We start from the raw sequence: 144,179 nt of genomic DNA, 5'->3' as shown, positions 1-144,179 counted from the left end.
TGATCCAGGCAAATAAGAAAGAAAGACTGCACTTTATATAATGAAATGATCTTTACAGATTCACCACCAACTTCCAGTTCTTTTTAGCTTTTCAAACAAACTGACGCCCATTTAACCCAACAATATTTCATCAGATTTCCAACATATGCATTTCTTAAAAAATACAATATGTTTCAAGGAAGAATTGAAATATTTTACAAACATAATTTTTGAAATATATTTTGTTCTAAATAAGCACATATATGTATCTGAGCATTTTTGTAAGGATTAAACTGAGTCTTGCGATTCCTAAGGAGTATGTCCTAAACTTTGATGGACAAGGTATATTGAAAGAACCACCAGCAGAACTGATGAGAGCTGCCTCTGACCTTTCTGCTTTTCATCATGACAGACTTAGGAATTCATTCAGAGACTGACCCATGTTATGCTACAGGCTTTTATCCACAGGGCATACAAACAACAATATTGGCATGTATCCAATTGCAGTTGGACACCCAGATCATTCAGTCTCCAACATAATCTGTGTTTCAGTAAGTAACAATAGTGAAGCTATGTGAGATGGTGATGTGACATTGCACACTGACCAAAGTAGATATCTGTGTGTGAAAGTATCTGTAAAAAAAGTCTTATGTATTTCATGCAGTTTGGCACAATTGGCCTCTTTCTATGATGTTTTTCAAGCACAATTCTAATATTGTTGCGGTGGAAAGATCCAGCTCCTAACTTTATTAAACTGAACAAATGTCACCATTCAGGTTTCCCTAGGCTTAGCAAGAGCAAGTTAAGGAAATTGATGAGTAAACTTCCAATAGCTTAATTACCCTATGGTCATTGTGATTCTGTGGAATATATTTTCATTCACAATTTCTCAATAAACTCCTCTGACAGTGATGTGTAAGTCTGTAAACAATCAGAGGGACCAATCCCACAATGACGTGTTCCAACAAAGCAGGTAGTAATTAGGCAAACATAGTGAACAAAATCAAACACACAAACCTTAGGCTAACCGATTGCCTTGAACTCAGCGTGCACTAATAATATGGAGGTCAGCACCAGGGGACCAAAGGGTGACCACATATAATGTGCACTCAGCGGGCATACCAAATTCATTGAAATCATCTGTCCCATTACAAACCTGCTTTCAGCAGTCAGAAAATGCTTCTGGCTTTCAGCATCCATTTGAAATGGGTACTGGTTGGGGGACCCATTCAGTCACTTTATAGTCTTCAAAGAGTAGTGTGAAATCTTACTAAGACAAATTTAATTTGGCTTCCTGCTGTGGTTAACTTTGACAATTGCGTTCCTATCAATCCATTTTTGTCCCACCATGTTGATTTTTCCCCATTTCTTGTCAGGAGTTTATCCACAAACTATTGGCTTGAAATTCTACTTCAATGGCAGTATGAAGGTGATGTACTGAGGAGAAGCTCAGCTATCAAGGACCTGCTGAGGATCTTGTAATCAGTCTGTGGACACAGAAGTTCCTTCACCAAAATCCCTTTATTTACAAGTCTGACAGCAGTATAGAGTGCTTTCAGTTAGTCATCTACACTCAGAGTCCCAGAGGAACTGACACTCCTGGTTAAGTACAAAGCAAGAAGCTCCCTGATTGGCCCATCAAGTTTGGCCCTTAATCAGGGACTTCTTTTCGTGTACCAACCAAATAAACTAACTCAAGTTAACTTAGGGACAAATTAAAAGGAGCAGCTCCCCAAAAGGAAGGGGATAAGCCCGAATCAAAAATCAAAGCACGAAGGAAAACTAAAACATCATATTAAAATGTGATTATTGGAATCTATAATACACCCCAGCCCCTGTGGTGCCCAGCAGGTATGGAAGGCGTAACCTATGCCCGTGGACACCGCATGCTTTCTCTCTAGGGACAACTGGCCACGAATGTAGCTGCAATAGAGGGATGAATGACCCCATTGATTGCTCACTGCCTGGATCTGTTGATGGCCTGACTCACCAGGCCCAGGAGCAGGGAAGTCTTCCTTCCAAAGCCCCCCCCACCCCACCGCTCCCCCCCCCCCCACCCCTCCCCCCGCACCAGGTGCCCATAGATCAGGAGTATGGTACTGAAGTGCAAACAAAACATCAATAAAAGGTCTTTGAGAAAACTAAAAAGGGCGTGCAACCTATAACACAAAACGTAGACATGGTCCACAGACTCCACAGGAGTACATAAAGGGCACTCTTGGGAGCCTGTGAACGGAAAAAACCTATGGTTGTATGGTACTACCACGTGCAGCACCCTCCACCTCAGATCCCCAAGAGAATGGAGGGAGATCCCTCCATTGAGGGAGCTCCACTGGGGACCTCGCCATCCGGCAGCAACAAGGCCCGCCAAGGTTCGTCCGGGAGACAGGCGAGGGAGCTGTAGTGGAAGGTGTGCAGCAGCAGCCCACACAGGAAATGCCTCCGTGCAGTGGGAAAAGGCACGGGGCGCATTTCCGTGAGGTAGCTCATGCTGTGGGGAGCCGGAGCCCTTAATCAGGGAGTTTGTATTCTAACAGGCCAACCTCAACTGCCCGATTAAAGTATTAACAGATCTCAAGTTAAAAGAGAGTGGAAATCCCTTTGAAAACATTGATCTATCACCCCACTTTCTTTCAATACTTTTGTATGAATCTAAAACATGGATGCCAGTCCAGTAAGATGTAAGAATCTGGAAACATTTGATAGGCACTGTCAGGGTTAACTTCTGAGAATTAGATGGTTCAAGTTCATCAGCAAAACAGATGCAATGACGAGATCTGGTCTTCAGGAGAATAAATTCACCATTCATCATCTTTGCTGGAAACTCCCATTGCTCATCTCAAAGTCTCATGAACTGGACACAGAAGTTAGCAATCAATGTCAGGAAGGACATTTCCAGTAGCTCCATGAGCTACTTGTCCTCAGTTACACTGATTGTATCAGTGGTCAGCTGGAACTCTCTGATGCCTGGGATGGAATTTATTGGCCTGAATTTTCAGGATGGCGACACTGAACTTTACCCAGCTGAATAAACAGTGACTCTATACAGTTACACAGTGAGGCTTGGAAGGGAAAAATGTCCCCACTGAATCCAGCAGCCCTGATGCCAGGTAACGCTTGAACAAGTGCTGATTGGCATAAGGCAGGACTTCTGTCCCTCACTTGGGAGGAAGTCCTGCCTTAGTGGGCTGCCAACCAATCAGATTGGCCTGCAGCTCTCCAGTCTTGCCAGACACAGCACTGCAGTGGTTGGAAGACATGTTGTGGTGATGCTGGCCTGATGAAGGGGCAGCGCTCTGAAAGCTCATGATTCCAAATAAACTGGTGGACTTTAACCCGGTGTTGTGAGGCTTCTTACTCTGGCTGGGAGAGGCAGTGTGGGGAAGTGCCTGGCACAAGGTTTTGGGAGCTGAAGGACGAGGTAGGTGACAGGGCTTCCAGGATGGGGAGGGTAGGGAACATCTGGAGGGTCATGAAGGAGGTGATTGGATTCTTGAGGAATAGGCCAGTGGTGGAGGGAGGTCCAGAGCTTTCTGAACCAGAAGGGGAGGTCACCTCTAGTCTTCCTCTTCCTTCTGAGATCAAACTTACTTTGTTTTTATATTTCCCCAGTGAGCTGTCATCCATCCACTAGGAGCTAAGTAGGAAACGGCCCTTAAGTGCCTTTAAGTGACTACTTCAGGGTCTTAATTTAGGCAAGGATGGGCTTCCCATCTCAGGCCCTGCCTGCTACCAGGTCAGAGTGGATGAGAACCTGGATAGAACCACATGCATGCCCCTCCCACCCACTACAGAACAACAGTGCCATAACTCAGTGCACTCAGTACTTATTATAACAGTAATGAAATCAGAATGCATGAGTATATAATATATACACCCACAAGGAGAACTGTAAAACATAATAAACATGTTCATATGAATCTGACTGGAGAGCTGGGCATGCTGGAAATGCTTGTCATATTTCACTGTTGGCAACAATACAGTTTTATGTGCCACATGTTGATAGATATTTTTCTTCAACAACAGTGCAGTGATGAAACTATAAATACAATCTCTATAATTGCCAGACAAAACCAATGTTTGTTTTGGCATAAAATGATGCTGAGTATTAAAGCAGATGATGGTGAATAATCTCTGAGCCATCATCACGATAATTAATACGTTGTGTTTACTATTAATAACATTTTGGAATTTACTCTTAGTTATGAATGGTTTTGTTAAATTCACAATAGCGGCACGGATTTAAATTGATAGCATTAACTGGGAGAGCTAAATCTCCCTTTGAGCTCAGGTAGAATCATACAGCAGAACAAGTCATTTATTGTTCATATCTATAATGTCTGGGGCAGTAGAAATATTTACATTCTCAGAAGGAGAAGTATCTTCCCCATTAGACAGTTTTGTTAATCTACCCCAATGTTTGCCTCACTCTTGCACCTTCTCATTACTAAATCCCTCAGTTTCTCCGTGGAGATAATGACAAGCACTGGCATCTAGTTACATGGATAATAGCAGCCTGAATTATTCAACTAAGTGGTCACCTTTCATGTTAAAGTTACTCAGTGGACATAGATATCTTTTAGTCTTTAATTCTGAAGTTTCATGTGTGAATCATGATAACCTCAGTTTTCTCACTGTACGTGCTGACTCATTTGCTGTCCTGTGCTCAGACATATGGCATAGTCGCACCAGCAAGGTCTGAATTCTTGGACTCAGAAAATATAGGAGGGCTCCAGCTGGTCCTCAGATATTTCTGCTCCTCCACTGCCATCTCCACTTGCTCCTCCACTCAGTCAACCAAGTGATGATTTTGCCTGAGCTTCTCTAACTAAATCTCCGACAGTGGGTATACCTGTTTTGATGCTTGCCCCTGTTGGAAAGAGTGGTGCTAGTCTCTGTGAGATGGGTGGTCACTGGTTTCTGCTCTTGTAGATAACTATATGAATAGAAAACATACATTCAATGTTCCTGGCAGAGTTTACAAGCTGAATTTTTTCAGTCCTTTGGAGATGGGTTGGGAGGTGGGAAGGCTAGTAATATGGCAGGGCAAAGCATTGAGAGGGGAGTCCAATATCTTCTTGCTGCCACAATAACCCCAATGTTGAGGCCTCCCATCATGCAGGTAATTGAACCACTCGAGTGCCGTATTAATGGCCCCATAATGCCCCACAGGCATTGTGCTGATGTTGGCCCTCTGATTGGGCTGATATCTCTGGGAGATCGTCAGCTGGATGGTGATCATGGTGACTCCCTCTTACCATCTGTAAAATGCCACCCAAGGGCACTGATGCCCAGTAGTACAGCTGAGGCCTCTGAGCTGCCGGTCCTCTGATTGGGCTGGCAGCATCATGATCACCCCACCTTGCTGTTTTAATTGGATAGCTGGGTCATGGCTGGCCAATTAGGAGGCTGTTTATAGTAAAATCGCCAAGCTGGATTTGGTGCTGGCAAGCGCACTCTCAGTACCCACAATCACCCCAATGTCACACTCACAAAGCCTGAGGTAAAATTCAGATCTTGTGCACGTTGCTCAGATGTGAGAAGTGATCTGGTTCCTTCCACCACTTGTGCTGAAAATCTGTACCACACTTACCAACATTTCAGTAAAAATGTGTTCCTATTTCCTTTTTACCTTTTGTGAAGAATGCAAGTAACCTCTGATGTTAGCCTGCTTGGTGGTCCCAACAAGATTTATGTGTGACATTAGAAACATATTTCTGTGACAGCAACAAAGTATTCCCTGCAGCAATATGGACAAGCAAGTAAAAGAACCTGACTGCTTTACATAACACCTCAATGAATTTGTACCAGGTGATAGTGAGATTACGAGGCCATAAATAGTTGAATTATGTTTACTCTTACATTAGAAATCCTCCTGAGTCAGAAGTCTTTTAGCATCTGCTGCTGCAATCCAGGATGACTGTGTTGACTCACGTGGCCACTTCCACCAGACATTTTAATCAAAGCTTTGAATCAGAAAATATCTCACAACTCCAGACAGGGCCATCATCATTTGCAGTACCTCTTAGAATTAGACCTCCAATTCAAAATAAGAAGCTATCAGTTCCTTGTTCCCAACCTCAACTGCTAACAAACAACTTTGTATTGGAAAATGTGAAGTTTTGCCTTAACTAGTGGAATCATTCCTCCTCTCCCTAACGTTTTGTTTATCCTAGTGAACAAATATTTTGATTCAAATATAAATATTTCTTCCTATAATAAGGGTTAGATTTTTGCCATTGGCCATTTCAGAGGTTAGTTAAGAGTCAAGCACATTGCTGTGGGTCTAGAGTCACATACAGGCAACTCCAGGTAAGGATAGCAGACATTCTTCTGTCTAAGATATTCATGAACCAGATAGTATTCTTTCCTTCAGATATGATGGCACCGATTGTAGTGCCCTGAACACTCCTAACTTCACACCGTCCCAACGAAAGTGAACACATCACAAAGGTCTGACTCCCATGAACCACATAGCAGCAAGCCATTCCATGATGGAACAGTGAGGTAACCAAGCCTTCTCATGAGTCACCTGTCACTGGTGAGATGCCAGCATTGGATTGGGGTAAACACAGTAAGAAGTCTCACAACACCAGGTTAAAGTCCAACCAATTTATTTGATAGTAAACTCACAAGCTTTCAGGGTTTGCCCCTCTGTCAGGTGAATGGAGAGCTATGGACTTTAACTTGGTGTTGTGAGACTTCTTACTGGTAAAAAACCCAGAACGCATTAGTCTTTTACAATTGTATAATCTTGACTAGCTGACACTATACTTACCATGAATCAAACTCACATGCTGACTTCTATAGTTTTTGCACTCCATGCCAGTACGTCCCAATTAAACAGCAATCTTGAGATGGCTGATGAACCACTTGATATGGGTTCCTGTCAGCAAACGGCTGTCATTTTACTGGCTTTGGGATTTTCTTTGTGGGGCATGTACAAGGTTGCCATCACTTCAGACGGTAGCCCTTGCTGCTAGAATCCATCCACAGACTTGAGGGTGGGTGGGATGATAGAGCAGTGGAAGGTTTCACTGGCAGGGAATATCATCATGGCAGCTTCCAGGAAAGTGTGCACATACATGCAGGAAGTTTTTATTGTGCTTGTACATCAGCTCTACATTCACAGAACCAAAAAGGGGGTTTACACATGAAGGCTAGGCTAAGGCATTAAGTTAATACTTTGCATCTGTCCTTGCCAAGCAAGGTGTTGCTACCCACACCATGGAGAAAAGAGGAAGTAATTCAGATATTGGATGGGCTACAAAAGTTAAAGTTAAGGTTTATTCATTAGTCACAATTAAGCTTACATTAACATTGTAATGAAATTACTGTGAAAATCATATACATTGGTAAAGATGAGGTATTAGCTAGGGTAAAGTCGATAAGGCACCAGGACCTGATGAGGTGCACCCATGGAGGGAAGTAAGAATGGAAATTGCAGAGACACTGACCATAAATTTCAAATCTTCTTTTGAAGGAAATCTTCCGGTTGATAAACCTCTCTGGCCTGTTACCTGCTGCCCTGATGGCCACACGGATGCAGTCAATCAATAGTGCTTTGTACTTATGCAACCCAGTGTTCATGGAAAATTCAAGTGTCCCTGAATCTTGGAGACTCCAATAGGTGGGGAATTTGATGTAGTTTTCAGTCTTGATAAAGAGGGCATCTGGGGATATTGCTGTATGTAGCTAACTGTGAACTGTGGCAGAGGTCTACAGATGACCCCTGAAATGGTCCATGGGCAAAAGAATTGAAGGTTGCAGTTACCTAGACTGCCACTGGCTTGGTCTGGCAATGAGCAGGGTGAGGAGTGAGCTCCTCATTGATGATGGCACAAATGTCTGTAGCCATCTCCCTGGAGAGTTCCCAAGTGATATCGATGCAGCCTGGTTCAATGCTGCCCATTGCATGCCGGTTTTGTTCACAGCCCCTGAGGTAGCAAAGATGCCACTCCTGCCTTTCCATCCTCCCTTGATGAACTCCTGCAACTTTCCAGTGAGGCCTTTCAGCCAGTTCAAACAATTCAAGTAAAGTTTCAAAGCCATTCCTTGCCTGCTAACTCAACTCAGTTACTGTTCACATGGCCACTCACTGGGCCCAATTGTCGAGATGCCCGATTCCTGGCCACCAGAACATTGTGTGACACTTGAGGTTGACTGTTTTATTATGGCTTCCCTGAGTTTAATTGATGCTTTGATAGGTGTGGTGTGGGATGTTGTCTGTGGCTTTGCTGCATGGCACAAAATGTTAGATGGCAAAGATGGGTGGGATTACCACACACATCACTCGACCTTTTTTCTTGCTGTCCTACAGCCATTCCATTCCAATTTGGGACCAGACAATTCCAGCCTGGGTGTCAGCAGCGGCTTATTTGGAAGCACTCTTGCCTTCGGATCAAAGGTTATGGTTTCATAATCAGACTGGTGACTTGAGTACAGAAATCTAAGCTGAAGCTACAATGCAGCAGTGAAGGAATGCTCTACAACCAGAGGTGCCGTCTTTCAGATGAGATGTTGAAATAGAAGCCCGTCTGTTCTCTCAGGTGGAAATAAAAGATCCCATAGCGCTATTTTGAAGAAGTGCAGGTGAGTTAACCCTGATTTCTTGGCCAATATTTATCCCTCAGATAGCAGCACTAAAACAGATTAGCAGATTATTATCACATTACTGTTTACGGGAGCCTCCTGCATATATATTGTACATCTGAATTGTGCTTCAGATGTATTACATTCAGGCTGGAATTTTACCAGCCCTGATTCCGGAGGTGGGCAAGGGTCAGACAATGGCATTCTCCGTTGGCCTCGGCTGGGATTGTATGAACCTTGGGCGGATGTGCCGGAAAAATTCCGCCTTCAATATACAGTTCTTTGAGATTTCCTGATGTTTTGAGAGATGCTCTATAAATTCACACCTTTCTGTTTTCTGTTTATTGCCCCCTCAGCCTTGAATCCTACAATTTTGAAATCAAAACTCAATGGGCAGATTCCCCAACCTGTCACCACCACCCCCCCCAAGCTAATATGTTTGTGCATGTGTGTTTCCGGGGGTGGGGGGAATGCAGAAGGGAAACATCGGTTGTCCTGCAGCCATTTAATGACCAATTATGCAACGAGTATAGGAAGAAAAACTTCAGTAATTTCACAAGGTCAGTTCATTTTTCATTGTGTGGGCTGGCTGGTGTGCAGGAAGCACGATCTGACTGTACAGCAGAGTGACTGGTAATTAGAGAACTCTTAAAGTGTTGCTGCAGGGATTGGGTTGGAGTTAACGACCCCCCACCAATGGATTTGAAGGTGGAAGGGCTCATTAAAGCCAGGTGGCCTGTCCACTACCCCTGCCCCCACTGCAATCAGACCGACTGGGGATAGCATTTAAATTTTATATTGCACGTGGAAATATCTCACTCTGGAAAGCAGGTCCATTTATATATATTATTGAAATCTTTCTTTTCCATATGATTAACCATGAATCAGCAAAACAACTCGTTATGATTAGTTTTAGAAAATGAATCTTATTTAGTATTACTCTTTGACCTTATTTAGAAGTGTGTTTCCTTCCTAGCTTCCAGTTAATGAATGAAACACTTCAAAAATATACTACAGACTTTCCATTCTATCTTTTACTGGAAACTGTCCTACTTTTGCTATCAAAAAGCATTTTCACATCTAAAAGTTCCATCAACCTATCTCTGAATTCAGATGAATTATTGTTGATATTGAGTCAGGCCACAAGAGTGTGGAGAATAAAGGATTAATGGGAGATACATTCTACACAAGTAAGCTGCCTGTCAGCAATACAAATCATCTGGCTCTCCTGCTAAAGTGTCTTGGCACACTGCACTTCAGCTAATAAATCAAGGGAGACAAAAAAGAAAGTTCATGGCTCTTCATGCACAAATCATTTCACTTTGAGAGTTCACCAGGGAGGCAACAATAACTAGATACAGAGCAAAGACAAACAATTCAAAATGTCAATCTTTAATCGTTAAAGGGGCACAGTCTTTAAGAAAGGTCACCACCACCAGTTTGCAGATGGTAATTTCTGCAACTTGAAAAGAATAGATGGTGCCAGCATCTCCTGCTACCACACAACTGGCTATCGAATTTGGAATCAAAATGGAATCTTAATGAAGTATGGTAACTTTTCAGCATAATATTAAATAACGATAATTGCAATACTGGCTCACTTTGAACACTACTGTTAGTCAGCTATTTCTTGAATGCCTGTCCTTCTGTCGGGTCAGATGTCCACACAGATTGCTTGCACTGTTGGTGTATCAATGGTTGCTGCTATCTCAGCAGTACAATATTTAGCAATGTTGCAATGTCTGGAGCCTGCTCTGGAACATGTGGTCGTGCTGTGATGCCAATCTTTATATCAATAAAGAGTATTATTCTAAACACATCTTTAAAACAATGCAGCAATGAACGGCATCAAACTGGCTCGGATCTTACAGCTGTGGAGTGTCTGGATAGTGTTTATATCAGATAAGGTAACAGATAAGGCGACAGAATTAAAAGGAATGCCTACTTTCTATTCATTGTAACCAGAGGAAAAAGAAAATACTCCAGCTCCTGGTACATTATTTTATTATTATCTTTATCTTAAAGATAATTTTCAAAATTGTTCTGTCCAAACGTAGCTTAGGTGCGATGTTTTAAATTAAAAAATCATAAAACTTCTTTAATAAAAAGTAAGTCGCTGATTTCCTGATTTGTAAAAACAAGACTTTCAGTTGCAGCAGTCCCAGAAGTGGTTGGCCTTGTCTGTACTGTTAGGAAAAAATGAGACTGAAGGGAATCTTGTTCATATGTTGTCGGTTAGTGGGAGATATCACACTCAACTATAACTGTTACAACTGCAAAATCAAATAGTGAGCTGATCCATATGGAGTAACAAGGGAATGCAATCTGATTATCTTCAGCCAACAATAGCTGCTGCTGCCAATTCAAACTGACAGGATGTGCCAAAAGAGAAATTAACTGAACTAAACTGAACCATGGTGTTTCCTGTCAGTAACTCTCAAATGGCACAGCGACAGAAGCAATACATTGTTTTCAATCAGAAGTTTTACTTTTTTCTTTCCAAGCATTTTGAAAACAGCGGCCACCCTTTCACTCAACAGTGGCAATTCTTATGTTCTGCAATATTGTCAAAAGGGTGATAACAAGTCTCTTCCAATTTTATTCCCATTGACTTCAACGGAGATAAAATTTGGTTGAGATGTTAATCGGGCCGGTGATTTTGCTATCACCTGGTTTACATTAATGTACAGCCAGACTCCTCCTCAATAAGTCATACAGCCCATAATTAATTACACAACAGTGCAACACTGTCAGAAGACTGGAAAATGTATTAAAAAACGTCATGCAACTTTGTTACAGGGAAGTGGAGTAACTACTTTGGATAACAGTATGATAGAAGAGGAAAGGGACATAGCATTCAGCAAGATAAAAATGAAATCCATATGAAAAAAGTTAAAAGATAGCAAAGAATCAATCACACTAATAGACATTGTCAGCAACTACCTATAAGTGGAAGGAGGAAGAAATATGCAGACAGATTAGAAATTGAGTTAAAAACATAGGCCAAGAGCATTTGGATGGCAGGGTTTCTCTTCCCATCATCTGAAGAGTCTGCAGGGAACACATCCCTGCCAATTCTGCCAGCCCTGCAGTCATTCCACAATCGACGGGCATCAATTTGTTGCAGGACTACTGCCACCCCTCACTCTGGAAGAAGGCCTGCCTTAGAGAGCTGCCAGTTAATCAGATTGGGTGGGAAATTACCCAGCCTCAGTTGTTATGCTGGCAGGAGGATTTTCTGCCCATGAGAATAGCTTAAAACTTATCAGGGTCTGGCTTTGGGTGGGAAGTGGTGGGACTGGGGCAGTAAGTGGCCACTTAAGTGTCTTGCTCATTTGAGGTGAGGACTGACAGCCTGTGTAAGGCTTCACTCACCCCAGTGTAAAATTACTGCGTGGTCAGCATGTGTGGAAACCCAGCAGGATGCATATTCCTCCTATGTCACATTCTCCCTGCCTAAAAACACGCCAGCAGAGGGTCATGAACTTTACGCCATATTGTCCAAGTCTCCGGAGATTTCAACTCTTTTGTTAATTGGGCAGAAAAGAAAGGTACAGGAGATGAGGGAATGGAGATCCTACAATGTATGCCAGATTCTTTTCTGACCTAATATATGAGTGCCAATAAGGGAAATCCACTATTGGATCTAGTGATGGAGAATGATCCAGAGCAGATAAGAGATATAAAGGTTGTGGAACATCTAGTCAATAGTGATCATTACATGCTTTATGATGATGATAGAGAAAGACATGAATATGACTAAAACCATGTTAATAGTTTGGAAAAAGCTGATTTGAGGGTCTGAGAGTAAACGTGAACGTAAAATGGGAATTTTAGCCAGGATAAAGCAAGCGAGTCTAAAACTAGAAAACATAGATTTAAGGTGAGAGGGGAGAGATACAAAATGGTCCAGAGATAATTTTTTCACACAGAGGGTGATGAGTGTCTGGAACAAGCTGCCAGAGGTAGTAGTAGAGGCTGGTACAATTTTGTCTTTTAAAAAGCATTTAGACAGTTACGTGGATAAGATGGGTAGAGAAGGATATGGGCCAAACATGGGCAATTGGGACTGGATCGAGGGTTAAAAAAGGGGTGGCAAACCAAATGTAGAGCAATGAATAGCATTTAAAATGATGTTCATGAAGTGCAGGGGAAATACATTCTGTTTAAGAGAAAGAGCAGGACGCCATGGCTGAGTGAAAGCAAATTGAGAGTTTGGAAAGGAGTATACATTAAGTGCATAAAGAATAGAAGAGTGCATGATAAGACAAATACTAAGAGGTTAGGACAGAAATCAGAAAAACATTAGGATTAAAAACAGGAACAATGAACTTAAACTCTTTAAGAAACAACACAAAATCTAAAATTTATTTCCAGAGGAATAGTGTAATATCGTCTATTTAGCATATAATTTAAATATTACAATCAGCCTCGTGGCCTTTCCAGGCGTGAGACTGATCTTGCCGGATATCTGGTGTTGGTAAGATCATGAGAGGCGAGAAATTGAGCATTGAAAATTTCATTAAGGTTGATCAGGGTTTGTAAAAATAATGGAATCTAACTGAAGTAGAGAATCAAGGAATATGTAGAAATGAGAAACATAAGAACCAATAGTCAGTATGGATTTCAATAGAGAAAATCCCGCTTTCTCTGTTCTCTCATGATCTTACCAGCTCATCCTACTCATTGGCCAGCGGGACAGAATGGTAAGATCACAGCCTTTGCATTTTTTTGTGGCTTCATTCTTGTGGTAGACATCTGATTTACAAATTCTAAAACAGACAAGTTTACTGGCTTCTAACACAATCGTAAAAACATCAGTATAAAAGGGGACATCAATATACCTGGTGGGAATTGAACCATAAAATGATAGCCAGGATATTATCATAGTTAATGATAGAGAAATAGCAGAAATATTAAATAATTAATTTGCTTCAGTATTTACCAGAGGAACAGAACAGGGAGAAATGACATTGAATGAAGAGATGAGTAATGAGCTAAGTGCATTTAAATTTTTTTAAAAACATTGCGATGAGTAAACTGAACAAACTCAAAGATGATAAAGTCCCTTGGAGGGATGGATTGCATCTACATAGTTTAAAATAATCCAGGGACTCTTATATAATATTTCTTGGAAAAGGGTTTGGCACCAGTGAATTGGCAAATTGCTTGTGTAATTCCCATATTTAAAAAACATATCTAGGAAATTGGAGACCACTGTTATTTGTCATTTATATTACTGATTTGGATAAGAATTTAGGAGACATGGTTAGTAAGTTTGCAGAAGACACATAGTGGACAGTGAAAGGTATCTAGGATTGCAACGGGACCTTGATCAATTGGACCAGTGCACTGATGAATCACAGGTGAAGTTTAATTTAGATAAATGTGAGGTGGTGCACTTGGTCAATCGAACCAGGGCTGGACTTACTCAGTTAATGGTAGGGCATTGGGGAGAGTTATGGAACAAAGAGAAATAGGGGTACATGTTCATAGCTCCTTGAAAGTGAAGTCATAGGTAGACAGAATCATGAAGAAGGCATTTGGCATGCTTTGTTTCATTAGTCAGAACATTGAATACAGGAGTTGGGATATCTTGTTGAAGTTGTACAAGGCATTGGTAAGGTCACACGTGGAATACTGTGTACAGTTCTGGTCACCCTATTATAGAAAGGATATTATTAAACTAGAAAGAGTGCAGAAAAGATTTACCAGGATGCTACCAGGACTTGATGGTTTGAAGTATAAGGAGAGCTGGATAGACTGGGACTTATTCTCTGGAGCATTGGAGGCTGAGGGGTGATCTTATAGAGGTTTATAAAATAATGAGGGGCATAGATCAGCTAGATAATCAATATCTTTTCCCAAAGGCAGGGGAGTCTAAAACTAGAGAGCATATATTTTAGGTGAGAGGAGACAGATACAAAAGGGTCCAGAGAGGCATTTTTTTCACACAGTGGGTGGTGAGTGTCTGGAACAAGCTGCCAAAGGTAGTAGTAGAGGCTGGTACAATTTTGTCGTTTAAAAAGTGTTCAGCCAGTTATATGGGTAAGATGGGTCAAACGCAGGCAATTGGGACTAGCTCAAGAGTTAAAAAAAGGGATGGCACAAACAAGTTGGCCCGAAAGGCCTGTTTCCATGCTCTAGGACTCTATGACCAGCCAGCTTAGCATCAGGAGTTGGAGAAATAATGGAAGTAGAGAATTGAAGAATATCTAGAAATGAGAAAAGAGAAGATCCCGCTTGATCAACCTTATTTAATTTTTTAAGGAGGTAACAAAGAGGGTAAATAATGGTAATGTAGTAACAGTAAAAGGTAAAGTCACCATTGTTCCAGATGGCCTTTGATGGGGAGAACTGACTGGTGGTGGTTTAACCTAAGAATCACTACACCTCAGAAGGTGAGGTGGAGCCCTCATGAACAATACAGTAAATTTAGTGTATTTGAGTTTTCAAAAGGCATTCAATAAGGTGCCCCATTATAGAATAATGAATAAGATCAGAGAATTTAGAGGCAGGGGAAAAGTGGCAGAATAGATTGCAAACTGCTTCAAGACAGAGCTGGGGAATAATTCAATGTGGCAGAAGTGGGGCATAATTTACATTGATGATTTGGACTTTGGAATCAATATAATGTCTACATTGGCAATTGGGAGGGGTAAGGGATAGTCAGTATCCAAGTGGATTGCAACAAATTACAGAAGGCATTAATAAACTAGAAGAACGGGCAAATAATTGGCAAATGAAGTTCAACACTAGTACATTTTGGTAGGAAGAATGGAGAGGACACTTATTACTTGAAAGGTGTGAGTCCATTTAGGGCACAGGAAGGAAAAGAACTCAGAACACAAATACACCAGTCGCTCGAGGTTGTGCCCTAAGTTAGCAAGGCTTAAGAAAAACAAACCAAGCTCTAGGTTTTATTTCTAGAAGGATAGAATTGAAGAGTAGGAAAGTTATGCTGAACCTATATCAAACCTTTGTTAGAGTATGGCATGCAGATCTGGTTGCCATATTATAAACAAGGCATAGGAGCACTTTGAGATATAAGACATAAAGAGGATATTGATAAAATATATAAGCACAAAATTGTTATTAATTGGTACTACATTGGCAATATAAGATGGCTGCGATGGCAAATGGAAAATGTTACGTTTACGTTGGGGTGATCCTCTTTGATTAAAACTTTGCAGCTGGATATACTGCAACTGACATGTTGTGTTTGAGGGTGGTATCAGGAACTCAAAATGGGAATGTAGTCTACTACAACCCACCGCCAAGGAGCATAGAACCCCACAGAGGAGAAGGAGGCTATTCAGGTCTGCACCAACTTACCAAGTCCATTCCCTGCCCTATCCTCGTAACCCCCACTCATTTACCCCACTAATCCCCCTAAATTACACATCTTGAGACACTAAGGGGTAATTTAGTATGGCCAGTCCACCTAATCTACACATTTTTGGGCTGTGAGAGAAAACCAGGTCATCCGGGGAAACTCATGCAGACACAGGGAGAACGAGCACCTGGGGAAACCCACACAGACAGCGACCCAAGGTCAGGATTGAACCTGGGTTTCAGGTGCTGTGAGGCTAACAACTGTGCAACCATGCTGCCCAAATTCTTAAAAATAAATATTTTCTTTCCTAGTGCTTTTCAACACTCTTGAGTACATGGAAACATTGATTAGTGATTAACTGTAATATAAAACTGATAGATAAATATTTTTGACAGCAATATTTCTCAGCTGGTTCACTTGTGATACTCCTCAATATTCTTTCCATTTATTCCCCTGCTGCTCTAAAGGCCATGACATTGACAGTGCCGCAAGCACTGTGGGTCAACACAAGATGCTGTCCCCTGCACACTCCAAGAATGACATTAAAGCATAGGAAGTGGATAATCTCACCCTGTTTAATGTATCGATCCATGACAAGAAGTTAGTAAAAAAATGTGCTGACAGCAACACAACCTTTAAACCAAACAATTAGCCAAAGCAATTTAATTACAATCTTATTTAACAACTACTACTTTTTACATTTAAAGAAAGAGTTACATTTATATAGCACCTTTCACAACCTCAGGGTATCCCAAAGTGCTTTACAGCCAGCAACATATTTTTCACTGGTGTGATGTAGAAAACACAGTGGCCAAATTTCATAAGCAGATACACAAGTAACAATGTGATAGTGAACAATTAATCTGTTTTAGTCATGCTAGTTAAGGGGTAAATGTTGACCAAGACAGAGCTGATCTGTTGGCGCCTTGTTACTGTCCTCATTGAGTATCTTCCTTAAGTTACAAGGTATCTCAGAGACTGATTGACAGACAATCTTTGACATAGTAAGGATGAATTTCTCATGGTCTTTGCTTATTGAACTGCCATATTATTAGGCATTCATCAAAGGTCTTCTGTGTAGGTGACCCCTGCTTGGATAGTGGGTGTATTATTACTCTTTGAGCAGGCCTCAAACTAATTGTCAGCCCTTTTATTCATTATACAGCAGAGAATACAAATGTCATCTGAGGAACCTGGTTGTATGATTGCTACAGTTTCAGGATCACTACTTACTTTGGCAGCTGGAGGATATCTCCAAAGTGACAAAGCGAAGCTCCATGTTTTATTGCATTTGGATATTCAGCAGAGGGCACTATAGGATAAGAAATAATCTGATGTCAATTCTCAGAGTAAATGTCAGACTGAATTTTTCTGGTTCTCTGTTGGTGTAAAGGAAGAAAACTAAGGGGTGAAATGTTTCACTGGGTTTGAGGCATCGGTGGCAGCAGCAAATCTGCACTGGTAAATGTTGGCACTGATTTTCCCCACAACAGAGAGGCTCGCTGCCATGGTGAAAATAACAAAAAATGCCCCAAAATCGGAAATCCAATCCCTGAACACACATTTTTGCAGAGGGAGGTTAGAGGGCAGAGCACACTTCATGCTTGTGTGTTTACGGGGATAGTAGGCAATTTACATCATCAGTTCCCTCCATTAAAGTGGCATCTTGGTAAACCAGGAGTAGGAAACATGATGTACATAGAACATAGAACATTACAGCGCAGTACAGGCCCTTCGGCCCTCGATGTTGCGCTGACCAGTAGAACCAATCTAATGACCCTCTAACCTAAACTATTCCAATATCATCCATATGCCTATCCACTGACCATCTGAACACCCTTAAAGTTGGCGAGTCCACAACTGCTGCAGGCAGGGCATTCCACGACCTTACTACTCTCTGAGTAAAGAACCTACCTCTGACATCCATCCTATAATTACCACCCCTTAATTTAAAGCCTTGTGTTAGCCATCACCATCCGAGGTAAAAGGCTCTCACTGTCCACCCTATCCAATCCTTTGATCATCTTGTATGCCTCAATCAGGTCACCTCATAACCTTCTTCTCTCCAATGAAAATAACCTCAAGTACCTCAGCCTTTCCTCATAAGACCTTCCCACCATACCAGGCAACATCCTGGTAAACCTCCTCTGCACCCTTTCCAATGCCTCCACATCTTTCTTATAATGCGGCGACCAGAATTGTACGCAATACTCCAAGTGCGGCCGCACCAGAGTTTTGTACAGTTATAACATGACCTCACGGCTCCGAAATTCAATCCCTCTACCAATAAAAGCTAACACACCGTATGCCTTCTTAACAGCCTTATCAACCTGGGTGCCAACTTTCAGGGAGCTATGCACATGTACCCCGAGATCTCTCTGCTCGTCAACACTACCAAGAGTCCTTCCATTAGTCCTATATTCTGTACTCCTGTTATTCTTACCAAAGTGAATCACCTCACACTTTTCCGTATTAAACTCCATCTGCCACCTCTCAGCCCAGCTCTGCAGCTTATCTATGTGCCTCTGCAAACTGTAACATCCATCCTCACTGCCTACAACTCCTCCAACTTTGGTGTCGTCAGCAAATTTACTAATCCATCCTTCTACACCCTCATCTAAGTCATTTATAAAAATGACAAACAGCAGTGGCCCCAAAACAGATCCCTGAGGTACACCACTTGTAACTGCACTCCAGGTTGAATATTTCCCATCAACTACCACCCTCTGTCTTCTAACAGCTAGCCAATTCCTGATCCAAACTGCTAAATCACCCTCAATCCCATGCATCTGCATTTTCTGCAATAGCCTACCATGGGGAACCTTATCAAACGCTTTGCTAAAATCCATTTACACCATGTCAACTGCCTTACCCTTATCCATCTCTTTGGTCACCTTTTCAAAAAACTCAGTAAGATTTGTGAGGCATGACCTACCCTTCACAAAACCGTGTTGACTATCCCTAATCAATTTATTTCCCTCTAGATGATTATATATCCTATCCCTTATAATTCTTTCCAAAACCTTGCCCACAACAGAAGTAAGGCTCACTGGTCTATAATTCCCAGGATGGTCTCTACTCCCCTTCTTGAACAAGGGGACAACATTTGCTATCCTCCAGTCTTCCGGCACTATACCTGAAGCCAATGACGACATGAAGATCAAAGCCAAAGGCTCTGCAATCTCCTCCCTAGCCTCCCAGAGAATCCTAGGGTAAATCCCATCCGGCCCAGGGGACATATCTATTTTCACACTCTTAAGAATTGCCAACACCTCCTCCTTATGTACCTCAATCCTATCTAGTCTACTACCCGGTATCGCAGTATTCTCTTCGACTACGCTGACTTTTTCCTGCATGAATACTGACGAAAAATACTCATTCAGTGCCTCCCCTATCTCTTCCGGCTCCACGCACAACTTCCCACTGCTGTCTCTGACTGGCCCTAATCTTGCCCTAACCAATCTTTTATTCTTGACATACCTGTAGAAAGCTTTAGGATTTTCCTTGATCCTATCTGCCAAAGTCTTCTCATGTCCTCTTCTAGCCCTTCTTAACTCTCTCTTTAGCTCCTTCGTGGCTAATTTATAACTCTCCAGTGCCCTAACTGAGCCTTCATGTCTCATCTTTACATAAGCCTCCTTCTTCCTCTTCATCAGAGATTCAACTTCCTTAGTACACCATGGTTCCCTCACTCAACCACTTCCTCCCTGCCTGACAGGTACATATTTATCATGGACTCGCAGTAGCTGCTCCTTGAATAAGCTCCACATTTCAGATGTTCCCAGCCCCTGCAATTTCCTACTCCACCCTATGTATCCTAAATCTCGCCTAATAGCCTCATAATTACCTTTCCCCCAGCTATAACTTCTGCCCTTCGGTATATGCCTATCCCTTTCCATCACTAAGGTAAACGTAACCGTATTGTGGTCACTATCACCAAAGTGCTCACCTACCTTCAAGTCTAACACCTAGTCTGGTTCATTACCCAGTACCAAATCCAATATCACCTCTTGTTGGCCTGTCTACATACTGTGTCAGGAAACCTTCCTACGCACATTGGACAAAAACTGACCCCTCCAACATGCTTGAACTATAGCTTTTCCAATCGATATTTGTAAAGTTAAAGTCCCCCATAACAACTACCCTGTTACTTTCGCACCTATCCAGGATCATCTTTGCAATCCTTTCCTCTACATCTCTGGAACTTTTTGGAGGCCTATAAAAAACTCCCAACAATGTGATCTCTCCTTTCCTGTTTCTAATCTCAGCCCATACTACCTCAATAGACAGGTCCACATCAAACGTCCTTTCTGCCACCATGTGCAGATTAGACCAGGTAAGAGCAGGTCTGAACTTGGTGGGTAAAAAAAATTAAATTTACTTATTAGTGCCACAAGTAGGCTTACATTAACACTGCAATGAAGTTACTGCAGAAAGGGAAAGGTAAGGTACCGCTTTTTATGTGGTTCCAGGACACTTGTGGGGGAAATACGATTCCATTTGGTCGACATCATTTGCCCTTTGAAATTGTTAAAAGTAGCCATAAATGTGTATAAGGATTGTTTAAACTCATTACTGTCAAGCTCAGTGGAACTGTCAATGAGCAGCTGAAAACTGAATGAACTGCAGTTATAATCACACTTATAATCCCTATTAATGAAGTCTAATACACTGTGTGCTTTATTAATCACATCTCTTAATCTGTGCTGCCACCTTCAATGACTTATGCACATCTATACCCAGATTTGTCTGCTCCCGCATTCTGTCATAATCAACTATCGGAACTGTCAGAAGCGCATGACAAAGAGACCTAACAAGTGGAGGGTCAAGCTTCAAAAGACCGGTCATTTAAATTGTTGACAATGTCTGGAGTGTTAAAAAAAAGATTGCTTGCTATTTCACTCTGCTGACATAGGCCTGAATGTTTCCGTTACTGGATTGGTGCTACATGACTGATTTCACTGCAGTCCACACCACAGTAGGGTGCTTACCATTTCACAATTTGATTGACAGCAATAAGTGGTTAAAGCCTCTTGATGTGGGACTATAATTTTCCAATGCTTGTCGATAAAAGGGATTATGCACTTGAATGGAATGTTTGTTGTTATAAGGCTTTAGTTAATTGAAGGAATGCAAATATAGTAAATGGTTTTTATGAATGAATGTGTTTTTCAATATAGTGAAGTCTGAAACAGACAGAACTTATTTTATTTGATCTCCGAATGGGTTGGGTCCTGATGTTTGACCATGCTGAATACTGAATAAATTAAAATAGTAAATGTAAGGGACAAAAGTAATGGGTGGGGAACACTGGTTGGCATACATTGGTTTAGGGGCTGGAAAGGGCCATGAGGTGTGAGAACAGAGGAATAGGTTGACATGAGTTGACATCAAGGATATGAGGGACAATGGCGGATCAGTACTGGAGCATGAGTTGGCACGGCAGATATGAGGATCCATGGCATAAAGGACATGAAGTGACATAGGTTGGCATAAAGGGTAAGTGGGGCAATGGGGGGGGTAAAGACATGAGATGGCATGGGTTGGCATGGATGGTTGGTATGTACCTGGCAGAGCTGGGACCAATATCCTCCCAGGGATTTTGCTGGTTCCACTAGGAAGTGTTAAACTAGTACAGCAGGGGGATGGGAACCAAAGGGTAGGCTTAGCTGGGTCAGAATCAGAACAGGAAATGGGAGGTCAAAACTTAGTGATATAGTCAGTGACTCAGAAACACAAAAGAAATGAGAGTTGAAAAGCATCCATCAAAGGAAATTGATGGTGTTGAGCTGATAATGCTTCAATGCAAGCACTGCTACTTACAAGGTAGATGAGCTAAGAACACAGATAGACAGACACATGACAGCATGATGCCATTGCTGTAACGGAAACCTGGGTAAAGGGGGGCAAAATTGACAGCTCAGTATCCCTGAATATAGAGTATTCAGGCAGGATAGAATGGTTGACAAAAAGGATAGAGGTAGCATTATTGGTTGAAGAATCAATTACAGGTGTGAGAAGGAATTATATACCAAACAGGTAACAAATTAGGCTTTATGGATTGAATTTAGGAATAACAAAGAGGTAGTCACACTACTAGCAGTGTACTACAGACGCCGAAATGGTGAAAGAGAGATAGAAGAACATACATGTAGACAAATTTCTGCCTATAGGAAATAGAGAGTAACAATAGGTGAATTTAACTATCCCAATATCAACTGGGTTTCAAATAATATAAGGGAAACTGAAAGTGAAAAATTAATGTAATGTATCCAGGAAAATTTTTTAAACAATACGTGACAAGCCCAGTGAGAGGAGACGTAATTCTGGGGACGGGCAAGTGGGTGAAGAGACAATGGGCGGCCATATCATGATAGTCACCACAATTCGGTTTGATCTCGTATTATTATGGAAAAGGATGAAGATAGGAGTAAAAGTTTTAAACTGGGGGAAAACAAATTTTATAAAACTGAGAATTGATTTGGCTGAGGTGTACTGGACAAGACTGCTCCAGGATAAATCAGTGGTAAGCCAGTGGGAAGAACTGGTCAGGTTGGTTTAGTTCAGCTGGCTGGACAGTTAGTTTTGATGCAAAACAAAGCTAGCAGTGTGGATTCAGTTCCCGTTCCAGCTGAGGTTATTCATGAAGACCTGTCTTCTCAACCTTTCCCCTCATCTGTCACAGATATCGATTGAGAGGTGATAGATTTAAAACTGAGATGAGAAGGAACTACTTTTCACATAGGGTGAATTTGTGGAACTCGCAGCCCCATAGTTTGGTGGGGTCATAATAATTAACTGATTTCAAGAAGAAGATAGATATATTTTTGGTTTAAAAAAAGCAGGTTAAAGGGAGATGGGGAACAGGTAGAGAGGTGGATTTGAGATCTGGAAGGCATCAGCCATGATCTGATTAAATGATGGAGTAGGGTCATAGGGCTGTTTTGTCTACTTTTACTCCTAATTCCTGTGTTCCTATGAGGTGTGATGATCTAACTTGAGGGTCAAAGAGGAGCCTTTGATAATTTCAGAATACGGTGACTTTACCTTTACTAATAACTGAGATTCTTAGGGTAAAAAGCAGACATGTCCCCTCAAAAATAAGAATGGTTATTCCAAATCTAGATCCCCATGGTCTCTAGAAAAATACAGGGGCAGATTGGACAGAAAAAGAAACCTTATAATAGTCACAAAAAACTCAACGCTGCAGATAGCTTGGAGGAATATAGAAAATACGGGAATCAAGTAAAAAAATAAGAAAATCAAAAAGAGCATGAAAAAATATTAGCAAGCAAGGTTAAGGAAAACCCAAAGATGTTTTACCAGTTAATCAAGAACAAAAGGATAGTTAAGGAAAAACTGGGACTATAAGAGATGAAGAAGGGAACTTGTCTAAAGATGCAGAGGATATGGGAAGCATTTTAAATGTACTTCTTGTCTCAGTATTCACAAAGGAAAGGGATGATGCAGATATAGTAATCCAAGAGGAGCAGTATGAAATACTAAATAAAATAATCGTATCGAGAAAAGAAGTACTAGAGGAGTTGGAATCCGTGAAAGTGGAAAAGTCCCCAGGACCGAATGGATTTTTCCCTGGGATGTTGAAGAAGATTAGAGAGAAAATTAGTGGAATGGGCTGACAAGTGGCAGATGAGGTTCAATGTGGAGAAATGTGAAGTGACACATTTTGGTAGGAAGATTGAGAGACAATGGCCAGAATTCTCCTGTCTTATATGTCCTGCTCCCACTGTCAGTGAGGGCAGAGAATTTGGCTTAGCTATTCTCCATTTACAGCAGTGGGACCAGATAATCGCAACCGTGGTGAGGTCAGAGAATTCCAGCCAATATAAAATAATGGGTATAATCCTAAAAAGAGTGCAGCAGCAGAGGGAACTGGTGTATGTGTACATAAATCATTGAAGGTGGCAAGACTGTCTGAGAGTGTGATTAATACAGTATATAGTTTCCTGGGCCTTATGAAAAGTAGTTCAGCGTACATGAGCAAGGAGGTTATGATGAACATATTTTCAGCACTGGTTTGACCTCAGCTGGAGAATTGCTTCCAGTTCGGGGCACTGCACTTTAGGAAGGATGTGAGACCATTCGAGAGAGTGCAGAAATGATGCAAAAAAATGACTCCAGGTATGATGAACTTCAGTTGTGAAGATAGATTGGAGAAGTTAGTGCTGTTCTCCTTGAAGAAAAGAAGGCCAAAAGGAATTTGATAGAGGCATTCAAAATAATGCAGATAGAAAGAAACTGTTCTAACTCATAGGTTCTGGGTGGGATTGTGGTCGGTGCGGACTTGATGGGTCGAAGGGCCTCTTTCTGCACTGTAGGGTTCTATGATCTATGATCTATGATCTATGAAAGGATCAAGAACAAGAGAATTATGAAATTGACAAAAGAAGCAAAAGCAATATGAGGAAAACTTATTTCTGCAGGGAATAAGTCCCGAATTCACAGCCTGAGAGTGTGATGAAGGCAAGTACACTTAAGACATTCAAAAGAGTACTGTCATCGGAAAAGGAAGAAATTGCAGGGTTAAGGGGAGAAGGTGAGAGAATGACACTCAGGGAATCGTTCCTTTGGACAGCCAATGCAGACATGATGGACTGAAAAGTCTCCTTCTGCACTGTAACATTTCTGTGATTCTGTGATAGAGATGTCCAATTACGTCCTCACACAACTAAATGGCTGGTTAGTCCTCAGATGAAGTGCTGTGTCCATTCTGAATACATCCTGTAGGGAGGGTGCCGAGACTGAGCTTGGAGGGTGTGCAGAGCAGATGTATCAGAATGATAGCAGGGCTGAGGGACTTCATTTACATGGGAGAGACTTGAGAACCATGGATCGTTCTCCTTCTAGCAGAGCTGGTTAAGTGTGTCCAAAGTTATGAGGGATTTTAATGGACTAAAGAGGGATAAATTGTTGCATTTACCTGAGATTGGTAACAAAAGGGCTCTGATTCGATAGAAACATAAGAACAGGACTTGGCCATTCAGATAGAGTATTCTCAGCCATTCAGTAAGATCATTATTGATCTTTACTTCAGCAATACCCCATATCCCTTAACCCTTTTGTAACAATAAACAATACTTTATATTTATATTGCACCTTTAACATAACAAAATTCCTCAAGCTGCTTCACAGGAGTATTATAAAACAAAGAATGCACTGAGTCCCATAAGGACAGTTTAGATAGAAATTTCCAAGCAAAGTTGGAGTCCCAACACTGGAAATTCTTGTTAGCAGCACGCACTGCCAGCTATAAGGATCTCTAAAATCATTTTAAGGGCAGCAGCTCATGAATAAACTGTTGCCGAGGTTACTTTCTGCCCTGAGAGGTATTGAAACAAACAGGAGTTCAGCAGCCCAGGAACCTCAGCTCTCTCTCCTGCAACAGCGACAATCCTGCCTTGTGCGTGTTCAGTATAGATCTCCTCACTAGGTCAGGTAACTGAAAGATTGATCAAAGACGTGGGTTTTAAGAAGTGTCTTACAGGAGGAATTTTAGGTAGGGGTAGAGAGGGAATTCGAAAGCATGGGTCCTTGTCAATTGAAGGCACAGCCGCCAGTGGTGGAGCGATTGTAATTAGGAATGCACAAGAGGCCAGAATTAGAGGAAGTGCAGCTATCTCAGAAGATGAATAGAACCAATGTTCCGAGTCTGGTCCTGACTCAGTATCCTGAGACTATGCTTCTTATACTAGATTCCCCAGACAGGAAAAGCATCCTCCCAGTATTTGCTTTACCGAGCACCTGAAGAGTTTTTTATGTTTCAATGGAATAATTCCTCACTCTTCTAAATTCCAGGGAATGTAGTCTAGTCTAATCCATCTCTCCTCGTAGGACAATTCCCTCAATCCAGGAACCAGTTCAATGAGCCTTTGTTGCACTCCACTTGAGGCAAGTGTAGTCTCCCCGAGGTAAAGATGCCAATTTGTTTTAATACCCCAGGTATAATCTCACCAGAGCCTGATACAACATTATGTAGGACTTCCTTACTCTTATACCAGTAAGAACAGGAGTGCTGACTGGGTGACTGTAATCAGTAGCATATGCGTAGGGCAGGATTTTCCCTATAATTTTCCCCATTATCAGGCAGGAGAGCAGTCAGGAGGCTGCATGAAGGAACAATCACTCAGGTGTGATTTTTAGTTAGAGGGCAGGCTCACCATCCAGTTAAAGATGGTGGATGAGTTCTTGGAGCTGGATGGCCATTAGCAGGCTCTTCAGCTTGTAAGCAGCACTAGGATGCCATTAAAGATAAAGGTGACAGTTGCAGGTTCCCAGGATAGAGATGCATTCTCTCTCTCCACATTCTTCAAATTTAAAGGAAAGAATAGATCACACAGTCAGGCCACCATTGTGCAAGGGAAACTGCTCCACAGGGTGGCCTGTAACTTCAGCTGAAACCCAGCAGGCAGCGAAAGTCTCTAAATCACTGCCATCCCATGAACAGCACCCAACCCTGCATCTCCTCCCATCATGGATTACTTCTGAGAGTAGGTTCCAGGCACTTGCACTGGCGCCAGCCTGAATTCTCAAATTTAAATTCAAATTTTTGACAAGTTTAAGATGATCACAAAAACAAGTAGAGGAGAGATTATAAACATTTGCCTAAACAGAGGGTGAGCATGGAATTCACAGCCAGAAACGGGAATAATAAATGTTATGAGATGTGGCGAGGTGTCTATTATGGAGAAATGCAGCAACACAGACTTAATGAATCAAATGGTTTATTTCTGTGCTTAGTCTTCTATGATTTACACCAAAGTAATTGGATGCCCATTTGGAAAGTAGATTTAATTTATAGTCGGTACAGAGCCAGCTCGGTTCCCAGTGGACATAAAACTATTTTTAAATATAAACATATAAAAAGCCATAATACTTAACTCCAGTTCAAAATCAACAGAAATATCATCTGCCAAAATTTATTGTGGACTAGCCAATACAAAGAATTTCCCGATATTAAAAAATAATCTGAATTAAATAAAATGGAGTAAAGTTGTTCATTGTTCCACCATATTGATATGTCTCGTTCCATTTGTGCAATTCCTTCTCATTTACCACCAGGGATGAGGTAGCTTGATGACTTAGTTAGTGATATTTGTCTATAAGGGGTGTCTAACTGATTATTAATCAGAGTTTATAACAAGTTATTATTAGTTTAATGTATAATGTTATTTTTTATAAGGTTTTACAATCAGATATTATTATAAGGAGTGTATAACAAGCAGTCATCAGGTATCTCCTTCTTTCTGAAGCTAAAAATACACCCATAATTTTGTACACTAAACACAGTGCCAGGCTATGAGTGGGTTGCACATTTGCAACTCGTCAGTTTTTGTTATGGTCTGGTTCCTGCTATCCCAGCCTCCAGGTCCTCATTTTCATTCAATATGAGAATATAAGATTGATCTTGTGCCGCATGACTTAGAAACTGAGTTAAACTGGAAACACTTCCTCTTGATGCTCTTGCTTATATTTCAAAGATGCAGTGAAGGAAGGTTGGAGAGGCAAATTTAGAAAAAAAGTAATTAGATTAGAACAGTTAGCAGAACAGCAACTGCTGCAGCCAAATTACAATCAGCTGTTGCTTGGACATTGTGCTCCCATAGGCTCCAGCATAGGAGAGTTTAACATAACTCCACCCTTGTCCCATGCCAGATGAATTACATGCCTGCCCATCAAAGCTCCATTCTCTCTCATTGGTAAGATAATTTTGTGACAACAGCAATATTTCCATAACTAAAATTTGTAGTATATTTAGCATTGCACACTCGGGGACTCATGCCTGCATGAACACATGGAGTGTTATGTGGTAGATTTAGTCAGGAGCTAAGAAATAGCAAAAGAAAAGAGTCACTGGTGGGAATAGTTCATAGGCCCCTCCTTGACAGTAGCTATAGAACAGAGTATAACATCATGAGATAAGTGGCTTTGCAAGAAACTGGAATAATCACGGGTGATTTTAATCTTTACATAGGTTGAAAAAAACAGATTGGTAAAGATACCCTAGAGGATGAATTCATAGTGTGCATTCAGGAGAACAATATGGTCTGGAACCTACAAGATAACAGGTTATTTTTAACCTGATAATGTGTTTTGAGACAGGAATAATTAAAGACCTCTTAGTAAAACATCCTCTAGGCAAGAATAATATTATAGAATTTCACATTCAGCTTGAAAGTGAGAAATGTGCATTCATAATTGGTGTCTTAAACTTAAATAAAGTCAGTTATAAAGATATGAAGATAGAGTTGGCTAAATGGACTGGGTAAATAGGTTAAAAGGAAAGATAGTCCAGAGGCAATGACAGACACTTAAAGGGATATTTCATAACTCTAAACAAAAGATATAGCATTGTGGAAGAAAGATTATACCAGAAGATACACCAAGATCTGTAGCTAACTAAGGAAGTTAGTGGTAATATCAAATTGAAAGAAAATGTGTACAATGCTACGAAGATTGATGATAAGCCAGGAGGTTGAGAAAGATTTAGGATAACAAAAGAAATGAAGAGGCAAAATTGGAATGGGGAGAAAACTCATGAGAGATATAAAAACAGGCAGTAAAAGTTTCTACAAATATATACAAAGGTAAAGAGTAGCTAAAGTGAGCATTGGTTCCTAAGAGAATGAGACCTGGAAATTAATAATGGGAAATGAGTGAAGGAATAGCAAAGGTTTTGAGCAAGCATTTTATATTTGGGTGGGAGGGTGAGTTGTGACGAGGATGCAGAGATGCTTCAACATGATTTGAACAGCCTGAGTGTGTGGGCATCTGCATGGCAGATGAAGTATAATGTGGATGAAGTATATTCATAGATTGCCTACATGTAGTAGGAGGCCATTCAGCCCATCAAGCCTTCACCGACAACAATCCCACCCAGGCCCTACCCCATAAGCTGACATATTTACCCTGCTAGTCTCCTAACACAAAGGGGCAATTTAACAAGGCCATTCCACCTAACCCGCATATCTTTGGACTTTGGGAGGAAACTAGAGCACACGGAAGAAACCCACGTAGACCCGGAGAGAAAGTGGAAGCTCCACACAGTCACCCAAGGCTGGAATTTAACCCCCGTCCTTGGTGCTGTGAGGCAACAGTGCTGACCACTGTGCCCTCATAGCAAGAGGATTTGAGTATAGCGATAGGGATGATCGGCTGCAATTGTATAGGGTGCTGGTGAGGCCACACCTGTCACATTTTGGTGTCCTTACCAGAGGAAGGATGTCCTCGCTATAGAAGGCGTACAGCAAAGGTTTACCAGGCTGATTCCTGGGATGGCAAGTCTGTAATACGAGGAGAAACTAAGTTGGTTGGGATTGTATTCACTGGAGTTTAGAGGAGTGAGAGGGGATTTCATAGAAATTTATTAAATTCTAACAAGGTTAGACAGGGTAGATTCAGAAAGAATGTTCCCAATGGTCGGAGTGTCCAGAACTAGGCTGGATAGTATGAGAATAAGGGATAAACCTTTTAGCACTAAGGTGAGGAGAAATTTCTTCACCCACTCATTCCAGATATCAATCTAGTAAACCTGCTCTAAACTGCTCCAGTGTACTCAGTTAGATCTGTTACATAGCAATTTCACATTTCTGTCATGCTTCTAATGTTGGAGATAACATAATCACAGAGTTGGTATGGTGCAGAAGGAGGTTATTCAGCCCATCATGTCTGTACCTATTCTCCAACAAGCAACATGACAGCACCATCCCCCTGCCTTTTCCCAGTACCCCTGCATATTGTCTCTATTCAAGTCATCATTGAGTGTCCTTTTGAATGCTTTGATTAAGCCTGTCTCCTTCACACTTCCAAGCAGTGCGTTCTAGACCCAAACCACTTATTGTGTGAGAAATAACGTTTTCACATCACATTTAATTCTTATGCAGATCACTTTAAGTCTGTTCCCTCTCATTCTTGATCCCTTTCCACCTGGGAACAGTTTCTCACTATCTACTCTATCCAATCTTCTTCCCACCACAGAGAACAGTCCCAACCTCTCCATATTTGAAGTTTCTCGTTCCTGGAACCATTTTTGGAATTGTTATATATTTGCAGGTTGTTTTAAGAGCTGATTACATTATTTAATGGTGATATAATTAGGCTATTGTAGAGGCTGCTGTTTTACATTCAGTTTGTATTGTTTACAGGCCACAGCTCTGATAATAAATCTGTTGTCAGTTTGAATCGATGTGTGCAAATCACATCTTTTCTTTCTGTTAAAACGTACAATCCTTAACATAGTTAGAACGTTATAGTGAACCTCTTCTGCACTTTCTCTAATGTATTTGCATCCCTCCTATAGTGTGGCACCCTGAACCATACACAATATCTTGTTTAATTTCAGAATTGCCTCCCTGCTCTTTTACTGTACGCTCCTATTAATAAGCCCAGAATACCATGTGCTTTACTAATTGCTCTCACCAACTGTCCAAACACCTTCAATGCACATATAAACCCAGGTCCCTCTGATCCTGTGTCCCCTTAAGAATTTTACCCTTATTTTGTATTGTCTCTCCATGCTCTCCCTACCAAGATACATCATCTCACGCTGCATTGAATTTCATCTACCATCTATCTGTCCATCCCACCAACTTGTCCATGTCCTTTTGAAGTTCTACACTGTCCTCTTCACAGTTTGCAGTACTTCCAAGTTTCATATCATTTAGAAACTTCGAAATTGTCTCCTGCACACCAAGACTTAGATCATTAATATATCAGGAAATGCAAGAATCCCAATACCAAGCTATGTAAAATATCACTACAAACCTTCTTCCAACTCAAAAATTATGCATTGCCAAACCAATTTTATATCCATACTGTTACTGTTCCTTTTATTCCCCATGAGCTATAACTTTTCTCACAAGTCTTTTATGTGACACTGCATCAAGTGTCTTCTGAACGTATATGTATACCACATCAACAGCATTACCCTCATCGACTCTTTCTTCTAGCTTCATAAAAATCTCAAGCAAACTTGTTAAACACTTTAGAAATCTATGTTGGCTTTTCTTAATCAACCTACATTTTCCTATGCGACTGCTAATTCAATCCTGAATAAATATTTCTAGAAGTTTGCACACCACTGATATTAAGCTGATTGGTCTGGAATTTCTGAGGCTATCCTTACGTCCGTGCCTTGGGAAAATCCCACCCCCGGACTCCCTCAAGTCTCAACATGAATCCTCACTATCAGGAGGAGAGGGAAGAAATATAAGGAAAAAAACAAAGCAACCCAAAGAATAAGGCATGGAGATCAGTGGCCTGAGTATTCCCATGCCAAGACTGAACTAATAGGGACAATATAGCCTTAGCCTGCAGGCCAAGAAAATTCCAAAAAGATTAGGAGGGTTTTGTTGAGAGTTTGCAACACACCTGACTGGTGGAAAAGCAGTGAAACTGAAGAACTGTCACTCAGATGTCAAACTCCAAACTCTGAACTGCAAATGCCAAAAATCTCACGGTGCATCTGGAATGCAGCTGCAATCTATTTCCTGCCTGGAGCAATAGCCTTCACTCTATTTAAAAGAAGACAAATTGAATTGCAGGACACTCATTCACCGACATCCATTTGGCTGAGACCTGTCCTTTCACCCAATTGACCTCATGCTCTGAGCTTTAAATGAGAAGTTAATCCTTCTCTGACCCTCAGCATATTGTTCATGTTTATGTTCAGAAACAAGCCAACCACAGCAAAGTATTCAGAAACAGGGGGGAATCTTTTCCTCTGTTTTCTCATGTCAGCAAAGAGTGTTAAATAGGTGCTGTTCTTTATACTTATCCGGAATTTTTATAAACATTAGCGAATGGAAGAAAATATAACTTCCAAGTTCTAAAGAGGCAGTGTCTGCAATAAAATGTTTGGCCAACTTTTCTTTCCAGTAGATTTGCGAGGCTGTCGATGTGTTCACCATTTTCACCATGACTGCAATTGGACAATGTGCTTTGATACAAGTTCTATCATGACCCAGTGGTTGTTATGAATGAAGAATGGCTTCCCAACAAATTTTCTGTGAAGACAGCCATTCATCACCAATACAGTGTCTGCTTTGGGAGCAGTCTCACTGCTAGTCAGAACCTTGTGTGTCAGAACTTACTATGCTGGAGGTTTGGATGAGATGTTTAACAGTGGCCCAATTTGCCCTCTCAGATGGTAGTAAAACATCCTTTAACATAGAAGAAGAGTAGGCAAGTTATTATAGAATTCCTACAGTGCAGAAGGAAGCTATTCGGCACATTGAGTCTGTGCCAACCACAATCCCACTCAGGCTTATTCCCGTAACTCCACATATTTACTCTATTAATCCTCCTGACTCTAAGAGGCAATTTAGCATGGTCAATCAACCTAACCTGCACATCTTTGGAGTTTGGGAGGTATTTGGAGAAAACCCACACAGACACGGGGAGAATGTGCAAGTTCCACACAGACAGTGACCTGAGGCTGGAATTGAACCCAGGTCCCTGGTACTGTGAGTCAGCAATGCTAACCACTGTGCCACCATGCCACCCCAAACTTAGAAGAACCATAGAATCCCTACAAGTTGTCCCTGGCGTGTGGCCAATATTTATCTTTCAATCTAAATCACTAAAAACAGAGGCTGGGATTTTCTAGCTCTGAAGCCAGCAAGCATCGACGCAAGCTGAGTGGGGTTATTTGCAGAGCCGTTGGCTTCCAATAGCTCTCCAAATTTTCCCATCCAGCCTGAGATGATGCCCGCCGCTGGCAGTGATGGATCATCCTGCCCACGGCATCCGGCCTTTCTCACATTGCTGTTTGTGGAAACATTGCTGTATGCAAATTGACTGTCATTTTTCCTACATTACAATAGTGACTACACTTTCGAAGCACTTAATCAGTTATTGTAGTGACTTCAAACAGGCCACTGAGGTTGACCTATTGGACTATGAATTCTGTGACTAAGGATCCAGTCAGTGGGCCACTCAGGATGTCTTTGCCTTGTACTTAACCAGAAGTATCAGTTCCTCTGGCACCTCTGGAGGTTAACTGCTAATTCCTAGCAGTCTGTGTACTGCTGTTCGAGTTTGTAGATAAAGGGATTTTGGTAAGGGACGGGTGCCTCTGAAAACTTATTACAGTTATAAAGTGACTTGGGAAGTCCTGGGGATTGTAAAAGGCATTTATTAACTGTGGCTTGATGAGAGATTATGTAGATGTGCTTCTTCAACCATGTAGTAAACAAAAGTTTATGCGCACTTTTTAAAGGACAACTCAATGAAAAGTAAGGGTGATATCCATGGAAGTCATGGTTTGACAACACCAAGCAGTAGTTTGATGGTAGGATTCCAACCTGTAGTCTTGGAAACTATAACTATATTAGAAGACATTGGCACATTGTTTGGAATTCTACTAAGTGCCCCAAACGTTGTGACAGAAAAAAAGGATGCCTATGGGAGGAAACCCACACCAACATAGGGAGAATGTGCAAACTCCACACAGACAGTGACCCAAGGTCAGAATTGAACCTGGGTCGCTGCCACAGTGAGGCAGCAGTGCTAACCACTATGCCACCCATTGAATAATGAAGTTCAATATGATCTAGAACTGTGCCTGAGTAAACAAAATTCAGGAGCTGCTAACATTAAAACTCCAATTTCAAAGAAAAGAAGGAACAACTGTTTTTATATTCATTCATGGGATGCGGTCATTCCTGGCAAGACCAGAATTTGTTGCCATTCCTAATTGACTTTGTGAAGATGGTGGTGAAGCACCTCCTTGAACACCTGCAGTCTATGTGGTGCTCTTTAGAAGAAAGTTGCAGGTTTTTGGCCCACCTTTGAAAACATTGAACATAAAATTCCATCAACCTTTTATGGGTCTCCTGCCCTAACTCTTTTGGAAGACCAATGGAAATAGCACCAGTAATGATTCCCCACCATTTCCTTTGAGTTTTACCAGTCTCCCATCAGTTTTAAAGTGTGATCAACAAGAAATCCAATCAAATTTTAAGGGCAGGAATTTGATGATGCATACCAAATGTGTACTTAAAATTAGATGAAATAGACATGAACCTAAAATGTTTAAAACTAAATTAAAAGAGCAACTAAAAAGCAAAATGATTTCTCCAGAACTTGCAGTGTGAAAAGGGATTGGATTCATTGGGATGAATATAAGACTGTGCAGGTACATGGGAAAAGGTGAATAGTGGAGCAGAAAGAAACTGAGAAGAAATGTATAATTGTAGAGATTAAACAAGTTCCTTTAGCACTTCAATAGTAAAATGCAAGAGAAGAAATCACAACCATAAAACATGCAAATAAACTTTAAACAGAGATAGGAACATAGGAATTAGGAGTGAGAGTAGGCAATTCAGCTCTTCGAGCCCACTCCATCATTCTATATGATCATGGCTGATCTCCATCTCATCCTAACTCCACTTTCCTGCCTTTTCTCCATAGCCCTTTATCCTGCTTTTGATCAAATATTTATCTCTTTCTTGAATCCATTGATTGATTCTGCATCCACTGCACTCTGAGGCAGTGAGTTCCATAGATTCACAACCTCTGTGAGAAGTAGCTCCTCCTTACCACTGTCTTGAATTTCCCACCTCTTAATCTACAACAATGACATCTTGTCCTAGACTATTCTATAAGGGGAAACATTTGGTTAACATTTATTTTATCAATCCCCTTGATAATTTACATACCTCAATCAAATCCCCCCCTTATTCTTCTGTAGTACAGTAAGCGAAAGCCCAAGTTACTCAACTGCTTCTCCTACAATAGCCCCTTTAAACCTAGAATCAATCTAATGAACCTCTTCTGAACCACCTTCAGTGCCTCCACATCCTTCCTCAAACAAGGTGACCAAAACTGAACACAACATTCCAAGTGTGGTCTCACCAATGCCTTATACAACCGTAACAACGCTTCTCTACTTCTATACTCTAGACCCTTTGCAATAAATGCCAAGATTTCATTTGCCTTCTTTATAACATTCCCACTATGCATAACCACTTATTGAGACTCACGCACAAGGACTCCCAAATCCTTTGTCCTTTTATTTTTTGGCCAAAACGGATAACCTCACATTTATCCACATTAAACTCCATCTGCCAGATTCTGGCCCATTCCCCTATCCATTTATAAACTTTTTATCTCCTCAACACAGCCTGCTTTCCATCCATTTTCATGTCGTCAGCAAATTTTGCTATGGTATACATTGCTTGCAGATTATTGATATCGATTGTAAATAGTTGTGGTCCAAAAGCTGACCACTGCAGGACCCAGCTAGTTACAGATCACCATCTGGAGAAGAACCCCAATCATCTGCTTTCGATCAGTCAGCCAATCCTCAATCCAAGCCATTACTCCACCCCTAACCCCGTGGGATCTAACCTTCTGGATCAGTCTCCAGTGTGGCACCTTATCAAATGCCTTCTGGAAGTTCAGATGGATTACATCCGTAAGATCCCCATTATCTACCTTGCTGGTTACATCCTCAAAGAACTCTAGCAGGTTTGTCAAACAAGACTTGCCCTTCACGAAACCATGCTGATGCTGGGAATTGAGCTTTGCTTTTCCAGATGCTCAGTCACCTCCTTCTTAATGATTGACTCCAGCAGCTTCCTCACCACAGAGAACAAATTGATTGGTCTATAATTTCCCACATTTTGCCTCTCTCTTTTCTTAAATAAAGGCATCATATTAGCATGCTTCAAGTCCACTGGTACCTTTCTGGAATCCAGAGTATTTTAGAACATCGTAACTAATGCACAGGAGCACAGGCTTGCTAACATTCTGAATTAACTTTCCAGAACTAGTCAAACCTCTAGCCAAGCTGTTCCAGGACCATTACAAAACTAACATCTACCAAACTATGTCAAAGACTTCCCAGGTACATTCTGTCCTTAAAAAGTCAGACAAATCCAATCTAAACAATGGCCGGCCCATCAACCTCTCAGTCATCAGCAAAGTCATGGAAATTGTTATTGTCAGTGCTATCTGATGCAACCTACTCATGAAAAACCTGTGTACAGATGCTCAGTTTGGGTTCTGTTGGAACTTTTGGTATAAACCTCAATGCAGCCCTGGTTCAAACATAAACAAATTGCTGAATTTTAAGATGCAGGTGACTGCCCTTGGCGTCAAGGCATGTTTTGATCAAGTATAGCAGCAATGTTCCCTAGTAAAACTGAAGTCAATATGAACCAGGGGGAAAAACTCAACTGTTTGAATCATACTTGGCACAAAGGAAGATTGTTGTGGTTATTGGAAGTCAATCATCTCAGTTCCCAGAAATCACTGCAGGAGTCCCTTAGGATAGTGCCCTAGGCCTGACCATCTTCAGCTGCTTCATCAATGACCTTCCCTCCATCATAAGATCAGAAGTTTGAATGTTCATTGATGATTGCATAATATTCAGCACCATTCAAAATTTCTCAGTAAATGAAACCATTCACACCACATGCTGCAAGAACTAGAAAACAACCCAAGGGGTGATAAGTGGCAAGGAGAGTCTGAGAAGCCATTGGAGGTGGGTGGAGAAGCATAAGTTGGCATGAAGGGTGTAAGGGGCTATTAAGCTAGGAGTGAGGCACTGATGACACAAAGGATATGAGGGTCACTGGGGTTGGGTGGAGGGGGGGGAATAGGTAACATGGAGGGCAGGAGGGGCCACTAGGAGTGGATGGAGGGGTATGGTTAACATAGGGGCATGGGTAAGACCTTTACAACCTACCTTTCAAAAGGTTCCCTCTTCCAGGTTATCATAGAATCATAGAATCCCCTCAGTGCAGAAGGAGACCATTAGGGTTAAGGTCAAGCCAGTACTGACAACAATCCTACCCAGGGCCTATTCCCACAACCCCCTGCATTTACCCTGCTAACCCTCCAGCACTAAGGGGCAATTTAGCCTGGCCAATCAACCTAACCCACACATTTTTGGACTGTGGGAGGTAACTGGAGCACCTGGAGAAACCCAAGGCTTGAATTGAACGCTAGTGTTGTGAAACAGCAATGCTAACTCCTGTGCCATCGTGCTGCCCATGGTTAAGTTTCATGACATGTCTGAGCAGCCATAAATTATGAGCATGAGTGCTTGAAAAGCTGGCCCAAATTCACCAAGATAGCGGAGGATGAGAAAATGCCTATTCCCACCAACCAGGCCTGGAGTTCAGGTATGGGATTGTGACCTGCAGTAGCCTGCACCCTTGTCCCATGTTGACAGGAATTGGGAGTGCCAGAAATGGGGCCAGAAACCCTGGAACCAGCTCCTGCCATTCATTTTTAAATATTTCTCCAACTCCATGCAAATCTAGCCCAATATCTCTATTCCTTCACTGGTTCAAACTCCTGCCACAAAGCATTGTGGGAATGCCTTCATCACATGGACTGCTGTGAGACAAGAGGGCAGCTCACCACCAACTTCTAGAAGGCAGTTAGGAATAGACAATAAATGATGGCTAGGCAGTGACACCCACATCTCCTGAATGAATCAAAAACATAAGAATATAAGAAAAAGGAGCAGGAGTTGACCATATGGTCCCTGTTCCACCAGTCAATAAAATCATAGCTGATCATCAGCCGTAACTTCACTTTTTGACCCACTCCACATATCCCTTCATTCCTTGAGACTCCAAAACTCTATCAACAATGGCTTATTTCCCTGATTGCCTTTGAATTAAATTTTATTAGTGGACTGGGTGTCAGTAATGACTCAGGATGCCTGATTGGAAAGGAACATAGTTTATTAAAGAATATAAAGTAAAACCACTATCATGATGTACACACACTATTCCTGCCTGGGACTACTGTTCAGCAGGCCCACAGTGGCAGAGTGGTTAGCACTGCTGCCTCACAGCACCAGGGACCTGTGTTCAATTCCAGCCTTGGGTGATATTCTCTCCATGTTAAAAGAACATAAGAACTAAGAGCAGGAATAGGCCATCTGACCCCTCGAGCCTGCTCTGCCATTCAATATGATCATGGCTGATCTTTTTGTGGACTCAGCTCCACTTACCCTCCTGCTCACCATAACCCTTAATTCTTTTATTGTTCAAAAATGTATCTATCCTTGCCTTGAAAACATTCAATGAGGTAGCCTCAACTGCTTCACTGGGCAGGGAATTCCACAGATTCACAACCCTTTGTGTGAAGAAGTTCCTCCTCAACTCAGTCCTAAATCTGCTTCCCCTTATTTTGATGCTATGTCCCCTCGTTCTAGTTTCTGCATAGGTTTCCTCTGGGTGCTCCGGTTCCCTCCAACAGCCCAAACGTGTATAGGTTAGGTGGATTAGCCATGGTAAATGCATGAGTATTGGGAATATGATGGAGGGAAAGGTCTTGGTGGGATGCTCTTTTGGAGAGTCAGTGCAGACATGAAGGGCCATATGGCCTCTTTCTGCACTGTAGTGATTCTGTAGTACAAGTGTATGTTCCCCAAAGAGGATATTGCAGCACCATTAATCATGGAAGATGTCTACATAGCAAGATCACACCACTTATGTGCAGTCTGGTCCCACTGTTGTGAATGGGATTTCCCACTGAATCTACCCCTCATGGGAATTTACCATCGGCAGAACTGAAAGATCCTGCTGCCGGCTAATAGCCAGGAAATTCCACTCTAGATTTTGTTCAGCCTCCCTACCCTCATGTGTCCAATAAACCATCATCATAGTAAAATAAATTAGATATCTGCGCATGCATCTCCCACTTTATTAAAATAGAAATATTAGGCCTAGGCCCAGTTATAGTCACTGCAGATGTTACAGCTAATCCCAGGGCTGAATTTTTTTTTATTCATTCGTAGGCATTGCTGGCTGGCATTTATCACCCATCTGTAATTGTCCTTGAGAAAGTGGAGGTGAGCTGCCTTCTTGAATCGCTGCAGTCCGTGTTCTGTGGGTTGATCCACAATGCCATTAGGGAAGGAATTCCAGGATTTTGACCCCGTGACTGCAAAGGAACGGTGATATATTTCCAAGTCAGGAAGGTAAGTAGCTTGAAGAGGAACTTGCAGGTGGTGGCATTTCCACATTTAATGAGATCACAGATTTATCCTAACAGGCCTCTACCCTTTTTCCATTTCAATGAAGAATACAAATTCGTTTTGTACAAAAATCTACTTACATTTCATCTTGCTTACTACACGGCCAACATAATTTCAGGCCCACTTCCTAATAAATCACCATGTGTTGTGGTGCCCTCAAGCCATTATAATGTAAAGTTGCTTGGCAACAAGAGTTAACGTGGGGCTGGAGAATGGCATCACCCACTGTTTGATATATAGAGCCATATGTTAAATGGATCAGAAAACAGTCGAGAGAAAATTTTGAAACCAGCCTACGTGGAGACATAAATCCATGCATGACCGTACCTTGGATCAGTAAATAGTTAAAGACTAACATAAAATTGTGCATATTTAAACGTACAAGTCTCATGATTTCCTCAATGGGACGTCTAGAAGAACACAAAATGCAATATACTTTGAAGTATCATTGTGTTTGGGAAGAAAGGTGGAAGCTAAATGCATGAACTCAGAAAAGTATCCCACGGTATCAAAAACTGAAGCCAGGTGAGAGAGATGCGCACCTAAGGAAAAAAATTATAAAACTCTGGAGTGAGGCAGAGCAAATTTCACAAGACAGGTGAGCATTTTTTAAGCAAAATGATTAATTCATTTTATGGGCTATTATTGCCCATCCCTAACCAGGTCGGAAGGCGGTTGTGAGCTGCCTTCTAGAACCACTGAGATGTAGGTATACCCACAGCATGGTTAGGGAGATAACTCCACGATTTCAACCCAGCGACTGTGAAGAAGTGACATTATACTTCTAAGTCAGGATGATGAGTGACTTGAAGGCAAACTTGCAGATGGTGGTGTTCTCATGCTATCCTTGTCCTTCCAGATGATAGCAGGTATGGGTTTAGAATGTGCTGCCTAAGAAACCTTGGTGCGTTCCTACAGTGCATCTTGTAGATGGTACACACAAAACTGCTGAGTGAGGGGCCACAAGACAGATGAGCAAAAATACAAAAGAAAAGATGTACTTACATTTTCGAATAGGTAGTTGTCTAAATGCCCAGCATCCAGAAGGTACCTGAAAGAGAGCAGTGTTAAAAAGGAAAAGGCTGAAAGTTTTACAAAAAGCAACATGTCACTATTGGTTGGCAGAATCAGAAGTTAAAAATAAACAGAACCTGTAGAGAACAGCAACAAAACGGAAAAGGAACACCAGAGGTTCAAAAAGGGGATAGAATCACCCACAAACAAAGCACTGCAGTTTTAACAAGTTTTAACAAGTTTTAAAAAAAGCTGAAAAGCACAGGAAACTCACAACAAAGAAACCAACAGTTCCCAACATTAAACAAAACAGCTCAAGCAGACTGAAAATCACACAGTGCGGGATGTTCACAGAGAGAAAAAACTCTCTTCAGAGTAACAAAAATAGGTCAAAGAGCTTTCCACAGTGCTTCTTCAACAGTTTTAAAAAAAAGAGGCCCGCAGTCACTGCAATCCTGGAAAAGCACTGGATAAATACAATCAGAAACCGACAAGCTGCAGAAACAGGCTGAAAACACAGTTACTGCACTCAGTCTTAAAAGGCAATGAAATTTATAGTGTAACTATGTGGGTGGCATGGTGCTTAGCATGCCAGGGACCCAGGTTCGATACCGGCCTTGGGTCACTGTCTGTGCGGACTCTGCATATTCTCCGCATGACTGTGTGGGTTTCCTCCTGGTGCTCCGGTTTCCTCCCACTGTCCAAAGATGTGCAGGTTAAGTGGATTGGCCATGCTAAATTGTCCCTTGATGTTAGGGGGATTGGCAGGGTAAATAAGGGGCGTTGTGGGAATAGAGCCTGGGTGGGATTGTTGTTAGTGCAAGTTTGATGTGCCAGATGGCCTCCTTCTGCACTTTAGGGATTCTGCAAGAAATGAAAACAGTCATGGTCAGAAAATTAGAAAAGACTCCAGTGAGATGGCAGCTTCCAGTAAAGCACCAAAGGCAACAAGACAGCACAGAGAATGGGTAAGAGACTCAGAGAACAGTCTAAAGAAAGCACTCAGGAAGCTAGCCTGCTTGGAGACAACAGCTCCATGTGTGACCATACCTCGGGTCTGTAAATAGTAAAGACGACCAATAAAATATTCACGATTTCCTTATTAAGATACCTAAAGATCTCATGCTATGACACATTGGGCCTGGACATCTGTGGAGTGGCAACCAGAAGCCAGCTTGCTATTCCACTCCTAGTTTCTTACCTGCAAATACAGCCACGCCTTTCTCACCTGGAACCTCTGACTCAGGCCACGTGAGAACAGTGTAGTGCAGTGTGTTCCTGAAACCTTGCGGGCTGAAGAGTGAGAGGTAAGGAGCCGTGCCCCACCTTTACAGCACTGGCTGCCATAAAGCAGATAAGTTTAAAGGCCCAGCCGCTCTCAGAAGCCAGGAGAAGGTACGTTTGTAAAGGAACTGAATAGGGTTGCGGGTAGCAAAGTGGGGATTCTGTCAGTCATTCTGGGAGGGGCTCGTTTGATTGGGGTGGAGCTGCTCAGTGGGAGATTGGGGTCAGGTGGTCAATGGGATGTGAGGGGGTGATCAAATGGTCAGTGGGGTGGGGGTGGTCATGGGGGGGGTCAGTTTTGGGTGTTCACGGGGATTGACTGGTTCCATGTAGAATGAAGGAGCAGCGCTCCAAAAGCCTGTGATTCCAAATAAATCTGTTGAACTTTAACCTGGTATTATGAGACTTCTTACAGGTGAGTTTGACAGTTTTGGGTGTTCAGGTGGGTCAGGGATTGAATGGTGGGGAGAGGATGGTCAGTGGGGGGATGGTCAGGGGAGGTCCTGTGTAGGGATGAGGATGCGGGAGGAGTCCCATGGGGTTTGACGATGGAGGAGGTGATGGCAGTCAGCACTAGCTTTACCCAGAAGCTACAAGTGGTTTTAATTCTTCTAACTTTTGTTTTGTATTTTCTGATGATTCCAGTTGCAGGGCAATTTCCCAACAGAAGCTTGAACTCCTGGGCAATAGCCGGGCATTCCTTCTTTGGGAACCATTGGGGACCATGGTGGGTGAGAGGGTGCGTGAGGGGCAGTCAGTCCATCTTTGGGGTACCCCTCAGTTATGATGCCTCAGAACCCAGAAAATATGGGTCGAGGTATCAAGTCTTTTTTTATATATGTGCTTGTCACACTATAATATTAGTAAACATCTACTTATTTATTAGCAATGGCTGCTGACCCATACCTCTGCATTTTTTTTAGACCTCAGCTTCAGTTTACAACCAAATAAGTGGCACACCATAACACCCTGCAGTGGTAGACCATGCGGAGGGGGGTGGGGGGGGATGTTAACTTCTGTGGGTTCCAGCCTAGAGAAAATTGGTGGATTGAAATTTTTCATAGTGAGGTTAAAAAAAATACACAAGCTGATTGGCCTCATCTGTCACCACAAATTATTCTCTGTAGGCAAAGTCAGATTTAAAATGAGCTCAGGAACTTTGTAATTGTGAATAGAATGTGAGCAGAGTCAAACAAAAATAACAGATGGTTAGCCCCTCTGAGGAGTAAAAAAAAACAAAATAAATGTGCCTTGCAAGAATTAAACTTTAGCCTCTGATTGCTGACAACAATGATTTGGATTACTTGCGTGGACACGTTACTGGATGCAAGGTGACGTTCTAATAATAACACAACTTTTGGAATGGGTCATAAGAATGTTTTCCATTGCGGACATTTCATATCCCAATTCTAATTAGAATGCAGCTTGCGTGAGAAAGGAAGCTTTTACATGCCTGTGTACTCAAACAAGATCCTAAAGTGTAACAGTGTCACTGAAACAGATCCACGTGTAAAAACAGAATCTTTTCTATTGTAAAACGAGTTGGAAACTTGAGACGTGGCCCAACCTCATGCTCTAAATCATAACAGAGTGAATGACAGCTTAATCAGAAGGCATTCAATATCTGGCAGCTAGATTGCTTTTGTAATCCGACATCAATTTCCTGCCACTTATTAATCCTAACACTTGTAGTTTCGAAACATGTGGGGCCCTGTTTCCCTTCACTCCTCCCTCAAGTTTGTGCAAGTACAAATACGAGCACACAGCAAACTGTGAATGGGCCCCAGTTTATACCCTTAGACAGTGGTAACTGTTCTCCTGTGCCCTGGGAAGGTGAAAGGTGAAGGATTAGAGATATGTTTAGGCCTAGTTTTAGGGCTGAACCTGCTGCTTCAACGCTGACAGAAGCCACAGGCCTGAGTGAGCTCATTTCATCCCAAGTTTGGTCCCTGGCCTGGTCAGCATATTTCTTGGCATGTTATGGATGCCAAAAGCATTGAAAAGGATCCATTTGGGCCGGTGCTGGCAGTAGCCCTTTTGTATGTCCTAATAGGGCACTTGGGGAGAGGGGGTGATGCCAATGCAGTGGGAAGGCCAGCAGTTACCTGCAATCATGCCATGAAATTAGGGCGGTCAACCCTCCCAGAATGACAACCAGATTCACCATCAATCTTCCGGCAGCTATTGTAAGCAACGGAAGAGATTTTTAAGCGATGATTCTGTGACTCCATTCTGTAATTCGTAACCCTCACCACAATTCTTTCATGAATGCAATCGCAGCAGCCGATGTGACCACAATGTATACTGCACTCACAAACATCACTGCTGCCACTACCAGAGACTTCTGGATGAGTACATGGGATTTAATGGGATTGAGAGTTATAGATAGGCCTGGTAGGTATGGATATGATCGGCGCAACTTGTGGGCCGAAGGGCCTGTTTGTGCTGTAGTGATCTATGTTCTATGTTCTACCTGTTTTTTCCACAGATGCTGTCTGAGCCACAAGTCAACCTCCACATGAGGCTGAAAGAAAGTCCTGGTACCTGAGGTAAGAACAGATGTGCTTGAAAACTGACATTGATTAAAATGGCCTCACTTGTCTTTAGATAGTGTCATTGGTGAAGCGTTCTGATTGTGCAACATGCGCCGGAATTCTACCACCCCGCCTGCCACGGAAATCAGAGCGGGCAAGGGACAGATAATGAGATGGTCCGTTGACTTTGGGCGGGACTTTCCTGACTCGAGTCAAGCGAGGCCGTAAAAACCTCACCCATCGTGTTTGTGAAGTCACCTTTATTTTATTGCAAATGTTTGACTTGTTAACTTGTTGGGCCCGAAGACCGCAGTGAAATGCACTGACGACCTAGGCCCTGATCGAAGCCTGGGCCTCTCCTGCTCCTATATCAGTCACTAAGGTATTTTAACCTTGAAGAGATGACTGTGACTGTTGTCAATTTTTAAGGTGTTTTTATTTCTTCTGGTATTGGGAGATTGAAAACAACTCATTTTTTGGCAGTATATGAATGTTGCTGGCCAGGACAGAATTTTTGGCATCTGCAACTTCTGAAATTGTGGCCTGTGTACCCATTATAGATTTTAAAAAACGATGACCTTAGTACCATCCACTGGGATTAAGCTGCATACTGTTCTCCAGTACAAAAATACAACCATTCTCCAAGTTGTTGTTCGAGATTGGAAAGTTTACACTGAGTGAGTGGTGTAACAGATACTAAGGAAGCATCTGCACAAACCCGGTGGCCCCAAACCTGAGACACTAGTAAGTATTCATATTGGACTACACCATGACTGGGAGAATGAACAGAGGGAAAGCTGAGCGGGACAAGCTGCTGGAAGATAGAGGAGGTGAAGGGAAAGGAAGTCCTTTCCATTGAAGGATCTCAAGGAGCAACTCTCTTTTTTAACATGCTAGGCCAATATTTTAATTTCCCATCCATAATTGTCTTGGGGTAGGTGGTTGTGAGCTGCCTTCTTGATCCACTAAAGTCCATGTGTACACCCACAGCACTGTTAGGGATGGAGTTCATGAATACTGATCCATCGACAGTGAAGGAACAATGATAAATTTCCAAGTTGGGATGGTGAGTGGCTTGGAGGGGAACTTCCAGGTGGTGGTATCTGTTGCCCTTGTCCTTCGAGATGGTAGCAGTCATGGATTTGGAAAGTGCTGTCTAAGGAGTTTTGGTGAGTTTCTGCAGTGCATCTTGTACGTGGCTGCCACTGTGCATGAGTGGTGGAAGGAATGGATATTGAAGGTGGTAGATGGCCAATCCACCACCACCAATCCATGGCCAATCCTGCATACCTTTGGACTGTGGGAGTCATTGAGTCACATAGAGATTTACAGCATGAAAACAGGCCCTCCGGCCCAACTTTTTTTTAAAACCCCCCAGCTAATCCCAATTGCCCTCATTTGATCCATATCCCTTTATACCCATTGTACTCATGGAACTATGTAAATGCGTTTAAAAAAATAAAATTGTACCCGCTTCCACTACCACCTCTGGCAGCTTGTTCCAGACACTCACCACCCTCTGTGTGAAAAAATTGTCTGTCTGGACACTTTTGTATCTTTCTCCTCTCACCTTAAACCTAAGAAAACCTAGGAGGAAACCAGGGCACCCAGAGGAAACTGATGCAGACACAGAGAGAACATACAAACTCCACACAGTCACCCAATCAAGTCGGCTGCTTCACCCTGGATGGTGTCAAGCTTCTACAGTGTTGTTGGAGCCACACTCATCCAGGCAAGTGGAGGGTATTCCATCACACTCTTGACTTGTGCCTTATAGAAAAGGGAAGTGAGATATAAACATTTCAAAGACCCCAAGGCGGGTTGTTACAGGGGAGCGAAGGAGAAACTAAAAAGAGAAATAAGTATCAAAAACTGAGTCTGGGAAGCAGTCACAGAAAGTGGGATGTGATGGAGCAATGGAGCTGTGAACAAGTTCATCCGTTCATGCCACGCTGCTGACTTTCCATGACATCATGTCTGTCAATCTCTTGTGGAATATGTCCATCCAGAGTCTGCAACCCTCTGATGAAGCCAGTGCAGCACTGTAAGCTTAGATTAATTTACTGAGCTGAATTGGGCGCTGTAATTATGCGTAGAGAAATTTGCTCTGGCAGGGGCCTTACAGTAGGTTTTGGCCTTTTCTTGCCTGTCCATGTGTTAACCTTGCATCTAAACGAATAGGAACCAGGAAGAGCTTCCCTCCCTGAAAGGAAAACCCATGGGAATACATGGAGTGTAATTTGCAGTGCCTCAAATTAAGGTCCAAGAACACTAGTAAATTAGTGAGTGAATTCGAGAACGGAGAGGGCGGGTATGTCCGTAAGATCATCAGGTATCTACTTGCTTGAAATTAGATTTTTATATTTATTGACTTGCTGCCAAATTATTTTTCTTCCTGTACACGTATATTAATTAAGAAAAGCTGTGGTGATACTAGTGTTTCCTTTGGATAGTTTGGAAGTTAGGATAGATTGTTCCCAGGAGCCTCTCAATGTTGTCAGGGATATCTGGGAATGTGTCAATTCTTGTCAAGAGTTCCCCATATATAAAGGTTTATTAGTCCATGGGCAACTCGATGTTTGCCCCATAGCAGCAGGGGAATAGACAAGGAAGAAGTTAAAGTGAAAGAATATCCTGCAAAACAAGTGACCTTTACTCTTAACTATAATTTTTCAAATTATGAACATTTTTATTTGGAAGTTTGGAAGCCTTACAGTTCAAGACTGAATGAAAACAAAAGCAACTTTAATAAGATTCAACAATTTAAGCAATTCTATTCTCTTCTGAGTGCTGGGCAATGCCTATAGTCTATCTTGCAGACCACAAGTTATTCTTCACAGATGTGTTTTGATAGTCAGTGTGAGCTCTTTTTTTGACAGTGGAGCTGAATCTAATCCTCTCCACATTAGGCAAGGGGTTTCTGTACCTCCTCAATAAGCACACAGCTTCTGCATCAAGTATGTAAATCCACATGCTGGCGCTTTGGATTTCCAATTTAAATTCTTCTCGTTATTCTGCTGTAAAGCCCAGGATCCCTTTGTCCCCTACAAATGAAATCATCGAGCACAGCACAGACTGGAGATTGTTGCTAGGAACCATAGAATCCCTACAATGCAGGGGAAGGCCATTCAGCCCATCAAGTCTGCACTAACACTCCGAAAGAGCATCTTACCCAGTTATCCCACCCAACCCCCCTGTCTCCGTAATCCCGTACTAATTATTTTGGCTAATCCGTCTAACCTATGCATCCAATCTACCATGGCCAATCCACCAAACCTGCATATCTTTGGGCTGTGGGAGGAAACCAGAGCACCTGGAGGAAACCGATGCAGACACAGAGAGAACATGCAAACTCCACAGTCACCCAATGCCGGAATCGAACCTAGGTCCCTGGAGCTGTGAGGCCTCAGTGCTAACCACTGTGCCGCTGTGCCACCACCATGCTGCCTGAGCTTTCTGCTTCATATGGCTCAGTACAATACCATAAGTTACTTCTTTTTTTATTGTAGGCACTTGCCAAACAAAGGTTAAACATCACTCCTCAGAACCCCATGGTGGTGCCTACCTTGTACTGTTGTCATAGTGTATTACTAGCAAGTATTAGGATGTTACAATGAGACCTATTCATTAGGCTATTTTCATGACACTAATCATTATCTTCAGCCCACTAACTAATCCAGTATTACTACAAAGTTTCTTTTTATTCATTGGTTGTGGGGATTACTGGCTAGGCCAGCATTTATTGCCCATTCCTAATTGCCCTCGAGAACATGGTGGCAAGCTGCCTTTTGGCATCACTGCAGTCCATGTGGTGAAGGTATATCCACTGTGCAGTTAGGGAGGGCACTCAGTACAGCAATGCAATCTAATAACTATAGGAAAAATTTAATTTTTTGATTAGGGTAAATCAAAACAGATACTCGACTTTAATCAAAAGTTATTTATAAGCTATAGTTTTTAAATATAAGTGAGTGGATAATGTCATCCATTTGAAATGCTGCAGGCTAGTGACATTACTGACCTATCTAAAAAGAACCAGCTTGCAGTCTCAGCGAGATGGATATCCCAGCAATGAAAAGCAGCTGGAAAATTCTGTCATGTTTTATTGAATTTTCATCCTTGCAAACTGTCTGGACAGTACGTAAGGCAAACTTGCACTACAGTGAAAACATGCCCTGTTAGTTGACTGTAGGCCAGGAAGATGTGATCAATTGCAATCTGGACACAGTTAGCACTTTCAGAGTCTTCAATGGCATTTAGTGAGCATTCCCGTCAATACATTTAATTGGAACAATTTCAAGTCAGGCTCCTTCTCAGCCAAGTGGGGATGCAGTCTCTCTAATTGGTCATCTTTCTTTCTTGATTGAATTTGGTAGCAACGTGATCATTAGTGATCAGCAATTTTTTTGAGAAACTTTTACCATCACTTGTAGTGAGTCTAGGGGTACTCTGTATCACAATGTGGGCCCCCAGAATTCCAACAGTAACTCTTCTTACTGCTGATAGCAGAGCCAAAGATATTTTTTTGTGAGCAGTAAATGAAAAAGTGGCCAACTGAAACTGCCAATCTGTTAATCATTAATAAAACAGATTGCAAACAGTCCTTGGTAGTACATAATTTGAATATTGCTGAAATAAGACATCCATTGTCGAAGCTTTGCAAGAATATCAATGTCAAGGGAAACAACTGAAAACAACATATATTAATAAAGAGGACCCCATTCCTTGCAGACAGAAAGAACATAGGCACACATTGGATGGAATTTTACAGCCTCGTTCGGGCAAGACCGGAAATTCCCACCTGAGGTCAACGGAGATTGTTGTTATCGGACTCTTGCCTGCTCCGATTCTGTGGTGAGTGAGGTGGTAGAGTTCCGGCCATTGTGTCTTTTTCAGCAGAACAAAGTAAGTGACAGCCATTCACTGATTCATTCTTCAATGCCTTGACCAAATCAAAGTCAAACTACCTGGTTTAAATTTCAAACCATGCTTGTCAGTTAACTGCCAATCACCATCAACTGGTGTATTCTCCATGGCAACACCTCTACCAATCAGAGGTCCTTGCTGATTGTACACAACTTTGATTTTGAGAGCCGTATACTCCCTCTGCATCCAAAGTGTAAATATTTCTTTTATTTGTACTATTTGAAGTTGATGATAGTTCTACTAAAATATAAATGGTTAAGCATTTTTATCACTCATTATGAAATATTTGGCATGTATTTAACCTTATTCATGGAGTTCTGTTTCGTGAACAAGCACAACTTCAATTTTATGGCCCACTGAGATGAAGGTGGGCTACTCAGGAAGTCCATTCACTCGCCTTGGTGCCCATCATTGCAGTATAAGTTGTTGTTTCCTGACATTGGTATCCTTGTGAATTACCGCAGAGTGGATGCCGGAACATCAAACAGATATAAGGAGGAGGTGGATAGGACTTTATTTAGTAGCAGGATGAAGGGTTATGGGGAAGAGGCAGGAAGGTGGACACAATGCTGAAATTAGATCAGCCGCGATCACATTGAATGGCAGAGCTGGCTTGAGGGGCTGAATTGCCTACTCCTGCTCCTAGTTCTTATATCCTGATGAGTGCAAGACAAAAAACTTTGACAAAAAATGTCTCTATTTAAGCAAAATGGGGTGGGTCAACAGATGATGTTTCAGTCTCATCCTTCTTAGTCTTTGGCATAAACTAAATGAGGAGGAGGCCCCACAAACTCTCTCAGTGCCAGGATACATCTCCTCTTCTAGCTAGGATCTACTGAGCCCCTGGGCACCGGAGAAGATGTTTTTCTGTTGCTATAGAGGCTGATGCAGGAGCTCAGAGCTGAAATGTGGTCGGCTAAGATGTACTGCAGAGGCTGCATCTCAAATAAGCTGTTTTTTTATTAAACGCGATCTGAACTTAGAAGGAAGGGCTACAGAAAGAAAATGCCATTACCTCAGCAGATGAGTAGATTATGAAGGTAAAATTGGACCCATTTAATGACCCCTGGAATTACACACAGTTAATTTGACACAATCAGTGCCATTTTGGAGTTAATGCTCCATCTGAGGACCTTTCTTAAACTCAGAGAGCTGATTGAACATGTATTCAGCAGGAAGGACTCCGTTTTGTGTTACTTTAAGGTTGGTTAGAATCAGTGAAACATCATAGAATTGATACAACATAGATACGGCGGGCGGAACTTTACTGGCACATCCACCCGAGGTTTGTACGACCCTGCCGGAGGCCAATGGAGTATGGCATTCTCCGAGCTTCACCTGCCCCGATTCCGGTAAAATTCCAGCCATCGTATCTGACTTTTTGGAAGAGCAACTCAACTAGTCCCACACCCCTACCCATTCTCCACAGCCCAGCAATTATCTTCTATTCATATAATTATCCAAGTCTTTTCTGAAAACCACAGTTGAATCAGCCTGTACCACAGTCACAGGCAATGCATTCCAGATCCTAACCAGTCACTATATAAATAAAACATTTCCATATGCAGCCTTTGGTGCATTTACCATTTACCTTAAATCTATGATCTCTGGCTCCCAATCCTTCTGATGTGGAGATGCCGGCATTGGGCTGAGGTAAACACAGTAAGAAGTCTCACAACACCAGATTAAAGTCGAACAGGTTTATTTGGAAGTAAACACCACTCGCTTTCAGAGCACTGCTCCTTCGTCAGGGAGTAGGAGATGTGTTCACAAACAGGGCATATAAAGACACAAACTCAATTTACAGAATAATGATTGGAATATGAATCTTTACAGCTAGTCAAGTCTTAAAGGTACAGACAATGTGAGTGGAGATAGCATTAGCATAGGTTAAAGAGATGTGTATTGTCTCCAGACAGGACAGTTAGTGAGATTTTGCAAGTCCAGGCAAATCATGGGGATTACAGATAGTGTGACATGAACCCAAGATCTCGGTTGAGGCCGTCCTCATGTGTGTGGAATTTGGCTATCAGTCTCTGCTCTTCGGCTTTGCGCTGTTGTGTGTTGTGAAGGCCGCCTTGGAGAATGCTTACCCGAAGATCAGAAGCCAAATGCCCGTCACTGCTGAAGTGTTCACCAACAGGAACAGAACAGTCTTGGCTGGTGATTGTCGGGCAGTGTTCATTCATCCGTTGTTGTAGCATCTGCATGGTCTCCCCAGTGTACCATGCCTTGGGACATCCTTTCCTGCAGCGCATCAGGTAGACAACGTTGGCCGAATTGCAAGAGTATGACTGTGTACCTTATGAGGGCTCAGATGAGGAGGATCACAACAGACACCTCCAGATGCTGAAAGATGCCCTCATAAGAACAGGATATGGGCTCGACTCATCGATTGACAGTTCCGACGCGCCACAGCGAAAAACCGCACCAACCTCCTCAGAAGACAAACACAGGACATGGTGGACAGAGTACCCTTCGTCGTCCAGTACTTCCCCAGAGCGGAGAAGCTACGACATCTTCTCTGGAGTCTTCAACATATCATTGATGAAGATGAACATCTTGCCAGGGCCATCCCCACACCCCCACTTCTTGCCTTCAAACAACTGCACAACCTCAAACAGACCATTGTTCGCAGCAAACTACCCAGCCTTCAGGAGAACAGTGACCACGACACCACACAACCCTGCCACAGCAACCTCTGCAAGACATGCCGGATCATCAACATAGATGACATCATCACATGTGAGAACACCATACATCAAGTACACGGGTATATATTCTTTCAACTGGCCAATGTTGTCTACCTGATACACTGCAGAAAAGGATTTCTTGAGGGTGGTACATTGGGGAGACCATGCAGATGGTACGGCAACGGATGAATGAACACCGCTCGACAATGACCAGGCAAGATTGTTCTCTTCCTGTTGGCAAACACTTCAGTGGTCACAGGCATTCAGCCTCCGATCTTCGGGTAAGTATTCTCCAAGGCGGCCTTCATGACACACGACAGCGCAGAGTCGCTGAGCAGAGACTAATGTTCTGCTCACATGAGGACATCCTCAACCAGGATCTTGGGTTCATGTCACACTAACTGTAATCCCACGACTTGCCTGGACTTGCAAAATCTCACTAACTGTTCTGTCTGGAGATGATACATATCTCTTTAATCTGTGCTTAATGCTCTCTCCACCCACATTGTCTGTACTTTTAAGATTTGATTAGCTGTAAAGACTCGCATTCCAATCATTATTCTGTAAATTGAGTTTGTGTCTTTATATGCCCTGTTTGTGAACAGATCTCCCACGCACCTGATGGAGGAGCAGTGCTCCAAAATCTAGTGGCATTTGCTACCAAATAATCCTGTTGGACTTTAACCTGGTGTTATGAGGCTTCTTACTGTCCCAATCCTTCTGCCTTTGGCTCTCAATTTTTCTGCCAATGGGAACAATTTCACTCTAATCTAGCTGTCCAGATGATTTTTTTAAGTAAGGAGAACAGTTTTTCCAGTCTATCCACGTAACTGATATCTGTCATCCCTGGAAAAATCATTTTAAGTCTTTTCTGCAACATCTCTACTGCCTCAACATCCTTCCCAAGGTATGTAGTGCCCAGAATTGGACACATTGCTTATTAGTTGCGGTCAGATCGATACTTTATAAAGGTTCTGAAATATTTCCTTCCTTTTGTATTCTGCACCCCTATTAAAAACCCAGGATTCCATATCACTATTAATCAATTTCTCAACCTGTCTGATTTCAACGATTTGTGCACATAGATTTCTGGTCCCGCTGTTGCTGCATCCTGTTTAGAATTGTACCCATTTATTTTGTATTATCCTTCCTTATTCCTCCTGCCAAAATATATCACTTCACACTGTTCTACAGCTATCACCTGTCCAGCCAGTCTACCAGCCTGTCTATGTCACTATTCTCTTCAGTGTTCACAAAACTTCCAGGATTTGTGAAAGCAGCAAATGCTGAAATTGTGGCCTGAATACCCAATATAAACTGTAAAAAGCAGTGACCCTTTTACCAACCACTGAAGGTCTGCACTGTATACCTCTCTCCAGTACAAAAAAAAGCAACAATTTACTAAGTTTTTGGTACTTTCTATTGTTGTTCAAGGTTGCAAAGGTTTACAGGGAGTGAATGGTGTAACAGATGCTAAAGGAGATTTTGTACAACCCAGATGCTACCAAAGCTGAGGCACTAGGAGGCTTTCCGCTTGGAGTCTATCATGGTGGGAAAATGAACAGAGGGAAGGCAGGCCAAGCTGCTGGAAAGTGGAGGAGGAAAATGGAAAGAAAGGTTCTCAGCAGGAGTTATAACTGTCCAAGGTGTTCAGGAAGCAATTCTCTTTTTTCTAATTGATGATGTGGGTGTCTGTGGCTGGGCCTGATTTATTGCTTATCTCTAATGACCCTTGAATTGAATGGCTTACAAGATCATTTAAGAGTCAACCACATTGATGTGGTGATGACTAGGTGAGGATGGCAGGTTTCTTTCCTTAAATGACATTATTGAACCAGATATGTTTCTACAACATTCACAGTCATCATCAGACTTTTTTTTGTTCCAGGTTTTTATTGAATTCAAATTCCGTCTTCTGCCATGGTGGGATTCAAACCCAGGTCTGTAGCATATTCCCGTGTGTCTCTGGATTATTAATTCAGTGACATTATCACTATGCCATCGCCTTCTTATTTGATCCTCGGTGAGGAATGATGTGTGAGATATCTCTTTCAGCAAAGAGGTCCTCACTTAAATTTGTCACAACAGCAACTCTGAGCAGGACAAAAATGGCTCTGCCTTTGGCTTTGAAGGTGACCTTGGAGATGAATTCTCATGTGCATGGATCCTTCCAGGCTGGAGCTGGAGATATACGCAACATTTTGCAGTTACTGTCCACTGCCTACAGGCAAAGCAGGCTCGAGAGGCCGGGTGGCCTATCCCTGCTCCTAATTTGTATGTTTGTATGTTCATTGCCAAATAAGAGAAGTCACTGAGGCTTGCTACTCAACGAGAGCGAACTGAATTTCATTCCCTCTTGTCAGAGACAAACAGGTGAAGAGCGAATTCAGCAACTTCACAGCGGTTACAGGAATCTTGAATCATTCTCATTTAGGATGGAGATGAGGAGAAATATCTTCATTCACAGGGATATGAATCATTGGATTTTTCCACCCCAGAGGTTTGTAGATACTTCATCTTTGACTGTATTAAAGGTTGGAAAATGTTAATGTTTAGTCTCTTGAGAATCAAAGGATAAGGGAGATGGTGGGAAAAGGAAATCAAACCCAAGATCAGCCATGATTAAATTGAACAGACAGGCTAAATGGTCTACTTCTGGTCCCATTCCTTGTGTATTCTTTTGATTGTCTTCTTCATCCTTCCCATTCCAAGGATAGTATGACTGACTAGAGCTTTGTTGTGATCACTGCAGCTAAAGTCAGTTAATATATCAGGGAATTGGAAGTAGTGTCCCCTTGCCTTTGTGCCTTAGTCTCACTTCTGTGAAGCATCTCTACCAATGGAGCTGGGGTGTGGGAATTACTGGCTAGGCCTGCATATATTGCCCACCCTAATTGTCCTTTGGAAGTAGTAGCGAGCCACCTTCTTGAACTGCTGAAGTCCATGTGCTGTAGGTACACCCATAGTGCACCCAGGAAAGGAGTTCCAGAATTTTGATCCAGTGACAGTGTAGGTATGGCAATATATATCCAAGTTGGATGGCGAGTGGCTTGGAGGGAAACTTGCAGGTGGTGGTGTCCTGCGGTATCTGCTGCCCTTGTCCCTCCAAGTGTTAAAGGTTATGAGTCTGGAAGCTGCTGTTGAAGGATACTTGAGTACTTGTTGGAGTGCCTGTTGCAAATGGCACACGCTGCTGTCACTGTGCATTGGTGATGGAGGGAGTAAATGTTACGTTTGTGGTGCCAATCAAGCTGGCTGCTTTGTCCTGAATGTTGTCAAGTTTCTTGCGTGTTGTAGGAATTGCGCTCATCCAGGCAAGTGACAAGTGGGAAATCAGAAAGTGAGTTACTCGCTACATAATTCAAGCTTCAGACCTGCTCTTGTAGCCACAGTATTCATATGGCTAGTCCAGTTTCTGGTCAACAGTGACTTCCAGGGTATTGATAGTCAGGGATTCAGTGATGGTGATGCCATTTAATGTCAAGGGATGATGGTTAGATTCTCTCTCATTGAAGATGGTCATTATCTGGAACTTGTGTTGCAAGAATGTTACTTGCCATTTATCAGTCCAAGCCTGAATATTGACCAGGTCTTGCTGCATTTGGACGTGATCTGTTTCAGTTTTTGCAGAGTTGGGAATCGTGCTGAACATTATGCAATCATTTGCGAACATCCCCACTTCTAACTTTATGATGGAGGGAAGGTCATTGATGAAGCAGCTAAAGATGTTTGGGCCTAGGACACTACCTGAGGAACTCCTACAGGATGTCCTGGGATTGAGCTGATTTAATGTTGAATTTTAAAATGTTTACACAACCAGTCAGCTTGGGGTTAGAAAGAAAATGACAACAAACATTTTTGTTAAAGATTATGGACTGAGGTGAAAAATCAAGTGACATAAGAATTTTTGAATGAACGCTGTGGCTACCAAATGGAGTACAGACTTCAATCTGCAGAATTAAATTGGTCACACCAAGTGCAAAAGGTTCACTGCACCTTTGAGTGCTGTGTTTAAAGTTTATTTGCCTGATCCCCTGAGGTAACCCAAATAAGCACTGCACCATTCCACATATCCCAGTCATTTCATGAGTTATAGCTGCAATTATTCTAAATGACTCCCTGTCACTTATAAGGAAAAACACATGCCCTGCACTTGTCAACTTTTTTTGTAACATAAACATCTGCAAATACGCAGAGTAACAAAGAAATAACCTAAGTTACAGACCTATTGACAATCAACTGAGGCTGTTATTGGAGTCTGCCAGACAATCTGCCATTTATAGCTCATTGTGAATATATAAAAGCTATCTGGAAGGAAAAATAATGTTTGCTTCAAATGTGGTAAGATCAGCACTTGATTGAAATTGAATTTGTTCCTAAAAGTAAATTATCTTTGGGAAGTGACAAGACAGATTGATACACAGCAGGTGTGATTATAGTTATAAATGATCATTTTAGCTCTAATTCAAATCATAATGATGTTTTTTATGATATGTTGGTTATCGTGTTTAGTTAATAGAAGTTCTTGCTGTGAGGTGTGTAGTGGATTGTATTTATATAATATTTTTGTGAAATCCTGACAGTCTTATTTATGTGCTTGGGTTCAGTGATCAAAAGGTTAATGTACACCAAAGAAGCAAAAAACACATTTTTGCTAAATGTGGGCATTTAAGAGACTTCTCTGCATATCTCTGAACTCCCTCGAATCACACTAAACACCTTTCTTGGGGCAAAGGTGGACTAACCTCTGCATAATATTTTAATAATGATGTTGTTGTAATTAGTTGCAGCTTAAATTCCTCAGCATCCCTAACTGGTACTCAAGTGCTGGCACAATTATTGGAACAGAGAAGTTCAAGGTCTGAAGTAAATTCATCCTAGGGCATATAGCGAGGGGGATAGAATATAAAAGCAGGGAGGTCTTGCTGCAACTATACAGGGCACTGGTGAACCGCAGCTGGAGTACTGTGTGCAGTTTTGGTTGCCGCACTTGCGCAAGGATATTTTGGCCTTGGAAGGAGTGCAGAGGAAGTTCAGTAGGCTGATACCGGAGATGAGGGGGTTGGACTATGAAGAGAGGCTGAATAGACTGGGTCTGTACTTGTTGGAGTTTAGAAGGATGAGGGGGGATCTTATAGAGACGTATAAGATGATGAAAGGGATGGATAGGGTAGAGGTAGAGAGATTCTTCCCACTCAGAAAGAGCAGCAGGACTAGAGGACACAGCCTCAAGATAAGGGGGGGGGGGGTGCAGTTTAGAACGGAGTTGAGGAGGAACTTCTTCACTCAAAGGGTGGTGAATCTCTGGAATTCTCTGCCCGTTGAAGTGGTGGAGGCTACCTCGCTAAATATATTTAAGACACAGGTAGATAGGTTTTTGACAGACAAGGGAATTAAGGGTTATGGGGAGAAAACGGGAAAGTGGAACTGAGCCACTTCAGATCAGCCATGATCTTATTGAATGGCGGGGCAGGCTTGAAGGGCTAGATGGCCTACTCCTGCTCCTATTTCTTATGTTCTTATTTATGTTCATAGTTGGTTTAAAACATGCAAGCTGCCAGCTCTGATCAGATATCAAGTGTCAATCCTTCATGTGAAAGCTTTGGCACTGAACTTTGGTAAGCTATTTAACAGTGAAGGCTTTGTGGTCAAAGCTGGTTCTGAAATTGCTGCTGGATAATTTAACTCAACCAGTGCAACAGTTATGATGCTACTAATATATCAATGCAACAGTTATGGTCCTATTGATGTATCACTAAGAGGACATACCCTGTCTACATCAATGGGGACAAAGTGGAAATGGTCAAGAGCTTCAAGTTTCTAGGTGTCCAGATTACCAACAACCTGTCCTGGTCCCTCCAGGTCGACACTGTAATTAAGAAAACCCACCAACACCTCTACTTTGTCAGGAGGCTAAGGAAATTTTGCATGTCCGCTACGACTCTCACCAACTTTTACAGATGCACCACAGAAAGCATTCTCTCTGGTTGTAGCACAGCTTGGTATGGCTCCTGCTCTGCCCAATTCTGCAAGAAACTACAAAATGTCATGAACAAAGTCCAGTCCATCACGCAAACCAGCCTCCTATCCATTGACTCTGTCTGCACTTCCTGCTGCCTCGGAAAAGCAGCCAGCATAAAATAGGACCTCATGCACCCTGGGCATACTCCCTTCCACCTTCTTCTGTCGGGAAAAAAGATATAAACATCTGAGGACACATACCAACTGACTCAAGAATAGCTTCTTCCCTGCTGCCATTAGAATTTTGAATGGACCTACCTCGTTTTAAGTTGAACTTTCTCTACACTCTAGTTCTGACTGTAACATTACATTCTGCACTCTCTCCTTTCCATCTCCATGTACAGTATGCTTTGTCTGTATAGCACGCAAGAAACAATACCTTTCATTGCATACTAACACATATGACAATAATAAATCAAATCAAATCAAAATCTCAATGCAACAGTTATGGTGCTACTAATATCTCAATGCAACAGTTACAGTACTACTGACATCCTCAGTGCGAAAGCCAATGAGCGGGGTGAAGAATCAACCATTTACTACACTGTTCAGACTCAATTGCGAAAGCTACCATAGCTGAATAGCTGGTTGGCACCATTAGCACTTACATGAAGAATAGCATTTCAAACAAGACCTTGGAGAGTATTGTGTGTCTGTGGAACTAGATTACAACAAAAGCTGCTGGTTTCAGGGAAGTAGGGAGAGAACGCTACTCCCATACCTATCATTCACATTATTATTGTCATGTACCCACTGCTCCTGGTCTTTCATTCTCTTAGAGGTGCACTGAAGTTTTCATTTCACATGTCTGGATTTGGAATGGTTCATTGTGGTGACATTCTGCTTTCCAGCTGAAGATCTATTATGGTAAATATAAAACAATGCCATTAAAGTGTATGCCTGATGAGCTGCCCCCTCACACTCCTGACACAAAGTAACATACAGTTCAAAAGTAATTCATCATTTGTGAAGATTTCTTTTCGGACATTTGGATATAATACAGTACAACGTAACATTAGAAAAAATAAAAATATTCAGCATGGCATAGAGATCTAGATATTTACCACTAGAGGGAGTGAATCCGCCATCTCAGATTTAGAATAGCCTTTTAATAGATTTTTTTCTTGTTTATCTATGTCTTCAAAATCACTTGTAGACTTAAAAGAAATTAATTGGATTTCCTCGAAAGCAATTGTACAATTAGCTGTTTTTATAGATTACACCTGGTCATGATGCTGCTATCAATTATTTACATTTATTCTTAAGAAATATTGGAAGCAATTGCAACAGCTGGTTCATAGAATCATAGAATTCTACAGTGCAGAAGGTTTGAGTTGTCTATCGATTCTGTCCCGACCACGATACCCCCAGGCCTATCCCTATAACTCCATGTATTTACCCTAGCTAGTTCCCCTGACACGAAGGGGCACTTTAGAATGGCCAATCCACCTAACCCACACATCTTTCGACTGTGGGAGGAAACCAGAGCACCCTGAGGAAACCCACACAGACACAAGGATAATGTGCAAACTCCACACAGACAGTGATCCAAGCTGGAAATCGAACCCGGGTCCCTGTCACTGTGAGGTAGCAGTGCTAACCACCGAGCCACCATGAAAGGATTTGTTCTCAGCTGCAATCCAGCTGCATTAGTGAAGATAATTTTACTCCCTTTGTTTCTTTGTTCTCTTCAAGAAGTAATAACTCACACTGAAGTACAGATATACCAGTATCCCCAGCCTCTACTAACTATACATGAGGTTAGACACTGGCTAGATATTTTACCGTACTGCAGCTAAATATGAATCCAATTTTAGCTAAATAAACATGCACATGTACATATATACATGCACATGCACACCAACAAATATACACACATACACACGCACACACATACAGATAGATACCCTTAATATTTTCAATCATGTTTTAATTGGGGGCCTCAATTTCCTTCCAAAAGCTTGAACTTGATATTTTTGCTTTCACCTATAATTCTTGTAACTGAATTCAGACCGTGCAGTCTGAGCAAATGTGCCTGATCCCCCAGGAAGCATTTGCATTGTTCTGTCAACTGTACTGATAGGAATGGTTTTGTTTAGACCCTAACACATCTGTTCCCAAGTTTTGCTTCAAATAATCTTAAAAAATAAGAGGACAAACGACTAAAGTTTTATTGAGGAAAGATGTATGTAGTACACATGGCCTTGGCAATTTCTGATGGTATGCAAGTAAGAAGAGAGTGTATTACCTTGCAAGAAGGTTTGCATTATGCCTGCAAGCCCTATAGTCAATTATCCCCCCTTCCCCATATAACTCTATTCTACCTAAAGTGTGCACTTAAATTGATAAGTACCTTCATCATTGTACTCTGAAACAAAAAACCATAGAAAACTAAAAGGTACTGTTCCACAAATTCCAAAATATATATCATTTGAAAATGATTTAATAGATCTCCCATGATGTTGTTTCCAGTGAACTGGAGATCTGGTGTATGGGAATGATTGAGAGGTCCCCCTTCCAGCTGAATGAGACAGGAAAGATCTGCTCAGATCCCTTGAGAGGTACTCAAGGTTTTTCTCTTGTTTGCATCTTCTAAGTTCACACATCAGTTGTACTTTCCTTACTCAAGGTTGCTTAACACTGCAATCACACGGGGCTGGTGCTTATGGGCTATCTAGGCATAGGAAAGCAGGCAGAGGGAGCTATAAAATAGGACGCTGAAAATCGCCGACTAAGCTGCCCTATTGTGAATTTACAAGCTGCTGGGGAGGTGCCAGGTGGGCTGCCCACCCACGGCCCCATTGAAGGCGGCAGGAGGCATCTGTGTCCTATGTGCCACCCAACAGGTTTGACTTTCCAGACTGCAGGGCAGTGAAAGTGGGGGAGGATTGCCTCCTTTCCAGGTCCCAGATGCCAATCAGAGCATTCCCCCCCACACACACAGACACACACACACACTGTTTTCTCTTTTTGTATCCAGCCTTTTCCACTACCTAACATGCCCTCCCACCCCCTTCACTGGGGTCTGCCAGCCCAACCCTGATGCGATATCTGAGTTATCTGAGGTCCACTAAATGCCTCCTCACTGTCCTGGATGCAATACCAGCAGTTGCCACCTGTACTGGTGGAGCTGCGGTACTGGGGAACTGCTGGTTTCATGTATAGAGTGGAAGATTTACTTGATAATAACTAAAGGCTCATTGACCAAAAATGAAGCAGGGAAAGCAGGCTAAGGGGAGGTGGGCTTATCCCCGACATTTGCATGGGGTTGCAGGGAGTCCGAGTTCAATGAATTACCCAGCCTATTCACAGATTTCTGCACATTCTGTTTGGAAACAACTCTGTAACTTTACAATTCATGTTTTTATTGTGGATTTTTATAGTTGTGAAGTAAATAAAATAGTGGGACAGTTTGCATCTTTTCTTCTTCATGTATGTCTCTGCAATGGTTAGTACTGTTAACAAAATGTTTTCCATAATGCTTAAATCATGGTGATTATTTAGGACATCTTTCCAAACATAAAGCATGGGATAATCCTTCCAGATGTCACTTTATTTACATGAGTCAAAGCTGGTTGGCTTGTTTGCTATCTTGAAATCAACATGAACAAAGAATACAGCTGGTGCAGCATTTAAAATTCTCCACATCTGCACTTGCTAATGTAAGCTGGTTAATATAATATGCACCAATGTTGATTTCCAGTTTACCTTAGACAAGTTGCAGGGTTCATACTCAACCTTACCTTTCATGTTTTATACAAAGAAACCCAGCTGCCTCACTGGAAGAGTGATGGATATTCACCTGCAACTGTTTCTGTGAATCTGCACAACTGTGAAACCAGCAACATTTACAAAAAGAAAGGCTGGTTACTCTGTAAATATCTAGTTATACTGTCAACCATGAAAACTCTGGGAAACTGCCGGCATAAATGCGTGCAGTAACTGTAGCTTCAATCTAGTGACTCTCATTAGTTGAGAATGATTGAGAGAAAGATCACTTTTGAGATCAGCATTAACAGGGTGGTATGCCTAACCAACACCCCCTTCCCCTCATTTTGAGGCCAGTACTGACCTATTTACATTAATTTGGCCAAGTGAAAAACAGGCATATAAACACAGAAAATTTATAACAGAGAATTAAACCATTTGGCCTGTCTTATCTATGTCAGTCAAAAAAGACCTATCCATTCTAATGTCTCTTTTTGGCCCTTGGTTCATAGACCTGTAGGTTATGGAACTGCATGTGTGTAGTATTTAGTTGTTCTGTGTTTGATTATATGACCCTGTTTACGATTGATGCTCACTGTGTTGGATTTGTTAAGCCTGGGTGTGGATTGAGAGAAAAAAGTTGTAGAAGAGCTGGAAGCCTGAACTGAAGCATGAAGCAGGCATTTTTGAACCTCATAAAAACAAAGATAATAGAAGCAGGACTGGGCCATTTGGCCCTTTGAGTTTGATAAATAAAATTGTTACACACATAAAAACTAATGTCATCTTTGCATAGATCTGCAAGATATAAAATATATAACAATGTGCATGCCCATGTAATTCTTAAATGTGATGAGGTTTTCTGCCTCAATCATCCTTTCAGGCAGTCAGTATCAAGATCCCCTTTGCACTTCTCCAACTCAAATCCCCTTTAACTCTATCAATTACTATAATTCTGCATCATCTGATTATCAACCCTCAGTCTTTAAGTCTTGGCCCTGCATAATTTTATAGACTCCAAAAAAATCTCCTTTCAGCCTTCTCTGTTCTAAGACCAAGGGTTTTCTGCCTTCACAAATACATGCATATCTCCTTGCAGTTTTCAACTTTTTTTCTCACTATTAACCACACAACCATTTTTTGTTTCATCTGAAAACTCCTTAATCATGCTCCTACATTTGCATCTAAATTATTGATAAATACCATGAACAGCAAAGGATCCAGTACTGAGCCCTGTGATAACCCAACTAAAAACAGTGTCCAGTCCCAAAAACATCAAAGGCCATCATCATTTGTTTCCTGCCATTGAGCAACTTGTGGAGCCAACTTCCACCTTGGATCCCGTTAGCTTTTAATTTCTGACCAGTTTGCCACATGGGACCCTGTAGAAACCTTATTAAAAGTCCACAGGAGCTCTATCAAATGTGCTGCCCTCACTGACACTCCTTGTTATCTCCTATAAAAATTCCAACAAGTTAATCAGACATGGTTTTTCCCAAACAAATCCATGCTGACTGAACTTGATTAAGCCATGCTTTTCTAAATGATAATTTATCCTGTTCCTCAAAATCCTTCCTAATTATTTGCCAAACACCGAAGTTAGACTGATTGCCCCGTACTATCTTGATCAATCCCTTTTGTTCTTTTTCAAACAACTGTACAACATTAGCAGTCCTCCAGTGCACATACCAGGAGAGGGCTGGGAAACGATGGTCCAAGTGTCGGCTATTTTTGTCCCTTGCTTCAGCTGTCCATCTCTGAGGAACAGGAAGAGACCTCAGAAGATATAGTTCATTTACCACACCCTCTACCAGCGCAGATATACCTTGGTGGGTACGTGTATGTGAGTCTATTCAGGTACGAATGTTGTAACATTTGCCAGACCAGCTGTTGGGAGCTCTAACAGTCGAGGCCACTGACAGTGGGAGGATTGTGGGAGTCCAGATCCATGCGGAGTCCCAGGCAGATAGTCTGGAATTACCTGTGAGGTGGCAGATGCTGGAAGTCTAGCAGGGAATGTTTGAAGATGTCACTGAGCTTCCAGAAGGTGTTCAGACCTTGACTCAGACAGTGGAGTCCATCAAGGTTAAATCTCAGATATGTGTGTGTGTGTGTGTGTGTGTGACTTTTTGTATTGAGAGACTGGTGAATCTCATGGAGAGCCACATACAGCACATGCTGGAGATGTGCAGAGACTTGCATATCATCACCCACTTCATTAACACACAGCAGCAGTGGAAAGCTGAAGGAGGCAACAAGTCTCCCTGGATTCTCCACCAGCTGCTTGATCTGCTCAGAGAGGTACAAGTGAGTCTTGTGAAGAAGGAGGAGCAGCTCCCTCCCTCTTCTGAGGACTTCTCTCGGGGCCCTTGAAGTGTGGGAAGTGACTCCCCAGCCCCTCTAACAGTAACACCAGCGCCTCGAGTTGCTGCGATGACAGAGGAGGATCCTGCAAAGCCACTTTGCCAGGACTCTCCTGGCCCCAGGCAGTTAGAGAATGGTCACCAAGCCTATCCCAGTCAGCAAGTCTGTCTGTGCCACAGCTGGCAGTGAAGGATGAGTATCATGTGGGAGTACAAATTATCCCTCACGTCACTTTTGCTTCTTTTGTCAATTCTGTGCTCTCTTGTTCTCGATCCTTTCACAAAAATGCATAAGATGCGATGAGGCATCATAGGCAATTAGACAATTAATAATTCTCTGCTTGTATGGAATGATTAATGTAATAAATGTCTTGATTTGATTCATGAAAGTTTCCATTCAGCTCTGGTGGCCCTCTGGCACTGTAAGAGCACCACTGGGTGACCCAGGAGCTGTCACATTGCCGAAAAATCAGGTACCAGTAACTGAGGGGATCTGGGCTTAGAGCAGAGTGAAGTGTCTTTAGTGTAGGTGAAATGTGGATCTTTATTTCATTATTTTGCTGCAGGAATGAGCCTTATAAACTAAAACAGAATCACAGAATTGTTACGGCTAGAAGGAGGCCTTTTGATTCATTGTGTCCGCACTAGCTCTATGAATGAGCAATTCCATCAGTTCCATTCCTCTGCCTTCTCCCCATATCCCTGCACATTCTTCCTTTCCAGATAACTGCTTAATTCCCTTTCAAATGCTTCAACCTGCCTCCACTCAGGCAATGCATTCCAAACCCTAATACTCGCTATGTGAAAATGCTGTTTTTCTTGTATTTTTTTGCCAGTTATTTTAAATCTGCACAGTCTCATTCTTAATCTTTTCGTAAGTGGGAACAGCTTCTCCCTATCCAGCCTGTCCACACAGCTCAGGATTTTGAATACCTCTAGCATGTGTGAATACCTCTCAAGCCTCCCTTGCACTATATCATAGCATCATCCCCCTCTCCATGACTGTCAGGGTGATACAGATGGACATAGCTTCCTCATCTTCATCCTGGCTTTTGACTAAGCCTTCAGTAGCCAGGGCCTCCCCTCCTATGCAGCATCAGGTTGTGTAGAAAGCAACAAAGCTCAAACTGGGAAACCCTCACTGGGCCATACTGAAGTGCGACAACCAATTGAGCCAAACACTTTAATCCTGAGGAGACTGATGGGGGTCTTGATTGTCACTCAGGTTGCAGAATGGCTCAGGTTATAGCATTCCTCTGCATTCATCCTAAGTTTCCTCAATGTAGCCACCTCTTCAGTGGATATCTCTTATTGATGGGTCTGCATCCCTGCAGGCTCACAATGGGAGTGAGAAGCTGTGGTTACTGGGAGAACCTGGGTATGTAGACATTGTGGCTGCTCCCAGGGTCACATAGCTGTGGGATCAACTAGCAGTGACTGCAGTCAGTTTGCAAGCATTAATGGAATGAAATTTCTTCCCGTTCATGAAAGTGGCTGGCTGGCCGGCAGGAGTCTTGATGTGTGTGCTTAGGGCACAAGGTTATGCAAGCTAACTCCCAGTCAACAGCAGGGCACTGCCAGAGTAACAGTGGTAGGAGCCCAATGCTGTTGATGTGAAGGCTTTGGAGAGGGTCCAGAAAAGATTTACCACGATGTTGCCTGGTATGGAGCACATTAGCTATTAGGAGAGGTTGGAGAAACTTGGTTTGTTCTCACTGGAACGATGGAGGTTGAGGGGTGACCTGATAGAAGTCTACAAGATTATGGGAGGCACGGACAGAGTGGATAGTCAGAAGCTTTTTCCCAGGGTGGAAGAGTCAATTATTAGGTGGCACAGGTTTAAGGTGTGAGGGGCAAGGTTTAAAGGAGATGTACAAGGCAGATTTTTTTACACAGAGGGGTGTGGGTGCCTGGAACTTGTTGCCGGGGAAGGTAGTGGAAATGGATACGATAGTGACTTTTAAGGGGACAAATACATGGATAGGATGGGAATAGAGGGATATGGTCCTCGGAAGGGTAGAGGATTTTGGTTAAATTGGATAACATGGTCAGTGCAGGTTTGGAGGGCCGAAGGGCCTGTTCCTGTGCTGTAATTTTCTTTGTTCTTTGTTGTCACCCTGAGAGAGGACAGCAAGTTTATGCCCCATAGAATCACTGCCATTTCCCAGGGTGTTACTTCAACAATCCTAATAATCTACTGCAGAACAGATTGTTGGGCTACTGTGAGACATTGGAAGGACTTTTAAAACATCGATATATTCAGTCGTGATGGCAGCAGTCTGTTCGTGCATGACAGGGAGCTGCGATTTCACAACCTCCATCACGACTTCACACCGAGACCGCCTGGGCTGCAATGGGAGCTGAGGTATCCACCATTGGGCCCTGCATCATGGTCAGCAACCTTCTCCTGGAGTTTGTATCACCTACACTTTGGAATAGATGACTTCCAATCTCTGTGCCAAACTCCTGCACGCTCCTTGACAGTGACAGCAGGTCAGCCAGTGCAAAAAGCATTCCAGTCTGCATACCGCTCCAAAGTCACCTGAGTATTTGAACTGGCATACGTGTGGGGGCTGGCACCCATGTAATCCTTCCACCTTCCCAGCCCTGCTCTGACTACAGGCCACTCAGCCATGGTGATTCATCACAAGCCGATTCCACATCCTCGAAACTTCACAGGGTGCCGGACTCTGAGCTGGAGGCTGCAAGTGTGAGATCAAGTGACAGTATTTCTGCTTCCTCAATCCCCCGCTCCTCTTGCAGCGGATGGCGGTTCTGAGGCACCAGGGTATGGCTGGACTGAGGAAATACTGTACCAAAAACAGGACAGCACAGGAAGAGGCCCATCGACCCACCAAGCCTGCATTGCCTCTTGACAACTTTCTCAGCTAAAAACTCAGATGTCCGCCAGACTTTTACCGCTCCACTCGCCACGGGAATCAGAGCGGGGGGGAGGGACGGACAATGGGAAAATCCATTGACCACAGGCAGAATTTTCTGGTGTCAGGTCAAGCGAAGTTGTAAAATCCCATTTCATTTCTGGCTAAGTCAGTCAGATGTTTGAGGGAAGAAATAAACTAGTCAAATCGCAAAAACGGCATCAGACAATAAGGATAAGATGACTCAATGCATTTGACAGCGCCGTAATTGTAGTAGTAACAGCGTAAGCAATTCTAGCTGATAACAAAAATACATTGCAAAATCTGATATCATAAGCAGAAAGTGTTGTCATCTGGTATGTAATAAATTCAAATCAGGATGATGTTAGTAATGTACACTTTACATTTGCCAAAGTACAAATATGACATTGATTTAAGGTTGTAATGTGAACTCTGTGAGGAATTTCAAGGGTATTCTGACTGCTGGAGTGATGAAGTCATGATAGAGTAAAATTTCCTTCATTCACTGACATTCAGCACTCAGACACAGATAACTGGCTTCTCCAGAGAATATGGGTCCCTGAAAATATGTCAAAACTTAATTGTGATTCCACACGCAACATGCATTATACCAAAATGACGGATACCCAGGAGCAAACATGAATCCATCTGCACTTAAGTGATGATTATAAACATCTCCAGCTTTGCTGTCACTTGTTATATGTCAGCTGAAGACTAAAACCTGGTAATAACTTACTCCTGACTATTCAGTATTTTTCTAAAAATGAGTATACTGTGGAGGAATAGATGAAGTTACTTGGTGAAATAATCAGGGACATTTATTCAGCAACCTGTATGAAACCTGCATGATTTCCCATCAATAATTTACATGGATGTGGATGTGATAGGTCAGACTTTATCTTCTACCTGATTCTTTAACATTCCTTTCATCCAGGTATTCCCGTGCAATTGTGCATGGAGCCAAGAAATCTGTCAAATGGAGTCAACTTGTGAAGAATGTTACCTCATCCTTCAATATCCTACTCTCACTATTGCCATTAATGCAAAAATTTGTGATTTCTATCTCAAGATAGATTCAGAATATAATGAACGGTTTGTGAACATGCTGAACATCCTATTTCAAAAGAAGCAGTATTTTAATTGGTATCCCCAGCAGCTAACAGTAGTGAAAAATTTGAACACCAGTTTGCCTCACATGAAGTTCAGCACCAGCACTGAAAAACAGAGATACATGAACATCTGAAACAATGAGTAGAAGAATTTGTCATTGGCTATATACTGAGTAACAGTTTAAAACTGAGGCCACCTCGGTAAAAACCTCAAAGAACAAAGCAGAAAGAACAATACAGCACAGGGACAGGCCCTTCGGCCCTCCAAGCCTGCACCGCTCATGCGCCCAACTAGACCATTTGTTTGTATCCCTCTATTCCCAGTCTGTTCATGTGGCTATCTAGATAAGTCTTAAACGATCCCAGCGTGTCCGCCTCTACCACCTTGCTTGGCAGTGCATTCCAGGCCCCCACCACCCTCTGTGTAAAATACGTTCCCCTGACATCTGTGTTGAACCTTGCTCCATTAACCTTGAACTTGTGGCTCCTTGTGTTCGTCACCTCTGACCTGCGAAAAAGCTTCCCACTGTTCACCCTATCTATGCCCTTCACAATTTTATACACCTCTATTAGGTCGCCCCTCATTCTCCATCTTTCCAGGGAGAACAACCCCAGTTTACCCAATCTCTCCTCATAGCTAAGACTCTCCATACCAGGCAACATCCTGGTAAACCTTTTCTGCATTCTCTCCAAAGCCTCCATGTCCTTCTGGTAGTGTGGCGACCAGAACTGGACGCAGTATTCCAAATGAGGCCTAACCAACGTTCTATATAGCTGCAACATCATGTGCCAACTTTTATACTCTATGCTCCGTCCAATAAAGGCAAGCATGCCATATGCCTTCTTCACCATCCTCTCCACCTGTGCTGCCACCTTTAGGGATCTGTGGACTTGCACCCCCAGGTCCCTCCTTGAAATAATTTTCTGGGACAAGTTCAAAAACTCCATATCTTCCCAATAAGAACTCTTACAGGGGAACAGACTGTAACAGGGGCCAGGTAGGTGACAATCCAAGCTGATAATTATAAGCTTATCCACAAATCCTCATTATAAAGGAAACCTTCCCTAGTCTCCCCGACCATCTGAGAAGGATAGGAAGTGGAAGAGTGATAGGAAACTGAGCACCCATGGGAGAGAGGGGACAGCTGGAAACACAGAGCACTCCTCTTCAGGCCCGAAAGGATGGTGCTGAGAAGAGGACTGAGACCAAAAAGCCTGTGTATTTTGACTGTCACAAAGTGGGACATCTCCATGCCTGATTGTTGGGGGTTACAGGAAAATCCCAGGGGATTTATTGGGGCACACAAACCCTGGTTGTAATACTTTGCAAAAACTAATTTGGAAGAAAACATTACAAAGTGCAAACTTGCAAAAGGATGAAAAGTTGAAAACTTTATTTTTCACAAAATTTAGTCAAATTGAGTAATTCAATTATTACATGAATTATTAAGCACACAACCAATAGTGAGAGTAGGATATTGAAGGATGAGGCAACTTAGCCAAGATGGGAGTTAGTATCTAGATTTAATGGACAAATGAAACACATTATATTGGAATATGGAATGCAATTGGCTGAGGTGAATGGCAGAGATTATTATTGATGTATGTTTACTGAACGTAATTGATTTTATACTAGTAGGAGGTGGAAATAAATTATAAAAAAACTATAATTGATCTGTTTTTGATTGGATATGTCAGATTTATCAGAGAGGTGCTGTCGCTCCACTTCAGAGCTATTTAACCCTTTTAGTGATCTCCGAGCAGCTGCTTGTTGGTTTTTGTTTTGAATAAATGTTACATCTTTGTACACAGATATCTTCCTAGTGGGTTTTGCATTATCTATACTTAAAGACAGTACCAGCTATCTCAATTTACCCCGCAATAGTTGGTCACAACAAAGGTTTAATATTTTTTAATGATGAAAAGCCTTTTCCAAGCCAGAATGTATTTCATTACTTGAGCTGGGTAAGAAGTCTCACAACACCAAGTTAAAGCCCAGCAGGTTTATTTGGTAGCACGAGCTTTCGGAGCACTGCTCCTTCATCAGGTCAAGAATTTGGCCTTCATTCAATCATTAGAGCACACACACACACACACACACACACACATCAGAAATAAAGAGAGTTAGAGTTCCATAAAACAAAGGTATATGATTATATGGTTAAATGTTTTTTGATTGTCTTTTGGACATAGATTTTAAATGCTGTGGTTCTTTTGGGGTTAGCTGGTTTCTTGGATGCAGTAAGATATAGAAAGTATTGCAATTATTACAAGATCTTGTTTCACTGGTAGGTATCTGGCAAAGTTGATTCCTTGAACCAGGCAATATTCTTATTCCAAAAGAAAGGGAATAAGCAATCTTTCCTCTGCTGAAGATTTTCTTGACACCGCCTATGTCACTTTCAATCTCTCTCAAATGGATGGACATTTGTACCTTGAAATATTTTACCCGCTGTATATTTCAAAGAGCTTTTAGGTGTGCTTGTCTGTGGCAACCATTGTTTCAATATTACATACTTTGACAATTATGAGTTTCAGTGGGTGTCTGGATTACAGGAAATGTCTTTCTCACCACCCAAAGGTGCATCTGTTTGTTTCTCAACTTCTTCTTGAAATGTGGCCTTGCATTTTTAAATAGTTTGTTCTGTTTCAGTTCAAATTGTAAAATTACCTGCCACCTGAAATTTTAAGAATCATATTTTCAAAAATGAAGGGGCATAGTCTTGTAACAATAGGTCGGCAGTTACCTCACTACATTTTGTGGGGTTTTTTTGCCTAATAAGCCTAGCTGCTCTTTTCAACTGAAACTTGACAGCTGAATGAAGCAAGGGATAGATAATAGGCAGCCCATCTCCTCCATCTTACCACTCCAAACTCACTGTAGCACAATCGATGTACTTTTTTATGCATTCGTAGGACATGGGTGTTGAAGGCTGGCCAGCATTTGTTGCACATATCTATTTGTCCCTGAGAAGGTGGCAGTGAACCACCTTCTTGAAATACTGATGCAACTGCATGGCTTGTTAGGCCATTTTAGAGGGCAGTTGGGAGTCAACTACATCCCTGTGGCTCCGGAGTCACATGAAGGCCAGACCAAGTAAAGACAGCAGATTTCCTTCCCTAAAGGTCATTGGTGAACTGTTTGCTAATACACTTCTACTAAAGATATTTTTTGAGAATGAAAGCTACAATATACTGCATAGGCTCTCAGCCTTCCTGTGAACATGGCTATTGATGGTTCTAACAAGTGATGTTATAAATGGTATAAGTTAAAACTTTATTAATTGGTACTCTCCACAGCTTTGAAGCATCAATTAGTTTAATGAAGAAAATATAATTAATCAAAAGGAGAGTACAAAAATCAGTTTCAAAGATTTTTAAAGAATCAGAGTTGAAAGATAAAGTATATTTAGAGTTCATGAAACACTCAAAGGTCAAATAAGATCAAATTAAGTGTGAGATTGTTCTGAGCATGGGTCACTTTGCTCTGAAATAAACAGATCATCATCATGAGAGGACAGCAGATTGAAGTAGTTTCCCTTGGTTACCAACGCCTGGCTTCAATTAATGACTTTAACCAAGCTAGATCTTCTTTGAACTCAACTAAGTGCTTTACAGAATGCACAGACCCTGCTACAAATTACTCTGATCATTTTGATAGCTTTTTTTCCAGTACAGTGGTGACCATCTGCACATCATCATATTTTGGTCATCAAACCAGAACAGGAAAATGTGCTTTTGGAAAGAATAGCAAAAACAAATTTAAACGCAGATATTATAGAATCATAGAATCCCCACAGGTCTGAAGGAGGCCATTTGGCCCATTAAGCCTGCACCAACAACAATCCCACCCTATCCCCATAACTCCATGGATTTAATTTGCTAATCCCTGTGACACTAGGGGGCAATTTACCATGGAGAATCTACCTAATTTGCAAATCTTGTGTTCAATATATAAGATTTATTAAAACAGGCACAAACATTTGCAAGGCAGACATTATTATCACCGACCAGGAAGATGCCCTGTTTGGTCACTAGAATTAACTGTAGCAAAGACAATCAAGGAATCAAACTATATTTCAGACTACTTATGTCTTTTTTTGACTTATCAAAATACAACAACATTTGAGAATATGGCCTCTGAAGTTGCTTGAACTTCATTCTTGGCAGTTGTCTCATCATTGTGGAGATCTGGGCCTTCTAACCTTGTTCACAGCTGGGATTCTTCACTGCCACTGAAAGTGAATGGAGTTTTGGTGGAAAACCAAATTCTCCGTTTTCCATCTTTATGGGACCTGCCATTTATTTTTATTCATTCATGGGATGGGGCCATCACTGGCCAGGCCAGTTTTAATCCCCAAATACTCTTGAGAAGGTGGTGGTGAGCTGCTTTCTTGAACCACTGAAATCCACGTGGTGACTGACAGCCACTGCAGCCCTCTGGGTACATGAGGGATTAAAGGAAGGTCACTGCATTTGCATACAGGTGGCAGATACCAGCATCACAACAGCATATTGCAGGTGCACACCTACACCTCCAGAAAAGAAACTGAGGCCTTTGTGCCTGATTGTGTGAAAGAGTAGCAAAAGATGTTGGAATGCCTCCGGAAATATTCACCTGTCTCTCTGTCCCATTTGTAAGGGAGCAGTATGAAATAATTTTCTTTGGTCTTCTTCAGTGGTTCAGGCTATGGTTCCAGATGAGATCCATTTGAAGAGTCCAGAACACTGCTTCACTCCCATTGCAGAATCATAGAAAGGTACAGCCCAGCAGATTGCCTGTACCATTGTACCATCTGTGCTGGTTCATGGTTGAGCCATCCAATTAACCCCACTCTCCTGCTCATTTCCCATAATGCTGCAAAATCTTTCCCTTTCTGTATTTATCCAATTCTATTTGAACGTTACTATTAAACCTACAGTTCACCATCCTTTCAGGTAGTGAATTCCAGATCATAATAGTTTGGTCTGTAAAAGAAAAAATTCCTTATGGAGCCACCAATTCTTTTGTCAACCATCTTAAATCTATGTCCTTTGGTTAATGATCCTTTTGCAGTTCCTCTTTATTTGCACTATCAAGAAGCTTTTCATGGTTTTGCATATCTCTATCAAATCTCTTCACTAGCTCTAAGGAGAACAATTCCAGCTTCTCCAGTCTTTCCTCACACCCCACCCCATATACCATTCTACAAAATTCTTTTGCGTCCTTTCTAAGGTTTTGTGTTCTTCTTGAAGCGTAGTTACCAGAACTGAACAACAGTATTTCAGCTGAGAATTAACCAAGTTTATTAAAGTTTCGAATAATTTCCTTTAGTTGTAATACATTGTATTGTTAAGTATGAAAATGGCCAATTTCATCTTTAAGGGATATGGGAATATTGGTGAAAAAGGAGACAATCTGTTGAAGCTTTTCATCTTGCAGTCCAGATCAAATACAAAATGCCAAATTTCAAAGGGAACACCAATTTATGCTGCTTGTGAAACATGTTGCTGATTGGTTTGCAAGTCAACTTTGATTGGTCAAGATGTTACTATGGCAGATGTACCATGGAGCTATTATACATCATGCATTTATTTATACAAAAAAGGTGCAATATCTGAACCTATTCCTTTTGCTTACAGAGGACAGGTCCCTGCATATGAAGAAAAGTAGCTTCCAGCAAGTGTAAATTAGTCCCATTGTGAGCATGACTGATAATCCTAAATTGATGGTTGGTGTAATTCGAGCACACTCAGGATTGTTCAGGAATGTTGTCCAATTGTGGAATCACTTCTAAAGTTAGACATTACATTCTGAGTTTCATTTTTTTTTATCTTTAGTATTGTCGACCCAAACAGAGTCAGTATATTTAGTGACTGCATTCATGCCTCCGGAGATGGGTTGTTTGGCCATTTCCCCCGGCAGCATGAGGGGGCTGCGCTGTGGATCTCCTGGGCTTGGATGATGTGTCATTGTTGTACTGAATGAGGTGTGAGGACTTGGAACTGATGCATTGAAAATGTTGACCATGAAGGAGTTCATGATGCCCATGGCCTTGGATGAGAGCCAGGTGGAAGGGTGGACCTGGGTCAGCACCTGGTACATGGAATATCTCTGCTTGTGGGGTTTCCTCTACTTCTTGGGCGGGTTCTCAGTGATTTTAGTCAGCGGCCACTTAGACACCTTGCAGGTCACCCCACCACTTAACCGCAGCTGCCAGCTTGGGCACTCCACTGATCTTTGCAAGCATGGGTTGGTTGAATACAGCCAGTACTCTGCCTTTGTTACAAACAGCTGAAGAGATGTGCTGTTTGATGTGATATGCCAGTCATTGTGTCATACACCATATGTGCCTGGTGTTGCACCAGCAGTGAAATTTGTATCACTTTATCATGGCAATCTATATGGTCCATCATGTTCTGAATCTGTAATAATTGAATTTACAAGTCCAGCAACTTGGCAGTTGCATTCAGCTTAAGTTACACTATTTCCGAATAGATGGTTCAGCTCTGTTTTCCTCCCTAGACCCAGTTCTTCATAACATTGTCATCAGTTTCAACGTAAAACACACTTCTGGTGGAATGACCTGTATTATCCTATCCCTAACATATTCCTAATGCGTGGATGTAAATTTGTCATATTTGAATATGAAACTGTATATCTCTTACACACCTTATACTTACATTGACCTCTGAAATAGAGCAGTCTAACAAGCTTCCTTTTTTCGACATGCTAGTTGAAAAATCTGCTCTCTATGAGTCCACCCTAAGCCTACTTTCACAACCCATTATGCGAATTGGATTGCTACAGCATACCATAAGATTGGTCTGATCCATAATTTTGTAAATAGGGCCTGATCCATTGGCTCACCATGCTTCCTGGCTAATGAGAGATAGACTGGACAGATTTTAGGTCCATTCATGGGCTTGGACAATGCATAGTGAGTAATGGTCTGATCAGGATAGACATTAATCTATAGGGTAGCTTTGATACACCCTATCAGCTTACCTAAACTATCGCAAAACTTTGAGCAACAGGTAAAGTTAGGTATTTTACACTGCTACAATGCAGTGACAACATAGAGTGGGATTTTCCACTAACAGGGTGCTGCCTTCAAGCCAAAATGATGTTTTGCCTACTAGACAAATGTGGTATGTAAATTTCAGTGCTAGTGAAATTGCAGGTGCGTAGGCCATTTGTCCTATTGGCTGACGGATCATAAGGAACAGCATGTCCTTTCACTTGTTCACATTATGCAGAGTACAAGCCATATTAATCAATCAAGCCATGCTTCAGAACATAGGGGGCGATTCCCTCATCCTGCCATGCTAATTAGCATGGTGGGTCGGGAGAATCATGTGTCCAAGGATTTGCGGGTTCTGCACACGTGTTCCCATCACACGCGCATCTCCCAATGCTGCATACCCGGTGCAGTCTGAACCGTGCTGGAAACCAGCGGGAACATCAGGCAAGTGATGGAAGTCTACTTTTAATGTAATTTAAATCTCATTAATGGGCTCGGGACTGAATTCTCCTGGCCTACTAGTATCCCGTCAGGAGTATTTCACTCCAGCGGGGTTCAGACTAGCTCCCCACTTTTGGGAAACTAGTGGGATGACCCCGCTGGAGTGAAGTGGAAGGGTAATCGGGGCCTCCAGGGGGTCGGGCAGTGGGGAGGGTGCCCCCTGGGCATGGACACCCTGGAGTACCAGTCTGTGCCCCCGGCATTACCCAAGGGGCAAAGTGCCCATATCCAATGGGCACCTTGGTGCTGCCCATCAGGCACAGGACTGTGCCAAGGGGGGTGGGGCCTAGGGAGCGATCAGTGGGGGTGGGGATCCCACTGCCAATCTGCCATTGCGGTCGATGGGGGCAGAAGGGAGACCAGTGATCGAGGTGGACTGGTCAGTACATAAGAATATCAAAACGTAAGAACATAAGAAGTAGGAGCAGGAGTAGGCCATCTGGCCCCTCGAGTCTACTCCGCCATTCAATAAGATCATGGCGGATTTTTTCATGGACTCAGGCTGGAGGGGGTGGAGGGGAGGTCTGCCTCCTAGGGAGGGTCTGCCGGGCGGGATTCTGCCAGGGTGGGGGGATCATCACTGCTGGGGCCGGGGGGGGAGAGAGAGGGGGAATGAGCTGGAGATCGGGCAGTCCAGGACAGGGGTGGGTTTGGAGCTGGCCTGTGAATGAACTGGAACTGTCAGACTCCTGTGTGAAGACACTCCCCCTCCGCCCAAGCTTTTAGTGATATTCCTAATTGTGACCTCTGCATTGCACAGAGTGAGGGAAATTCTTGCCTGAAGTCACACTGAAAAAAACATGATTTACATCAGTTTTTCTGCAAACTCAACATTTACTGGGAGAATCGTGGCCATAACATCTAAGGTTAGCAGTGATTCTACAGTTCAGCAACACTTACTGAAAAATCCCAAGTATGCTAAGGTTTACACTAACAACCCAATTAGCCTTATTAGTGTGGCTCACAATGTGTCCAGATATTATATTGATTTTATTAAACAGAAGTGCGGGGTTAGTAGCTCCCTAGTGCATTTGCCAAGGCAATGTTTCAATCAATCACAGCTGAGTTGCCAACCAATCCCTGCCCTTATGCAGTATAACGCATTGTTCCTTTTGAAATTTGGCATTCTTGCATCTGTCCTGATAAATGCAAGACAAAAATCTTCGACAATCATTTCTTTCTTCAGCAATGCTCGTTCTTGCTTACCAAACAATGATATGGGAAGAATTTGGGAAGGTGGAATAAATATAAGATCACTTAGAATGATTGAATGGTGAAGCAGCCTTAAAGAGCCAATGGACTTAAGAACATAAGAAATAGGAGCAGGAGTAGGCCATCCAGCCCTTCGAGCCTGCCCCGCCATTCAATAAGATCATGGCTGATCTGTCGCTGCTCAGTTCCACTTTCCCGCCCTCTCCCCATAACCCTTAATCCCCTCTCCTATCAAAAACCCATCAACCCGCGTCTTAAAAATATTTAGCGAGGCAGCCTCCACCACTTCAACGGGCAGAGAATTCCAGAGATTCACCACCCTTTGAGTGAAGAAGTTCCTCCTCAACTCTGTTCTAAACCGTCCCCCTTTTATCTTGAGGCTGTGCCCCCTAGTCCTATTGTCTTTTTTGAGCGGGAAGAGTCTTTCCACCTCTATCCTATCCATCCCATTCATCATCTTATACGTCTCAATGAGATCTCCTCTCATTCTTCTAAACTCTAACGAGTACAAGCCCAGTTTATTCAGCCTCTCCTCATAGCTCAACCCCCTCAACTCCGGTATCAGCCTAGTAAACCTCCTCTGCACTCCCTCCAAGGCCAAAATATCTTTGCGCAGGTGCGGCGCCCAAAACTGCACACAGTACTCCAGCTGCGGCCTCACCAATGCCCTATACAGCTGCAGCAAGACCTCCCTACTTTTATATTCAATCCCCTTCGCTATGAAGGCCAGCATCCCATTCGCCTTCCTGACCACCTGACTTCTCCAGCTCATGTTTCTTATGCCCTGTTATTAACAAAGCTAAAGATCCAGCATACATTTTACTAACCTTCCCAATTTGTTCTGCCATTTTCAGAAATTTAAGTACATAAACTCTTAGGTCTCCCAGTACCTGAATCATACAACTTAATTCATTTTTCCTCTCCCCATTTCTCTTACCTGAATGCACTATTTCAAATGTTTCTACATTAAATTTAATCTGCCGTGTGTGTACCTTTAACAAAAGTTGTCTTCTGTAATCTTATTATTCTTTCCACTGTTTACCATATTTCTGAGTTTTGTATCATCAACAAACTAAAATTATGTTCTGTGTATCCAAATTCCAATCATTAATATGTCCTTAAAAGAACTGTGGCCCTATTTATTGTAGATGTTGGTGAATAACTTAACTTTGAAGCCTCGAAAAATCCCTTCAAAAATGAGAGTTGACTTCTGTGCTGACTATAAAAGTGAACCACTGGCTTAGGTGTGGATGGCTTCTATCTTTGTCATTCACCATGCAGGGTCAGCTCTGTGTGGGCACATCCCTGCATCTTTGCAACACAGCCCAATTGCCTTCTTGATCACTTGTACCAGTTATATATAAAATATGGGATGGAAGATTTACACTGACTACCAATGTCATGTCATGGTTGGAAAGGGGGGAAGTCAACTTATATGAGGAGTATCTCTAAAAACATGAATTTTGGGGCTAGGAAAATGGGATTGTCTTCTGTGTGGGGTCAACTTCTAGGCAATGATCTACAAAGAAAATTATTTGGTCACATTTTTTGACAGAATATGCAGAGTGTATTAAAGATTCCATCTCTAGCATGTTATCATTACACAGTCATCAATGAATGTACATCTACTCTATCAGCACAACAGAAATAACAAAGGTCTCATTCATCTGCTTTTGGCAAATTACTTTGAGAAGAGTGCTTTATATGTTGGGTGTTCATCACTAGATGCTGTCATCTGTGTTTACTGCTGGTAATGAGTATTGCTTTATCTTTACACACATCTTCCATTATCAGCAATGAAGCATATCTCACCCTTACGGTAAAGAACTCTGTGCAGCTGTCAGGCTTTTGACGTGCTTCAATGCAGGCTTATTTCAGACCTTTACAATGCCTTGTTTATACTGAACAAAGTGAAGGTATCTCTCTCTCTGTTTTGCTTCAGGTCTGAACTCCGAACCAGAGTTCTGACACACACACAAGTGCAGTAAGATCTTTTTGCACTGTTTACCGGTGCTTTTGGTCTGAGGTGATTCCAATTTAGGCTTAATTCCAACAGAAATGGACGCGGCAGATCACAACACCTTACCCATTTTATTGCCATTTTAGTTGTCAATGTTCAGGAAATGTGAAGAACTTCACCACAGTTAATTAAAATTATTATAGAAACCTTCTCATATTGGCACATTGATTTTTCTACATTTATGCATTTGGAATCAGAGAAATTCCCAGATGCTGAATATTATTTTGGATTGCATTGCATTATAAGCAGGATGCCCCCTATTCCTGCCTGCTGTCAATTCCACAGGGGGCTTCTGGTCAGCACTTGTGTCTCGCCATTCATAGAATCATAGCACCCTACAGTGCAGATGGAGGCCATTTGTCCCATCAAGTCTTCACCGACCACAATCCCACCCAGGCCTTATCCCCATAACCCCATAGCTAATCTCCCTGACACCAAGGGGCAATTTAGCATGGCCAAGCCACCTAAACAGTCAAATGGCTTTGACCTCACAATCAAGTGAAACAGTTCCCCCCCGCTGCCTGTAATTAAAATAAACTCCATGGTGAATATGATCTGCTCCTCTGTGACTATTATTAACCTTCTTTATTATTTTGCTGGGGGACGATTATATTTAAATCATCACATTGGGAATGGAAGAGGTTTATGTTTCATGAAGAGGCAATTTTTAAAATAATATGATGTACATTCTGGGAGTTTATTGGTTTTTTTTGCTAACTCATGGACCTATAGTATGGGAAGAGGTCAGAAGGAACATGGAAGAAAATAGGAGCAGGAATAGGCCAGTTGGTCCTTCGAGCCTGCTCCAACAACACTTCCAGCCAATAAGAGAAATTTGAAACCAATGTTAAAGATTATGACAGTGATACATCACAAATTTACATATTAAGCAATTTCACCCTGGTTCCATGGGTTTGTAATTTATCTTTCTCGGGAAGGACAGTGTATGTATTCATTACTCAAGAAATCAAATCATCAGGGAAGATTTTTGCTAATCTAGAGGAATAACTAAAAATAAAATTAGGAAGCAGTGAACCATGAAATCTAACTACTATTACATAATCAAATCCTTGCTGTTAAAAATTGTGCCAGTCTTTTCACAAGTCTCTGTGAAGACCAAGTAGAAAGTTTTTTTAAATGAGGATGAGTCAGCACAGCAATGTGCTGTGATTTATTTCAAGAGCTCAGTGGAAAGCAGATACTGGGTCAGAATACAACGGGGGCGTGTTAGTCTGCTGTACTAATCAGACACACAGCAAGTCTTGCACTAATGCTACCCACCTGACTGCGCCTGCAAGAAATCCAAACCAACATTGGGTGTCAGGCATGCAGATAACAAGCTGGGATTAGCAAACAACTCTGAGATAACACGTCAGTCAGCAGGGAAAGGACAAAACTGCTGGATTGTTGTTGTAAAAGCCCAGCTGCTTCAGGGGTGTGATGGGAACATTGCACTCGTACACCCTCTGACCTGCCAAGTGACTTTAGTTTGCACTCTGGCCGGCATCATGGAATCCCTCCAGTGCAGAAGGAGGCCATTTGGCTCATCAAGTTTGCACTGACTTTCTGACAGATTATCTTACCCAAGCCCTCCTCTCCATCCTATCCACATAACTCCACACATTTACCATGGCTAATCCACTTAATCTGCACATCTTTGGACTGTGGGAGGAAACCAGTGCATCCAGAACACACACAGACATGGGGAAAACATGCAAACTGCACACAGCCAGTGATCCATGGTCCCTGGCGCTGTGAGGCAGCAGTGCTAACCACTGTGCCACAGTTCTGCCATAGATTTCCTCCACCCACCCCCCCCCCCCCCCCCCCCACACCCACCACCGCACAGCAGGTCCATCTGCATTGCACACAACAAACCATTTAGCCATCGTTGGAATCTTCTGGTTTTGCCAAAGTCTATAGATATTTGCAGGCCTTGCTTGCTCACCTGCTGCTGGGGAAACTCACCACAGGGGTCAACCTTTGCAGGACAGGAAGATCCCATTGGTGAACAGGGCTGGAAAATCTAGCCCTATTTCACTGAAACTCAGCCGTAGTGTTTTTGCACAGGCTCTCCAATCTCTTATCGTAAATTTGGTGGAAGATCAGAAACCTCAAAGCAAAGACATGAAATGTTTCTGCCTTTAGTTTGGGGGTTTCAACCATTCTTCCACTCAAATTATAGCAGGAAATTGGGAGACATCCCATGGAGATCTGAGACCCTGACAAGCCACTCAATTGTACAAATTTTCACTACAATCATGGAGCACAGCCTGCAGGCCTCAAAGTTTAACTCTTAAATTAAGACTCTTCTTAAAAATTACTTTTTGCATTTCTTTGCCTTTCTACTTGGACCGTTTAAACCTTCTAACCTGAGGCAGTAGAGGGACAAGACCCACCGCCAACTTTATGGGGAGATACTGGGTGAGATTTTCTGGCCACACTCATCCCAAAATCGTAAAATCTTGCCCAAGGTCAACAGGCTTTTCCATGGTCCGTCCTTCGCCCATTCTGATTCCTGAGGTGGGTAGAACACCGTTTGCCTTTCACCGTTCACTGTTCGCGAACACAGTTCGCCTCACTGTGTCAACACCAGGTCAGCAGCAAGTCTGTGCCTTAGGCTCCACTCCTCAAGGGACACTCCAGCTATCTCTGGACAGTATAAAGGGCAGGTCCTTGACATAATAGGCAGAATTTTACCGACACCTCCATCCAAGGTTCATACGATCTCACCCGAGGCCAATGGAAAATACCGTTCTCCAAGCCTTGCCTGCCCTCAGGATCAGGCGGGCATGCCGGTAAAATTTCAGCCAGTAAGACTCCACTTCCTTTTTCTTGACCTTTGCACCTGGGGGCTAGGTGTTTAGGTTGCTGACCCTAAATCACCTTCTACCTATGAGTGTGTGTGTCTGGCAGATAGAGTGGAAATTCTCTCCAATTCTTTATCTTAATAACTAGACCTTTTATTTCCCAATAGCATTCTAGTTAGTTTGGAATTTGCTAAGTCATACCATGCTGTTGACTACTGTTGCTGTACAGTAAATCAATCACAACAATCCAGGAGGTCAGCAAGAGCTTCTTCGCTTTTTTTTTCATCTTAATAATGCATGTTCTTTTTTCAATCATTCATGAGATATGGATGTTGCTCACAAAGCCACCATTTATTATACTGAATTGCCCTTGAGAAGGTGGTAGTGAGCTGCCTTCTTGAACCACTGCAGGTACACCCACAGTGCTGTTAGGGAGTTCCAGGATTTTGATTCAGCGGCAGTGAAGGAATGGTAATATTTTTCCAAGTCAGGATAGTGGTGAGTAGGAGGGGAACTTGCAGGTTGCAGTGTTACCATGAATGTGCTACCTTTGTCCTTCTGGGTGGTAGATGTTGGTGGGTTTGAATGGTATTGTCCAAGGAATCTTGGCAAGTTGGCAGTGCAACTCGTAGATAGTGCATACGTCTGTCACTGTGTGCCAGGAGTAAAGGGACTGAATGTTGAAGATGGTGGATGTAGTGTTGGCCTAGCAGACTGTTTTGTCCTGGACATGTCAAATATCTATGGTGTTGTTGGAGCTGCACTCATTCAGGCAAGTGGGGAATATTCCATCACACTCCTGTCTTGTGCTTTGTTAACAATGCTCGAGCTTTGAGGAGTCAGGAGGTGAATGATTTGCCACAAAAGTCATAGCTTGTAACCCGCTCTTCCACCCACAGTGTTTACGTGGCTGGTCCAGTTAAGTTTCTGGTCTTAGAAGCTGAAGTTTTGTGATGGAAGAGGTGTTGAATATCATGGGGACATGATTAGATTCTCTCATGTTGGGGATGATCGATGCCTGGCACGTTAGTGGCGTGAATGCCTTGGATGTGACCCCATAATCCTTTTCTATAGAATTGAAAGTAATAAATAAATAAGTTAAAGAGGAAAGCATAGTCATCAGCGAATAAACGTAAGCTGCTCTTTATCATAGGAAATTAAATAGTATAATTGTTAGTTGATATGCCTGCATTTCCAATGGACTAGAATTGCAGCTGGAGGAACGTTTTAACTAATTGCTCTTGTTCGGTATATAAATAAGTTTAAATTGTGGAATACGTCATTCCTGAAATAGAACCTTGCTGGGATCAGGGTTTTGAATATCAACCCAATCAGTTAGAATGCAGTGTATTATCTTTTCTACCTTCAAGTAGATAGGCTTCTTATATTCTGACAGCAACATAGAACAAAGAACAACACAGCACGGGAAACAGGCCCTTCGGCCCAACGAGCCCGCGCCGCCGTCCCACTGTCTCAGTGACCTATTCATGATTTTAGTCTACGCCTAATGTGCCAGGATCAGGGAGGTCCAATTTAGGGACAATTTAGTACCCAATCAATCAGCCTAAAAGCACATCTTTGGGATGTGGGAGGAAACCGGAGCACCCGGAGGAAACCCACGCAACCACGGGGAGAACGTGCAAACTCCCACAGACACAGGCCCAAATCCATGTGTCCGCACAGTAACAGAGATAGTCTCTGAGCTGTCATGTTGCCCTCGAGATGGTCCAGTTTAAGCACACTAACGACATGAAGCAATAGGCAACTCCCGAAGCAACGTCCAAGAGCAGCCCACTACAACCTGCCGCATGCATGCCCCTTGCTGGACTTAAATGCCTGTGGAGACAAAAAAATTCATTATTAAACAGGCAAAAACTAACATCCCTGAGGCAAAACGTATTCCCAAGCCTACAATGTTTAGTAAGGCCTACTATATCCCCCTATATGTAGCCCGCTCATGTGGCTGTCTAAGTGACTCTTAAACAACCCTAGCGTGCCTGCTTCCACCACCTTACTCGGCAGTGCATTCCACACCCCCACTACCCTTTGTGTGAAAAACTGCCCTCTAATATTTGTCTTATACCTAGCCCCCCTCACCCTAAGCCCGTGACCCCTCGTTCTATCCATTTCTAATAGCGGAAAAAGCTTACCACCATTTACTCTATCTATCCCCTTCATAATCTTATAAACCTCTATTAGATCCCCCCTCAGCCGACGTCTCTCAAGGGAAAACAGCCCAAGTTCATTCAATCTTTCCTCGTAAGACAGCCCTTCCATACCAGGCAGCATCCTGGTAAATCTCCTCTGCACTCTCTCCAGGATCTCTACATCCTTCTGGTAGTACGGCGACCAGAACTGGACGCAGTACTCCAAGTGAGGCCTAACCAACGTTCTATACAACTGCAACATCAGACTCCTACTCTTATATTCTATACCTCTTCCTATGAAGGCTAACATACCATACGCTTTCCTCATCACATTCTGCACCTGCGCCGACACCTTCAGGGACTTGTGCACTTGCACCCCCAGGTCTCTCTGCGTATCTATACTCCGGATAGTTCTACCTTTTATCGTATAACTCTCCTCCACATTATTCCGGCCAAAGTGCATCACCTCGCATTTCTCCGGATTAAATTCCATTTGCCATCTATCTGCCCAATCTACCAGCCTGTCTATGTCCTGTTGCATTGCCAGGCACTGCTCCTCAGTACCCGCCAATCCAACCATCTTAGTGTCATCAGCAAATTTGCTGATCACACCACCTAGCCCCTCTTCCAAGTCATTAATATATACCACAAATAGAAGAGGTCCTAGTACCAAGCCCTGCGGCACACCACTGGTGACAGACCTCCAATTGGAAAAGGAGCCTTCCACTACTACTCGCTGTCTCCTCCTCCCAAGCCAGTTCTCCACCCATCTACATACCTGGCCTTGTATCCCATGAGCCTTCACCTTTTCTATCAGCCTACCATGAGGGACCTTGTCAAACGCCTTACTGAAATCCATATAGACGACATCAACGGCTTGTCCTTCGTCAACCATTTTTGTCACCTCTTCAAAAAATTCCACTAGATTCGTAAGGCACGACCTCCCTGTAACGAAGCCATGCTGCGTATCCCTGATCAGATTGCAGCGCTCCAGATGTTCATACATCCTATCCTTGAGGATCCTCTCCATTAGCTTGCCTATAACTGAAGTCAAGCTCACCGGCCTATAATTCCCTGGGTTATCCCTCTGACCCTTCTTAAACAACGGTACTACATTTGCAATCCGCCAATCCTCTGGGACCTCACCTGTGTCCAAAGAAGAGACAAAGATTTGCGTCAGAGGCCCAGCAATTTCATCCCTCACCTCCCTTAGCAGCCTGGGATAGATGCCATCAGGCCCCGGAGATTTATCCGTCTTTATACTGTCTAAAAGTCCCAACACCTCTTCCCTCGTGATGACTATATCCCTCAACGGATCCTCAAACTCCTCAAGCACAGCACCAGACATCAGGCCCCTCTCCTGCGTGAATACCGACGCAAAGTATTCATTCAAGATCTCCCCCATTCCCCCAGGCTCCAAGCATAGTTCCCCTCCTCTGTCCCTGAGAGGACCAATCTTCCCTCTAACCATCCTTTTATTTCTAACATAGGAGTAAAATGCCTTAGGATTTTCTTTAATCCTACCCGCCAAAGCCATTTCGTGGCCCCTTTTTGCCTTTCTGATGCCCCTTTTAAGTTCTCTCCTACATCTTGCAACACAAAATGTTTTGGTGTCAAAGAAGGAGAAGAAAATCATCAGACAGGATTATTTCTGATCATAGGATCCCTACAGTACAGAAGGAGGCCATTCGGCCCATTGAGTCTGCACCGACCATAATCCCACCCAGGCCCATAACCCTGCTAATCTCCCTGACACTAGGGTCAATTTAGCACGGCCAATCAACCTAAATTGCACATCTTTGGACTGCGGGAGGAAACCAGAGCACCCGGAGGAAACCCACACAGACATGGGGAAATGTGCAAATTCCACACAGATAGTGACCTGAGGCTGGAATCAAACCCAAGTCCCTGGAGCTATGAGGCAGCAGTGCTAACCATTGTGTTGTGAGAGTACTAGCTAATGGGTCATTAAAAAGAACACAATGATTCCAGCCTAATCATTCTCAAAACGAAAGCAAAACACTGCAGATGCTGGAAATTTTAAATAAATTGAGTTCCAAAGAAGAATCATCGAACTGAAATGTTAATTCAGTTTCTCTCCACAGATGCCACCTGATCGGCTGAGTATTTTCAGCACTTCCTGTACTTATCTTAAATCATTCCCAAACCAGGTCCAATCTGAGAATGAGTTGGCTAGATTCTGCCAAACTAAAAGAATATCGCTTTAGTAACATTACTTCTGGCAAAGTGACAAGAAATACAAAGATAATTAGTGGCAATATCACTACATTAGTAAACCAGAGGTCCAAGCTAATGCTCTGAGGTCAGGGGTTCAAATCCCGCCATGGTAGTTGGTAAAATTTGAATTCAATTAATAAGTCAGGAATACAAAGCTATTCTGAGTAATGGTGACCATCAACCTATCATTGAGCCTGGTTAAAAATCCATCTGATTCATTAATGTCCTCTATGGAAGGAAATCGATTATTTGGGTCTGGCCTACGTGTGGCTCCAGACCCACAAATACGTGATCGACTCTTAATTGGCCTCCGAAAGGACCTCCAAAAGCAAACCACACTGCTGTAGCATAATTAATTAGGAATAAAGAACCAATGCTGGCCTTGGCAGTGACTCCCATGAAAGAATAAAAAGGTCAGGAAAGTGAGACTCTGCTCTCAGTTTTAAACACTCCTGTTGGAAATGCAGGTTATCCCATGTGATCCCAAATGTTCCAGATATCCAACGAATTAAAGCACAAAAGACAGCAAATTTCTTCACCCTCTTTCTTCCACTGTCATCTCCAACAAGTACAAGTCAATGGACCTGTCTGTGGCTAAGGTTAGGTCGATCCACTCAGCTGTCTCTGCTGGATCTGTCCCTTACCCTTGCAAATAAGACAAACTTCTCTCAACACTGCCCCCTGCTCTAGGTCTGAATGGATATATTTCTCTGTTTTCCTTTCCATCTCCCCTCATGCCCTCTCTTACCCATAAAACCTACCTCTTCCCCTCCCAACCCATTTCCACTAAACTTCTGACCCCACAATTTCCCTTCCAGACTCTCTTGTTGGCTGACATTGAAAATCATTTTCTATCTCGGTGAACTGTCCAACTCCCTTTTCAAACTGCTGTCAGCACCCTCACCTCAAAGAAAACATCCTCAACCACTGTACTTGCTGACACCACCCTACCTTTAGCCTCCTTTCTCTCGCCAAAATTCTTCAATGTGCCTCCCATAGCTATGTTTATCTTTCTCACAACACCGCATTTGAATTTGTCCATCAGATTTTTATCCTAGCCACAGACCTGAAATGGTCATAATCAAAGACACAAATATCCTGTAACGGCAGTAGTGGTTTACTATCCCTTTCTTAGCTGCCCTTTCTATTGCCCTCAAACACCCACCACAAACTCCACATCCTTGCCACTGCTCTCACTGTATCCTGGTCACTTTCTCAGATTGAAGCATCTGCCTATTCCCAAATTTCCCATCACAAAGACCACCTCCATCTCTCTAACATTGTCCATCTAACTGCTACCGAAACCCTGACCCATGCGTCTCCTAGTCCGGTTCACATACTTCATCCTCCATAAACTTCAGCCCATCAAAATCCCTGCTCCCGTATACTTGCTAACCAACACTGGTTCAATTCCCTAATGTTTCAAATTCTCATCTTTGTGTTCAAATCTCTACATGACCTCATCTCTTCCTATCTCTGTACCTTTCGTCAGCCCTGTGGTCCTTTGTGAATTCTGCCTTCGTTCAAGACCAGGCCTTCTATGCGTTCAAATTCCATTCAAATACCCCTCCACCTTTCCATCTTTCATTCTCCAACTTCAAGATTCTGCTTCAAGCCCACCTCTTTGACCAAGTTACTAGAGACTAAAGCAAAAACCTGGAAATACTCAGCAGGTCAGGTAGCATCAGTGGAGAGAAACAAACTTAACTTTTCAAGTTGTGATGATCCTTCATCAGTGAAAGGTCACCTTAACCTGAAATGTAAAATTCTGCGTGGGATTTTCCTCTCCCTCCATGACACATTTCGTGGCACGGGGAAGGCAGCAGCGCCAGTGGCATGTTATGGTCCCACCATTGTTAACGGGGTTTTCTACTAACTGGGAAACTTGTGATGGGCGCCGATCCCATTGGCATAAACGGCAGCAAGATTTTAGCATTTGCTTTGCTTCACAAATGCTGCCTGGCTATTTCCAGCCATATTTTTTGTTTTTATTGTGTATTTCCTGCATCTGCAGTATTTTAGAGACCAGTCTAATAACTCCTTCTTTAACTACACATTTGTCAAGTGGCTTGCGAGGTTTTTCCACATTAAAGGTAGTTAACGTGCATAGGTTATTGTTGGTCAATCTATCAAGTAAGACAAGTGGATGCCATTGACTGAATCTGATAGCTTAGGGGGAGTGGCTAACATGATAATAATGCTAAATTCACACACAGTTTGACACACATGGGAAAGTCATTGCATCTCTGGAAGGCTAAAACTGACGACCTTCATTGTTTAGGATTCAATAGGCCTTTTCAGTATCTCAACTAGGACAAGAACAAACTCTGTAATTAATCTGAGACAGTCGATCCATTTCCTTGAATATTATGTGAACAGGTATAGCCAGAGGCACTACCCTATCGTTCCTGAGAACTATTGTAACAACCACAAAGTGTGTGAGGCAATCAGAATTTTCAGCTAGATCTCTAGCTGGTTTTGAAATCTCAGTAATGGTCAGTTCCAATCTCATATTCCTCATAATTTTATAACTTGTTCCTTCATGATGAGGGGAGGCAACAACCCGATACAGCATTCAAGTTAAGCAGGGTTAGGGGATGGGGCAATATGAGGACCAAGGTGTTGAAGGAGCTGAGGAGGAAATGGGGAATGGGAGAAGAAAAGAGAAGAGGGAAATCACAGTGTGAAACAAAGCAGGAAGATGAAGGAGGCTCAGTAATTGTGACAGGGAGAGGGCCAGAGTGGTGAGGCGTGTGAGGAAGAAAGAGAAAAAGGACAGGAAGGGAAGAAGGATGAGGAAGGAAAGATGAAGGTGGGTGTGAAAGGCAAGAGGAAAAGAGGAGAGAGTGAGCAGAATGAGAGGAGAGATAAAGAGAACAGGGCAAATGTTGAAGGTGGGGAAGATCCTTGGAAAGGAGGTGGAGCAGAGATGGGGAAGAGATAGAGAAGCAGAGGTTAGGGCAGAAGTGAATGGATCTGTGGAAATGACAACAGAGGACAGGAACAGGTGAAGCAAAGATGAAGGGGGGATTTTCCAGATCCTTCTGCTGGTGGGATCTTCCAGTCCCGCCAAAGTCAATGGGAGTTTAATTAGATCGCCCCATCCACCATATTCACAGTAACTGAGGACCAGTTACCTATGTATCTCCCGATCTTTTTGCTGTTCCAATAGCCAAGTTACCAGATGATCGGATGAAGCTGTACATTTTTCATCACCACTTTGGTTTTGTCTCTGCTTTCCCGCTTCCTGAAGAAAACAATGGGGCAAAAAACAGTTGGCTTTACAATTAAGAATGAGCAGCATTGCTTGATTGGAAAATAAGCCAGTCACATTTTAACCAACAACTCTTTTGAGGAATGATTTATTTCTCCATAAACCATAATCTTCCTCTAAGTTTTTAATCCTACACTGAGTCCCTTATTTTGTTAATTTTCTATTAATTCTGAACAATTTTTCAATGGAATTTTATACTTTGCCTTTGTCCTTTCACCAAAACTGATTTCCCACAAATATTTATCAGGTGTAAAACTGATATCGAGAAATGTGCAGAACACTAATCGTGAATAATGAAAAGTTAAGTGAGGATAAAAAAATTTCCACTGACCCCTCCCAACATGGAGCTTTTCTTACCAGAAGCATGAGTTCAGAAATTCAAACTTCCAGCGAATGACAGAAAGGATAATATGACAAAACTTCAAATTTTAAGAATTTTACAGAACAAAAAACTAAAAGCAACATTGACTAAACACTATTTCTATTGATAGCTTATATTCTTAACCACATAAAAGATCCCCACTCAAATTTTACGAAATCCAAATTACAGAATAGATCAAAAATCTTTATCTCTAATCAAAGCAAAGCAAATTTTTCAGCTTCATTTAAGAGGTTGTCTGATGAGGAAAGGTTAAGGGTTAAACAGGTTGGAATTCTACTCATTGGCATATAGAAGAATGAGAGGTGATCTTGTTACAATATATTGGATTCCTAAGGGGCTTGTCAGGGTAAATGCTGAGAGAACGTTTCCCCTCATGGGAGAGTCCAGAACCAGAGGGCATAGACTCAGAATAAACGGGTGCCAATTTAACACTGAGATGAGGAGGAATTTCTTCTTTGGGAGGGTTGTGAATCTTTGGAACTCCTGTGGGGGCAAAGTTATTGTGTATATTTAAGGTTGAGATGGTTAGATTTTTGATCAGTAAGGGAATCAAGGGTTACAGGGCAAGGGCAGGAAGGTGGATGTAAGAAATGTTGGATCAGCCATGATTCTATTGAATGGTGGAGCAGGCTCAAGGGGCTGACTGGCATACTCCTGTTCTAATTTCTTATGGTTTTATGGTCTTAAAACTCATGAACTTGGACTCTTCAATCCAGGCAGGAGCTCTGACCTGCATCTTTAGTGGTAAACAATAGAGACTTGCTAACTCTATCTCTCTATTCTCTCGCAGGTTCTTGCAGACTAACCCTGTCTGTGGGCTCAATGATGGTTTTAGCAAAATCTGCACCCCGATCATATTGTGGTTTCCTATGGACTGTTCCTTTCTCAAAAGATAGTTGTGCTAGGTTTACATTAATAGTTAGCCAGAAAAGTTAGAATCAAATCCTTTTACTTCCAGGTAATTGTTGTAAACACACAGACCAACCAGCCCCCCCATGGACTCAACCCCATCCAGAGCTGGGAGCCCAACCTGACTCAACTCCACACCCTAAGCTCTGGAACCCCACCCCCGCCCCACCTCAACTTCCAGTCCTTCCACACCCCTGATCTCCCAACTCCCAACCTCTGGCCCCCACCCTGATCTCTGACCCCCTACCTCCAACCCTGACCACTTCTTGACCCCACCCCCTGACCTCCGACACCCACTGTCCAACCACTGACCCCCCACCTCAACCTCTGAGCGCCGACCCCCACTGCCAAATGTTATCCAATGACCTCAGACACAATTTCTCCTTGGTCTGTCAATTTCACTGGGCCCTTTAAACCTTCCTGCTTTAAGCAGCTAGCGGAGTAAAAAATGGGGCTTGGCCTATTGAATCAGGTGAAGTGGGGCTGTGCTGGGGTCTGTGACAAATCTTGCAATGCAATGCCCCAAACAGCTCCAGCCATCAGAAGTGTCAGTGTAATTGTTGAGGGCAGGTAAATATGTATTTAATTTCTTGTAATTCCTGCGGGCCATCTCTTTCCAGCACTAGTGGAAGTTGTAGTCCATAATAATCTTACAAACCTCATATCTGTGACACTAGATGGTCATTGTTGTTTGCAAAATTCCTTGCCTAAAGAAATCAGAAACAATCCAGCATTCCTGCTCCTAATTATTATACAAATTATATGGACAAGAGGTTTGGTGGTTTTTCCCACAGTTGAATAGCCTACTAACACTCAAAGTCCAGTCTCACAAACAAAAATAGGCACTCCGTTGAACTACCCAAGGGTGGCTACAGCTGTACAAGTTAGCATGATTATGAGGAAAGAGTGTATCACAAGGGGAGGTGATAGCTTCGTGGTATTATCACTAGACCATTATTCCAGAAACTCAGCTAATGTTCTGAGGAACCAGGTTCAAATCCTGCCATGGCAGATGGTGGAATTTGAATCCCATAAAAATATCTGGAATTAAAAATCTACTGATGACCATGAAACCATTGTCGATTGTTGGAAAAACCCATCTGGCTCACTAATGTCTTTAAGGGAGAAAATCTGCCATCCTTACCTGGTCTGGCCTGCATGTGACTCCAGAGCCATGGCAATGTTGTTGAATTTCAACTGCCCTCTGAAATGGTCTAGCAAGCCAATCAGTTCAAGGGCAATTAGGGATGGGCAATAAATGCTGGCCAGCCAGCAGCACCCAAGTCCCATGAATGAATAAAAAAAAGTATTGGGAGGCAGAAAATAAAACATGACAAAGATTCTCAATTGCATCTATTACTAACCTGAATTGCATTAAAAATAACATCAAATGCTAATGATCGACTCATCTGCTTTATGTTGAAGAATTCTTCAGCAATTTCACCGGACAACTCAAGTGTAATCTGCAAACATATGTATTAGAAAATAAGATTGAGAACATAATGGAGAAACAATAGAACATTGTAAAGGTCACAACATCATTCTGTCGTGTAAAAAGGTTGCAGTAATAATCTTAGATTAAAAGCATGACCAAAAGTAACACCAGATTATTACAATTTGTGCTATCTAGATTTGGAATCAATTTTCAAAGCACTAATACTAATTTCTTTCCATCCAGCTGACTGGTGCTAATCCTGCCAGGAGGCAATAGTAATGGTTATTGGTAATTAGCCGCATTGCACAGCTGCTGACAGAACGGCTATCAAATATAAATGGCTTACTATTGCTTGCATGTGGCTTTTATATTACTGTTACATTATTCTCATCTTCATTGTTGCATAATAACTTCACTTTCATGTCACTGGGTCAGAAGAGGCAGTAGTTGACTGGGGAGGTGGGGGAGGTGGTGAAGGTTCAGAGGAATCAGAGGGACAAGATAGGAAAATATGCTCAAAGAATTTAGGCATGGCCTCCTTCCCAAGCAGCCAGCTCAATTTAATCACATCATGGACTGTTGCACATGTATTCCCGATGCCATGATAGACAAACCGTGCCCACTTTGCCAACATTCATTGACAACTGGTATGGTTCCCTGCCAGCAGCATGGACATGTAAAATGACCAAACTAGAAAGGCAAACTAGGTAAGATTTTCTGCAAATTCAACATGGCCTGTTTGCATGCTTTGGTATTCTATGCCTCTAGAAGATTTTTTTGAAATATTCATTCATGGGATGTGGGTGTTGTTGGCAAGGCCAACATTTGTTGCCCAACCTTAGTTGCCCTTGAGAAGGTGAGATTGAGCTGCATTATTGAACCACTGCAGTCCATGTGGTGTAGGCACATCCACAGTGCTGTTAGAGATGTAGCTTCAGCGACAGTGAAGGAACAGTTATGTAGTTCCAAGACAGCGTGCTGTGTGACCTGGAGGGTAACTTGCAGGTGGCATTCCCATGCCCTTGTCCTTCTATGTGTTAGAGATCATGGGTTTGGAAGATGCTGAAGAAGACTTGATGAGTTCCTACAATGTACCTTGAAGATGTGAGTCAGTGGTGAAGGGATTGATTGTTGAAGATGGTATACGGGGTTTCAGTCAAGTGGGCTGCTTTGTCCTGGATGGTGCCGAGTTTCTTGAGTGTTGTTGGTGTTGCATTCATCCGGGCAAGTGGAAACTTTTCCATCCATCCCCTGGCAGTGACAGCCTGGCCCTGGCAGTGCCCACCTGAAACCCTGGCACTGTCCACCAGGTACCAGGCAGTACCAAATGGGTAGGACCCGTTGGAAAATGGGGCTTGAAGAGGCGGACCCATGACAGGCGCAGGGTCATGATGGGGGCAGAACCTTCAAAGGAAGGTGGAGGAACTCTGTAGGGGGCAAGGGGGATCAGCTGAGGGGGCAATCGGGGGGTGTCAATCAGCCAGGGCAGAAATTGGGGTCGAGAGCAATGCCTGGGAAGGGGGGGGGGTGCAGTGCAGTGGGGGGACACTGATGTCCAAGGGTATTGGAGGGAGTGACAGATCTCCGAGTGCACTGTGCACACACTGTACACAGTGCACTGGGAGATCAGGGCGCTTGCACATTGGCGTCCCTAGACCTAACTCCACCCACTCCCCGTGTTGGCAAGAATCTCACTTAGGCATTTTTTTAAAAATGCCAATTGTATCTGGAAGCTTGCCCAAAGAATGAGCATGATTCTCTCCCGTTTTCACACTTGTTCAGCACTTAGAATTTTTTTAAGACTGCCTCCAATGTTTAAAAAAAATCAGATTAAGAGAAGTGAGAAGGCTGCTTTTTCCTTTCTCTCTCTCTCTTTCCTGTTTCTGCTCTTATCCTCCTCTTTTGTTTCATGTGTACATCATTTAAATTGAGGCTTTCCTGTTAACAAACTAAATACAACCAGAAAGAAAGTGTTCTTTCTAGTTGTAGCACAGCTTGGTATGGCTCCTGCTGTGCCTGAGACTGCAAGGAACGACAAAAGGTGGTGAATGTAGCCCAATCCATCATGCAAACCAGCCTCCCATCCATTGACTCTGTCTTTATTTCCCACTACCTTGAAAAGCAGGCAGCATAATCAAGGACCCCACACACCCGAGGCATTCTCTTTTCCATCTTCTTCCATCGGGAAAAAGATACAAAAGTCTGAGGTCACGTACCAACAGACTCAAGACCAGTTTCTTCCCTGCTGCTGTCAGACTTTTGAATGGGCTTATCTTGCATTAAGTTGATCTTTCTCTACACCCAAGCTATGACAGTTATACTCTCTCATTTCCTTCTCTATAAATGGTATGCTTTGTCTGTATAGTGCGTAAGAAGCAATACTTTTTACTTATGCTAATACATATGACAATAATAAATCAAATCAAATCAAATCAAATAAGGTGGGGATGATCAACTAGTTTTAATATTACCTTGGTGTCTTTTTAAAATTGTACCATTAAATAAAAAAAGCCTGTTCCTCGCCTATAAGCTGGTGGCCAGGTTGACCTGCTGTCCTTCCATGGATGCTGCCAGACCGGCTGAATATTTCAGCATTGTCTGTTTTCAGCTTGGAATGCAAGTGTATTTTCTCATGAACAAATCACCTACTCCATGAGATTACCAGCCAAGCATAAGTGGTGAATATTGTCCCCACCAAATCAAATATATAATCGACGGAAACAGATGTAGAAAGCATTTCCAATGTAGTACGACACCACTTTAGGCTTCAGAGCCCAGAGGATTATGTCAGAAGTGTGAGGTTGAAGTCATATTTCGCTATGTATGTTAAACTGGATGTGGGGATGGTGTTGTGAGACTTCTTGCTGTGTTAAACTGGATGCCAGAGGCCTGATTTCATCTCAAATTGCTGTTGCTTATGAAGTGTTTGAACTTGTTTCACAACACACAGTACATTGTACTCTGCACATATTTCACCTGCTTCCTCATAAAGTTAAAACTAAAAATTGAAGTAATGTATTTAAAATGGTTTATTGCTCAGTTCTTAAATGGGATAGAGAGTCGGAACAAGAATCGGCAATGTTGCTACCTCAACGTGAAGAAATATTTAACAATTTCTAAAATAATTCCTTCAGACTGATTGCTAAGAAAGTCAGGAGTGGAATTTCCACTTGAATTCTATCAATTTTCCACTGTAGTTTTGGTAAGAGATTCATCAAAACTCCAGAGAAACAGGGCAATTGGCAGAAGGGAGACGTCTTGCCCAATCCACCTCCACTCCCAGTATTTGCTTCCTAAGTGTTCTCAATGCAGAGTGAGGTCCCAAGACCTGGGGTGGGCATTGCAGCATAATCCGTCAGTTCAGAGGGTGAAAAAGGTAAAGTATAAATGTATCAATGGGTATGTGTCCAATCTCTTGCTGCAGGACACCAGAGAACTTCTGACTGCTAGCTCACTGCCAAAGACTGTCAGCCATTGAATAATTTACATAAAATATCTTTATGTAACCTTCTCACTTCTTTAGTCATCAGACACAAACATATTCAGAAATAATTTTGTCATGTGATTATTCTCCTACTTCCTCCAGGCTACTTCTGTTGCAATATTCTCAACCATCTCTTTCTGCTCTCATCCCAAAAAAAGAACATATTTGTGCTGCAATAGTTTGACTTTCTTGATTCATGTTCAAAAGGAAAGGAAATGTCTTCTGGAAGACTGAGAAAGTGTTGGGAATGAATTTGTTCTTGTGCAGTCCCTTGGGATCGAGGATGACTTGCTTCCATTTTGGTTCAACGGGTTTGGAGTTGGCTGAAAAGCCCAACATGTAATCTGCAGACTCTGCCCACTTCCAGGGGTGCTGTGCTTAGAGTGTTTGGGAAGATGAGTTATTGGGAAGTTTGCACCCTGTCTCTGATGCCTTATCTTGGCCATTGCTCTGGAGAATTTGCGTTGTTCTCAAAATTTCTCAATGTAGTTGAACGAATGAACATTCTCCATGTTGCAGCTGGGATGTTCGATCTCTTTCGGGCTGTTTTAACATCCTGAAAGCAATTCCACTGTCCTCCTGGGAATTGCCTGCCACAACCGAGTTTCAAGTAGAGCAGTTGCTTCAGGAGTTTGGTGTCTGACGTGTTGTGCCCAGTGAACTTGATTTTTTTTGTGATTATTGCCTCAATGCTGGGAAAATTGGCTTTGAATGAGTTAATGAAGATATGACAGAGTAATCATGCCAAATCAGAGGTTAGTATTGAAATTTAATCAGTTTAGAATTTCAATCACATGTTAAGATAAGAAACTCATTATGGATCTATGCAATGCCTCATAAAAACTTAAGAAATGAGAGTATTAGGCCATTCAGCCCTTCCACTATTCAATGCTGACCTTCTACTTCAACACCATTTTTCTGCTCCATCCCTTATTCCTAAATGTTTCACGTTGGGCACACACACTTGGCAGGCCCGGGTGTGAGCATGGAATGTGTTTGCAGCAGCAAGTGGCCCCGAAGCATGATTTCACATGGGCTGATCAATTAATGGCCAGGCAGCACGGAACCTATGCTCTGAAAGATTGAGCGCTGCTGGGGAGAGCGGGAAGGGGGCAGGTACTAAGAGAAATGATGGTGCAGGTGGGCATTTTTAACCAGCTCCCTGTAGACTGACAGCTGTCTCAGGGATTTGCAGTGTTGTTCCATTTACAGTCGTATCAAATAAATACTGCAATCTCTACCACGCAGAATCAAGTAACTGGCAATAACACACACCTCAACCCTCAGGTACATTCTTTTATTTTATTCATCCTGGACATTGTATTCACCCTGGATTGGGAATGGTGAAGAAACTGAAAACCGCCTGGCCAATTGACCCAAGCGCAAAGCGCAAAAGCGCACAGACCACATAAAGTTAGGACCAATTGCATGCTAAATGGGCTTAATTGCTTTTTCAATTGTCAGGAGACATGCTTCTGATTATCACATGTGCCTGCTGACTGGAATATCATGGGAGGGCACCAGGACATTGGGACACATGCCCCATGTCTTCTCGCACACCCACTTTAGCTCCATAAAATTCTGGCCTTGATGTCTTTTAAAAATATAGAAACCTATCAATCTCCATCTTGAACACATTCAGCGACTGAGCTACAGCCTTCTGGGGCAAATAATTCCAAAGATTCACCACACTGAATGTGAAGAAATTCCTCCTCATCCTAGGCCTAAATGGCCATCCCCTTTCTCGGAGATGTGTCCCTGCTTCTAGAACTTCCTGCCAGGGGAAACACAATTCCTGCATCTACCCTGTCCAGCTCTGTAAGAATTTTGTATGTTTAAATGAGATCACCTCTCATTCTTCTAAACCCCCGAGAATAAAGGGACTTAACAAAGGGAATTAATCTTTTATCATCAGCAAATCCCTCCATTCCAGGAATTAGTCTGGTGAACCTTTGTTGCACCGTTCACACATTGTTGAACCATAATTTCTGGCCCTCTTCCCATGAATATTCCTTGAAAACTGTCAGCACATAAAATAAGTGAAGAAGGCTTAATTTTAACTTGCCATGTAGGGGAAAGTAACAGGTGAGTGGTTGCAATGGTGACTGTGCGCCTCTTATTCAATTCTCTATACAATATGCCTGCCTCCATTTTAAATATCAGGCTACTGGCAGCATCAAGGGTATCTGTCACAGGCAGGTGGGACATCAATAAACACGTGGAAGTCGGAGTCCAATGTCAATAGTCTACCAGGCCTCCACACTTGGCATTTACCTTCCTATTCTCTGGGAATGATTACCTCAGAATCCAATTCCCCACACCCTCACCCCCCATCCCAACTTGACCAATTACAACTGTGTTGGAACCCATTTTTTTTGGTTCCACAGCAGTGTCGTTGAGAAATCTCAATCTTGCCTGCCGCCCTCCTCCTCACTCCCTCAAACAGGAGTCTGTGCTGGAAGATTGAAATGTGCCCAGGAGTTAAAATGACTGAGATCTTAGGTTAACAGCATCATGGGAATTTCCTTGCTGTACTTGGCTCAGGCCGCCCTTGGCACACTAACGACTAGAGCTAATGTATTTCTGAAAGTTATCAAATCTTTCCGTTTGATTGCAGCAGTTAGGTGATTAAATGTGACTCATGGGGTGGGATTTTCCAGCCGTGCTTGCACCAAAACCAGAAAATCCCACCCAGAATAAACAGACATTTGCTTGGTCTGATCACACCCCCTCCCCCAACCCCTCCACCTGCTACAATTCCTGTGGCAGGCACGACAGAGAATTCTGTACATAAATTTAAATATACATGCCTGAAGTTGCTACCACCTTGCTCTCCTACCAAAAGTGCAGCACCACAACATTGTCATTGCCAGTCTGTCCTGGCTTGACTTGTCCCAAATCCAAGAATTGGATTAATTTCCATAAAGAAGTTAAGGTGCCCTTTGTGTGGGCATCCACCCATTAGACCTCAAACATTTACCAGCAGTACCTGACCATACCACAGGGGAAGCTATTCTCAATTGTCTTTAGGGAACCTGCATTGTGTCCCCTCCCCTTCCCCCCAGGAGCTGATCTCAGCAGTATGTCTGAGCCATTCAGGCTTATGTTGTTTTCCTGGGACCAGTGGTGGTGAAACTGACGTAATTTTGGACAGCAGGCATTAGCCCCACCTATGCTCCTGCCTTGTGTGGGAGGGGTGTGGAGTGGCAGAAGCGGTCACCTCACTTTCAACTCAAATCAGGAGTGAGCAGGTGCTAAAGAAGACACTCCAGGCCCAATGACATCAACTTATGCTGCAACAGCACTCCCCCAGACCTAAGAATCTCGGGTTTTTGCTCCTTAACCAGCTAGTTCATAAAATATAAAAAGTTTTTAGCATTCAAACAGTTTCATTTTTTGGCTGTAGTGCTATCAGACGGCTCCTATGAATAATGTGAGTTTGGCTGCAAGAATCATGATGCAAAGGAAGGAAATGTGAAAAGATGAATCTGGCTGAGGAATTAAACAGAAGGGTGCTTTCCAATCAGTGCTTGATGAATTGTACTATCACATTTCTAGTGTCAGATTACTCAGTGGCGCCACTTTTGTTTAACTTTATTCAATCGAGGCTGAAAGATTATTATGACAAAGATATTGGCTCAGATCAGTTCAGATTATTCAGAAACAAGGAACATGTTGTACTGCTGATTAAGTCACTGAGTGCTCAATTTATTTCCTGGATGTTACTTTCAAAAACTATAAACTGTAAATGGTTCAAGCCCACTTAAGGTGCTTTCCAAAGGATGCCAACTTGTGATTCAACAGAACACTTAGCCTTTCAAGCACCATACAGAGACATACCCAATGTAGTGTCAGCTGCAGTGGTTCCAAACAAATAGAATTTTTTTGTTGGCACTTTCCCTTTGGAGTGCAAAAACACATAGAATCCCTATAGTGCAGAAAGAGGTCATTCGGCCCATCGAGTCCGCACCAACCATAATCCCACCCAGGCCCCATTCCTGTAAACCCACACACTTACCCTGCTAAATCCCCTGACACTAGGGTCAATTTATCATGGCTAATCAACCTAACCCACATATCTTTGGACAATTGGAGGAAACCAGAACATCCGGACGAAACCCACGCAGACATGGTGAGAATGTGCAAATTCCACACAGACAGTCACCTAAAACTGGAATTGAACCCGGAACCCTGGTGTTGTGAGGCAGCATGCTAACTACCGTAACATCGTGCTGCCCCTTTCGGATGGCTGGATAGTTTGCCAATAGGCAGGATCACGGGTATTGCAGTGTGATGGCTTTTGGAGAGCTTATAATTTCAAATCCTGGCATATAGACATGTGAAGCTGAATTCAACTGCGGTCTGGAGCATGAAACCAGCAACATTCTTCTACAAAGCCAACTGGTTCACTCAGCTGCACGACTGGAGCTACACCCCAACTCTAGCCAACACTTCTGGGCTGCACAAAAGACCCTTTCTCAGAATAAGAAGTCTCACAACACCAGGTTAAAGTCCAACAGGTTTCTTCGGAATCAGGAGCTTTCAGGGTGCTGCTCCTTCATCACCAGATGAAAGCACTCTGAAAGCTTGTGCTACCCAATAAACCTGTTGGATGTAGTCTAGTGTTGTGAGACTTCTTACTGTGCCCACCCCAGTCCAACACCAGCATCTCCACATCATTTCTCAGAATAATTGGGCATGAGTAGCAAACGTGGCCTTATGAGGATTGCTTGCACTCAGACACCAAATAACTTTTAACATTTCAGTTTTCTGAACTTGCTCACATATTCCAAATAAAGAGCTGGAGTCAGGAACGAAAAAACATTGGACCCAAAAACACATTTGCTGATTCAGAGGGCATTGGCTGCTCTGCCAATATGGTGTCCAGCTTCCCCATTCTCAGCCCACACTGGAACCCACCATATGCCATAGTGGTTAGGGAGACCTGTCGTTGTCTAGGAGACAGCCTAAATGTGGAATAGGCACATCAAGGGGCCAATGATGATTTTAGCTCCCTTTCCAATTTTGAATGGGATGGATAGGATAGAGGTGGAGAGACTCTTCCCACTCAGAAAGGACAGTAGGACAAGAGGGCACAGCCTCAGGATAAAGGGGGGGCGGTTTAGAACGGAGTTGAGGAGGAACTTCTTCACTCAAAGGGTGGTAAATCTCTGGAATTCTCTGCCCGTTGAAGTGGTGGAGGCTGCCTCGCTCAATATTTTTAAGAGGCGGGTTGATGGGTTTTTGATAAGAGAGGGGATTAAGGGTTATGGGGAGAGGGCGGGAAAGTGGAACTGAGCCACGACAGATCAGCCATGATCTTATTGAATGGCGGGGCAGGCTCGAGGGGCTAGATGGCCTACTCCTGCTCCTATTTATGTTCTTGTGTTCTTGTGTTCTTATGTTATGAATGATAAATGGTCAGGCACACAGCAGCTCAAGTAACAACCTCCAAATACTCTGCTAGAACCTGCAACCCAAAAGAAATTTGATATGATATATTCAGTTCACCACTAAAGTTATTGTGGTTGATTGATGAAACAACCAAGGATGTTTTAAATTGTTCATTTTTAGTGCATATTAATCAAGTGCTAATGAGCAAGAAAATGCGAGAGTTTCAGACTCATTTTTGGGTGAGTTTGAAAATACAATCTTATGGCACTAAGTGCAAAGAAAAGGTGCCAGGATGTGACACTCACCAATAGGGTGGTGGGGTGGAGCCTGAGCTTGACAGTGCTTAGTTCAATGGGCACCATTGTGCAGGAGCCCCAATCTCCCAGTGTACTAGGAGATCTTCTGCTGCCACCTACCCCACCCCCCCCCAACCCTGCCAGACATCGGGACCCCCTCTCCTCACAGACATCAGGACTGCTCACCTGCCAATTGCGCCCTCCCAGCAAGAGTCCTCCCCCCCATGGACTGACTACACCCCTCCCTGCCCCATGCCATGCCCCCCGACCCAGGCATAGTTCCTTCTCATTCCAATTGCTGATCACCCCCTTGGCAGAGTTCCCAACCACCCCTGCTGATCAGCCCCCTGCAGAATTCCTCATCCCTCCCATCTGGCAGAGTTTCCTCCCTCCCATTCCTGTGGAGCTTCCCCACCCCCCTTATCATAGCTCCACCTAACTCTGACTCTGCCCCCACTCTGGTTCCTCCCTCTTGGCACTGCCCCGGCACATTATGGTATCCAGTGGGCACTGCCAGGTTGCCAGATGGAGTCCCAGGGAGCCTGGAGGCCAGAGCGCAGGGTGCCAGGCAGGCACTGTCAGCCTGGCACAGCCCACGGGCATTGCGAAGCCCCCGGTGGCTTCAATGGCCTTTGATCCAGCCCTAGCGAGGCCATCACGTCTGGTCCCCATTGGTCTTAAAGACAGGAAAACCAGAGCGAGTTGGCCAGTCTGACTGACATGGACAGGATCACAATCGTTCCACACTTGGTCACTTTTGGAAGAGTGGTGAATTCCATGACAGTTCTGGGAGGGGCAGGACCCAAACACGCTGGTCAGAATGGCTGCAAAGTGATCAGGTGCCAATTTGAAAGGATGCCCCGATCTCACAGTGCACTGGGAGACCCTTGTCCTCCCCCAAAACGGGTCCACCCACTCCCATCAGCAGCATGTTTCCTACCCTCTCCCCAACATGTATCACCAACATTGAGGTCCTCCCAATGGGTTCCTTCATGACCCCTAACATGCCCCATGCCCCCCTTTGTACCCTACCGTTTTACAACCCCCTTCATACTCCACCCACGTCATGGCCCCTTTATCATACCCCCTCATCATAGCCACCCCGCTCTTCATGACCCCAACCCCTCTTCAGGCCCCACCCCCACTCAGGCATCACCCCCCCTTAGTACTGGCCCTGGCAAACTGGCAGTCCCCATCTGGCAGTGCCCAATTCGCACTTGCAGGTGGGCAATGCCCAGACATGTGCCTGACCACCGAGGGCTTCAATGGCCTCCAAGCCTTCCAGTGTGACCATAACACCTAGTCTCTGCTAGTGAAGACCAGCAGTAATTCTCCCCGATCCAGAAGGTCAGAGTATTCCGGGAGCTGTGAGAATCCGGTGACAAATAAGCATATTTAAATAAATCAACTGTACCTATGACAATGGGCCTAGCACCCTTCGTAAATTATTTGGCGCAATGCCTGTTTTTAGGCCCGCGTGCAATTTTCTCAGATCAGCGCAATCTGTGGCAGGCGGGGCAAGGCTGGAAAATCACAGGGTCCATTTCTACTCCTCTGCACTTCAATACTAAAAGACAATGTTTACCAGAACGAGAGAATCAAAACATTCATGTAGCTTGATAACAAATGATTAAGCTGTAAAAGTTTAATACAGTTATGTTTTAAAGATGACATTCTAAAACAATGAAATTAAACTGTTCTGTCAGTTACTAGGCCCAAGGTACTATGAAGAGTAGAACATATTTGGATTTATGTTAAATAACATTGAATAGATGAATAAAAACTGGGAATAACACCTAGTGTCATTAATCACCACCAGCAATAATTGTTATATCATAACGGTATGGTTCAACTTCAAATGCAAAATATCTCTGTGCTTTTCACATAAGAAAACGTTTATTCTGTATTTAGGTACACTTGAACTTTATCAATGCACGCTGGAATTAAAATTAATTCTCTGGTCGACCGTTTCAACACACTGAAGTTAACTTTAGACAACAAATCTCTGTAAGTTACCTAAAATGTAGACAGATTTGGAAAGGGGCTCTGAATGGAAGGAAATTATTTTTGGACAATGTCAATAATAGTGAATCCACAAACTGTTATTGCACTCATTCTGTACAGCCAACAGTTGTGTGTTAAACCTGCAAACTATTTTTCTGAAGTGAAAACTGAAGTAGGTATTATGTGCAACGCATTCTTCAGATGCCATCAAGAGTTTTCAACAGATGCTGTTCAAGGATATTTCAGGAACTCATTCCAGGCAACAAACTGCATTGCACCTCATAATATTAGATTTATAATATAATGGCCTAGACATTCCATGACATTCCTTCTCCTTATATTGATTGGAGCACATCCTGAGGTGGTGGGGGGTGGGGGGAGATAGGGGCTCCATTCCCCACAGAGATGGGGCCACGATCACAATGGAGTTTGCCCTCAGGTCATTTCATAGAAGAGAAGGGGCTTGCTGTGGTGTGAGGATCCAGACAATCGTTGTGCTACATGCCTGCAAAACCATACATTAAAAACAAAATAATCCCGGGCCTCCGCTGTGCTTGAGCTCAAAGTGATCAACTCACACTAGGAGAGCAGGAGGCATTCTCAAGTTCCAAACTGTCTGCACAGCAGACATCCAAAGAGCGCAATAAACCTCACACGTGCCCTTTCCTTTCATGTTAATCAACCCTGTTCCCAGAATTTGATATTGGGAGTGTAGATCCTGCCAGAAATTTCTGGGCCACCCTTCTCACGGGCTACAACACAAGTCTCTAACTATTCCCAAACATACCCTCCATTTCTTCAACACCAGCCAGCTGCAGCACTCTGCACTTTCCATACTCTCTGGAATCTCTGCAAATCCCTTCCTACAGCATGCATCTTGCCTCCTTCTTCAAGCTTTGAAGTTAAAAGCTAATGTTAAACTTTATTTATTAGTTACAAGTAGGCTTACATTAACACTGCAATGAAATTTTTGTGAAAATCCCCTAGGCGCCACACTCTGCCACCTGTTTGGGTACACTGAGGAAAAATTTAGCACAACCAATGCATCTAACCAGCATGTCTTTCGGACTGTGGGAGGAAACTGGAGCACCCGGAGGAAACGCATGGAGATGCAGGGAGAATGTGCAGACTCCACACAGACAGTGACCCAAGCTGGGAATTGGATCTGGGTCCCTGGCACTGAGGCAGCAGTGGTAACCACTGTGTCCCCTTGCTACCCCGTAAGCTTTTATGGATCATCTAAAAACTCTTCATTAGGCCTAGACTTTTGCCACTAAAATATTTTGTTGTTCCCTTCTTTGCTCCTGTTCTGCAGTTAGATTTTTCTTCCATCGTGTTTGAAAGGACTTGGAGACCTTTCTCTTGAAAGGTGCAACTGAAACTGTGGCTGTTGAAGTTGAACTATTACCTTTAGTAACATAAAGAAGACAGTGTGCTGCATTTCTTTAGTGTGAATCTTTTACTTCTTCTAGCAAAGATTCACGAGGGTGAGAAAATAGGAGTGATCCACACCAGTCTATTCGGTGCAGATGCAATCGTCATCTTTGGGAGAGTGGTAAGTTGTTTGCTCATTCTGAGAGACAGAGCTTAAACACACCGGTGAAATCAACTGCAAAGTGATTCAGTGCTGTTTTGAAAGGGTGCCTCAATCTCAGTGTACTGGGTGACCCCCTGCCCTCCCCTCATTGGTGATATGTTTCCCCATCCCCTCCCTGACATGAATCACCAGTATCAGGATGTTGTGGTCCTTCGAATAGGTCTCTTTTCATGATCCCTGAAATGCCCCCACATAATTCCCCACCTACTCACGAACCCGCCTTCATACTCTCTGTTATGCCTTGCCCCTTCATTACCGTCACTCAGGTCCCACCCCCTTGGCACTCCTGGCACTGGCAGTGCCCAGACATGTACCCAACCATCAGGGGCTTCAATGGCCTCCCAGCACCCTGTCCCTGGCAAGGCCACCACACTTCGTCTCCACTAGTAGTGATTTTTGCTGGGCTCTCACCTCATCTGAGGGAGCTGGGAAAATCCGGTGTCGAGCAGCCATGCATAATTAAATAGTACTTCAAAGATACTAAAGTGCCTCATGCCCTTTCTGTTGAGATTCGGTTTGTGCCAGCAAAAAGGGACCAGCGTGATTGCCAGATACAAAACCAGCTTCTAGGCCCACATGCAATTTTACGGGATTGACGCGATCTGCGGCAGGCATGAAGAGGCCGGAAAATCAGGACTCATGTTTCATCATTTCCTGTGAGCACATTACTGTTGGACTCAATCCAAAAAATAGTTATCTGAATTTTCCATTGGGGAGTATGGGTGATAATAATGGCCAAATTTAAATCTTTATTTTAAGCAATGGTGGCTTGCAGCACGGTAGCACAGTGGTTAGCACTGCTGCTTCATAACCACAGGGACCTGGGTTTGATTCTCAGCTTGGGTCACTGTCTGTGTGGAGTTTGCACAGTCTCCTTGTGTCTGCATGGGCTTCCTCCAGGTGCTCCAATTTCCTCCCACGATCCAAAGATGTGCGGGTTAGGTTGACTGGCTATGCTAAAAATTGCCCCTTAGTGTCCTGAGATGCATAGGTTTGAGGGATTAGTGGATATGGGGGTAGGGCCTAGGTGAGATTGTGGTCAGTGCAGGCTCAATGGGCTGAATGGCCTCTTTCTGTACTGTAGGGATTCTATGACTTAGTTTAGAATTTGATTGAAGCACTCAGTGCAAATGTAACCACAAAACAAAAGCCTTGTAATCTGATTCCAACATTGTTTAAAAGAATGATTTTGATCTAGTTTTAGAGAGAGTTAACTGACAGTCAGGAATATTGAAGTCTATGATGTAAATAAAAAAAACAAAATAATAATGCTTTGGTGGAATGATTAGTTAAAGACACCTGCAAAGAAGGCTTCCAAGTAATGCATTCTGGGAGGACTAACAAGGCAAGGGAATATTACAGAGGATCAGAGGGACCTTGGGGTACTTGTCCATATATCTCTGAAGACAGCAGGAGAGGTAGAGAAGATGGTTGAGAAAGCATATGTGATACTTGCCTTTATTAACTAAGGCATTGAATATAAGAGCAGGGAGGTTATGAAGGAGTTGTATAAAACGTTGGTTGTGCCACAGCTGGAGGAAGGAAATAAGAGGCAGAGAAGATTCACCAGGATGTTGCCTAAGCTGGGGCAATTCAGCTATCAAGAGAGACTGGATAGGCTAGGATTATTTTCCTTGGAGGAAGGCTAAGGGGTACCTGATTGAGGTTTATAAAATAAATAGGATCGATAGGATAAAACTTTTCCACGGCAGAGTGGTCAATAACCAGGGAGCATTGATTTAAAGTAAAGGACTGGTTTATAGGGGATTTGAGGAAAACTCTTTTCACCCAGAGGGGCGGTGGGAATCTGGAACTCACTGCCTGAAAGGATGGTAGAGACAGGTACTATCACAATATCTAAGAAGCATTTAGATGATCACTTGAACTGCCACAGCACACAAGGCTACAGACTAAGCACTGGAAAGTGAGATCAGAATAATGTAAAACTCTATTCTCAAGGCAATGTAATTATTTTAAAAATAAGAACTGCTCTGTGGAGATATTACATAAGGCTATCAGGCTGATTATCTAGCTGGCATCAATGGTGCTAGGACCTCACATTCGAAACACAGAGCTGAGCTTAGCGGAACAATGAGGAATATAATTGAAATAGGGCTTCTGTTCAAGAACCATTGCAGCATGAATAAGGGGAGGGAAATCACCAGAGCTTACAACACAAGCTAAGATCTGTGGGAAAATGACAAAACAGCCCTCGTCTGAATCCCTCAATGGTGTCTAATGAAGGAGACGGATCCCTTTTGTTTGGCATTTCAGACCAGCCCCCAGAGACGATGGTAGTGCCCCAAATGTAGCAACAGATGTTTGCCAGGCTGAACACTCTCCATGGTATTTGAAGGATATGTGAACAGATGCAGAAGCCCACGGCTGAATGGCCTTTTTGGAGCCCTGACATAACCTTGAAACACCCAATCTGACATGGGTTTCACACAAACAACTGAATCACAGTTTTAAGTTTTAAAGTTTATTTATTAGTGTCACAAGTAGGCTTACATTAACATTGCAATGAAGTTACTGTGAAAATCCCCTGGCATGTAGTATGATACAGGATCATCTATCGACAAATTGCTGACATGTCTATTGTTGTGAATATGTTCCTTCAATTACATGGCAATTCAGAGTCCAACCTTTCCAAAATACATGTAAAGTTCTACTATCCTATAATGAAACAACATTTAAAAGCCAAGTCAACTCATTTTATATTTGGCAACCTGATATTTAAAATACAATGAGGCATCAGCATAGCAGCATTGCAGCCTCAAAACTGTGAACATTCTTCAGTTAAAAAAACTTGTATGTGCCTTTAATCCAGAATGAAACCTTGCAGGATCGACCCATTTAAGCTGCTCAAATACTTTCCCTCTTCCTCTTAGATCTTCCATTCCTTGAGACAATGGGCAGCCTATCAAACTGCAGTCACCTTACTTTGATGATGTCTAAATCCCTTGTTCAGATTACTGGTTTAATTGATTTCCAAAATGCTGACTTGTTGGAGGCAAGTTAAAAATAGAATAAAGTGCATTATACAGGTCCAGCTAATTTAAACAAAAAACAAAATACTTCCAATGAAACACTATTAAACGAGAGAGGCTCCAGATTTTATAATGTCATGGCATCATAATGTCTGGTGTTAGAGACACGGCCACACAAAATTAATTCCCTATATAATTGCCCCTGGTGAAATCACACCAGTATACAAGGCATTACTACAGTAAGAGTTGCGATGTGGTTACCAAATTTTGTGATAGTTGAAGGGAAAAGAAAGTAGAAATATGAAACAAGCTTTTGTTTAAATGAACTAACCTGGATATATATTCGTGTAAGCTGGGTGAAGCAGCATTTTCAAACTGCTTTGTGAACATTAATTACATACATCCCATATCCAACTGAACTTCATTTCTAAGGAGAACTCAAATCACATTGTTGTAAAGTTGTGACAATGCACCAGCATTGACCCTTCTTCATTATCGCCTCATTTCTGGGGGAAACCAGACAACTTGGGAAAAAGTGAAGCTATTCATTTTCCTGAGTGACTTATCAATTTTGATTTCTTCACTATCCTTTCCTTCTCAAATGGATATATAGAGTTCATAATATGCCATGGTCTATATTTGCTAATAGTTCTTGAAGCTTTGAAAAGAACACCAACAATGTGCTACTTTTCCCAATGGAAAGGATTTTACTATTTTCATATATAACCATTATTTTTCTCCTACATGATATTTAGGAGTGAGTTTCTTTTTTGAAGATGACTGTTCCAGTTCAGAAAGCAATTCAAAACTAATAGAAATTCAAGTCATGTAGGAAGCCTTTAATCAGGGCCAACTATTTTGGCTTCTCTCGTTCACTGTAAAGCACAATTTAATAAAATATGATGAATTTTTTTCAAGCACATTTATCTCATATTTACATCAAATATCTTTAAAAGTAGCTGTCGGATTTAATTGAAATTCAGTAGAAGAATAAGCTAGAAAGCAGAACTTCAAAAACCACAAATGTTTTCTTGTGATTAGTTTGATCTCTACCATGATCAATAACGGTCCTGTGATGCTATCAAGTGACATGTTTTGCCAAATAAATAAGAAATAAAGCATTGTGCTGGTCTTCAGAAAGGACTTAAGTCTAATTTGCACATGGAGCATTGCTGAAATCAGAATACTTTATTTTCTATCATTATATTCCACTGTCAGATAATTCTATTGGAATGAAAACTGACCACAAAGTCAACATTGCATGCTTCTCTCTATTCTCCCCTCCAGCACCATAAATTATTTTCTCAAAACAAACTATTCAGAAATATGTTAGCTACATACTAATTGCAGTCCACTGAATGTGATGGGGTAGGTAGCTCCCAAATTTCTCTCTTCAAAGCTCTCGAATGAGCTTCCAGGAGATGTCAGAAGAGGAGTCCGGTGATTACATTCTCTTCTAACTTCACCTTTGGTGCTTCCACATCATACCTTTCAAGAGCACCATAGCTAGGAACTGCAACTCTCATGAGAAAATGTTCAAAGACCCAATTACATGTCTCAGCAAAAGATGTTTGATGAAGTGTCACAAAACAGGCTTGTCAGAAATGTTGAGGACCGTGGAATAAAAGGCACTGTGGCAACATGGATACAAAGTAAGCAGAGTGAACAGAAACATGATTTTTTTTTGGATTGGAGGAGATTGTACAGTGGGGTTATCCAGGGATCAGTACTGGGACCATTGCTTCTTTTGATCTCAATTAATAACCTAGATTTAGCGGTGCAGGGCACAATTTCATATTTTGCAGGTGACAAAACTTTGGAAGTCTTGGAACTATGAGAAGGACAGTGATAGACAGGCTTGGTGGAATGTGCAGACACATGACAGATAAAATTTAATGCAGAGAAGTGAAGCGATTCATTTTGGTAGGAAGAATGAGGAAATTCCACTTCATATCTACGCTGCCACAGTGCCTTTTATTCCATGGTCAACTTTCCTGACAAGCCAGTTATATGACATTTCAAACATCTTTCATAAGACCATGTACACCTCATTAGCTGCATTATCTTCATCAAATACCTCTATTCCCTCATTGAAAAACGCAATCAAATTAATTAAACACAAATTGCCCTTAACAAATCCATGCTGGCTTTCTTTAACTAAACGGACTGGCCTGTAGTTGCTAGGTATATCCTTACATCCTTTTTTTTTGAACAAGAGTATGACATTTAGAATTCTCCAATCTTCAGGCACCACCTCCATATCTAAGGCACACTGGAAAATTTCACTATCCAAAGGGTTGTGAATCTGTGGAATTCGCCACTTAAAGTGCGGTGAATGCTGGAACAGTGAGTCACTGTCTCCAAAATGTTTCCCCAGTGAGCAGGAGAATTAAAGTAGGAGAGAGAGCTAGCTAGAAATATTAACAACAAAGTAACTGCAAGTATTTAAAAAGCAACAGAATAGCTAATGTGAATGTTGACCTAATGGAGGATAAAAAAGGGGAATTAATAGTGGCAAAAACAGAAATGCCAAAGCATTGAACAGGTACTTTGTGTCTGTCTTCACTGTAGAAGGATAGATTTAGGTTCAGGGATCTTCAAGCACTTCCTCTGCTATCCACTGCAGCTCCTGTTACTGCAAAGGACTAGGGAGCTGCCAATCACCTCTTTAAGACAGGATTTCCTCCCAAGTGAGGGATGAAAGTCCAACCTGCAGCCAATTGATAACCTTTCAAGTGTGAAATGGCTGTGGAGCAGGCAGAGTTGGCAGGGATCTGTTCTCCACCAATTATTTAGATGGCAGGAAGAGAAACTCTGTAATCCAACATATTCAGGCCAGAGGTTTGTGAAAGGGAAATAGTTTTTGACTTATTTATTAGAGTTCTTTGAGGAAGTAAGAAGCAGTGCAGCTAAAGGGGAACCTGTGGATGTGGTGTATTTGAATTTCCAAAAGGTATCTGAAAAAACGCCCCATCAAACGTCACCACAAACATAAGAGCTCATGGTGCAGGGGGTAAGATATTAGCATTGATAGAGGAATGGTTAGCCAACAGGACGCAGAGAGCAGACATTAAAGAATCATTTTCAGGTTTCCAAGCTGTAATTAATGGAATGCCACAAAGATCAGTACTGAGGCCTCAACTATTTATAATCTACATCAATGACTTGGATGAAAGTACCAAATATACGGTTGCTAAATTTGCTGATGACACAAAGATAGGTAGGAAATTTCAAAAGGACATTAAGAGTGTACAGAGGGATTTAGGTAGGTTAAATGTGTGGGCAAAAAAATTGATAACTATACCATGGGAAAACTTGAACTTGTCCACTTTGGCAGGAAGAATTGAAAGTTAGAATATTATTTGAATGGAAAGAGATTGGAAAACTCTAGGATACAGAGAGAACTGGGTGTCCTGGTATACAAATCACAATAAACTAGTATGCAGGTACAACAAGTAATTAGAGAGACAAATGGAATGTTGGTGTTCACTGCAATGGAATATAAAAATAGGGATTGTTGCTGCAGCTGGACAGGATCTTGATTAGACCACATCTGAGGTATTGCGTACAGTTTTGATCTTCTTACTTAAGAAAGCATATACTTACATTATTGTTGAGAGAAGCTTCTCTCAGCTGATTTCTAGGATGAAGAGATTATCTCATGAGGAAAGGTTGAGCAGGTTGGCATTACATCCATGAAGTTTAGAAATGAGAGGCAATCTTATTGAATCGGCTGCGGCAGTGGTGGTGGAGGCGGATTTGATAGGGGGACTTTGTAAGATAGAGGGTTATAGGTAAGCCTAGTAGGTAGGGACATGTTTGACGCATCTTGTGGGCTGAAGGACCTGTTTGTGTTGTAGTTTTTCTATGTTCTATATATAAGATTCAGAGTCGTTGACTCTGTCTACACTTCCTGCTGCCTCCAAAAGAAGCCAGCATAATTTAGGACCCCACACACCTCTGACATACTCTTTTCCACCTTCTTCCATCCGAAAAAGATACAAAAGTCTGAGGTCATATACCAACCGATTCAAGAACAGCTTCTTCCCTATTGCCATCAGACTTCTGAATGGACCTACCTCACACTAAGATGACCTTTCTCTACACCTTAGCTATGACTGTAACACTACCTTCTGCACCCACTCCTTTCCTTCTCAATGAACGATATGCTTTGTCTGTATAGCATGCACGAAACAATATTTTTCACTGTATACTAATACAAGTGATAATAACAAATCAAATCAAAATCAGAGAGGACTTAACAGGGTGGATATAAGACATGTCAATTCCTGGGAAATAATGGAGAAGGTCTTGTGGGGATAAAGGCACCATTTGGTTGGATGGCTATTATGGAAAGGATTGGTGCCAACAGCACAGAGGTCACTTCCTGTCTGGGCTCGGGTGGGTGTGGGACCTACTTCCTTGTCCTACAAGGCACGGTTGGCTGGACCTGCCTTTGGGAATAGAACCAAAGAAGAGGAGGGGAATAGTGGCAGATGATGAGTCGAAAAGCCTTTCAAGTGATTTGACTGAATTGTTCACAAAGAAATAATGAAACGTTTACACCGAATTTTCTCCTGTTTATATCAAAGCTTCCTCTATGAATGTTAACTTAAAAATACCAGGTAGTGATGTTTATAGACAGGAAATACATACATGTGCAACATTTTAATAAATGAATCTAAGTTTAATGGAACATATACCACCAAACACAAGTGGTTTGTATCTATTTGGAAATTCTGAGTGTTTCCACGTGTGCTGAGTTTCGATATACCTCTATTGCTGTTTATACTTTTACATGGTTAGTTGCACTATTCTATACGAGAGTTTATTAAATATTAGGGTACTGATATCTAGTTAAGCATTGCAATAAAACATTTGGCTTGGTTAAGTACTTCCAGTTTTGGATGGGGATTTATTTTGTCTCTTGATTTAAAAGATACATGCAGATTTATTCCTAACGTCGTTATCTGAAAATAACATCTGCCTATCTGGGTTAACACGAGGCACCCAATAAATTCTCATCAGCTCGAGCAATTAGTTTAAGAATTGCACGATAAACACTTACTCTAAACATGTATTCAGCTGCCAAAATCTGTGACATATTATTGACATTCCTTAAGCTAGAGGGAAGAGTGTATGCACAAACATATTATACAAGCACAAAACATTCAAAATTAACATTCAGAATGGTTTCTGTTCCATCGCACGTTTTTCCAAGACTATTCTTGGAAATATCAACGCTGAAACAAACAAGTTATCTCCAAATGTCATAATCAATGAAAAACATTTAAAATATGTACAATTATGTTGAAGTGGTGGTTTTGAATGACGTTGTCATTTTAGAATTAAAGATTCTTTCCATTGCGATTAGTTTGCATTTCTCTTTCCTGATTGTAGAGTTTAATTTTAGGATTATAGTTGGTTCCTCCAGTGAACTGAACAAAACTGGTTTAGTGGAGTGATAATTGGTTAAAGTGAGAATGATTTTGAATAAAGTAACAAATACAAGCTGGCATCAGGGGGAAATGGAACGTCATTAAAGCTGCTGGACTGGGTAAGAAACCCAACTGCTTCCCTATGTCCTTCAGTGAACATTCAAATTAGGAGCAGCAGTAGAAACAAGAGATGGGTGGGTGTTGGTCATTGAGTCTTTCAGCTTTCTTCTTGTAGCTGGAAGACGTCTCTGCATCTGTTCTGAAGACAGGTGGGTTGGATAGACTGAGATGGATCTATTGGACTGGCATTTAAACATGACGCCCGGACCTTAGAGCCCGACTGCTGACAGCAAGCAGACAAATCAGTTCCCAATACTTGCCTGTGCATAGTTAATGACGATCCAATGGTGCGAGTTCCCGGCAAGTTACACATTACACCGGCAGGTTAGGGGAAGGGGTGGTGGAGGTGGCAATCTCCAAAATCAGCTGTCACCACACAAAATTACACCCATAGGCTTTTAAAAAATAAACTGATGCAATGTTTTTCTGCATAATATTAACGCTTTCTAAAACGTAAGCATATTTTCACACTCTGCTTTAGTCATTAGTGATATCGGACGTAAACTCTGTGTTCTCTCAGTGGCTCACCATCATATCTCTGACAGGAGACCAACAAGAACCATTGGACAAAGATAAAGGAAACAAATAGGTCAACATTTTCCACCCTGCTTTGTTAGTGATGATATCTCTGATCACCATTGCAAGGCAAATGTCATGAGGCACACACAGACTGTGCAGAGCCTCTTGTATCAGGAGCTTTGCTTTCTCTGACTCATTTGGGGACCTGGTTTATAGTGGAGACACACCACATTTTAGACAGGCATAAGCAGATGGGAGAGGTCCTAAGTTAAACAAGCAACCCAACAGCCCCCATACATGCAACCCCCACCTCCAATCCCTCCAAGCAGTGTTGGGCATGCACCTTATTCTCTGGTGACATTGGGTAATGATGTGGAGATGCCGGCGTTGGACTGGGGTAAACACAGTAAGAAGTCTGACAACACCAGGTTTAAGTCCAACCGATTTATTTGATAGTAAACTCGCAAGCTTTCGGGGTTTGCCCCTTCGTCAGGTGAATGGAGAGTTCTGGCCTCAGACAGAGCATATAACAGCACAGACAGTTTACAGATTACTGATTAGAACGTGAATCTTTACCCCTAACCTGCTATTCAAATTTTAAGTGGTGGGTAACCCAGAATTGGGATGTACCCACAGTGATATGGGTGATCACCTCCCTTTGTAATTTAGGTATATTCTACTGACGCAGCAAGTTCAGGACAGTGTCCTGCAGAATTGATGTTTCAGTTTTAAACTCACCTCCAAAACAAATTGCTCCATAATCAGATTGATAACTCTATCCATCATTACTTCCTTCATTACTTTGTCAGCTTCTTGTGCAGTTTTCAATGCCAACTGACTTCAATGGATATTGTCAAGGAAAAACAGCAGAGCTTCCACTAAGCAGAAGACTGTGCATGGTAACGTGCAGCGTTAGGCTAGGTTAGTGCTTTCGGAAGTAAAACCCTGCATTAATTGAGGTTTATAATTAGATTAACCAAGGTTATTGCATTTACCATCACATGCAGAAATCCATTGCTCACATTTGCTTGGTACCTCAATACTTTCCAGTTGGTCCATAACTGGATGAAGCTCAATAATCAATATTACTTGCATTAATTACAGTCAAGAGAAAAAAAAGATTTCTAATTAAGTTAAACAAGCCTCCTATCTTGCAGAATCCACACACAGTTTAGCCAAAATTCTGCTATCAATTCTAACTTGCACCAAGCCTCAGCACCATTCACAACTCAGATACTGAAGCAGTTCTTGTCCGTGGCAGCAAGACCAGAACATCATTCAGGCTTAAACTGATAAATGGCAAGTAACATTCATGCCACAAAAGGGTCAGGCAATGACCATCTCCAACAAAAGAGAATCCAATCATCTTTCCTTGGCATTATCATCATTGAATCCCCCACTATCAACATTGACGAAAGACTGGACCAGCCATATAAATACTGTGGTTATAAGAACAGATCAGAGGTTGGGAACTCTGCAGAAAGTAACTTCATAGAATCATAGGACCCTACAGTACAGAAAGAGGCCCTTCAGCCCATCAAGTCTGCACCGACCACAAACCCGCCCAGGCCCTACCCCCATATCCCTACATATTTTACCTGCTAATCCCTCTAACCTAAGCATTTTAGGACAATAAGGTGCAGTTTTAGCATGGCCAATTAACCTAACCCGCACATCTTTGGACTGTGGGAGGAAACCGGAGAACCCGGAGGAAACCCACACAGGCATGAGGAGAATGTGCAAACTCTACACAGACAGTGACCCAAGCTGGGAATCAAACCCAGGACCCTGGAGCTGTGAAGCAGCAGTGCTAACCACTGTGCTACCGTGCCGCCCACTTATCTCTTGACTCTGCAAAGCCTGTCCACCATCTATAAGGCACAAGTCAGGAGTATGATGGAATACTCTCCACTTGCATGGATGAGTGCAGCTTCACCCACACACAAAAGCTCAACACCATCCACGACAAAGCCACTTCATTATCCACCATTTTCAACTATCAGCTCCAAAATTCACTCCCTCCATCACTGACTCACAGTAGCAGCAATGGGTACCATCAACAAGATGCACTGCATCCTTCCATAGCACTTCCCAGACCCATCAACTTTACCTCCGTGAAAGACAAGGGCAGCAGGTACACGGGAACACCACCACCTGCAAGCCCTCTGCCAAGCCACACTGATTGGAAATAGGCAGCATGGCGGCACAGTGGTTAGCACTGCTGCCTCAAAGTGCCAGGGACACAGGTTCAATTCTGGCCTCAGTTCACAGTCTATGTGGAGTTTGCACATTCTCCCTGTATCTGCGTGGATTTACTCCAGGTGCTCCAGTTTCCTCCCACAGTTCATAAATGTGCAGGTTCAGTTGATTGGCCAAGCTAAATTAACCTTAGTTTCAGGAGATTAGCAGGGTAAATGTACGGGGTTACTGGAATAGGATCTGGGTAGGGATTGTGGTCAGTGCAGACTCAATGGGCCGAATGGCCTCCTTCTGCATTGTATGAGTCATAGAATCAGAGGTTTACAGCATGGAAACAGGCCCTTCGGCCCAACTTGTCCATGCTGCCCTTTTTTTTCCAAACGACTAAGTTAGTCCCATATCCCTCGATAGCCATCTTACTCTGTAACTATCTAAATGCTTCTTAAAAGACAAAATTGTACTCACTTCTACTACTACCTCATAGCTCGTTCCAGACATTTGAAACCCTCTGTGCGAAAAATTGCCCCTCTGGACACTTTTGTATCTCTCCCCTCTCATCTTAAGCCTCTATGCCCTCTAGTTTTAGACTCCCCTACCTTTGGGAAAAGATATTGATTATCTAGCTGATCTATGCCCTCATTATTTTATAGATCTCTAAGACCACCCCTCAGCCTCCTACTCTCCAGAGAAAAAAGTATCATCTATCCAGCCTCTTCTTATAACTCAAGCCATCAAGTCCCAGTAGCATCCTAGTAAATCTTTTCTGCACTCTTTCTAGCTGAATAATATCTTTTCTATAATAGGGTGACCAGAACTATATATAATATTCCGAGTGTAGCCTTACCAATGTTTCGTACAGCTTCAACAAGACGTCAATGTTCTGACCAATGAAACCAAGCATGCCGAATGCCTTCTTCATCACCCCATCTACCTGTAACTCCAATTTCAATGAGCTATGAATGGGCATCCCCTCAATCCTTTGTTCTATAACTCTCTCCAACGCCCTACCATTAACTGAGTAAGTCTTGCCCTGGTTCAATCGACCCAAATGCATCACCTTGCATTTATCTAAATTAAACTCCATCTGCTATTCGTCAGTCCACTGGCCCAACTGATCAAGATCCCATTGCAATCTGAGATAACCTTCTTCACTGTCCACTATGCCACCAATCTTGGTGTCAACTGCAAACTTACTAACCACGCTTTCTATATTCTCACCCAAAATATTAACATAAATGACAAATAACAGTAGACCCAACACCTATTCCTGAGGCACACTGCTGGTCACAGGCCTCCAGTTTGAAAAACAACCCTCTATAACCATCCTCTGACTTCTGTCATCAAGCCAATTTTGTATCCATTTGGATACCTCATCTTGGATCCCATGAGATTTAATCTTACGCAACAACCGACCATGCAGTACCTTTTCAAAGGTCTTGCTAAAGTCCATGTCAACAACATCAACTGCACTGCCCTCATCCACCTTCTTGGTTAGCCCTTCAAAAACTCAATCAAATTTGTGAGACATGATTTTCCACTCACAAAGCCATGCTGACTGTCCTAATCAGTCCTTGTCTCTCTAAATGCCTGTAGATCCTGTCTCTCAGAATATCTTCCAACAACTTATCCACTACAGATGTGAAGCTCACTGGCCTGTAGTTCCCAGGCTTTTCCCTGCAGCCCTTTTTAAACAAACACACAGCATTTGCCACCCTCCAATCTTCAGGCACCCCACCTGTGGCTGTTGATGATTCAAATATCTCTGCAAGGGGACTCGCAATTTTCTCCCTAGCCTCCCACAATGTCTTGGGATACACTTCATCACCAGGGATTTATTTACCTAGATGCACTTTAAGACTTCCAGCACCTCCTTCTCTATGTACACTCCTCAAGACATCACACTTCATTTCCCCAAGTCCCCTAACATCCATGCCTTTCTCAACAGTAAATTTGGATCAGAAATATTCATTTAGGATCGCACCCATCTCTTGTGAATCTGCACACTGATGACCTTATTGATCCTTAAGAGGCCCGAATGTCTCCCTAGTTACTCTTTTGTCTTTATGTATTTGTTGAATCTCTTTAGATTCTTCTTTGCCTTATCTGCCAAAACAATCTTGTGTCCCCTCTTTGCCCTCCTGATTTCTTTCTTAACTCTACTTCAACACCCCCATACTCTTCAAGTGATCCACTTGATCCCAGCTCCTAAGCATGTCATATGCCTCCTTTTTCTTGACCAGGACCTCAATATCCTGAGTCATCCAGGATCCTTACTTATACTAGCCTTGCCCTTCACTCTAAAAGGAATGTGCTTACCCTGAACACTGGTTAACACACTTTTGAAAACCTCCCACTTTGCCTGCCAACAGACCCCCCCAATTAACTTTGAAAGCTCTTGTCTGATACCATCAAAATTGGCCTTGCCCCATTTAGAATTTTAACTTGTGGGTCAGACCTATCTTTCTTCATAGCTATCTTAAAACTAATGGACTGTATGGATTCTATGGAGACAGAATATCATCATTCCTTCACTGTCGTTGGATCAAAATCCTGGATTCCCTCCCTAAGCACTGTGGGCGTACATAGAACATATGGACCACAAAAGTTCACCACCACGTTCTCAAGGCAATTATGGATAATGCTGGTCTTGCTAACAACAGCCACATCCTGTGAAATAATTTTATTTAAAAAATTCCTCAAAATGTACCTCTTTTACCAATCTTTTGGTCATCTATCTGAGCATCGCCTAATGTGTCTCAGTGTTAAATATTTCAAAGTGCTCCCATGAAGCATCTTGGAATCTGTTAAAAGATCTATATTGTCAGGTTTCATTATTTTTCTCGGCTCCTTCCTTTTTAAAGCTGCTTTTGTCCTATTTCTCCAACACATTGAGCAATATAATGGAAGGTGAAAGAAAGCCAAACTTATGTTGAATTGATTCACTGACAGAGGGACTCAGGTGCATGAAGAATGAACTGAATTTTCTGGAACATAGATGGGAAAACAAGTGGGTGGACCCACAAATTTGGGCACAGTGCCATCAGCAGTGTACCCACTATCAGCCTGCCCTCTCCATCATAATTGTACAGGTGGCAGTGGAGGCATCAGCTACGTCACCTACCCATGGTCCAATCGAAGACCTTAAGTGGACAATGAATACCTAAAAGCCCCATCTTGCTGCTGCTCTAATTTAATGTGCAGAGGTAGAAGCCCGTAGAAGCCCCACATGTAGCCCAGCAGGGTTGTTGATCAGTGAAAGGTGATGGGGCCTACCTCCTTCCCAAGTTTCCTATGCCAATTGGAGACTCCCATCCCCACAATGTTGCTTCCTAGGGTCCATCTCCTCACCCCTCCCTGACCCACAACCCCAATCTCACTGATCAAATTGTCCCTCCAGCACCCTTGCTGTCCCCCACCATCTCCAACACCAACCCCCCCACTCCCCCTCAGCACCCAGCCAACCTGGCCCAAGTGCAAAGCCAGACCTATCTGGGTTTTGAGGCATACAGGGTTCCTCTTCCTCCATAGCGTCCTACAATGCTGGCTGTGGCCACCAATCCGGATGTGACACCGATTGTCTATGAGGCAGGTCTTTCTTGCGGAGACGGACAGAAAATGCCTCACATTAATTAAGAACAAAGAAAAGTATAGGTGGTTCAGAAGAGGCTCACTCGATTGATGCCAGGTTTAAAGGGCTGTGTTTGAGTAATTGGGCTTGTACCCATTGGAGTACAGAAGAATGAGGGGGGATTTGATTGAGGTATATAAAATACTCAACAGGATTGATAAAGTAAACGTTAACCAAATGTTCCCCTTTCTAGGACAGTCGAGGACAAGAAATCATTTTTGTAGAGTTAAGCGGGGGGGTGCGGTTCAAGACAGAGATAAGAGAAGCTATTTCTCACAGAGGATTATGAATCTATGGAGCTCACTGCCCCAGACTGCAGTGGATGCAGAATCAATGGATTCAAGAAAGAGATAAATATTTGATCAAAAGCAGGATAAAGGGCTATGGGGAAAAGGCAGGGAAGTGGAATTAGGATGAGATGGAGATCAGCCATGATCATATAGAATGATGGAGTGGGCTCGAAGAGCTGAATTGCCTACTCTCACTCCTAATTCCTATGTTCATAGCACAGGAACAGGTCCTTTGGCCCTCCGAGCCTGTGTTGAGCATGATGCCCAGACGAAACAAAAGAAAATATCTTCTGCCCTTTCATGGTCCATATTGCTCTATTCCCACCTTATTCAAGTAGCCATCCAGATATCTCTTAAAAATTAAAGGATCATTGGCCAAAAAATTAAAGTGGGGCTAGTTGGCCAAGTGGAGCCCACTCTTGTTGTGTAATCCAGCCCATTGTGTTCTCTTCCGTCTGGGTGAACAAAGGATCCTAGCTTGCAGGCAAATACAAACTAAAATAACCCTTACTGCTGCTTTTCTAACAGCTATTCCATGATTCATAATACATCACTGAATTAATTGGTTATTCATTACAAAGTACAAAAGGACAGAGTCAATACCTGGAAAATAAGTCAAGTACAACACTTTACAGATTTACTTCAATGGATAAGAATGCTAAGGACAGAGATGGTCCATTTGTTATAGATATAAATGTTGGATGGGATTTTACAGCCTTGCTCATCCCGACTTCTGGATGAGTATATGGGATTTAGTGGGATTGGGGGTTATAGATAGGTCTATGGATTGGTAGGTGTTGATGTGATCGGCGCAACTCGTGGACCAAAGGGCCTGTTTGTGCTGTAGTGTTCTATGTAACTGTAAAATCACGCCCAAGGTCAACGGACCTTCCCATATGCCGCCCCTCACCCGCTCTGATTCCTGTGGTGGGCAAGCCGGTAAAGTTCCGGCTGTTATGTTCAAAATTAATACAAGTGTGTGCAGCTTGAAAATTAAAAACAACAAAGCAATAGGAAAAATGCAGTTAAAAACACAGAATCAAATTATTCTCCATTAACTCTAGCATAAATGTGGTAGAAAATGATATGATCCAAGATTTGCTGCTAACTACCCAGTCCATTCATCATTCAGAAATGGGTTACACCTGAGGAATACACTAGACATGTTTGCCTAATTAAATATTATAATATTATAACAACTTCAATTACGTTCACCGAATTGATCTCACCACTTAATGATGTGATCAGTTGGATTTTCCTGAGGTGGCAGCACAGTTCTTGAAAATTTGACTTGAGAAATATACAAGTCTAAACCCTCACACATGCAGCAGAAGGACTGGTGTGGAATTGAAGCAATCATCAAGCACTGACTCACTGTGTGAAAGTGATTCTGCAGCACTGTAGGGATTCTATGCACTGTTCCTCCATTCAGGGGCATCACACATTCTTAAATAAAGGTCAGTTCACCAAATCTTCCAATATTAAAGGATCATTTAAAAACTCCAGGATCTGAATCTTCACCAGAAACTAATAAATTCTTCCTTGAGCCATACCCTACCTGCATACCAAATTCTGTTGAAATTGGTCTATTAGTGTTTGAAATATATTGTTTGCAGATAAACAGGGGTAAAAGCATTACTGTCACCCATTTTCAATGGTGGAGCTAAGTACTGGGATTATGAGGTTTATAAAATTATTGTGCTTTGGGTCTATATCTATAATTTAAAGTAAAATTAAAGGGGTCATGTGCCCTGTTCTGAATTCTGTCTGACAGCAAGACCAGGCAGTTTAATTGTTAGGAGATTAAAGGAAAAATTGTTTACTGGCAAAAAGGTACAAGGCGTTTATACTTGGAGACAACCATAGCAGCCTGTGTGTTAACTTAGATACTATGCGAATCTCCAATGTCCCAGGAAAGCGTTGAGGGTGTTGTCTTTTAAAAACTTGTGCTTTAAACTTCACTTACTTCCAAAAGAGTTGTGATCTCAAGGATAGCTAATTAGCTTTCTACCTGGATACAAAGCCCATGTGATTCACTTCATTATAGGAATAGAAAAGGGTCTTAGGTATCCCTGAAAACTTGCTAACAAGGCTAGCCTGCAAGGAGTGGGGAGGAGAGCAGTTATGGGCAACAAGATGTTGTGGTTCACCACTCAGTAATAGGGGTGAGAGCTCACACACACAGATTCAAAAGACCAAATTCAAGAGGAGTTAAAATGGGACTAGAAGATTCGTCTAGCTTGTGTTCTGAATTTCTGTTGGAAAAAAAATCTAACCACGAAAGATGGTTCTGAGAGTATAAGTTTCCAGGCTGAGAAAGGAAAAGAAGTAAACTCTCAGGAGCTAAGAATCAACTTGGACTGGTTTTGGGAGAATTAAGTGTCTACTTAAAGGATAGTGCAAAGTATATAAAATTAAATGTGTTATTGGTGTTCTAAAACAAAAAGTGGAATGTTCTGTTTTGTAGTTTGAAGTATAAATTGCCTTCGAAGATTGTTTAGTCAATAGCACTTTTAATCTTTTGTTACAGTAAAGGCTTAAAAGTGTGAAATCTTGCCATGTCAGCTATTCCGCTATTAACTGGAAATTCAAATTTATTTTTTCAAATCATCAGGTTCTACAGAGATTGTAGCAGGTAATGTTTTCCATCAGAGGTCAATGTTAGAAATTGGATCATGGTCAGATCAGATGAGATAATAATAGGACTGAAGACAAGTCGTTCAATACAGGAGAGCTCACTGTAACAAGTATCCTCATATGAACTATTGCAATCCAGGAATACAAAAGGATACTCAGCAGTGAAAGAATCCATTCCATCTGGAACTTTTCGGATATAGTCATCCATCAATGTCTCCACCATGTCATCAAGTATTGAGTGAACCTAAAGGTAGAAAACATAGTTACAGTTTTTATAACCAACTCAGATGTTACCAAATTCTCAGTTCTAAGGCTATTGCATGTAAGATTTTGTCAGGTTTCATTTTTTATTAAATTATTAGGACATTCATCATTGTTCAAAATGATGAACTCCTAGGAGTCATGTTTTAATAATACAAATGGATGAAAATTATTTGTGATTAGCACATGTTTCACAACAAAGGAGATTTTGTTTCACACAATGGACCAGAATAAGAGTTATTCATCCAGTTATGGACCAACCTGGAAAGTACTGAAGTTTCAAGCAAATGTGGGTAATGGATTTCTGAATATGATAGTAAATGCAATAACCTTGGTTAACCTAATTATAAACCTCAATTAATACAGGGTTTTATTTCCAAAAGCACTATTTTAGCCAAAACGCTGCACATTACCATGCACAGTGTTCTGCTTAGTGGAAGCTCTGTTATTTTTCCTTGACAATATTCATTGCAGTCAGTTGGCCTGGAAAACTGGGCAGCACAGTGGTTATCACTGCTTCCTCACAACACTAGGAACCCCGGTTTGATTCCTGGCTTGGGTCACTGTCTGTGTGGATTTTGCACATTCTGCCCATGTCTGCATAGGTTTCCTCCGGGTGCTCCGGTTTCCTCTCACAGACCAAAGACATTCTAGTTAGGTGGATTGGCCTTGCTAAATTGCCCCTTAGTGTCATGGGGACTAGCTAGGGTAAATGCACGGGGTTATGGGGATATGGCCTGGGTGGATTGTGGTTGATGCAGATTTGATGGGCCAAATAGCCTCCTTCTGCACTGCAGGGATTCTATGAAGTTCATCTGCCAGTAATGAATTAAAGGAAAAAAGACTTGCATTTATATTACACATATTACGACTTCTGAATTGTAGTCAATATTGTACTACAGGCAAAGTTAGCAGCCAAGTTACGAAAAGCCACTGATCCTACTGACAGCATTGAGATAGTTGACCAGGATTATCTGATTAAGCGATGTTGGCTTAGAGCTACATGTTAACCAGAACTGAAAACTCTGTTTTTCTTTGAAAATTCCATGGTATCCTTTACATCCATCAGGCAGGACAGATAGGGCCTCAGTTTAACATGGTATCTGAATGACAGAATCTCCAATTGTGCTGCAATCCCTTTGAATTGGCCAGAACTTGTGCTCAAGTCTCGAGAAAGGGGTTTGAACACGCAGCTTATTGGTACAAAGGAGAAAACATGGCCATTGTAATGTAGCTAACATCATTATTTAATTCCTCAGTTAACATTAGTTTGAGATCACCCTAATCAGCTATAAGTCACTATAGTCATCCAACATGTAGTATTTCATGTTACATATGTTCCTATGATTCAAGTAGGAACAGTTACAATCCAACCAGATTTCCACAAAGGTGCTGGCCTGATCAACAAGATATTTCACCTAGCATTACAGCATCACCAACAATAAAAAAGATTTTCATTCCTACCTTTACACCCTGTCAATTTCTTTCATTTATTTAGTTTTAAATGTGGTCAATTATTTTAGAATTTGCTTCCTAACAGTTCCCATTTTACAGAGGGATTAAAGACAAGATGAACTTCTGAAATATTGGTTGGACTTCAATGAAGGCTCTGGGAGTGGGAAACATGGTGGGCGGGTGAATTAACCAGGCAGGAGCTGGAATGTAGAAGTCATGGTGTTGGGTTCAGAAGGAAAAAAGCAGAGAGTTCAAATGGATAAGAGAGAAGGTCCAGTCTAGAGGCAGGGATATGCAAAGGTCTCAGAGAGCAGGTCATCGGATCTAATAGAATCCCTAACGGTAGTTTGGGAAAGGTCTGGAAACAGAGGCGAGATCTTGATGGGATCGGGCTAGGTTCGGGGGGGGGGGGGGGGGGGGGGGAATAATGACATGCACATTTCCAGATTAACAGGGTCCACTGTAGCTGGTTCTTTACAAAAAGCAGGACTGTAGCTCCGAAGTGGGAGGAAGAGATCAACGTGGAGTATTGTACAATGAGAGAAGCAGAAAATCTCTCCGTTCAGTAGCGGTGTGGATAAAACCCACGGACACAGGTTGCCAGATCACACTTCTCCTTTTTCACACAGTGGCAGGTGTGAACTGCTTGGGATTCCAGTCTGTAAAATGTACAACTGCTTGGTGACCACAGATGAGGAATCACGCAGCTCTTTGCTCCTTTCACAGGGAACTTCCATAACGTGCAGAGAACCATGGAACTCTCAACTTCCTGAGCTTTAAGACCCCTGCCCAGACTGATGACTGGATCCAGGTGACAAAAGCGAGCCTCCCCGGACTAGGTGATGACACCAGTGCAGGGAAAGAGCACTTCAACAAAGCTCACAACTTCACCAGAGCTACCATGAACTGATCATTCAGCAGCCTCCTTCCCCCTCCACTCCACACAGAGAGTAGTTGAAATATATGAAAAAAAAATTGGAAAGATTTTCTTGCAATCTGTCTTGCAAGTGCTGAATCTTTTCCCCATGTACATATGAATTTCCTGTCACCATGTACATGTGGTGCAATGTACTGTGTATGTTAATGAGGCAGTTACTGAAATTACCGTTATCGTCTGCACAATGTCATAAATAACAAATAGCAAACAATATTGCACAACGCTGTTAAGATCAAATTTGCACACTGTGGTTTGTTTAATAGTCACAATGGGGTCACCTATAGAGCACACACAAACTAGCAGTGTTGTATCATTGCTGCTTTTAATCTTAATGACCCCTGCTGCATATATATCAGATGGTATTTGTAACAAGATGCCAATAATGGGAGTGACAATTTTACTGGGACCTTTCAGTGAATTAATTGGTGAGTCTTGAAAGGGAGAAAAAAACCATGCATGACTGGGGGAGGGGGCAGGAAGGTGGAGCAGTGAAATGGGAATAAGGAGTCTGGAAATCGGAGAAGCATGGACCCAGATTTCTCTCCCGGGCCTTGTTGGCAACCATCTAAATGGACACACGAATGTTAAATAAAGACAGACTGCAAACACACACACCACAGTCTCCTACACAATGAAATAAACATTCCATAAGAGCCAAACACAAGGATAGCTGGAACGTTAGATTTCTGACTAATCAAGTCTCTAAAGAAGATAATGAGTCACACATGAATAGAGTGTGACAAGATGATTTTGTAAAAACACCCATGTTACCTTTGTGCTCTCGGAAGTTCAGAAGTTTCTTCTCATATCACTCTGTCTTGGTGTGAACCTGACTTTAGCAACTGAGGTGGAAGCAGGCTACTAACTGTGATCCCGCATTGCTTTGGTCTACATCCTCTGGGGATCTGAGAATTTGGCGGCTCTGTCATCCTGGGGGCTGTTCACACAGGTGCAGGGGCAACCGCTTCAGCCTTGCCTGCTGGAGGCAATGGCTTCAGTGTCATAAGGGGAGGTGAGACACCATTCATTTTGGGCGTGTCCTGAGACAAAGCCCCCACGGCAGCCAGTACGCACTTCTCCTCTAACTGGGTCTGCATGGCACCTCCCTTTCTCCCTGAGGAGGAGGGGTACCTGGAGAGAGGTCAAGGTGCTTCTTCCCTCTCACACCAATCCACTGCTATATGGATCAATAGCTAGAGCAATAGAGTGAGGATCAGGGTGTGTATGTGTCAATTGCTCAATCTAGCTCTCCATGGCAGGTGCCACCCTCACCGTAGAGGAGTACATGCGCTTACGTGCCTGAGACATGCCAGGACTCATGCGAAAGCTGCACATTACCTCTGGCATCTCTGCCATATGTTTTCCTAACCTTGACTGCATTTCCAATAGGCTATTTGTGGGCATGACTATTGGTCTCTCTAGGGATTGTAACAGTTCGTCAACTTTGGCATTTTCAACCCGGATTCAATGGCAATGATAGATGCTAGTAATTTGGTACATTCTCTTTATGCTTTTATAGATGTCACTAACCAGGCCAGCATTTATTACCCATTCCTAATTGCCCTTGAGGAGGTGGTGACTTGCCTTCTTGAACCTCTGCAATCTGTATGGTGTAGCTATACTCTGTTAGTGAGAGTGTTCCAGGATTTTGATCTAGTGATAGTGAAGGAACAGGGGTATAATTACAGCCCAGCACAGTGTGTGGTTTGGAGGGGAACTTCCAGGTGGTGGTGTTGCCAATATTTACACATTTATCCAAAACTCACAGTTGTTACAGGAAACAGACTTCTCTGATTGGGATTAACATACAGGGAAAAGTAGAATAATCTGATCGGAATCAGATCCGTGCTGCATTTGACTTAGATGTGAAAGGAAGGAAGGAAGGAATATTTCTCCTCTCACACTCAGTTTTAAAAAAAAATCCCCAGTACTAACCATGTTGATGTCCCTAATCTGGTATGGTTCAGCTCCTTCAAATACAGAATCCTCAGTACATGATGGTGGCTTTTTCTCACCGTTTCCAAAAATATTCCCTCTGTAGCAAACACAATTGAAACATTATACAAATGTACACCCAATCTTTATGAAAGTATGTTTTAGACTGTGTATTTTTATTTTCAAATGCCAAATATATTGAGAAGCAAATTTATAATTAAAGCCTTTATTTTTCAAAATCCAATTCTAATTTGTCATCATCAAGACAGCTTACTCCTATAACACTGGCTGTATTTATCCCACCTTTGGCCATTACCCACTGAAACTCTAGAATAGTATTTATTTTCTCTTTCACTCTCAGTTCAATTGCTCCAATTCTGGCTGGGCTCCCATAGACTTCAGTGTATCAAATCTCTGCTGTTTGTATCTTATCCTTCATCAAGAATGATTTTGCAGTTGCTCAAAGCCTCAAATTTAACATCTGGATTCTTCTGTATTGTATGTTATGTATTGATCCCTGGCTTTCTCTACAACCATCGCAAGTCGATTATCCAGTTAATAGCAGAATGGGAATTCTTATCAGCCTGCATTAATATTAAAGTTGATGAACAAAGATAAATTGAAAGTTACAGAAGTGTGGAATATAGGTATGTGATAGAGAATGTAATCAAATGGGGATGGGGGCTAGACACAATGGCCCTAAAATTGGAGGCCACCACCTCTGCTGTTGGAACTATGGCAAAGTAATGCCTAAGCACTGACAACGAAAGCTATAGACTGCACTCCAACTCCCAGGTCATTTCGCTACTGAAGCGGGCATCCCATGTCTGTATAGGCACAATAGTGATGCCTGTCTTAACTGATATGAAGAAAATGAGAACTATTCTTATGTTGAAACTAAAGAGAAATATCAATTTTCTGTTCTCCAAAGTGAAAAATGGCCAGTAATTTTAAAAATCCATTTTAAAAGCTGGTATAGCATTCAAACAAATTTCTTAAAACAATCTTAATTTTTGGTTTAAATAGATGAAGCTAATTTAATTAATTTGTAATTAAAACAAAATACTCTTTCTGATGTTGTCCTGCTGACACCATTGAGTCTGCAGAAGATGCATAAAGATAAACTCTATTAAGAGTCAGTAAATAAAATGTAATCTATTTGCATAAATTAATTAAAGGACCGAAAAGTTCAGAAATTACACTAAATCTGTATCAAATCTTGGTTAGACCACACTCATGAGCATTGCATACAGTTCTGGTTGCCATATTATTAATAGGATATGGAAGGACCAGTATACATATTAGGCAAGGATTAACAAGCCAAATCTCTTCTCTCTCGAAAATAGGTCATGAAATGATTTGACAGTGATCTTTATAGTTATGAAAGATTTTATTGTAGTGAAAACATTTGTGGAAGTAGTCATCATTTTTTCCATTCTTAGGGGGTGGTCACTGGCAAGGTGAGTATTTGTTGTCCATTTCCAATTGTCCTTGAACTGAGTAACCTGCTGGATCATTTCAGAGGGCAATTAGGAGTCAATAACACTGCTGTGGGTCTGGACCCATTTGTAGGCCAGACTGGGCAAAGATGGCAGATTTTCTTCCTAAAGGACATAGCAAACCAGATGTGTTTTTAATACAATCGATTATATCGTCACAGTCACCACTACTAAGACTAACTCTCACCAGCTGTCAAAGCGGTATTTGAACCCCTGGCCCAAGAGCATTGTAAGTAGTCTCACAACACCAGGCTAAAAGTCTAACAGGTTTATTTGATAGCACAAGCTTTTGGAGTGTCACTCCTTCTTCAGGTGAGGAGAAGGAGGAGCAACACTCTGAAAGCTTGTGCTACCAAATAAGCCTGTTGGACTTTAACCTGGTGTTGTGAGACTACTTACTGTGCTTACCCCAGTATAATGCTGGCATCTCCACACCAAGAGCATTAGCCTTAGCATGGGTTAGTGGTCCAGTGATATTGCCACTACTCCATTATCTCTCATATAAAATACACTATAAGACAGTGTCCAGGAAAACCAGTAGGAAATTCAGAGGAAGCTTCTTTGCTCAGAGTGATTAGAATGCAGAATTCGCCATCTCAGGGAATGATTGAAGAAAATAGTAATGACACATTTAATGGGAAGCTGAATAAGCATGTGAGAGGCAGGATAATGATGGTAGGCTTTGATAAGAAAAAAACGAGAGGTGCCTCAATTGAGCATAAACACTGGCAATAAGTTGGTTAGGCCAAATGGCATGTGTCTGTGCAGTATCTCCTCTGTGAAGATAGATTCACACTAAATTGAGGAATGTAAGTTTCACATTTTGATCCAGATATTATGAACATAATTGGGTGACTCATCACAGTAGAAATCAGGCAGTTCATGGCAAGGAAAAGAGGAACGTATAGGGTGAATTACCCCAGTTATCCTCCTCTGCTCTTATACACCTCAAAATACTACAAACTCATCCATTCACCACTTACTAATGGAAATACATTTTAAACAAGTCAAATACTAATACATTCAGACAATGTAGCAGCTTTAATTATTTTTATGCAAAATAAAACCTTAGTTCTTGAATCTTGTCTCCCATGGCTGGAAGATTGTTCCTAATCTGAATAATTCGAGCCTGTAGAGCACTGTGATCATCTTGTACGTGTGAAGGAACAATAAATTCTGTTAACAAAATTAAGTAAAAAAAAGATGAAAAGACATTGAAGTGATGACATTGAATAACCACCTATGATTATAAAAGAAGTAATGATGAGACCTTGAAACAAGTATTAGCTACCCCCTTGAGGATTCTCAATTAGTTCACAGGTGGACAGATGACCCAATGCCACCCCTGCTATGGTATAATTGCAGTGGGGGCAACATACTGCATTTAACATGGCCCACTCCCACCTTCACACTACATATAGGGATGTGTAAACTGAATCCATAACCATCACGCTACTGTCCCACTTTCAAACTTCTTAAAACTTTTCAACATAATGATCTTTACCTGGTCCTAAGTGCTTCTTCTGCAGCTGAAGTTTACAAAGTTCTTGCTGCAACCTTCCTTTATCTTCCTCTAATTTCCTTAAAAGAAAAGTCAGTGAAAAATCAAGGGAGTCATTTTGTCCAAAGGGTTAAGAGCGGCACTAACTGGATGCTGTGCTGGTAAGAAATGCCTGTTTGAATGTCTGGAATTAGAATGTAATTTTCGATCTACTTGATGAGTATCTGTGCCTGCAAGTACAAAAGCTGACAATTGCATGTTTAATATATATATCAACGATCTAGACGATGACATACAGGGCATCATTTCAAAGTCTGCAGATGATGTGAAACTGAGAAGTTTTCTGAACCATCAGGACAATAATAAAACTTCAAAAGGGCACGGTCAAACAAGTGGCAGATGAAGTTTAACGCATGTTTCGGTGGTGAATGTGTGCCAATCAAATTGACCTTAGCAGACACTAGAACCCAAAATAAAACCCAAACTTCTTCAACTTTATCTTGAAGGATGAACAAGAATCAATCATCACACACCTGTGTAATTTGGAGCTGACTTTTTCAGCCTCTTTGTCTTCCTATTTCTTTCCCGTTTTTAAAAAGTGTCCTTCAAAACCTCTTTTTGACTGCAGCTTTGTTAATTCACATCACAAGAGCCCTTATTACTAATTTGTGACTCCTGATATTATGGCTTAGGATATAAAGTGAAATACACTGCTTATTTGTTAGTTGTGCAGAAGGTATATTGTTTCTTATCTTACTAAACAGTATATTTATGTTATTATTTATTATTTGATTTATTGTCACATGTATTAGCATATAGCAAAAAGCATGGTTTCTTGTGTGCTATACAGACAAAGCATATGATTCATAGAGAAAGAAGCGAGAAAGTGCAGAATGTAGTGTTACAAGTCATAGCTAGGAGAGAAATCAACTTAATGTGAAGTAGCTCCATTCAGAAGTCTGACAGCACAGGGAAGGAGCTGTTCTTGAGTCGGTTGGTACGTGACTTCAGACTTTTGTACCATTCTCCTGACGGAAGAAGGTGGAAGAGAGAATGTTCAGAGTGCGTGGGATCCTTAATTATGCCGGCTGCTTTGCCGAGGCAGCAGGAAGTGTAGACAGAGTCAATGGATGGAAGACTGTGTGATGGATTGGACTACATTCACAATCTTTTGTTGTTTCTTGCAGTCTTATGAAGGTAATGAGGCAGCTGCAATGTTCCCAAAAAAAAAAATTGTGCAATTCTAACCTGTTTTGTGCATGTTGCTCTTTTTTCTTTAGCAGCTGATCAAATCTGCGTCTGGCTAACACTTTATCAATTAACAGCTGTTTGGGGCCCGAGTTAACAGGTAGCTTCGCATCTGTTGGAGGGAAAATAGATGTAAGTATACATTGTTTCCCCGTGACATGGCATTCTTGTGAATGTCCTGATGAGTGCAAAATGAAAAGTTTTGACAAAATGTTGTTATTCAACAATACCGAAGTTCTGAACTACTAATGATTGTTTATGGCATTGGTTGTAAAATGCTTTTACACATCTACTGTATATATCATTGATAAAAAAATTCACAACAGCTTCTACAGTAACACAATATAAACTAAAGTAAAACAGATTTACAATCCACATTGATTGATGCTGTGATCCCCAGCTAATTGATTAAACAGGTTTGTTAACTTACTTTGTTCGAAGGCTTCTGCATAGTTTTCTCTGGCTGACTTAAGAGCACAAGGTCCCCACTGCATCCAAATCTCCTCCTGCAAGGTCTTCCCGGATAAGTAACTCTCAATTGGTTTTCTTCCTGTCCATTCTTTAGTAAGGGGTAGCTGGTTCATTTCTCTGGATCTGTGAAACGGATGAAGAGAAAGCAATGAAATAAATAAGAACTTGTCTCTAGACGCGGGTGATTAAAATACAGATTAAAAAGTGAAATATGAACAGAAAGTGCTGGGAACACTCAGCAGGTCAGGCAATACCTGTGGCGAGACAAGCAGAGAGCACAGACCTTTTGTCAGAACTAGTAAAAGTTAGAGATGAAGCAGGCACAAAGGGGGGAAAAGGAGCAGCAGGAGAATAAAAGGCAGGATCTGGAATCAGGTGGAAGGCAGGAGGGATTAAATAATGAATTGAATAATGGTGCAAGGCAAATAGAGCTTCCATTATCCGCCACTTATGAAAGCAGATTCAGTCATTTCAGATTTACTCCCAAAAACTTCATCTCAAAAGCCGTCATCTTTCTTCCCCATATTTCCAACCTTACAAATGCCAACAAACTGTTTTTTTTATAGCACCATTTATCAATTTTATTCATTCATGGGATGTGGATGTCACTGGCCAGGACAGCATTTGTTGTCCATCTCTAATTGTCCTTGTAAGATAGTCAGAGTCACCTTCTTGAACTGTTGCAGTCCAGGTGGTGTAGGTACACGCACAGCATTGCTGTTGCAGGACATTGGGCTCCAAAATCAATGAGGATGCAAATGTTCATGGAGGGGGCAGCATGGTGGCGCAATAATTAGTACTGCTGCCTCACAGCGCCACAGACCCAGGTTCAATCCTGGTCTCGGGTCACTGTCTGTGTGGAGTTTGCACATTCTCCCTGTGTCTGTGTGGGTTTCCTCCCACAGTACAAAGATGCGCAGGTTAAATGGAATGGCCATGGAAAATTGCCCCTAATGTCAGGGGGACTAGTAGGGTAAATATATGGGGATAGGGCCTGGGTGGGATTGTTGTCGGTGCAGGCTCGATGGGCCAAATGGCCTCCTTCTGCCCTGCTGGAATTGTGAGATTCTCCCCCTCCTCCCATCAGCTGCACTGAGGACTCAGTAAATCATGAGGTTCTGTGGATCATACTCCAAAGTTTTGGATGTCAAAACTTATCAAAATCCTGCAATTGCTTCATGATGTTTTGTGTGGGACGTCTGAAACAGACACCTCTAACATCAGGGTCAAGCAAGGCTGTATTATAGCCTCATATTATTTACATCTACCTGACCTCAAACTATTCATGTCAAAGATCAAATGTCCTCTGATGTCAGTATTAAATACCGTCTAGATGGAAAACTCTTTAATCGCAGTTGTCTCCATGCCAGAACTAAACTGAGTACTGTAGACATACATGATCTACGGTTTGCTGATGATAAAGTACCATTGCCCACTCTGCACCAGATTTGCAAGCCACTCTCAATCTCAATTCTGCATACAAGAAATTCAGCCTGCCCTTGAACATTGCCAAAACAAAACTAATAACCTACACATGGTCACTTAAGTATTCCATCTTCCCTACATACAGAAGGGACAAGACTCTGGAATATGTTGAGTACTTCTCATAACTTGGCAGCCACCTCTCACAAAAGGCCACCATTGATGAGGAGATCCAACACTAGGTCAGTGATGCTCCTCCAGCCTTCTACAAACTGCTTCAGTGAATATTTGTCAACAGGGACCTATGCAAGTCAACAAAAATCCGAGTGTACAGAGCAGTTATCGTGGCCACACTCCAGTGCTGCAGTGTAACCCGGACTATGTATCAGTGATATGCAAGAGCGCTAGAAAGATTTCATCAAGAATGTCTCCATCACATCCTCTGGATTCAGTGGAAGATCACTGAACAATGTTAGTATCCTTCTTGGAGCCAGCTCCATATGCATTCAGACAAAATTCCTGCAAAATCAACTTTGACGACTGAACTGACAGTTGGGATGACAAAAACCATCTCCGCCACCAAGTCCTGTTTCTCAACTCTCAAATGGCTGAAATGCCAGAGGAGGACAAAGACACTGTGAAGCTCTTCCTGACACATGGCAACTTTGACATTAATAACTGGGAGGAGCCAATCATTCAAAATGGTCACAATGTGTCACTCAAACTGTGTCATACTTTGAGTCCCAATATCTTAAAGAGGCTGGGAAAGTTCTTGGAGTCTCCTTCTCTAAGGCATACTAATTGTCCACCGATATTTACAATTTAACTTTAATCTGTTCTGTTGGTGTGGGATCAGTTAGCTTTGTCTATAACGTGCTGTGTGTGCTGCTTAGCATGCACACAGTTCTGTGCTGTTCGTCTCACCAGACTGACAGCTTACTTTTAGGGATATAGCATTACTGCCAGCATTTTCTTCTACACTTCTCATTGAATCAGGGTTGGCTGCCTGGCTTTGTGGTAACGGTAGTGAAGGATATGCCAGACCATGAAGTAAACGACTGTGGTAGAGTAGAATGCTTCTCTTGATGGTGGCCCACTCTGCCTCATGGATTCATTGTTCCGAGGAGTCAGATTGTCACTTCAAATATTGCTATTCAGCTTTCCAATTTTAATCATAGTCAGCCATGTTTCCCAAGACTCACAATTCTGGCATTACATCCAGGCTTAGCCTTGCTGGCTCCAGGAGGTGAATGGTTTAACATCTACCTCCTGGATTCAGCCTCAGCAGCCCTGTGATTTGAGGCTTTGACCTATTTTCCAGTTCCACACACGAGGACGGCCTCAACCGGGATCTTGGGTTCATGTCACACTATCTGTAATCCCCACGACTTGACTGAGCTTGCAAAATCTCACTAACTTTCCTGTCTGGAGACAAAACATATCACTTTAATCTGTGCTTAATGCTCTCTCCACTCACATTGCCTGTAGCTTTGAGACTTGATTATCTGCAAAGACTCGCGTTCTAACCATTATTTTGTAAATTGAGTTTGTGTCTTTATAGGCGCTGTTTGTGAATAGAACTCCCACTCACCTGACGAAGGAGCAGCAAACGCTCCGAAAGCTAGTGGCTTTTGTTACCAAATAAACCTGTTGGACTTTAACCTGGTGTTGAGAGACTTCTTACTGTGTTTACCTCAGTCCAACCAGCATCTCCACATCATCCTTATCCACAAAAGACCCCATTATTGGCAGCTGTCCATATATCAACCATATGTAACCTGAATCAACATCTTACCCAAGATTGATACTATCCCTCCATCACAAAATCAAATCCCCTTCCCTCCAGACTGACATGTACACCTCCTGCTCAACAGACTGAGATAATCCTGATTTTCTGATTCTGACCCCCTCCCCTTGTTTCTAGTGGGCCTATTAAGTAAAGCCTTTGTGTCCTCCTCACAGTTTACCTCCCAACCTAGCTCTGTGTCATCAACAAAATCTGGATACATATTTTAATGTAGATTGTAAATAGCTGAGGCTCCAGCACTGACCCACGTGGCACTCTACTAGTAACCGTCTGCTGACACAAAAATGTCTATTCCTAACCTGTTTCTGTCCATTAACCAATCCTCTATCCATACAAATATATTAGTCCCCTTGTGCAACTGTCTTATCGATTGTAAATATAGTACAAGCTACGGCTTCCCCTTTATCTACCCTGCTAGTTACAGTCTCAAAAACCTATAATTAGATTTGTCAAACATGATTGCCATTTCATAAAACCATGCTGACTCTGCCTAATTACCTAGGGGCAAGCACACACACCATACTATAGACAAAGCACTGCTGCCTCACTGCGCCAGGGGCCCGGGTTCAATCCCCAGCTTGAGTCACTGTCTATGTGGATTCTGCGTGTTCTCCTCGTGTCTGCGTGGGTTTCTTCTGGGTGCTCCAGTTTCCTCCCACAGTCCGAAAGACGTGCTTAATAGATGCGTTGGCCACGCTAAACTTCCCTCAGTGTTCCCAAATAGGCGTTGGAGTGTGGCGACGAGGGGATTTTCACAGTAACTTCATTGTAAACCTACTTGTGACTAATAAATAAATTTTAATTATATTATACTTTTCTAAATGACCTATTACCATATCCTTAATGACAGATTCTACATTTTCCCAATGATCACTGGCAGATTAATAGGGCTATTGGTCCTCAGGCATTATACCAACAACACTGGGAAGAGTAGATGGGAAACCTAGTTTCATTTGTTCACCAATGCCAGTCAAGTGGTGAGCAAGATTCGCCAACTAACGATGCGTGTGTTTTTCATCAATGTAGGTGGAAGAAATCTATAAATACATGACCTCCACAAGGTGAGTCTGCCAATTATATTGCAATGCATTATGCCACCAGAGATGTTTGCTTAGAATTTTTGAATTCCTTCTTCCAGCATAACTTTGGCAGAAAATATAGCAAAGTGACTTACATAGCTGAGATTTCTCAAACTTCTGCAGTATACCTCCCTGCCTTCTTCTCTTTCCAACTCTTCTCTCCTCTTTTATTCATTTTGTCTCTCCCAATCTTCTCCCTTTGCTCCTCCACTCACTTCCATGACTTCCAACCCCTTTATACCATGTTCCCTCAAACTCTAACCATTCACGATTTCAAAAATGAATCATTCTTGACAACCTGGTGTCCCTTCAACTCAAGAGAAATATTAATTATTTCTGACAATCTTGTGCTCTAATATATGGAAGTGTATTAGGTAACTGGACTTGAGGAAGAGTTCTTAGAATGCTGTCAGGATAGTTTCGTCGAACAGTATGTTACAGAACCTACGAGGGAGCGAGTTATCTTGGATCTCATCCTGTGTAATGAGACAGGTAGAATTAGAGATCTTCTTGTGAGGGATCCTCTTGGGATGAGTGATCACAATATGGTTGAATTTCTAGTACAGATGGAGGGTGAGAAAGTAGGGTCCCAAACCAGTGTCCTCTGCTTGAACAGAGGGGAGTGTGATAGGATGAGGGGAGAATTGGCTAATGTAGACTGGGAGCTTAGACTGGTTGTGCAAAATATAAAAACAGATACTAAAAGTTTTTACAAATATATAAAAAGGAAAAGAGTGGCTAAAGTAAATGTTGGATCCTTAGAAGATGAGAAGGGGGATTTAATAATGGGAAACAAGGAAATGGCCGAGGCTTTAAACAAGATTTTTGTGTCAGTCTTCACGGTAGACGACACAAATAGCTTAGCGAAAATTGACGGTTGTGGGACTATATGGGGTGAGGTCCTTAACACAATTAGTATTACTAGAGGTTGTGCTTGGTAGGCTAACGGGACAAAAGGTTGACAAGTCCCCGGGCCCAGATGGAATGCATCCCAGGGTACTGAAAGAAATGGCAGAAGTAATAGCAGATGCATTAGTAGTAATTTATCAAAATTTGCTGGACTCTGGGGAAGTGCCGGCTGATTGGAAAACAGCTAATGTGTCATCACTGTTTAAAAAACTAAGTAGACAAAAGGCTGGTAACTACAGGCTGGTTAACTTAACGTCCTTAGTTGGGAAAATGCTGGAATCCATCATTAAGGAAGAAATAGCAGGACACCTGGAAAAGAATGGTTCGATCAAGCAGACGCAGCATGGATTCATGAAGGGAAAGTCACGTGTGACGCATTTACTGGATTTTTATGAAGATGTAATGAGTGCAGTTGACAGAGGGGAACCAGTGGATGTGGTGTTTTTAGATTTCCAGAAGGCGATCGATAAGGTGCCTCACAAAAAGTTGTTGCAGAAGATTAAGGTACACGGAGTTGGGGGTAAAGTGTTAGCGTAGATTGAGGATTGGCTATCTAACAGGAACCAGAGAGTTGGAATAAATGGGTGCTTTTCTGGTTGGCAGTTGGTGACTAGTGGCGTGCCACAGGGATCGGTGCTGGGGCCTCAACTGTTTTAACATATACATAGACGATCTGGAGGAGGGGACCAAGTGTAGGGTAACAAAGTTTGCTGATCACATAAAGACGAGTGGGAAAGTGAATTGTGTGGAGGATGCGAAAAGTCTGCAGAGAGATTTGGATAGGCTGAGTGGGCGAGGATCTGACAGATGGAGTATAATGTTGGTAAATGTGAGGTTATCCACTTTGGAAGGAATAATAGTAAAATGGACTATTATTTAAATGGTGATAAATTACAACATACTACTGTGCAGAGGGACCTGGGGGTCCTTGTGCATGAATCACAAAAACCCAGTCTGCAGGCGCAGTAGATGATCAAGGCGGCAAATGGAATGTTGGCCTTTATTGCGAGGGGGATAGAATATAAAAGCAGGGAGGTCTTGCTGCAATTGTACAAGGTACTGGTGAGGCCACAACTAGAGTACATTGTACAATCTTGGTCCCTTTATTTGTGAAAGGATATATTGGCCTTGGAGGGAGTATAGAGAAGGTTCACTAGGTTGATACTGGAGATGAGGGGGTTAGCTTATGAGGAGAGACTGAGTAGATTGGGCCTGTAGTCGTTGGAGTTTAGAAGGCTGAGGGGTGATCTTATAGAGATATATAAGATAATGAAGGGGCCAGATAGGGTAGAGGCAGACAGATTCTTTCCACTTAGAAAGGAAACAAGAACTAGAGGGCACAGCCTCAAAATAAGGGGGAGTCAGTTTAGAACAGAGTTGAGGAGGAACTTCTTCTCTCAGAGGGTGGTGAATCTCCAGAATTCTCTGCCCATTAAAGCGGTGGAGGTTACCTCGTTGAATATGTTTAAGTCACAGGTAGATAGATTTCTGATCAATAAGGGAATTAAGGGTTATGGAGAGCAGGTGGGTAAGTGGAACTGAACGACTATCAGATCAGCCATAATCTTATTGAATGGCAGGGCAGGCTTGAGGGGCTAGATGGCCTACTCCTGCTCCTGTTTCTTATGTTCTTATGTTAATAATATTCCTATCCACAAGAGATCTTGAAGGAGAATCATAAAAGTGTCAGAGACAAAAAGAAAAAAAGGGCTGAAACATCAAAATTAAAATAAAAAAACCCTAGAAAATTGGAAATTGGAACAGAAAGATAGAGACTGAATTGCAACACCTCCACCACCATCCAGGTTGAGATCAGCCAACACAGCCCAGAATTGGATGAAACCCCAGATCTTGATAAAGCTTAACAGCTATATGTGGTTGATGTACTCATTAGTTAAACTTGCTGAGCTATGTGGATTACCCTGAAGAAAACATGTTGATAGTTCTAATACAGGGGATCACTCCTGGAACACTAACTTTCCACAGGAAAGTTCTTCTCTTCCAGAGGATAAAAGCCTTTGGTGCATTTTTTGAAATGAGATGGACAAAAGCTCAGTTACACTAAGCTGTAACTTTGTTGATTTGAGATTCAGCTTATGACTGATTGATCCTGGTTGTATTCTCAGCTACTGGTTCAACAGTCTGTATTGTCATTCATCTGAAGTTAGTTATGCTCTCAAACTGATAGTTACAATTAGAACATAACAGCAAGAGCACGATCACTAGAACTTTATCACAAATATATATAGAAATATATATTGCAAACATATTGAAAAATCTCAAAGCACTTCATGTGTAAGGCCATGGTGTAGTAGTAGTCATTGGACAAGTAATCCATGAGATCAGGGTTTGAATCCCACCATGGCAAATTTGAATTCAACAAAAATCTGGAATTACAAGTCTAAAGACGGCCATGAAGCCATTGTTGATTGGCATAAAATGTTCATTGATGCCCTTTAGGGAAGGAAATTTGTTTAAGCGAAATGGACATCCCTGGCTGAACAAAGAACAAAGAACAACACAGCACGGGAAACAGGCCCTTCGGCCCAACGAGCCCGCGCCGCCGTCCCACTGTCTCAGTGACCTATTCATGATTTTAGTCTTCGCCTAATGTGCGAGGATCAGGGAGGTCCAATTTAGGGACAATTTAGTACCCAATCAATCAGCCTAAAAGCACATCTTTGGGGATGTGGGAGGAAACCGGAGCACCCGGAGGAAACCCACGCAACCACGGGGAGAACGTGCAAACTCCCACAGACACAGGCCCAAATCCATGTGTCCGCACAGTAACAGAGATAGTCTCTGAGCTGTCATGTTGCCCTCGAGATGGTCCAGTTTAAGCACACTAACGACATGAAGCAATAGGCAACTCCCGAAGCAACGTCCAAGAGCAGCCCACTACAACCTGCCGCATGCATGCCCCTTGCTGGACTTAAATGCCTGTGGAGACAAAAAAATTCATTATTAAACAGGCAAAGACTAACATCCCTGAGGCAAAACGTATTCCCAAGCCTGCAATGTTTAGTAAGGCCTACTATATCCCCCTATATGTAGCCCGCTCATGTGGCTGTCTAAGTGACTCTTAAACAACCCTAGCGTGCCCGCTTCCACCACCTTACTCGGCAGTGCATTCCACACCCCCACTACCCTTTGCGTGAAAAACTGCCCTCTAATATTTGTCTTATACCTAGCCCCCCTCACCCTAAGCCCGTGACCCCTCGTTCTATCTGGTCCATCACTTACTGCCCATCCCTAACTGTTCTTGTGAAGGTGGTGGTGAGCTGTCTCCTTGAATCAGTCCACGTGGTGTGAGTACACCCATGCTACTTAGGAGGGAGTTCTGGAATATTGACTCACTGACAGCGAACAAACTGCAAAGTGGTTCAAAGTTAGGATGATGTACGACATGGAAGGGAACTTGTGTCCATTGTGCCTCTAGGTGGTAGAGATTGCAGATTTGAATATCCCGTGGGAGAACCTTGACAAGTTGCTGCAGTGCATCTTGTAGATGGTACACACTGCTGCCACTGTAATGTAATGGTAGAGGCAATGAATTTTTTAAGGTGGTGGATGGGGTGCTAATCAGGCAAGCTGCTTTGTCCTGGAAGGTGTTGAGTGTCATGAATGTTGTTGCATCCAGGCAATGGAGAGTATACCATACATTAAAAATTAGGAACATGAGTAGGTCATTCAGCCAGAGTCGGCTCCGGCGTTCAATAAAACCATGGCCGATCTGATTGTAACCTCAACCTCACATTACACCCACCTACCCAGATAATCTTTGCTAGTCAAAAATCTCTCTGCCTGACTAGTGCCTTATAGAGACTGAATAGGCTCTGGGGAGTCAGGATGAGAATTACATTCTGCAGAATACCCAGCTTCTGACCTGATGTAGCCATGATATTTATATGGCTTGTCCAGTTCAGCTTCTGATCAATGTTGACTTCCAGGATGTTAATAGTGGGAGATTCAGTGATGGTAATGCCATGGAACGTCAAGATAGTGAGATTCACTCTTGCTGAAGATGATCACTGATTGGCACTTGTGTGTCATGAATGTTACATACCAAGTATTCACCCAAGCCTTATTTTGTCCAGGCCTTGCAACACACTGACACAGACCACTGCAGTATCTGAGGAGTCGCAAATGTACTTTTGCAATTATCAGTGAACTGAGATGACTAACCTCCAACAACCACAACCACCTTCTTTGTTTTGTGCTTGGTATCACTCCAACCAGTGGAGAGCTTTCCCTCCGATTCCCATTGACTTCGATTTTACTAAGGCTGCTTGTTGCCGTACTTGGTTAAATGCTGTCCTGTTGTCAGGTACAGTCACTCTCATCTCACCTCTGGAATGCAGTTCTTATGTCCATGTTTGGACCAAGACTGTAATGAAGTCAGGAATCAAGTGGTCCTGACAGAACCTAAGCAGAGAATCAGTGAGCAGGTTTTTAGTGAGTAGATGTTGCTTGCTAGCACTGACAACACTTTCCATCACTTTGCTGATTATTGAGAATAAAGTGAAGTTGTTCATTTTGGCAGAGAAAATAAAACAACTGGGTATTATTTAAATGGAGAATGACTGCAGAATTCCAAGCTGCAGAGGGATCTAGGTGTTCTAGTGCATAAGTCACAAACTGTTAACGTGCAGCAATAGCAAGTAACTAAGAAAGTGTTATCCTTTATTACAAGGAATTGAACATAAAAATAAGGATACATAAGTTATTGGATATTGGTAAGGCCACAACTTGAATTGTGTGTGGATTTTTGATCTTCTTATTTAAGGAAGGAAGGATGTAAAATGTTTTGGAGGCAATTCAGAGGCTGTTTACTGGATTGATACCTGGAATAAATGGTTTGTCTCATAAGGATAAGTTGGACAGACGGGCTTGTTTCCATTGGAGTTTCGAAGAGTGAGGGGTGACTTCATTGAAAGTTTATAAGATCCTGAACAATCTTGATGAGGTGGACGTGAAAAGGATGTTTTCTCTTGCAGCTGAGTCTGGAACTGAGGTGGGGGGAAGGTAACTCCTAATTTTACAACAGAGAAGCCCCTCAGGAGGTTTGTACAACTTTGGAACCCTACCTCAGACGGCCGTAGAGGCAGATTATTGAATATATTAAAGGCTGAGATAAATAGATTCTTGTTAGGCAAGAAAATCAAATGTTATCAGGGGTAGATGGGAATGTGGAATTTGAAACAGATTAGCCATGATCATGCAGTGGTTAGCAATGCTGCCTTAGAGACCAGGGGCCCAGGTTCAATCCCTGGCTTGGGTCATTTTTTTGTGCGGAGTCTGCACATTCTCCCCGTGTCTGCATGAGTTTCTTTTGGGTGCTCTGGTTTCTTCCCACAGTCCAAAAGATGCACTGGTTAGGTGCATTGGCCATGCTAAATTCTCCCTCTGCATACCTGAACAGGCGTTGAAGAGTAGCAACTAGAGGATTTTCACAGTAAGTTCATTGCAGTGTTAATGTCAACCTACTTGTGTCACTAATAAACAAACTTTACCTTGATGGTATTACCATCCCCCACAATCAACATCCCGGGAAATACCATTTACCAGAAACTGAACTGAACTAGCCATATAAATACTCTCACTATAAGGGCAGGTCAGAGGCTATGAAGTATATGGCAAGTAACTCACCTCCTGACTCCTCAAAACTCATTCACCATCTAAAACATTCACTTCCTCCACTAACAATGCACAGAGACAGCAGTGTGTACCATCTACAAGGTGCACTGCAGGAACTCATCTTGGTTTCTGAGACAGCACCTTCCAAACCCACAACTGCTACCATCTAAATGGGAAAGGGCAGCAGATGCCTAGGGACAGAAATCACTAGGAAGATCCCCTCCAAGTCACACACAATCCTGACTTGGAAATATAATCACCATTCCTTCACTATTGCTTGATCAAAATCCAGGAACTCCCTTTCTAATGGTATATGGGATATTTGCCTTTATTAACCGAGGCAATGAATATAAGGGCAGGGAGGTTACAATAGAGATGTATAAAACACTGGTTAGGCCACAGCTGGAGTACTGAGTGCAGTTCTGGTTGCTATACTATAGGAAGGATGTGATTGCCCTAGAGAAGATGCAGAGGATGTTGCCTGGAGCATTAACATCAGAGAGACTGGGTAGGCTGAGCGGGGGATAAAATTATGAGGGGCACATAGATAGGTTGAATAGGAAGTAATCTTGCCCCTTAGCAGAGGAGTCAATAACCAGGGCATAGATTTAAGGTGCAGGAGCTTTATAGAAAATGATGGAATCTGGAACTCTGCCAGAAAAGGATGGTAGAGGCAGGAAACAGCACCACATTTTAGTATTGAAATGAACACTTGAAATACCATTGCATACAAGACTATGGGCCAAATACTGGAAAAATGGATTATAATAGATAGGTGCTTGATGACCCATGTGGTCATGATGGGCTGAAAGGCATCTTTTCGTTCAGTAAAGCTCAATGAAGCTCTGGGTGTATATGAGGAGGCAACTCACCACCACCTTCTTAAGGGTAATTGGGGATGGGCAACAAATGCTGACCAATGAAGCCCACATCCCATAAAAGAATAAAAACAGGAGGCTCCACAAAAGGTGTTTATTAATTAAATATCACTATTCATAATTGGATGCAGGAGGACTAGAATCATAGCAACTAGAATTATAGAATAATACATAACAGCAGGAGGCCATTTGGCCCAACCTGCCTTTCTCCAAAATAACTAAATCTCCTATTTTGGTATTGCAAATCTAAGCACCCTCCTCCCACACCCCTCAAAGTCTATATACATAACTTTGATATACAGAGTGTGTCTGATCCAAAAGCTGAACCTGAAGTCCATAGGCGCTCTGAGAAATAGTCCTTACCCCCAATTTCATTTCATTTACTCCAATGTGGTACCTATTTTTGGTACCTAAAATTCTATTTAGCTCAGGTGTAATATCGTTAACATTTTGCTTGTCTAGCTGAGCATTTTCCAGCACTTTCTCTTGCTAAAAATTAAGTCGTTCCCGCTTCATTTCAGGAGTGCAGCCATAAAAACAAAAATCTCCTCACTCAGACCAATTGCGAAACATTGGAAGTGGTGAAACATTCCCAGCACAACAATAAACTCACTCCACTGAGTGCAGTTTAATATCTTAACTTCCCTCAGGTGCCGCAGGTCGGGAACTGTTCTGATTTTGCTAAAACCAGCCTCTGCCTCGTGAGCTGTACGTAAATTCTCTGTAAACATTTCACTAATGTCCTATTTTTCCTCAGATAACATACCATTTAAGACGGCGCTAAGAAACACCTACCTGGAGACTGTTCAATAGTTGCTATGGCGCGACAGCTACAAAAGCCAACAGGAAGTGCACACCTCCCACAGCCGAATAGCCAGTCCCATATCAATAATCCTGCCCGGGCTATTTGAAAGGGGAAAGTGACCTGGGAGTTGTAAAATTCCAGTCTTCGTTAAAGCATTTAGCCGCATGTACTGAAATACTTTGCCACTTTCAATAAAGTTCTGGTTTGTATTTTTTGCTCATGTCACTATAACCCAATTTATTGCAGGGGCCGGCGGACTGGCAGCGATTGGATTAAAATCCAGCAGTCTGTGCAGTTTATAAAGTGCTTAAATTGAAGGAATTCATTG

At 42.4% G+C, this 144,179-nt stretch overlaps 1 protein-coding gene across 1 annotated transcript; it reads right to left on the bottom strand.

The window, feature by feature from the left end:
- Window positions 1-81,978: 81,978 nt before the first annotated feature.
- On the bottom strand, window positions 81,979-143,930 carry LOC145349702 (uncharacterized). Its single transcript, XM_080198236.1, has 11 exons — window positions 143,842-143,930; window positions 131,274-131,437; window positions 130,844-130,955; window positions 129,599-129,675; window positions 129,162-129,270; window positions 126,596-126,695; window positions 122,163-122,251; window positions 113,992-114,091; window positions 91,341-91,439; window positions 88,549-88,658; window positions 81,979-82,094 (listed from the first exon to the last, which is right to left on the bottom strand). Exons 2-11 carry the CDS (start codon window positions 131,425-131,427, stop codon window positions 82,013-82,015), a joined length of 1,032 nt encoding a protein of 343 aa, XP_080054362.1. The 5' UTR covers window positions 131,428-131,437; window positions 143,842-143,930; the 3' UTR covers window positions 81,979-82,012.
- Between the last annotated feature and the right edge of the window lie 249 nt (window positions 143,931-144,179).

The sequence above is a fragment of the Carcharhinus amblyrhynchos genome, chromosome 1 (genome assembly GCF_965287045.1).
Source record: "Carcharhinus amblyrhynchos chromosome 1, sCarAmb.v2.hapA, whole genome shotgun sequence".
Lineage (NCBI taxonomy): Eukaryota > Metazoa > Chordata > Chondrichthyes > Carcharhiniformes > Carcharhinidae > Carcharhinus > Carcharhinus amblyrhynchos.
Note: the sequence above shows the minus strand (reverse complement) of the source record. Positions and strands in the feature narration are given on the sequence as shown.

Bases quoted from the DNA above. Each gene is read 5' to 3' on its own strand.
- LOC145349702 (XM_080198236.1), bottom strand. From the start codon at position 131,427: ATGAACCAGCTACCCCTTACTAAAGAATGGACAGGAAGAAAACCAATT. The intron at 129,676-130,843 runs GTTAGAATTGCA...TTTTCTTTTAAG, and splicing joins GAGCAACATGCACAAAACAG to GAAATTAGAGGAAGATAAAG. The intron at 114,092-122,162 runs GTATCCTTTTGT...TATCCATTGAAG, and splicing joins ATGGATTCTTTCACTGCTGA to TCAGTTGGCATTGAAAACTG.